The following is a 131,037-nucleotide window of genomic DNA, read 5'->3' as shown; positions in this document are numbered from 1 at the left end:
ACAAGAGTCATATCCTGAGACTAAGGCCAAAACTAGAGTGGCTCAAAGATTAAAAACCAAGTCTGAAAGGATCTAAAGGACCCACTGGTAATTTAAGTAAAATGTCCTTTAAAGGAAAACACAAAATCCATTGTCTACAATGCATTGTCTCAATGTAAAATATATAATCTAAGATAACTAGACAAGGAAAAAAAAGGAAATACCAACCATAATCCAGGAGAAGCAGTAATTTGCATAGCCCAGATGTTTGAAATACCAGATAAGAACTTTAAAAACACCTGTTATAAATATGATTCAGGGCTTAAAGGAAAAGGTGGATATGGTGAATGAACATGTGGGAACTCTCAGAACTAGAAATTCTATTTTTTTCTACTATATATTTTTCCTATTTTAGAACTTCATATGGGGTTATATAGTATGTACCCTTTTGTACCAGATTTTTCTCTTGGCAAATTTTCAAGCATTCATCTATTATTGTGTGGCAAGTAGTTTATTGCAAAGTAAACAGTGAAGTAGTTAGATGCTTACACCTAAATGTAGAATCAGTGATTACAATAGCTACGAGTGTAGACAGATACAAGAGTGCTTTCTTCATGACCCATTATCTCAAGAAATGTAGCAAATTGTGATGAAACTTTTAAAAATGGTGAATACTGCTTGATAAAAATCTAAAACAAATACACATTTTTTTATTTATAAAAGAGTTGTATTTAAATAAACTTTTTAGGGTATATAAAACCATGTTTAAAAACTATTTCTATAAAAAAAAACTATTTCTATGAAGAATGGATTAAAGTTCTAAAATTACATAATGATTCATAGATGTCAGCTATTTCAATGTTTGGTGGGATATTTGGTAATTGTATGGGATGTGGGACAACTCTGCCTCAGGCAGTATTCTCATATGTTTTGTAGGACATTTAGCATTCTTAGATACCACTCAATAAATGCCAGTGACATTATGACACCAAAAATCCCCCCACACAATTTCTAAAATGTCCCTTAGGAAAGGGTAATATTCCTAATGATAATAGCAACTCTGTCTTTTCATCATAGCCTTAAAACTGTTAGATTAATGCATTTTTAAAATGTTGAAAAGATCAAGAGACGAACCACAAACTAGGAGAAAATATTTGCAAAGACACATCTGATTAAAGGCTGTTATCCAAAATATACAAAGAACTTTTAAAAGTCAATAAGAAAATGAACAACCCATTTCAGAAAATGGGCCAAAGACCTGGACAGACACAAAGGAGATATCCAGATGGCAAATAAGCAAATGAAAAGATGCTATACATCATTGGTCATCAGGGAAAAGCAAATTAAAACAATGAGATACAAGTACATACCTGTTAGAATGGCCAAAACCCCAAACACTGACGACACCAAATGCTGACGCTGATGAGGATGTGGAGCAACTGGAACTCTCATTCATTGCTGGTGGGAATACAAAATGAAACATCCTTTTTGGAATAGAGTTTGGCAGTTTCTCACTAAACTAATTGTACTCTAAACGTACAGTTCAGCAGTCTTGCTCCTTGGTATTTACCCAAATGAGTTGGAAACTTATGTGCCCATAAAAAAACTGCTCATGGATGCTTATAGCAGCTTTATTCATTATTTACAAAATATAGAAGCAACCAAGATGTCTTCCAGTAGGTGAATGGAAAAATAAACCATGGTACATCCAGACAATGGAATATTATTCAGTGCAAAAAATAAATGAGCGTATAAAGCCATGAAAAGACGTGGAGGAACCCTAAATGCATATTACTAAGTGAAAGAAGTTAATCTGAAAAAGCTACATACTGTATGATTCCAACTATACGACATTCTTGAAAAGACAAAAGCACGGGGACAGTAAAAAGGCACTGCTTGCCAGAGGTTGGTGGCTGGGGGATGAATAGGTGGATTTTTAGGGCAGTGAAACTACTCTGTAGGATACTATAATGATGAATACATGTCAAGATATACTTGTCCAAACCCACAGAATGTACAACACCAAGAGTGAACCCTAATATAAACTGTGGACTTTGACTATGATGTATGAATGTAGGTTCATTGATTGTAACAAACCTGGTGGAGGATACAGATGGATAATGGAGGAGGCTCCAAACATGTGGCAATAAGGGGTATACAGGAAATCTCTCTACCTGTCTCTCAATTTTACTGTGAACATAAAACTGCTCTAAAATAGTTAAATCTTTTTTTAAGGGTGGTAAGCTTTCAGAGTTTAAAAAATGATAAGACAAAAATATGCCTTAAAAATCCTTAATAGATACTCAAATTTCTGGATAGTATATTAAATACTTATATTATCCAGAAGATTGACTACCTACCCCTCTCAATGCCTGACTTCAACTTTCACTGCTATTTTATCTTCATTTCCTCTTTATCCATATATTGGGTTGGCCATAAAGTGCCTTCGGTTTTTAAGTAAAAATAAAAGACATCTTGAACTTTGTTCAATAAAGTATTCACCATTTTGTCCCACTACCTTCTGCCATTTTTCAGGTAACTTCATCATAATTCCATCTTCCCCAAATTTTTTATCTTTTTGAGAAAGGAACTGTTCCAGGTACCTTTTACAGTCTTCCAGGGAATTAAATTTTTTCCATTAAGAGAATTTTGTAAAGACCGAAATAAATGGAAATCTAAAGGTGCAATGTCTGGTGAATACGGTGGATGAATCGGAACTTCCCAGCCAAGATGTAACAGCTTTTGCCTGGTCATCAAAGAAACATGCGGTCTTGCATTATCCTGATGGAAGATTATGCGTTTTATGTTGGCTAATTCCAGACGCTTTTCATCAAGTGCTGCTTTCAGTTGGTCTAACTGGGAGCAGTATTTGTTGGAATTAATCGTTTGGTTTTCTGGAAGGAGCTCATAGTAGAGGATTCCCTTCCAATCCCACCATATACACAAAAACACTTTCTTTGGATAAAGACTGGCCTTTGGTGTGGTTGGTGGTGGTTCATTTCGCTTGCCCCACGATTTCTTCCGTTCCAAATTATTGTACAGTATCCACTTTTCATCGCCCATCGCAATTTGTTTTAAAAACGAACATTTTCATTACGTTTCAGTAGAGAAACGCATGCGGAAATACGGTCAAGGTTTTTTTTCACTTAACTTATGTGGAACCCAAACATCAAAGTGATGAACATAACCAAGCTGGTGCAAATGATTTTCAACGCTTGATTTGGATATTTTGAGTATGTCGGCTATCTCCCGCGTGGTATAACGTTGATTGTTCTCAGTTAAGGTCTCGATTTGATCACTATCAACTTCGACTGCTCTACCCGACCGTGGAGTATCATCCAGCGAGAAACCTCCACCACGAAATTTGGCAAACCACTTTTGACACGTTCGATCAGTCAGCACCTTCTCTCCATACATTGCACAAATCTTTTTTTGCATTTCAGTTGCGTTTTTAACCTCTCTTGAAATAATAAAGCATAATGTGCCAAAAATGTTGCTTTTCTTCCATCTTCAATATTAAAACAACTACACAAAAATTCACCAATGTTGGTAAGCTTTTTTTAATGCACACGGATATGACAGCTGTCACAACACAATCTAACAAAACTGTTTCGAATGAAGTTAAAGACAACTAAGTGCTACTAGAGCCATCTATGGAAAAAAGACAAACGAACTTTTTGGCCAACCCCAATACTTCCCTTTATTTTTAAATATGTGCTAGTTATCCCTAGTAATATAAAACATACTTAATTCCATTGTTTCCTCTAGTTGTCTTCCTCTGCTTTCTATAGCCCGAGTCCATAAGAGACTGGCTTCTATTTGCTACCTTCAATTTCTCAGTTCCTAATCACTAAGGTACTTGGTGTCTGTTACAGCATGGCTCCTAAAACAGCTCATTACAGCCACTAATTACCTTCTAATTGCTTCTTTTCAATCCTCATTCTATTTCTATATAGCATTAGTCTATTATTTTTCTTTCAGCCATAATAGTAAATATTCACAGTAAATGCCTGGCTAAGGATAGGGCACAATGTTAAGTGCATCATATATACTATCCTCTAAAGTAGGTATTATTCTCCTTCTTTTACACATGGGGACATGGAAATATTGTGAGGTTAACTTGCTCACTGTCAAACAGCTGTTAAGTGGTGGAGGTTAGCTTTACATCAGGTTAGTATGACCCCTAAGCTGGATCCCTTAGCCACTCCTGATAATGAGTATGTAATTATTGCAGGAGATTTGGAAAATGTAGTACAGTACTGTTGTGGGTTGAATTGTGTCCCCCTAAAAAGATGTGTTGAAGACCTCACCCTTGGTACCTGTAAACATCACCTTATAGAGTCTTTTCAGATGTAATCATGTTAAGATTAGGTCATTTGGGTGGGCACTAATGCAATACAATTGGTGTTCTTTTAAGAGGGTAGCTTGAGCACATAGATTAACATGGTGGGAAGATGATGTTATATCAGACATACAAGTAGAATGCCGTTTGAAAATAGGATTAGAGGGATGCAGCTGCAAGCCAAAGAATGCCAGAGTGCCAGCAAACCACCAGAAGCTAGCCCTCTACAGACGTCAGAGGGCACACAGCCCTGCCAACACCTTGGTTTCAGGCTTCTAGCTTCCAGGAACTAGGAGACAATAAATAAGTCTCTGTTGTTTTAAGCCACCTAGCTTGTGGTACTTTGTTTAATGGCATCCCTATGAAACTAGTACAAGTATAACCAGAACTATGGAACAATGACATCACCACTGTTAACACTGATATATTTATGTCTAGTCTTTTTCTATGTGTGTGCATTCATTTAAAAAGGAGGTGTTACACTGAACATTCAGTTCACAATTTTGCTTAAGTTAAAATTATGAGGATTTTCCCAACTTATTAAAATGTGTACAAAGCAGTTCACAATGACAACATAAAATTTCTTTGTATAAACGTTTCATTTATTTAACCATTTATCATTGGGTGTTTTGATTATTCTCAGTGATAACACAGTGATAATCATCCCTAAATCTCTGCCCATATTTGTGAATATTTCTATAAACTACTTTGGAAGAAGTGAAATTGCTCAACAAATGATATAGTTTTTACATGTCTTTCCCTGATTCTCTCTGGTAAATTAGCTGACCTATGGTTTAGTTTGTATCTCTCAAGAAGATATCAAGGGCTTCCCTGGTGGTGCAGTGGTTGGGAGTCCGCCTGCCAATGCAGGGGACACGGGTGCGTGCCCCGGTCCGGGAAGATCCCACAGGCCACGGAGCGGCTGGGCCCGTGAGCCATGGCTGCTGAGCCTGCACGTCCGGAGCCTGTGCTCCGCAACGGGAGAGGCCACGACAATGAGAGGCCTGCGTACCGCAAAAAAAAAAAAAAAGATATCAGGCCCCCAAATTTTGTTTACACAAAAATGTACTGTTTCTAAAAATGCCCTTAGATTTGAAATTCCCCACACTCTGTTTCAAATATAGTTCCTTAGGGAGAACCTTCAGGACTCTCTGTTTAAAGGCCTGTCCACACCACTGATCAAAACACCTGACCACTGCTCTGAGGCTGGGGGAAGAGAGTGGTCTTCTTCTTTGGGGTGCCTGCCTCTTTTGGAGTAATACCCCGCTTTAGGAGCAAGGCAGTGGTGGGGACAGTAGCCTCTAATCTTCTCAGCTTCTTAGTCTTTCCTAGCATGGAGGCTCTGCTCTACCACAAGCTGGGTGGGGGCAATCACAGTCCCAGTATTCCCAGCATGCTGTACTGAGGTTAAGCACCCACCCTGTGAATGGAGACCAGGCGGAAGAAGAGAACTCCCAATCTCTATGGCCGCAATCACCTGGGATTTAGTCTCTGCAACATGTAGCTGGAAAGATGAGAAGTTCTCGGTCCCTGCTCCTCCCGGGAAGCACCACAGTGCTGGACTGGGAACTGGGGAAAGAGGGAGCCCTGGGTTCTTGGCGGTACTCACCTGAAGTGGAGTTTCTGTCACAATGAGCTGAGAGAAGGAGCGGGTTATAATTCAAATTCTACCCACTCGTGCTGTTCTTACTGAGTTATAGCAGACTTTCTTGCATAACTATTTCTTCATTTGCTGTATGCTCTTGTTACTGAACCAGGTTCATCTTGCCCAACGCACAGGAAGCGAAACGCTGAGACACTGAGCTGTGTAGCAGACGGTTTATTCTCATGGCCGTCAAGCAAGGACGCGGAAGAACGAATCGCAAACGCACCTCCCCAAAGGCAAGGGCACGGGTATTTATGGGATAACGAATAAAGAAGCAGGACGGTCTGAGGCGTGGGGAGTGTAGGGAAAGGTGATTGGAAAAAGGTGCCGTAACTGTCCTTCTGCGCAGGTGTAACTAACTACAGGCCTCCAGTTCAAACGTGGAGGCGCTTAGCACCATCGGAGGGTGGAGTTTTCAGCCCTCTGACGTCAAAAGGTCACAGAGAGGACATTCATGCCTGCCCAGTTGGAGGGCTGGCAATCCTATCCAGTCTTAATCAGCCCAGCTCAAACTAGATGCAGCTGACTCCAAGTTCTTGGAAAATAACTCAGGCAGACATCTTATTGTTTAGGCCATGTGCTGCTTGGAGTCTTAAAATGACCTTGATTAGTGAAGACAGATGAAATGAATTTGACCAACCATTATGCATGGTTTTACTCTTACAATTTCCAGACGCTTCAAATGGTTGCTTTTTAAATAATTTTCACCAGCTACACTTGTCTCACTGGGGAGCAGGTCACAGAGCTCCTCGTTGCCATTCCATAAGTAGAACCCCCAACATATACTTTCTGTATTATTTTGATTTACTGACCCAACAATACTAAAAATTTTCAAGTAATCCAAACTATTAAAAACTGGGGCTTCCCTGGTGGCGCAGTGGTTGAGAGTTCGCCTGCCGATGCAGGGAACACGGGTTCGTGCCCTGGTCCGGGACGACCCCACATGCCGCGGAGCAGCTGGGCCCGTGAGCCATGGCCGCTGAGCCTGCGCGTCCGGAGCCTGCGCTCTGCAACGGGAGAGGCCGCAACAGTGAGAGGCCCGCGAACCGCAAAAAAATAAATAAATAAATAAAAACTAATTTAAAAAACCGCCTGAGGTGCCTAATTTTCTCCAGCTGTGCTCAGCCACCCTGGAGCAGGAATGGAGAAGGCCAATGACTGGGGTCATCCAGGGCTGGGATTTATATGAGAAAATAATGAGACAGCATTATAGGGGTTGCCACAGCCCTCCATCGGTGCTGAGATGGAGTAATAATCTTTCCGTGTCCAAAGAAGGGCTCTAAAGCTGTCTGAGTTAGGCCTGGGTCCTCTCAGACTGAGTGGGGATAACTCATACAGCCCGCTGTGGATGTGACCAGAGACAGATCGATGGGTACCTCAGTACAGCCAGATGACCACTGAAGACTGACGCTCACCTGGGCCTTGGCGCTAAATAAGCCCATAGAGCCTGGGCTTATTTAAGCCCATCTTAAGTTTCTGCCATCTGGCAGAATAGGGGATTGGGGAAGAATTGAGTTGCATAAGTGACTTTCTTGCACCATGAACATTATGGACCAGGATCTAGATCTGATAAAGTGTAGGCAATTCTTTTGACAAGTTTAGTGGAAGGGCGGGAGCTCAGGGAGAGAAAAGGGATGAGTACATCGGAGAGGCTTTGTTTTCTCCTTTTAAGTAAGAATGCTTAAGAGCTCATGGGAAGGATTTGGTTCAGCAGGAAAGGCTAAGGATACCACAGAAAGGAGATAATTGATAGCATGAGGGTCCTGAGGCTGGTGAGGGGACCAGCTTCTTTACTATTAGAAAGAGCTGAGAACTGGTATAAATTCAGTTTAGTTTGTTACATTTGATGGCCAAAATATGAGGGTATATGTATCTGATGGCTTCTATTTTCTTTGTGAAGTAGGAGCAAAAGTGATCTTCCAAAAGGGAAGAATTGGTTGAAAGTTTGAGGGGTCACTAAAATGGGCAGAAAGAGTGAGCTGACAAGAGAAGAGGTTCAGACTGCCGGGCAGGGTGGAAGGGTAGGGCGAGGCTGCATTCTAGGTGTAGACGTACTAATTGATCTGACTCTAATTTTCTCCAGCTGTGCTCAGCCACCCTGGAGCAGGAATGGAGAAGGCCAATGATTGGAGTCATCCAGGGCTGGGATTTATATGAGAAAATAACTGCTCAAAATCTCTTCATATATTTTTAAAACACACATCTTATATAGCTGTTCTCCAAATTAAACAAATCCTTTCTTTTAAGTTTTATGATATCTATTTCCCATCCCTTTGATAGTTGTTTTTATCTTCCCAGGCTTTTTTCAGGTTTCCCATTAGCTTTCACAAATTAGAGAAGCAGTACCGTGCAGTGGTTAAGATGACACTTCTGGCACCAGTCTGCTAGGGACAAATCTTACATCTAGAACTTACTTCCTGTGTGATCTTAGACAAATCACGTAGTCCCTGTGCGCTACAGGGTTTTTTTTTTTTTGCGGTACACGGGCCTCTCACTGTTGTGGCCTCTCCCGTTGCGGAGCGCAGGCTCCAGACGCGCAGGCTCAACGGCCATGGCTCACGGGCCCAGCCGCTCCGCGGCATGTGGGATCTTCCCGGACAGGGGCACGAACCCGTGTCCCCTGCATCAGCAGGCGGACTCTCAACCACTGCGCCACCAGGGAAGCCCTGCTTCAGTTTTTTCATCTATAAAATGGGTGGTGTGATAGTAATAGCATCCCCCCACCCACCCACTACTTAGAGGGTTGCTTTGAGGATTAAATGAGCTAATGTATGTACTATGCTGAGTATGACTTGTTATTGTAATTTAAATGAAATACTCAAGCTGGGAGCAGAATGAGATATGAAGGATTACATTCTGGCCTTTATGTCTAAACAATATTTAATACATCCCAATATTGCACAGCTTCTCTTTCTCCTTTTCCCACAAAGCCATGAGGAAAGGTCTAAGTCTTATATTTATTTGAGTCATTCTTTCACATCTTTTATTCAAGGTGCTAATTTTTGTCTCTAAGTATTTACAACTGGACCAGATTTGTTCCCGGCCTTTATCTGCATGTCTTTTGCTTCCAAATCCATCTCTTCTTTGCTAACCACTTCTGAAAATGCTGCACCTTTTCTTCCTTACAGGTAAACTAAAGAGTCCTGATTATGGCCCATTTTTATAAAGCACAAAGTCTTCGATTAGTCTGTATGCCCTCTTAAGGCAGGTAATGTGATTTCTACCCGTTAGTAGCCTTAGTGCCCAGGAAGTTGTTCTACATAAAGTACGAAATAAAACCAGTAGATGGTGATGATGTTGATGGTGGTGGTGATGATGATGATGATGATAGTACCACAACTTCTCATCCTTAGTTTCTCTATCTATTGATCTTTATGGGGGCAACAGAGGGTAGAGAAGGGAATATGGGGTTCTGAGGTTCAAGTCCTAGTTCTATCACTGACCAGTTGTATAGCCTCAAATTTAAAGACAAACACAACACTGTAAATTGTTCAGTAACTTACTAGCTACTTTCTCTCTCTCCCCTCACATTCTTACCCACCATTACTCTTAGAACCACTAACAGAACAATCTCCTTCCCAAGGCACCCCCTTCCTAAAACTTCCTACGCCTGCCTACCAAGAGTCAGGGTGGGGATTCATTTTTCTGCCTACAGTCCTTCATGCCACCACCTTGTCACTCCCAATCTCATGGATTTCCCCCTCACTCATGAAGCAGGTTTATTTCACGTTACGTTTATTTTTAAATGTCTTCCTTCAATTCTTCTTCTCAGACAATACCCTATTTTGCAACATGCTTGCCTCCTTCCCCTAAGAGCTCTAACTCTTTTTCTGCCTCTATTCACAGTTGCTGAACTTCTGTGCTGTGATACCTTTCAGAATTGGAAGACTTTATCATTTTCCCCGAAATATCAGACATGACTTCCATTTTCTCAAAATGTGAAAGATACACAACCTTTTTGCCTTTAACAGGATATCTGTTCAACGTGAGTTCAGCTGCACTGTCTGTAAATGTTTTATAATAAGTGCTAAAGAGGAGACATGATCTCATCTACTCTGTACTACACTCAGTGTAGGAAGATGTATAAAGATAATTCATAAACTTCTGATTGTGTGATGCCTTGAGAAAGCGAAAAAATTAAAACATCTTTAGCTCTGACAAGAATCATATATATACAGATGGCCAAGAAGCACATGAAAAGCTGCTCAACTTCACTAATTATTAGAGAAATGCAAATCAAAACTACAATGAGGTATCACCTCACACCAGTTAGAATGGGCATCATCAGAAAATCTACAAACAACAAATGCTGGAGAGGGTGTGGAGAAAAGGGAACCCTCTTGCACTGTTGGTGGGAATGTAAATTGATACAGTCACCATGGAGACCAGTACGGAGGTTCCTTAAAAAACTAAAAATAGAATTACCATATGACCCAGCAATCCCACTACTGGGCATATACCCACAGAAAACCATAATTCAAAAAGACACATGCACCCCAATGTTCATTGCAGCACTATTTACAATAGCCAGGACATGGTAGCAACCTATATGCCCATCGACAGATGAATGGATAAAGAAGATGTGGTACATATATACAATGGAATATTACTCAGCCATAAAAAGGGATGAAATTTGGTCATTTGTAGAGATGTGGATGGATCTAGAGACTGTCATACAGAGTGAAATAAGTCAGAAAGAGAAAAACAAATATCGTATGTTAACACATATGTATGGAACCTAGAAAAATGGTAGAGATGAACCAGTTTACAGGGCAGAAATTGAGACACAGATGTAGAGAACAAACGTATGGACACCAAGGGGGGAAAGTGGCGGGGGGGTGGGGGTGAGGGTGGTAGTGGGATGAATTGGGAGATTGGGATTGACGTGTATACACTGCTGTGGATAAAATGGATGACTAATAAGAACCTGCTGTATAAAAAAAAAATCATATATTTCCATCTTTGATTACAAAATAATGACATACACCCTTCTGTCACACAAAAAAATTAAATACTAATGAAGATCTTTAAATACAAGAAAAAAAGGTGGCCATTTCACATTAAAATCTTTATATGAGAGCAGAGGTTTCATATCTAGTTTAAAGTACTTATTCAATTAAGGCTGTGAAATACTGAAGAAAAGAGGGGCAAGATGGAAGAAAGGAAAGAGGAAGAAAACACAAAAACATCTTGTAAAATTCTGAGTAAATGACTCTACGTACAGTGGCATTTAATGTGAGAAATTTTACCTACACAAATCCCGAATTGTGCTTTCAAATATTTTAAAACAGCATCTTTATTTTGCACCTTTCTGAAGGTATTTCTGGCTTGATTAAACTACCTCTCTGACTTTACCCCTAAGTTATGAGTACTCTATTATATATAATAATCCCACAGCCATTCTCCTTTCAAATAAAGATCACATTATTTTATATGTCATGTCTATTAAGCAACTATTTTTTTAAAACATATGTACCCAAACTTCCAAATGTAGAAGAACATGATTTTCCTGGAGAGCTTTATGCTTATTCCAAGAATGCATCCACTTCTCAAAATATTTTTTGAATTCCTCTTTGGAATCACCTTCAGTTAGATGAAAGCTACCTAGGATAGCCAAGCTTATTACTTTTATAGAGCTCTCATACATGTATATATGCATTACTCACAAAATTCAATCAACTTGACTTCAAATTACATTTTTGGCTGCATCCAAAAATCAAATTTACTTCAAATGCAAAGATTTTCTACTATGAAAATTATTTTTTAAGAATGTGAAAGCTTTCTGAGAGCGGCACCCCTAAATCATTAGAAACAAAAGTAGCAGGTTAGAGTAAGGTTTACGTCTCAAAGTTTCCAAGGCAGATAATTTTGGGGGTTAGATGGGGGACATTCATTTCTAAGTATAATCTTGAAATACTTTAAAAAATAGCCACATTTCTTTACGTTCATACTTCTCTTTGCCCCTCAAATGGTTGGATTTTGTAGTAATAAACCACTTTTAGTAATAAACCATTTTTTCAAAATCCTAAAATGGTTTTAAACGGGATGAATTTAAAATTTCTCACAAAGATTATGGGGGTGGGGGTGGGGAGGAAATGCACCAAAGTGTGTAAGGATAAAAATTTTTGACCCCTAACCTAAGCACCCAAGGCATGTGTCAGAGGTGCAAGTTCTAGAAATCTGAAGTTCTGCTGAATGCTGGTGATTTAGAGGGGCCTTCGAGCAATTCTCAAGGTCTTCATTCTTTCCTGAAAGTCTATGTATATGAACCAGTTGGATTCAATGAATTTTTTTGTTTGTTTCCCACTGTGATTCCTGTAATATGAGCTTTTCAGTAATTGGGAATTTTATTTTTGTCATTTTTGGCACTTACAGTTCACAATGCTTGGTTGTGTGGTTAAACATCGTTTTAAGTTTTGCACTTTACATTCCTTTCAGCGCTTCTGAAGGAAAGGACACTGTTTTGTATGTTGTTTGGGGGAAGTGGTAAGCCTCCTCTCTGTCCTTTTTGTAAATGTTTGGCTTTATTAAGCACACGATTCTCCCCGGAATCCTGTATTGTTCATCGAAGCGGGTGAAAATTTGTCTTCACAAGCTCTGCATCCCAACCCTTCTTGGAGGCTGGTATCCCCCGCTTCGGATTTAGGCTGTTTAGCTGCTGCTGTCGCAGGATCTGGTGGCCCCTCCGGGCAGAAAAGCACAACTGGATTTTTGCGAGCCCGCATGGCCACGTCTCCTCCCACCACGCTGGTCGGGCTGGAAGAGGACATCCTGCTGCAGGCCCCCAGGTGGTTGCTATAGCGGTTTCGAAGGGGATTGCGGCTTCTAGCCGGCAGAGCCGGGCCCTGGTTGGGCAGGAAAACGTCCATGTTCCTAGTCCGGTAGCTCTCTTCCCGGTTGCGCCCTGGGAGCATCGAAATGTTTGGGTTGTGAATGGCATAGATGACAGGGTTGATGGCCCCATTGGCCCAGGTCAGCCATACGGCCACCACGTTGAGGAGCGAGGGAGCCTTTGTGGCTTGGGCCTGCCGGGCCGCGGTCAGCAGCACCAGGAAGCAGTAGGGCCCCCAGCAGCAGATGACGAAGACAATCATGATGAGCACTGTGGTGGCCGCGCGCACGTCGCTGAAGAAGCGCAGCACGCGCGCGTAGGTGGTCAGGGGCCGCACGCGCAAGTCCGACAGGCGCACGGTCCTGCAGACATGGTAGTGGTAGAAGCACATGAGCAGGAAGGGCAGCAGGTGGCAAGCCACCACCAACCCAACACTGTAGGCCGCGCCCAGTTGCGCGGGGTCCGGGGACGTCCGGTACAGACAGCCGTGGAAGCTCTGCGCCGCCGGGGACTCCCAGGTAGCATGGAGCAGCTTCCAGGGCAAGGAGAAGCACAGCGCCGCCAGCCAGGCGCCGGCCAGCAGCTGCAGCGCGCGGCAGCGCCCGATCTTCTCCCGCGTCGGCCGCACGATGGCGCAGTAGCGGTCCAGCGAGATGAGGGCTACGCTGAGTGTGGACACGATGCCGAAGCACGAGCTAAGAAATGGCTGGCGGTGCCAGGGCCCCGCGGCGGCGGCGGGTGCCGGGCCCTCGGGCGGCGTGAAGAGGTCCAGGAAGGCGGCTGGCAGGCAGAGAAGCGCCGTGAGCAGATCCGACAGAGACAGGACAGGGTGAACGCGTTGGTGAGGGTGCGGAGCTACCGGTGCTTCACGATCACCCCTATCACCGCGCAGTTGCCCAGGCTAGACAGCAGGAAGATGAGCAGGAGGACGAGCGCCTGGGCCGTCCTCGCCGCCCCCTGAGATAGCAGCGGCGCCGCCGCGGGGCCCAGCGGTGGCCTCTCCGTCGCGCCGTGCCCGCCGAGGCCGCCGCCAGCCGAGGCGCCAGTGCTGTCGCTCCCGCTCCCGCCGCTCTGGTTCCCCAGCGCCGCGGCCGACGCGGTGCTGAAGGAGAGCACGGCCGTCGCCGTCGCCGCAGAGGAAGTCCGGCCAGGCGTGCCGGCCGCGGATGGGGCGCCGGGGTGTGGGCTGCCCGACAGGGTTGTGCTCACTGTTGGGCGCACCGGCGGCAGCGGCTGCTTCTCCATGGGGCCCCGCGGCGGCCGCAGGTCTGCTCATCCAGCACCGGGGGAGGCGCCCGCAAGCCCGAGGTGGCTCGGGGCCGGGGTCACGGGCCTCTGCCTGGAGTTGCGCTCGGCCGGAGGGTTGACCGTAGCCCGCGACCCGCGGAGCTTTTGACGTGCGTTCCAGGTGTTGCCAAGGAAACCGCGTGTTTACGCGAGAGCGCGGGGCGGGACGCCGGCCGAGTACCCTCAGAAAAGCCGGTCCAGGATGTCACCTCTCCCCGAGGTTATGCGGCCAGGGAGGTGGGCTTCAGAGAGTGCCAGGTCGACCCCCTCAGGGACCACTGCCCAGCCAGATCAGATAAAGCGGGACTGGTCCTCACACAGATGGCCAAATTCAACAAGGGTTCACTCTCAAGCTCTCTTGGATACACATGTCCTACAGAGAGGCGGGGGGCGGGGGGGGGGGTTGCTTTGCTTCCTGTGGGTGTTTCTGGCATCTACAGGTAGGAAAGGAATCTAGAACCTGAAGTGGAAAACAATCTAAATTCGGAGATCTTAAACCTGAGGGAGCAGAAAAACTTAAACCAGGTGTTCTCAAACTTGAGCATGCAACAGAAGCACCTAGGGCTTGTTAAAACACAGTTGACTGGGCCCAGCCCCAGATGTTCAGATTCAGTAGATCTGGGGTCTTGTCCGAGAATTTGCATTTCTAACAAGTTGCTGGGTGGTGATGATATTGCTGGTCCAAGGACCACACTTTGAGAACCACTGATGTAGTCAGCTTATTCAAATGCACATTGGCTGGCTGACTCCCAGGAGTACTGAGGATGGGCCCATGAATCTAAACGCCAAAGGTGATTCTGATACAGGTGCTTTGAGGAGCTAGGGTATGGATCCTGGAGGCAGGATGTCACATTGTTTTCAAGGACCTGGACCCCAGGACCATTACTCTCTCACACGTGTCAGGGAAGAGGGGAGAGTCACTGGTTCCTTGCCCTGCTGGCAGCCTTCATCAGTTCTCTGGAATGTGGTATGTTTTGAGTTTAAGGTGCTGCCAGCCAAGCAGTCGCCACAGACGCAGCTCCAGGTATCTGGCGGGAAGATACAGGAACAGGAAGGGCCTGCCTGCCCAGGGAAGCTGCATCTCAAGTTTCTGGGCATGGCCTCTAATGAGGGAAAGTGTGATAAACCCTTGGGTTCTCTAAAGCAGTGGTCTGCAAAGTGTGGACCCTGGACCAGCAGCATCAGCATGACCTGGGAACTTGTTAGAAATGCAGATTCTCAGGCCACACCCCAAATCTACTGAATCTGAAACTCTGGGGATGGAGCCCAGCCACGAGCCCTGCAAGTGATTCTGATGCTCGTTTGAGAAACGCTGATCTCAAGAATGACTAGTATACTTTCAGGTCTTAGAATCAACAATATTCGTGTTTTGGGCACTTATTTTAGTGAGGAAAAATATCCTACTGGAAATTACAGTATAAGTAAAATTCATTTAAGGTGGTAAATAAGACTGGGTTTCTCGGTCTCAGCATTATTGACATTTTGAGCCAGGTAATTCTCTGTTGTGGAGGCTATCCTAGGCACTGTAGGATGTTTAACAGTAACCCTAGCCTCTACCCACGAGATGGCAGTAGTGACAACTAAAAATGTCTTCAGACATTGCCAAATGTTCAGGGGGACGGGGCGGGGGGGGGGGGGCAACCTCAGCTGAAAACCACTGAACTAAGCCAAAAATATACAACAGATTAGTTTATTTAGGTTTTCAGAAACAACAAATAAGGATCCTAGCCCAAAGACCTTAGTTTTAGGCAAACAATGTCATAAATGTTTAAAAATATAAGGACTGTAGGAAGAGAATCTGGCAACTGGGAGACCAGTTAAGAAAAGGCATTGTGGGACTTCCCTGGTGGCGCAGTGGTTGGGAGTCCGCCTGCCATTGCAGCGGACACGGGTTCGAGCCCTGGTCCGGGAGGATCCCACATGCTGTGGAGCAACTAAGCCCGTGCACCACAACTCTGGAGCCCACGAGCCACAGCTGCTGAGCCCACGTGCCACAACTGCTGAGGCCTGCGTGCCTAGCGCCTGTGCTCTGCAACGAGAAGCCACCGCAATGAGAAGCCTGCGCACCACAACGAAGAGTGGCCCCCACTCCTCACAGCTAGAGAAAGCCCGCGTGCAGTGGTGAAGACCCAACACAGCCAAAAATAGATGAATAAAAATAAATGAATAAATAGATTTGGAAAAAAAAAAGAAAAGGCATTATAATAGCCCAGGGGAGAAATGAAAGAGTCTGAACTAAGGCATTTACAGTGAAGAAGGAGGCAGTATATGGATTAGAGTCTTTGGATATAAACAACACATTGAGGGCACTGTCTCGTTTAAGCAAAAGCAGAATTCACTGGAAGGATAGGGGGAGTTCAAAAGGACAGTCTAACAGCCAACCCCAAGAACAAGAGAAGTCAGGGCAGCTCTACAGGTAGAGATAGCAGAAAGGAACTGAGGGTGATCTCTTTAGGGCTCTATAGGAATAAGTCTGCTTCAACCATTTTTCAGAGCTTATGTCATTTCTCTCAAGATCCCAGGTCTTAGAGGAGACAGTCTGATTGGAGTACCCCTTGTCTGGCAGCCCCATCAAGGCTATGTGCAGGGGACGGATGGTTTCCCAAAGGAAAAGGAGAGTGTTGTTGATAAAAGAAGGGGAAAGGAATGATGCCGGCCAAATCCACAGACATCCACCTCAGAGCATCAACAGACAGGACAAAAGAGCATGAAAAAGGAGCCAAGGATAGATCCCAGGTTCCTGGCTCGATGGATGGTGGTACCATTGATCAAATTAGGGAATATGGGAGGAGGGGCACATTCTAGGGGCAGATGAGTCTGCTTTGTCCACCAAGTAGTGAATCTGCAGTATGGCTCTGGAGCTTAGGATTTAGAGACTTGGGAGATGTCAGCCTCTCTGCAAGAGAGAAAAACGTGGGCATGAATATGACTTAGGAACAGAGTATTGAGTGAAGAGAGACAGGAACCATAGGTGGAATGCTAGGGAGTAGCAAAAATTAAGAAGCAGGTAAAGGGAGAAAAGCTAAGCAGGTGAGTGATGTATTTGATGAGGCATATCTGGCCAACTGAGAAAGCAGCTGTCCTGTGTTTTGGGGTGCTTTGTTTTACTTTTGCTTTTCAGAAAAGAGGAGAATGTAAGTTTCCAGCCTCTTCTCAGAAAAGTTGCTGTGATGATGAGGTCAGCTCTATTCTTTACCTTCAGGTAGGGAGGTAGCAGGCTTCTTATGTATCTCAGAGCTAAGAGGAGAAGTTTCCAGGTAGGGGAGGCTCACCTGTAAAGCCTGGGCCCAAAAAGGGAATTAAAATCAATTGGTTAAAACTGCAGTCCTCCTACCAGCAGTACCAGCATCAGCTGGGAACTTGTTAGAAATGCCCCACCCCATGCCTAGGAAATGAGAATCTGCATTCTAAGATCCCTGGGTAATTCACACCTACACTGAAGTATGAGAGGCATTGTCCTAAGGAGGGATGGTATGGAAATTGTGGAATTTGAGGGACGAAGAGGAGGGCGCCCCAACTCTTACAGAGTCTAGAGGACCTGGAGCAAAGATTTGCAAGTGCATGGTGAAGAGGAGATGGACCTGGGCCCACACAACTGCAGCACCCGATGGGTACTAATGGGGCCCGAGTACTAACCTATGGTCTTGAGAACCTCAGTGGATGGCTCTGTGTCTGAGCTCTGCACCAAGGGAGTAGAGGTTGGTGCTCTAAAATGTACCACACTTGCCTGCAAGAAGCAAGGAGCAGCATCCACCATGGATTGCATAAACCCTTGGGTGACCATTAAATCTGGCCGTTAGATCAAGCATAGTTTCAATGAGTAATGAGGTCGAAACCAGATTGCAATAGTTGAGTAGCAAATGGAAGATGAGAAAATGTACCCAATGAGAAGAGAGTAAGGAATCTAGGAGCTTGACTGCAAAGGGAAGGAAATAAGGGTGACAGACAGCAGGCTGAAGAGGGAAGGTGGACAAGGGGTGTTTGTTTCATTTTGCTTATGATGATACTCGGTAAGACCTTAGAGGAAGGAACCAATGAGGGGAAGGAGGTTGCTTGAAAGAGGTTAGTGATGAGACAAAACCCTTAGCAAGGATGGGAAGGGATAGATGTGAGCAGTATTCAGAAGGTAGAATCAACAGGACTTAGTGACTGATTAGACACTTGGAGGTGAGAGGAACAGCAGTTGATTTCCCTAGTGGTTTTGACTCCACGGGAGACACGGTGAAATACAGAAGGAATGAATATTATTGCAAGGGTTTGGCTCTGGTTTGGATTAGAATTTAGGAAGATTTAGGCAGTATCTATTTTTCAATGTTCAACAAACATAACATTTTTGTTAAAGTATTATCATAGAACAAGTTCTGGCTGTCCTGTCTTAGAGGCAGAGGAAGTGTAGCAGGAAAATACTGGACTTGGGGTCAGAAGCCCTAGACTGACAGCCTTAAATGCGACCTGAGGGAGTTAGTTGACACTTCTGGCTTGCATTTCTCTCATATTCATGAATGAGACAAAGGCAGTGGCATACCATGGGTGGGCGGAGGGAGTGCCAGCCTGGGTGCAGTTGATCAGGGGGTGCACTGTCTGTAGAGAATTTTGAAACAATAATAAAACTGACTAAATGTCAGTCCGCATTTTTGTTATCACCATGTGCTAAGAATTCTAAAGAATGTCAGTGATGAAATACTCCCCACCCTCGGTGGCCATAGAATAATAATCAAATTTCACAGTGTACCTCGTTAGAGCAGGGGAGATGTGTGTGCACATTACAAAATGCTATAAACTTCTAAACAATCTATGTGTCTTTTTTTCTTCAAATTAATGTGACTTGTGAAATTTAGAGAGCAAATAGTGGTTCTATTTCTATTAAAATAAAGTACAGCATATCTCCCTAATCTGTAGGAAATTTCTTGGTCATATTTAGTGTTATTTTTTGGAGGTAAGGGAATTTTTTACCACAGATTTTGAGATAATGAATGGAAAACATTAGTTTTTGTGTATTTAATAGGGAAATCAAGAACATTAACTTTACAGCCTTCCTTTTGGTCAGGTAATTCAATCAGAGACCTAATAACTGGGTCTACACAGACTTGCTGGATGATACAGCCAGTTGAAATGAATTGATTATTTCACTGTATGCTCAAAAAAAGAAATACTATTACCTCAAAAAAGAGTATACTGATTCAAGGCTGACAGAGTTCAGAGCACAAATTAAGGTCAAAACAATGAATCTAAAATAAACTGAGAAAATATCCCCCATCCACCAGAAAAAAAGTCTACTGAATATTGAGAAAATCACATGGTGAATAATTTTTAATACTTCATTTTATAATGACTGATAATGATCAAATTTTATTTTTTAACAGGTTCACAATTAACTAGCAAGAACGCCAATAGTTAACATGTCCTTCATGTTTTAAATTACCTGGCATGTAGTTGGCAGAGTATGTTGACTTGCCCCACTGTAGAGATTTATTGATTGACTCCTACTGTGTACCTATACTTCAGTAATGCAATAAACAACCCCTTTTATAAGAGCCTTAAAGATGTATCAAAAGCCTGATTCTTGATCTTCTCTCACGAGTTTACGGGTATAGGAGCTGGGCTCTGCAGCACAGAGGACATCCCTGCAGCAGCTACAACAACTCTCACCCAGAGAAGCTGACCACCCCATTACTTCCCAGTTTATGACTGCTAAGTGTTGAGGACTTTATAATAAGCTGTCTCCCTTGCATGCTGCTTAGAGAGAGGGCATTATTTTACTCAAAAACTGGAAGACTAAAATAATGAACTTGTAAGACTCATTGCTGTGAGGGCTACAATTGAAGCTATTACTCAAAGAGCATTTAAAACAGAATATTATAGTAATTACCACAGAGGAATATTTAAAAGTAACAAGAACTAAGGTTTTAATTTTACCTGATATGTTAATAATTAGAAAAGTATTCTGCATTTTGTATTCTATAAGCAATATACCAATACACATGTATAAACAGGAATAATGACTTTATATTTAACCACAGTGTATTATTTTAAGAAGAATGTTAGTTGGCTTACATGTACAATTTGGATACAGTTTTCCACGTAATTCAGAGAAAATTTACTTATGATAACAATTTAAAGAAAGCCCTTAAAAGTCATATAAGTCATTTGAGAAGAAATCCATCCCTCAGTGGGTCATCATCTTCTACTATAAAGTTTGCTGTACCTGTGTAATGGGCTTGTCCAGATACTTCCACTATAACAGCTTTAAAATCACCACATTTTACTTCCTGAAAAAAGAAGGTAAAAGGAGAATATCAAGATACTGCCCTCATAGTTTATCTAGCCTAAAAGTTGTATTCTCAATTTTTATCATTTTAAAGAGAACCCAAGAGTTAATCATATAGGCAATGGGAGGTTTTTAAGGTAAGTGACTGGATTTGTGTTTTTTATTTAGTTTAGCTGTAAAGTAGGGAACAAATTGGAGAGGAGAGAGACTAGAAACCCAGCAATCCGTTAAGAGGAACCTTAATTGATCAATTAAATCTAGAGACAGGAGGGCAGTTTTTAGAGAATGGAGAACAAAATATAGAGATACTTTGGAGGCAGAATTGATAGACCTGGGGACTGATGTACGTAGGAGGTGAGAAATAGAGATGAGTTAAATATGACCATAGTTTCTAGCTTGGAAGTGAAGCTGGCGCCACCATTAGCTGAGATGGGGAATGAGACAGGAAGAACACATTTAGGAAGGAAGAACTTGTAAACAAGTTGAGTTTGAGATATCTCTGAGACAATCATCTTGAGATGAGTTTAGTGGACAGTGTCAGACTCAGGAGAGAGGCACAGGTAAGCATGGTAGGGATGAAGCTTTGGGAGTCATCATTAGTGGGTGGTTGAGAGTTGAGTTCACTCTCACGTGGGTGAAACTGCCCATCTGCATCAAACGTTTGCCTAAGAGCAAGAAAATATGGTGGTTAACAGTACAGGCTCTGCTCAGAGGGACCCACATGCATAGTCTGGCTCTGTTACCTGTCTGTTTGACCTCTGGCAAATTATCTAAACTCTAATTCTCCATTTTATCACTTGTGAAAAAAGGATGATAACATTACTGACCTCAGAGGATTCTTGGGAGAATTAAAAGAGACGGTATATGTGAAGTGCTTAGCTTGGAAATTGACACATAGTCAAGCACCCAATTGTCGATTATTATTTTGTCGAGTCTCAGACTTGAAGATAACGTATTCCAAGTTTTTGCATATAACATAAATGGTTTCATATCCCATAAGATCAGCGTATTATATATGAATCCCTAACTTAAAGCAAATTCCATATTCAGAAAAGAACAAACTTTAAAAACAGCTACATTAGGGGAAAAAACTCTTTATTAGGATAAGTTATCTGCTATATTAAAGGACTCTTTGTGAGTAGATTCATTTATTAGATGCAATTTAATCATACTACAGTAGATTTTACTTACTACTATGAGTAAATTCATTAATTAGCTGTTAGCTCATTTATAATTTGATTCCATTACAAAAATACTTTCCACAACTTTTCAGGACTTTCACATCTTATTATATAAAATGGAACATTCCTATAGAATAAAAACAAAAAAAAATCCAAACCCTAATTCAATGGTTCTCAAACATTTTGGTCTCAGGATCCCTTTATACCCTAAGATTTGAGGACCTCACCCACCATTACCCTGATACCAAAACCAGACAAAGACACTTAAAAAAGAAAATTACAGGCCAATATCTTTGATGAATATAGATGCAAAAATCCTCAACAAAATATTAGCAAACCAAATCCAGGAATGCATAAAAAGGATCATACACCATGATCAAGCTGGATTTATACCAGGGTCACAAGGATGGTTCAACATATACAAATCGATCACTGTGATATATACTACATTAACAAAAGGAAAGACAAAAACCACATAATCATCTCAACAGATGCAGAAAAAGCATTCAACAAAATTCAACATCCATTCATGATTAAAAACTCTCATCAAAGTGGGTATAGTGAGAACATATCTCAACATAATAAGGGCCATTTATGACAAACCCACAGCTAGTATAATACTCAATGGTGAAAAGCTGAAAGACTTCCCACTAAATTTAGGAACTAGACAAGGATGCCCACTTTTACCACTTCTATTTAACCTAGTATTGGAAATCCTAGCCATAGCAATCAGACAAGAAAAAGAAATAAAAGTTATCCATATTGGAAAGGAAGAGGTAAAACTGTCACTATTTGCAGATGACATGATACTCTATATAGTAAACCCCAATGTCTCCCTCTAAAACTATTAGAACTAATAAATAAATTCACCAAGGTTGCAGGATACAAGATTAATATACAAAAATCGGTCACGTTTCTACACACCAATAATGAAATATCAGAAAGTAAAAAACAATCCCATTTAAAATCAGGTCAAAAAAATAATACCTAGGAATAAACTTAACCAAGGAGGTGAAAGACCTATATGCTGAAAACTATAAAACACTGATGAAGGAAACTGAAGATGATTTAAACAAATGAAAAGATATCCCATGCTCTTGGATTGGAAGAAATAATATTATTAAAATGGCCATACTACCCAAAGCAATCTACAGATTTAATGCAACCTCTATCAAAATACCCAGGCCACTTTTCACGGAACCAGAACAAAGAATCCTAAAATATATATGGAACCATAAAAGCCCCCAGTCCTGAGAAAAAAGAATGAAGCTGGAGGTATAACCCTCCCAGACTTTGGACTATACTACAAAGGTATAGTAGTCAAAACAGCATGGTATTGGCACAAAAACAGACAAATAAATCAATGGAACAGAATAGAGAGCCCAGAAACAAAGCCACACACCTACAGTCAACACACGACAAAGGAGGCAAGAATATACAATGGAGAAAAGACAGTCTCTTCAATAAGTAGTGCTGGGAAATCTGGAAGAAGAGAACATAGGCACTCTTTGACATAAGTAGTAGCAATATTTTCTTGGATCTGTCTCCTAAGGCAAAAGAAATAAAAGCAAAAATAAACAAATGGGGCCTAATTAAACTTAAAGGCTTTTGCACAGCAAAGGAAACCATCAATAAAACAAATAGACAACCTATGGAATGGGAGAAAATACTTGCAAATGATGTGAACAACAAGGGCTTAATTTCCAAAATGTACAAATAGCTCATACAATTCAATATCAAAAAACCCAAACAATCCAATCAAAAAATGGGCAGAAGGGACTTCCCTGGTCATCCAGTGGTTAAGACTTTGCCTTCCAATGCAGGGGGTGTGGGCTTGATCCCTGGTAGGGGAGCTAAGATCCCACATGCCTCAGGGCAAATAAACCAAAACATAAAACAGAAGCAATATTGTAACAAACTCAATAAAGACTTAAAAAACGATCCACATCAAAAAATCTTTAAAAAAAAATGGGCAGAAGACTTGAATAGACATTTTTCCAAAGAAGACATACAAATGGCTAACAGGCACATGAAATTGTTAGAGAAATGCAAATCAAAACCACAATGAGGTACCACCTCACACCAATCAACATGGCTGTCATCAAAAAGTCTACAAATAACAAATGTTGGTGAGGATGTGGAGAAAAGGGAACCCTCCTATACTGTTGGTAGGGATGTAAGCTGGTGCAGCCACTATGGAAGACAATACAGAGGTTCCTCAAAAAATTCTACTCCTGGGTATATATCTGAAAAAATGAAAACACTAATGCAAAAACATGCATGCACCCCAATGTTCATAGCAGCACTATTTACAAGAGCCAAGATGGGAAAGCAACCCAAGTGTCCATCAACAGATGATTGGATTAAAAAGATGTGGTGTACACACACACACACACACACACACACACACACACACACACACACAATGGAATATTACTCAGCCACAAAAAACAGTGAAATAATGCCATTATTATGGATGCCATTATTATTATTAACGTGGATGGAGAGAATATTGTGCTTAGTGAAAGCCAGACAGAAAAACACAAATACTATATGATATCACTTATTTGTAGAATCTAAAAAATAATACAAATAAATGTATATGTGAAACAGAAACATACTCACAGATATAGAAAACAAACTTGTGCTTACCAAAGGGGAAAGGAAAGAGGGTAGGGACAAATTAGGGGTATGGGATTAACAGATACAAACGACTATCTATAAAATAGATAAGCAACAAGGATATACTGTATAGCACAGGGAATTATACCCAACATCTCATAATAACCTACAGTGAAATATAATCTGCAAAAATACTGAATCACTATGTTGTATACCTGAAACTAACAAAATACTGTAAATCAACTATACTTCAATTTAAAAAGATTTTAGGACCTCAAAGAGTTTTTGTTTATTTCAGTTATATCAATTAATATTTTCTATATTGGGAATTAAAGATATTTGTTAAGAACCTGCTGTATAAAAACAGTAAATAAAATTCTAAAATTCAAAAAAAAAGATATTTGTTCATTAATGCATTTAAAAATAATAAACCGATTACATTTTGTCATAAACAAATTTTTGTGAAAATAACTATATCTGCCAAAACAAAAAAAATTAATGAGAAATATGGCATTTTTTACATTTTTGCAAATCTCTTTAATGTCTGGCATAACAAAAGGCAGCTAGTTTCTTGTATTTGTTTCTGCATTCAGTCAGTTGGTATACCACCCATCATGTAGCTCCTGGAGAACTCCACTGTACATTTGTGAGAGAATGAAAGTGAAAAGGAAGCAACGTCTCAGTATTATTATGAATATATCTTTGATTTTGTGGACCCATGGATAGGACCTCAAGGTCCTTTCCACACTTTGAAAACCAATATCCTAGCTGAACGGAAGTTTTTTCAGGCCTGTCTTAAAATTCTCTTCTAAGAGCTAAGTGAAAAACTTATGTAACACCCACCTTAGTTCTCCACAGTCTCAAAAGTAACATACTTACAAATGAGAAGCTAAGGGTGCCACTCACCCTCACAGCCTTCCCTGTGAATACTGAGCCGGTTGCACTGCTTTTAAAGGCTCTGGTCTGGTTCAGTTCTAGAAGCCCTTTGTAATACTGTAGGGCAATTCGGGCTGTCACTCCTGAGCCGGTAGGACTTCTGTCAACCTGCGCAGAATAAATGAAGATGAGAGTGTTCACAGTGTTCTAGTTCCATATTACCTGGCTGTGTGCCTAAAAATTCCAGTTTTAATACCTGTTCATCTGCAAACACACAGATGTTCGTGGTTGGTTCCTCACTATAAGCGTCTTTTCCATCTGTTAATATAGTTCCATATAGAAAGGCAAGGTCTTCGCTGTCAGGATGATTAATTTTAAACTGTAAATAAAATAATTATCAACCACACATAAAATAAATATTTTCATTCAAACTTATCTTTTAAATAACATATATGGGGTACTCAGACATAATTTTTCCATCTTTATCATTTAAAAAATATTTTTTGGGTCACAGCACTAAATACTAGAAATTATGTCTTTCTCTAGATGAATAAAGATAGTTTTGTTGGAAGTTATGATTTTTATCGTAACTTTGAGCCCTTTCTAAGGAAGTCGGCCTGCACATAGCCTCTACTAAAGGAACAGTCCTATTTTATACACATACCTCCCAAAACACATACTCTTTTAACCGCTGACCCCAGCACTGACCCCAGGATGGTCAATTCACAGGCCACCCATGGCTGCTCAAGCAGGAGGAGCTAAGGCAATCCTACTCTCACCCTCAGGAACTTGAAGGGGATAATGTAGAAAAATCAAGCAATGAGTATCTAGAGCTGAAATTAATACCACTGATAGATACAAGAACTGTCAGAGGCCATGAGCAAGCAAAAAGTATAAGGATGCAGAAGCTATTAGGTAAGAGAAATAATTGGATGGGTCAAAAAAGACTTAGAAAGGATGAAGTCAGTATCATAAAAAGCAGCAGGTACACACAGAGAGAAGCAGGCACTGGCAGGGGAGCTAGGTCACGTCAGTGGTAAAGCTTGGTCAGGTCCAAATGTGCGATGCTTCCTGAACTTGGGAGGTCTGGTTGTTTAACTTCTGGATTCCTGTAATGCCTGGTAGCTTGGCTGAGATTACTATAACCTTACTTCCATTGTATCCTTACAGTTAGTATATTCCACTACCACTTACCTGTCATTTAAAGCAGTTGAAGAGATTTGGATTCTTAAAATCCAAAGAGTCCATCTATAACCCAGTTAAAGAGGCCCGTATATTGGATCTTTGTTCTCTGACCTCTTAAAGCCCCTAAGCCCCACCTCCACAATAGCACCAGTACATCACACTGCCCACAGGGATGCTTCCCCCACTAGACTGAGCTCCTTGAAGGTCGTGGGGTTTGGTCTTCCTCTGGGTCTCCAGCATCTAGCATGGTGTCCGACATACAATAAGTCCTTGGTAAATGTTTGCTAAAAGGACAAAGATGAATTTATTTTATATTTACTTTAGTTCCCTCCTCCCGGCAAATGGCCTTTGCCTAAATCTGCATTAGCAGTATGAATAATCAGCAATTCACAAAGTAGTCCTACTGCCTGCTTCACCACTGACAGAATTACTCATATTTTTTTCAGAATCCTTCCTCCCTCAAAGTCCACCCCTTGCCACCTTGGTGAGAAGTTCTAGCTTTGAGAACTTCAAAATGACTCCTTTTATTAAGAAAACAATGCCTTTTTCTCTTGATTTTATTAAAAATAAGGTCAAATTATTTTGTGTCAAACTGTTAAACTATTAGCTGTCTGCTTATTAGAACAGAAAATGGATGTAAATTCAGAGTTTCAGAAGTTACTATGATAAAATAATTCTACCTATTGGTATTGACAGTCCTGGAAAGATGATAATTTAGAACAGGGATATGGTATATATTCATTTTGTTATTTAAGTTATTATATTAAAATAAAGCCTCAGATATGTTAAATAGGCCCATAAATAATTAGTAGAAGTATATTAGATTCTATCTTTCCTAAGTTATTTTTTACTTAGAGTGATAAATTCTCATATGCTAAAATATGTATATGAGTTTTATATATAGATCCCAGTTAGGTAAAATTGAGTTTTATATATAGGTCCCAATTAGGTAAAAGGCACACTTGTGCTAGAAAGGAAAGAATATTCTAGAATTATTTATTATCTAAACTGATTTTATAACAATAGTTTTCCCAAGCCAAACTAGAGTTACTTGAGTGGTTATTTAAGTAACTTCTTAGCAATATAGGAAAAATTCACTAACTAGGAATTAATGTTCTCTGTGAAATAAGAGAAAGTCTGATCAGATTTAATGAAATCTATTTTGTAAGCTATATTTTACATTCATTATTTTCAAGGTTTGCAGAATGACCACATATATCAAAGCATTTCAAATTAGTGGAATATTATATAATACATTTTCTATGTTTAAGTAACCACAAATTATATTATTATTATGTATTATTAAAGTTAATAGTAGTTACCATTTATTGAACATTTACTATGGCTAGGCACTATTCTAAGTCCTTTACACATATTGACTTATTCTTACAACTCCCTATGAAGCAGGTATTTCATAATTTCCATTTACAGCTAGGAAAACTGAGGCACATGGAAGTTATGTAACTTGTTCAAGGTTATAAAAACTACAAGTAGCAAAACTACAACTACCAGGTAGTCTTGCTCTAGAGTCTAAGATTATAACCAGTACCCTATTCTTAGTACTACTGATAATTTGAACTCAGAGATATTTAATTTTCTGTATAGACATGTCATTTTTATCCCCTCCATGTCACAGAGGAGGGTATCTGCTATGATAGCAGCATCTGTACTGACCTGAGCTTTCACTGCTTCTGTCACTGCACTTGCTGCATCCATGAGGTCCCTTGTCTTTGTGGAACAAACATCAAGTCCTAACTTTTCAGCACTAACAAACGCATAAAACGCGCCACCATATGCAATGTCCACCACCACCTTTCCATGACCGGGAACATCCACTAGGAGATCTAAAAAAGATGTGTTTGAAAATAAGTTTGTTTTAGTATTTCAGCAATAAAATTCACAGCATTTTAAATATATGTGTATTTCTGGGGGTTGGGGTGGGGGTGTTTTTTCCTGTTGTAAAAAGGAATGGAGCAAAAATCCATTTTCAAAATGAGTATGCATCACGTAATTAATAGACCTTTAGCTCAGTACATCTTTCTATTTTTAAGTTAATGAGGTTTGTATAAGTTTTAGAACATGAATGCCATGTTCTTCCTAAATCATACATACATATTTTGTTAACTATTCTGAAGATCTTTTCTAGAAAACATCATAGAGGCAGAGAGAGAGGAAATTCTGGGACATGAATGTGTGAAAACTATGAAGGAAAATGTAGGTGCCTCTCATGCAATTATCAAAAAAGGGGCCAGCCTGTGGAAGGATGAAGCTAAGTCAACCAACAGGGCAGAGAGGGGTCTCAAATTCCGAAATTAAGTTGTGAAAAATAAAATAGTTCTTGTATTCCTGAGTTTGCACAGTGAGTCATACAAAGATACCAGGGGGCTACCAGTTAGAGTAGAACCACAGGACCCTTTTAACACATGATGTGTCAAAACAGAGCAAGTTTATAATCAAAGGAGTAAAACACACCTGTGGAACTTAAGAGCAAAAGTGAATCAAAAATGTCTTTATCTTGATGCTGATGCAACATGAAAAGCAGGTTTAATGAAAGGAGACTCAGGAAATAGATGGAAATGTGGGACTGCCAGAATGGGGAAAGCTAAGTGTGGCTTTGAAGTCCTCATGCGTAAAATGGAATTGCTGTTTCTGTCCTAAAGGGATTGTTTTGAGAATTCCATGTGATAATGTGTGGGGAACAGTGGGCACAGCTTAGGAATACAATAAATGTTAATATTAAAGCCAAAAGTTTAACTTCCAACTGGAACAGGGCTCTTAAGAGGACAGATATTTACATTTGCCAATCAGCATATTCTTCTCTGAATTTCATTTATTTACACAACAAATAGTCACTGACTGTGTACTGTTCTAGCACTTAAATACAGTGAATAAAACTAAAGAGTCTTCATGTTAGCTGGGTGGAGTGGAGATGAACTCAGCAATCCTGAGGTAGGGACTGCTGTCATCCTCATTTTATAGATGACATTGAGGCATGGAATCCCTTCCACAAGGTCACAGAGATGGGGAGGGGCAGAGCCGTGATCTTGGACACTACCCATCTGCCTTTTATGCAATTTTCAAAGTAGAGAATTTAAGGATTTCGTTTTCTTAATGGCTCAAAGTGACCATTAATGCCCACTGATTATAGTATGGTCACACAGTGATGCTTTCAGGAACTACTGTGCTTGTGGGGTTGACTGCCCCTGCCCTAACCAACCCCAAACTATGATGTACGTAGTTGGCGATCCTGCTGCCAGCTGTCATTTCCCACAAAATCTAGAGTGCTTCTAATCTGCTGCTGGGGTGGCCTAAGGGGAAATCAGGTAGCCAAGCTAGTTAACTGCTGAGGTTTTTAAAGATGTAATCCTAACATAAATTCCTGTCTCCCTCAAGTTCCCTCCCAATCCGGACGTGACACCATTCTTTCTGGGAAACTGGCATCAGTTTGCCCAGTGGCATTCTTTATCAACTTGTGTGTTTCAGCTGCCTGAGGTATTCTAAGACTCTCAAACACCTGGGCTATTACTGCATCATTCATAACATTTATAATCAGGCTAAACTTGAACCCAAATCCACGAGGAGGATCAAGATCAAATTAACGGAATGATTTGCACAGCTGGAAGACTTTGAAGAAAAGGAATGATAACCCTATTGCTGGATTGACTAAATTAGCTCCCAGCTCACTTCCAGTCAGACTACTAAAGCATCTTGATAGAATTCAGCCTTTGCTGATGGAATTTGTAGCAATCTCCCTCTTTGTAAGGATGAATAGTTACACTGTTTTACATGACATACAGGCTCTGTACTAGAGAACCCACCAAAGCCTTTTAAAGGCTCTGCACACCTAGAGAACTGTAACTAGCAACCCTATATATTCTGCAGTCTTTCTATGTCTAGGAAGATGTTTTTTAAAAATTCTAAGTACCTTGTATACTCATTAAATCCTCAAAAAAACCTCAATGAGATAACAAATGAAGATACAATGGACACGGAGGGCGTCAGTAATTTGACTAAGTTCGCATAGCTTTAAGGGTGTGTCAGGATTTGGACCCAGGCAATGTCTGTACCTGTTCTTAAAGAATTAGACCAGCAACATCTGTATCTTCTCGAAAATATTTAATTCTTCCCCCAATAAGTGGGAAAGGCAATTTTTACAGATGACTTTTAGTAACGTGTTTACTAACTTGTCAGGGTGTAATAATGTGTCTAGCAATCATATTCTAGCCAGCCTGGAGCTCCGGTTCTTTGCACTTTCCTTGACCCTAGTGGACCTTGCCTTACCCAACTGTGAAATCTCTAGGAATGCCTGACGAGTGGAGAATGAGTCGCTGAGTATGGGAAGCACGGAATTCTGTACCCCTCAAGACTCTCCCCAAACCACAGACGGATAGATCTGCGGGGCAATCAAATTGCATGCACCAAACAAATTCGCAAGGGCAAGGTGCTGACACACACTTACAGTTATTTAGAATTACCTTTTTACTGATTGTAAAGGCTTTGTGGGGTGGGTTAGTTGCGGTGCGTGGGTTCCAGCCAAGAGAGACAGTGTAATTAGTTGGGTCCTGGGCTGCAGGGCCGGAAGGGTCCCGCCGGTTACCTGTGGCCAGCGCGAAGGCCGGGACGCTGTGGAAGCGCACCGGGCCGCCACTGCGGCCGCCCTCGCACTCCACGAAGGCGGCTACCAGCCCGCACGGGCAGTGGATGTTGACCAGGGCCTCGCGGGCGCCGGCGGGGGGCGCTGGCACCAGCCCGAAGTCGAGCGCGAACCGGCCCAGAGCCAGCACCGCGTGGCCGCACATGGAACTGTAGCCCTCGTTGTGCAGGAACAGGACGCCCAGGTGCGCGTCAGGCAGCTCGCTCGGCACCAGCACAGCCCCGTACATGTCCCGGTGCCCCCGGGGCTCGAACATCAGCCGTCGCCGCACGTGGTCGAGGTGCTGGCGCATGTAGCGCTGCTTGGCCAGCAGCGTGGGGCCGACCACCTCCGGACACCCAGCCAGCACGATGCGCAGAGGCTCGCCGCCCGTGTGCATGTCCACCACCGACAGAGCCGGCGTCCTCGTGTCGTGCGGAGGCAGCCGGGGCACACCCGGCGGGCTCGCCATCGTCTGCGTTCAGATGGGGAATCGACAACCGCACAGCCGCTCGCGTTTCCAACCCGCCTCCTCCCCGCCAGAGGGCCAGGCCGCAGCGCCACCTGAAGGGCGGGGCCTTCGAGCCGAGACCCGGAAGCCCGAGGCGGGGCGGGGCTTCGGAGCGGTCGCCCGGGTTACCAGGAGGCGGAGCCGTCGAGGCGGCTTTGGCCCGGATGTCCGGGCGCTGCGGCGGGGTCGGCTGATCCACGAAACTCTCCAAGGAAACCTACAAGCTGCCGATGGGTGAGTGATTGCCGAGGTCCCGGGAAGCATTTATCCTAGTCTCTGCTTCTTCCCTACGCTCCCAGCTCTGGGCTCGGCCACAGCGGGTGGCCTCCGGATAGCGGCGAATCCTTGTCCCTTCCTCCCAGCAACTCTTGGCCGGGCCGAGGTGGGATAGGGGTAGTCTCTGCTCCAGACAGGCTGCAGCGAGGAGACCGACTGCAGAGGGGACGCCGGCTGCGTACTGGGGGAAGAAGCCAGGCCTTTGTTGTTTGTTCAAAATGTCACCTCAGTCCCTTTGTTTCGGTCCTTTTGTTTAACATTCCTGAGAGTTGACTTGACAATTTAAAGCGCGGGCGTAAGTGCAGGAAAACAGGAAAGGAAGCAGAAGCTAATTGCTGCTTAACGGTTGAGTCCTGCTTCAGCATCAAACGTTAAGTTTGGGGGGCCTTTCACAAAGGGGCATGACGGTTGCAAAACAAAAAATCTAGACCTCCTTTACTAAAGGAAATCAAAGGGGAAAGTGAGCGTGCAGTGGGAGCTAGGGTTTTTTTGGTCGACGGTAAGCTGTTGCGTTCAGTTTATCATACCGGTTTTCAGGCCTTGGATTTTGAGAAATTTTAGAATATTTACACTCAAATGTATTTATTATGCATCTGCTAGATGCCAAACCGGTATAGAAGGTTTCCAGTTCTTTACCTTCTGCCTGCTCAAAAAATCTGAAACAACTCGTTTCCGTCTATTAGTTTAGAACATTGTGATTACAACTGGTTTAAAAATAAGTGTCAAGTAAGGTAAAGAAGGCCATGGGTTTTTTAAAAAGTCAGAAATTTGATAAAAGTGAAAATATTAAACTTGAGACATTTTAGTCAGCGCCATTTCTATTTTTCTCTTAAGCACAAGGAGAAAGAAAAAAGTCTACTTGAATTTGAAAGAAGAAAGAGTATGGTGGATCAGGCAGTCTCTAGATTGTGAATTCATGAAGAATTTGGGAAATGATTGTTCAAGAATAGCCATAGAATGCATAATTTCCCAAGTTAATTCACATTTGGCCAGTTGTTTTGGATTTATTCCACACGAGGCTGTAGGTTCTTTGCGGGTAGGGACTCTGTCATGTTCCTCCGTGAATCTTTAGGGGCCCTTCACCAGTGGAATCAGACACTTAATGCATGTTTACTGAAGGAATGAGTCAATGATGGAAGGGAATCAGATGTCACTGATGAAACAAACTCGTTCGATAGTTTCTCCCTGTAGGTGAGGTCAAAGACAATCTGTAGGCCCTGAGTTTTTTGGTTAAAAAGAGCTGCTTTTTATGTTGTCCAAGCCTTGAGATCAGAGGGTTGATTCTAATGCAGTGGTTCCTAAGTATTGGTCAGAGGCCCAGTGACAGCCTTGATGAAATCTTCACTTGTCCTCTACAAAAATGACCAAAGTTAGGATAATTTACAAGCTTCTTGTAAGGTGAATGTATTTACTTTAAAGGCCTTCCCTTTATTCTGAACTTATGTCCTTTCTGCTTTTCTGGTATTAAAGGGTGTTTTGTCATGAAGGAAGGTGATAATAGATTTCGTGTGTATGCTTGCACTTAATGTCCTGACTGGGCAAAATAAAAAGTATCCATCCTCTCTTAGTCCTCTAGTTAAAAAAAAAAAAAAAAAAGGAAATTCAAAAGGCTAGGCCATCTAATCAAGGGGAATGGCTGGTTGGAGCCACTGGAGACGTACCAGGTTAGGCTTTGAGTTGTGGGCATGAAGTCCGCTCTGCTGGTTGAGGACCTTAATCTTAAGGAACAGTATTAGCAATAAGGTTCCATGTAACCTTCAATAGTGTCACAGTGTAAAAGGAAACCTTTAAATAAATGCATCAAGACTTTTGTCTAATACATATTTTTTAATTGAAAGTGTGTTGAGATATTTCTGCCAAATGTTTCAGCTCTTATTACCTTATTTTTTATAATCACAAAAGATGTTACTATACTGGCATTTGTTTTTAAAAAGCTGTCGATATTCAACCAGCATGCCTTGGACTGTATTGTGGGAAGACCCTGTTATTTAAAAATGGCTCGACTGAAATATATGGAGAATGTGGGGTAAGTCTTAACATTTGTATGTTATTTCATTTGTAAAATCTTTTTGCTTCTGAAATCTTGTCACATGTAGAATAACTTTTTTCTTCGATGTATTCAACTTGTAAAAGAATATGGAGGCATTAATAAAATCCTTATTTGTGTTGTCATATTGATTATATATCTATAATACATCTTGACGGTCACAGTTACTAAGTTTTCTAATTTGATAGTTTTATAATAATTTCTAATTACTTTTTATTAATATAGAAAAGTGATTTGGACAATAATTTAGCATTACAACTCCAGAGCATTTCTCTGCAGTTTTTATATGGTGTTAATAACTAGGTTTTTCATGTAATATTAGTCAACTATTTTAGTAACTTAATAAAGAGTCCTTTAATAACCTTATACAGGTATAGCAAATGCAATGTAGATTGCTTTTTATTTTACTTATGCTTTCTCTTTTATTTTTAAAAGATGCACATGTAAACAGATGTTTAAACTGAAATGTGATGTCTTAGTGAATGATTTTTTGGAGGTGTGAACGTTCTAGGATAATACCTCTACATAAAATACTGTTCTTATATATCATAGGTGTGTCCAAGAGGACAGAGAACAAATGCACAGAAGTATTGTCAGCCTTGCACAGAGTCTCCAGAACTTTATGATTGGCTCTATCTTGGATTTATGGCTATGCTTCCTCTGGTTTTACATTGGTTCTTCATTGAATGGTACTCAGGGAAAAAGAGGTTAGCACTTTCTATGAATGTAACTGGGTGGACTGATGTTGGAATAGCTATCATTTAGAAGACCTTATCAAGTAATTATACTTCTGTTTTTGTAAAAGTGGCAAACCTGTTTTTCCTTTATCTTCTGATTACTTTTGACTGTGGCAAGGAAACTTAATGCTAGGGCATGCCTCAGTAAATATTAAGGGAAATATCCTTTGTCTGTTTTACTCTGAGTGATGCTGAGGGAGTATTTTAGTTATATTTTTATTTCTTAATTTCATTGGTTTTCTACAAAGACTTGGCTATGATTACAAACTGTTTATTGTTCTAAAACAAATACTTTGCAACTTAATACTAGTAATCTAGTATAATGTAGTTAAAATGTTATAGCTGCAACCTAATTATGAAAACTCATACTAAAGCAAATCCAAAAAATTTACTGAGCATTGTGTTTTATGTTGAAAAGATCAGGGAAGGAGATACAAAAATAACTGATGTGGTTTATAGTCATACTCTTGTAGAGAAGACAAATGTATACATAACTAATTATAATACAAATCAGTCTTAAAAGTATATAACAAAAAGTATATAAAAGCTTTATAAACAAAATGCTCTGGAATCACTAAGAATGGAAGAGATAAATTGTGCCTGGTGGCACCCGAAACACTTCAAAAAAGGAACATTTTAGGCAGAAGCAACAGCGTGAACACTGGCAGGGAGGTATGAAACGTGATCTCTTGTGAGTGGGAATGGAAGTAGTTGGGTGTTCAAAGTGTGGATTGCATATGAGAGAAAGGTAATAAAAAGGAAGGTGGGAAAGGGGGTTGAGGCCAGAATGTGAAAGTTCTTGGTGTGTTGTGAACCTCATCCCCCTGGGAATGAGGAACCATATTCTACTGTAGTACATTTCAGCCATCCTGGCTGTTGGTTCCTCTGACATTTCAGCATCTTTCCTGCTTTAAGTCCTGTCCCTTTCCCCAAACTCCTCTCTACCTGAAATACTCTCTTCTCCCTGCAACTTTTTACCTACCTGCCTTTTCTTCCTTCAGATCTCAGGTTAAATTACACCTACTCGGAGAGGCCTCCCCTGACCCAATCTAATGTAGGCTTGTCCCCGTTATTTTTCTTTTTTAATAGCACTCTCATTTCTTTGTTGTTTTTGCTTTGTATTTAGCAGTCAACACAATTTGTAGTTATGTTTGTCTCCTCATTTAATGTTATTTCCCACCCCTGACCATAGGCTCCATGAGGGCAGTGGCCATCGCTGTTGTTGTCTATGAAATCTCCAGAGACCAGCACAGCCGCTGGCACACGGTAGATACTCACTTAGTATTTGCCAAGTGAATGATGTATTGGTGAAGGTTTTGGTTTAGAGAAACAGCATCTTGGATGTATGTTTTAGGAAGATAACTTCTGTGGAGGGCAGATTAGTGGTGAGACATATTAGAAAGCTGTTGTCCAAGAAATAGTGATGGCCAGTGGTAGGAACGGAAGTGAAGAGAAGGTCAGGTGGAAGTAGAATCAGTACTTTTCTGGATCTACCTAATAAGTCCACAGTGATTATTTACGTTGGAAGAGCATTCATTACTTTTTCAGAAGACTCTATTAAAAAATTTTTTTAAAGCAGCTTTCATCCTGCTTTTAATTTCTGTTAATAGAATGATGAGAGATGAGGGCTAGAAAAGAGATGTGATTAACAGAGCTAAAATAGAATAATTGCTCATTTGGAACTTCTCAGCCCAGAGTGGAGAAGAGGTGGGTTTAATGGATGTACCTCACCAAATGCATTTGAACTAAAACATCAGATATGTTTTGAGAGAGAATTTTAGAGCAGAGGGTAGAGCCTTGGTTTGGGGGTAAAGCAGAGGTGTGATAAGTGCTTAGGCAGGAAAGGAGGTAGGTTTAAAAAGGAGGTTGCATATCCATGCTTTGCCTAGGAAATTGGTAGCAAGGAAGACAAGGACTATCTCTTGCATTTTCCTGAGACATTGCACTTAAAATCAAGGAAGCAGTGGCCTAGCTGACTGAGGCTAGACTCATGTTTCTCGACATTTTTTTCATTCTTTCCTCCTTAAAGAAGCTTTTTAGATACCTTTCTTCCCTCAATTCCACCTACCCCATAAAATTTTAATATCGCAGATATATTGTTTATTGGTTTATATAGTGTATGTATACATGTGCTTTATATATAAAAAGTGTAATGTTATTTTATACCCAAGGATCCATTCTTGTCCCCTTGGGAGTGCTAGTGCCCATTGAGAATGCATGGGCTAGACACTAATCAAAACTTCCCTTTCTGGCCTGCTTGCTTTCCCCAAAGTTTAGTATTAAATTTGTTTTTCTTTTGAGGCCAGGGCAGAGATAGGCAGAAATTGCATGTTTTTTTATATAATGAAGCCAGAAGCTGTGCTTCTTCTGTAATTTGTTTTTATGTAATTTATAGCTTTCCAGATGTATTCATGCAACAGTCTTTAGGGATGTTTGCAATGTGCCAGGTGCTGTGCTAGGTTGTGGGATTCAGAGATGATGAAGATGTGGGTGCTCACAGTCCAGCGGATGAGGTAGACAGACCATCACAGTGTATGTGAGGGTCTATAGGAGAGGTGTGTACAGAGGTTTAAGGCTAGCTTAAAGAAGGAAGCAGTCAATTCTGTCCTCTCAAAATAGGGTGGTGTCACAGGAGAAGAAACTGACTTTAAGTTGAACTTTGAAAAATGAATAGTTTTTGAGAGAGGAATTGAAGAAAGAGTCAGACAGTAGGAAAAAGATGTGCAAAAGTCTAGAGCCAAGAAAGAGCACAGCATAACCAAGAAATGAGAGCTGAGGGTGCTATGAGAAATAGGGACTAAATGAGACCAAGATATAAAGAGGTTTGGGGCTGGGGGAGTCTTAGGAAATACTCCTAAGACCTGGGGACAACCCCAGAGCTGATCTTGAAGGATACACCATTTGCCAGATAGGTGACATGTTTTCAGGTGGAGCATGAAGCATGCTGGGATGAATGGAGCAGTGAGGAAACAAAGTAATTTCGTAAGGGCAGGAGGTGTGGGAGGTAAGGCTGGTAGGAAGTATTTTTCCTGAAAGGCAGATGGGATCCACTGAGGTAGTTTAATAAGGGGAATTTTCAAAGCAGATTCCATTTTGTAAAGATTACGTAGTTGACTGCAGATGGATTGAAAGGGAGCATGATGAGAAGAGGAAGCCAGTAAGAAGGTTGCCAAAGTCATGGCAAGAAATAATGAGGTTGGGATTTGGCCTCTAAAAATATGAATTCTGTAGGGAAGCAAAAGATTGGATTATGTAATATGAAAGTGTACACGTTTACTTACATATTTTGTGTCTTCATCTGTGTAAAATGGCACAGGAGTTCTGCTTCCAACACCATGGGCTAATTAGGAGCTCCAGGTCACCCTCCTGCATGAAATAACTAAAGTCTGGAAGAGACATACTGTTTAAGACATTGCTGGTCTCACAGGAATAAGGGGGGATCTCCGAGAACTCTTCTTTTTCAGAAAACAAGCAAACCCACCCTGAGCTGGGGCCAGAGTGACAAACCAGGCAGTAGCGTTGGGAGGGTGGCCAGAGGTTAACTGCCGATAGCAACTGGGTAGTCCTTTCTGTTCCACGTGATGTTGAGTTGGGATGCACCCATCTAGAGGCTGGACTGGGCTGTGGTGTTCAAAATGAGTAACTCATATGCTGGAGTAGGTGCTGGCTGTCAGCTGTGAGCACATGGGGGCTGCTGACCAGCTGCTCTTTTATCTTTGGTATTCTGCAGCTTAATTATAATGTGAATTTCTTTTTATTTATTCTGCTTGGGATGTGTTTTGCTTCCTAGGAAGCAATTCTGTAAATTTGTTTTTCATTCTTTCAGATGAGCCCAGTCAAACTACAGAACAGTGAGAAATAATCACTGGTGATTGTTTCAAGCCACTGAGTTTTAGGGTAGTTTGCTGTGCAGTGATAGGTAACTGAAACATTGTGCAAATAGAAAACTCAAAAGCATCTATAGAGAAGCAATCATAAATAATGAGAGTTTAGTGAAGAGGCTGGCTGTAAGCTAAGTATATAAAATCAATTACCTCCCTATATTTCATTTACAGAATCACAGTACTGTGAGGTAGCCAAGACCAAGGTAGCTAAGCTACATTGGATTTATACTGTGGAACTTGACAAGCTAATTCTCTAATTTATATGGAAGTTCAAAGGCCCAAGAATGACCAAGACCACTGAAAAAGTAAAAGAATGTATGTAATATCAAGAATTATTGTCATATTCTGTTGTCTCAGGGATAGATAAATGGACCCCAGGAACAAAATAGAGAACCTAGAAACAGGCCAGTTATATAGGAGACTTGATATGGCAGAAGTGGCATGGCAGCTTAGTGGGAAGAACAGTAACTATTCAAGAAAGTGCTGCTGCTGGGACAATTGGATATCCAAATGGGAAAAGCTAAAGTTATATACTAACTTAGACACAGAAATCTCTTCTGAGTTAAAGATTGAAACATGAAAAGCAAAACCTTAAAACTTTTAGAAGAAAATGTAGGATAATATTTTTCTTAGAGTGAAAATCTGCTAACCAGAAATTTAAAAATTGATAAAGGCAACTATATTAAAATTTAGAACATCTATTCATAAAAAGACATCACAAAGAAAATGAAAATTCAACCCGCAAACTGAGAGGAAGACATTTGCAACACGTTTTACTAACAAAGCAGAATGGATAAATAATGGAAAGATCACACAATGGATTATTATACAGCAATGAAAACGACTGAACTTCAGATATAAGCAAAACCATGAATGAATCTTGGAAATGTAATTTTGAGTGGAAAGAAAAATCTCAGAAAGCTTACCTCACTTTATCATGTTGAAAAATAAGCAAAACTAAATAGTGGTTTTGAAGTATAAATACAGTTGGAATAAAACCTGTTTAGAAAAACTGATAAAGAACATTTAGTATAATGGTTATTTCTAGGGGAGAGACAGGAATATGGAATGGGGGGGAACAGGTAGATATAAATTGTTAATGTTTTAGTTGTTGGGTTAGGTGGTGAGCTTACGATGTTTATTATATTTTATAACTAATATGTATTACATATAATCTTTTATGTACTTTTAATGTTTAAGATAATTTAAAATGATGCATAGATAACTTTAAGACATTTTTAATAATTTGGCGAGTTACTGAAGATAAAGGTAGATCTAATTTCTGCTCTTCTACACATTTAGACAATATTGGCACAGTGTTACCTGGGATGAGTATTTATCCCTTTTTAGTAAACCTTTCGTAAACCTTTCGTAAACCTTTAGTAAAGGTTAAATCCTTCTCAAGTAGTTTTCATATGTGCTTGGCTTTACTTACCTATTTAGAAGATTTTTTTGTTTCAGGATTTATCAGTTAAAACTTCTTTTTAGAATACATATTTTGAAGCATACACAGGTTTTATTAAAAGCCACGTAACATGCTGAGAATTTTCTGGTGATTGTGCTTCCTTTGTTTTACTAGTTCCAGTGCCCTTTTCCAACACATCACTGCATTATTTGAATGCACTATGGCAGCTATCATCACCTTACTTGTGAGCGATCCAGTCGGTGTGCTTTATATCCATTCATGTCGAGTATTGATGCTTTCTGATTGGTACACCATGCTTTACAATCCAAGTCCAGATTATGTTACCACAGTGCACTGTACTCATGAAGCTGTCTACCCACTGTAAGTATTTATTTAGATGTAAGATCATTTTTTTTTTAAATGATGATTATAGATTTCATTCATTTAAGCAGATTGAGCCTTGCGAAATGGCTCCTAGGCACTGGGGGAGATATACAGAAATGATTTTCTTCTTATACGTGATACATAGTCTGAGAAGAGGAAATAGAAATACATCTTAGTATAATAGAAGTGAAAGTATTTTTGTGTTGATGTTGAAGTATGAGCACTTCTAAAATAAGCTATATCTGTTTCTTAAAAAGGGAATTATAAGGAAAACCTTTTTCTTATACAACAGAGAAGCAATATCTGACATACAGGAAGTAGTATAGGCTTTGGAGCTAAAAACAGGCTTGAGTTTGAATCCCAGGCCTGTCAGCTGTTAACTTGAACATGTTAAGAGCCTCTTAACCTCGGCTTTCCTGTTGGTAAAAATGGGAATAATGATACCTTATAAGGTGACTTAAATAAATGCCTTACATACAGGAAGCACTTATAAGTAGCTGGCATTATTATTAGAGTGCTTGGCTTCATGTTCTTTCTTCTTTTTTTTTTTTTAAATATCAAATTCATAACATTCTGTATAATATTACCCTGGCCTACATTTTTAGAATTTCTGTGAATTAGTGTTCATTCTGATGTGTTTTTCTCAGTAAATGTATAATAGAAGAGTCTGGTATTTGTATTCTCATAGTTGTAGCAAGTTACCATTATGTAATATGCTCAAAAAAATAGTACTTTTTGTGCAATTCTTAATAGTACTAAGTGTCAAAAACAAACATGCACGTATGTAAAAAGATACTTTGCAAAAAACGAGATCCAAAAAAAAAGTAGAAAAAAACAACAACAAAACAAAAAACGAGATCCAGATATAGAGCTATAAAAATCTTTTCCACCTGCCTACCTTTTAAGTCCTGCAAATTATTTATATATATACAGAGACAACCAGACATATTTATATATATAAATTGTATCTAAAAGACTGATACTATCTTATTTGTTGATTTCATAGAGCTATAACCCTCAGCTCTGGGGAGTTGTCCTGGGGACTTGGAGAACTTAACCTGGTCCTATACAGAGAAGTTAATTACTTGCAGAACTTAACCTGGTCCTATACAGAGAAGTTAATTACTGAATCAGATATTATATTTAAATAAGATGTATTTAAAACATCTTATTTAAAACAAAATCAGACTGATTTGCTGCTATTCACATCTATAGTGTTTTTTATAATATCTGTAAATCCTGTAGGAGAGTCAAAAAATATGAGAACAGAGATGGCAAATAGGTACTCGCAGCCCTCATTCTGCAGTCATAACAGCCACTTCTAATTTATTACAGCACTTGTCCTGCTGAGTTGGGTGTAGCCTCAGAGCCTTGTCACAGCACTCAGTCAGACTCATCACACAACTTCATTGATTAGGACATTTTCCATCTGTTCACCATCTTTGAATTAAGTAGGTATTTTTTTTTTCTTAGCAGCTTTACCAATAGTCACTGTGGAATGGACTGTCTGCCTTGTTTTACTAATTATACAAAACAATGTTTTATTAAAAGTATGAGAAGATTTTATAATACTAGCATTTGAATTCATACATGTTACTTTACATAACCATTTAAACTTACATATATGGCTAGACTGGGGCTAAACATTTCTGAAAGCTGTAGGACTACCAAAGTCATAATGAATTTTTTTTTTTATAAGTCAACAAAAAGTAGTGGCGCAATATTAACAGAAACCTTTGGAACACTATTACATTGACTAGTGGAGGATATCTTCTCCATTGGTATATATAAATTCCTTACAAATTGAAAAATATCAGAATGGTTTTACTGATAATTATAGTTTTGAGGCAAAATTAATTAGATAAGATATGGAAAAATATGCAAGCTTCTATCATTAGAAACTTACTGCAAAAGGTAATGTTTACTAAAACTTTGAGTTATTGACAATGAGCAGTAATTACTGTTGTAACAAAACTTAGCTTTAGCTTGTCAGATTTATCCTATGTGCATATGAGGGGCATGGATGTGGGGGGGAGGTAGAGGATGAGGTCTTCTGGTGGAGAGCAGGGGCAGGAAACAGGTATCTGCTTCCAAAAGCTAGTTTCCTAGTTCTTTAGGACAGGTAGCACATGATGGTTTCCTTCTGATTAAAATAATAGTCTTTTTGGAGCTCTTAAGGAACTACAAGCTGAAGGAATAGACAGATTTTATTTTGTTTTGATATTGGTAAGAGGTAGCCTAAGAAGACAAAACTCATCATCCAAGAAGTGAGGCTTGAAATAATGCAGTATGGTACAGGGCTGGACCTAAAAGCATCATGAGAGCACAGCGACCCGGTATCATTAAGCTGTGTGGAGAAGAGGCATGTGGTCAGTTATTTGAAACAACTCCCGTGCTTCCCTTGACTCCCCCCCTGCAAGGGAGAGGGTTTGCGTATAAGATAGTAAAAAAAATAATTTGAAAATCCTCATGGAAAGGAAGTTAAAACTATGTGCATAGAAATATAAATATTCAAAATAAGGAGCTAGAAACTATAGTCTGCTGATACAGAGATCTTTTTGCAACTTTTTTTCTGGTTGTAAAAATTACATTATAGGATATTTGGAAAACAGAAAAGGCATACCCCAAATAAAATAATCCATAATTCCATTTCTTAAGATGATCACTGCTAAAAATGTCTTTCCAGCTGCACTTTTTATTTTTATTTTATTTTTATTTTTTTATTCTTTTTTAAAGAACATTAAGGTTATTCTATGCACATGCCGTTTTGTAGCCTGTTCTTGTCACTTAATGTATGAGGCACAGTTGCTTTTGTTGTTAACATTTCTTTCATAACTGGATTTTTAATGTCTGCATAGTATTCCAGCATAAATGTACTCTAAAATTTAACCAACTTCCTATTGTTGAATATTTATTTTCTTCCTGAGTTTTCTTTATTGTGTGATTCAATAAAAATGCTTGTTCATCAGGTTTTTGTGTATACCTGATTGTTTCCCTTTGATAAATTTCTACAAGTAAAAATTTTGAATTAAAGGATATAAACATTTTAGGATTTTTGATACACATTTCCAAACTGTCTACCGGAAATGACTCAGCATACACTTTGCAGTGGTATTATGAGAGTCTTTTTGGTGAACCCTCCACCAGTCTGAATATTCGATGGATAGACTTTTTAAACCTTTTTCAGGATCTTTGATTTTAAAATGATCAATGATAAAAATACATTTTAAAACATATTTTTGATGTTATAATTTTTTATTTTATTTTCCAGATACACCATTGTATTTATCTATTATGCATTCTGCTTGGTATTAATGATGCTGCTCCGACCTCTTCTGGTAAAGAAGATTGCCTGTGGGTTAGGGAAATCTGATCGATTTAAAAGTATTTATGCTGCACTTTACTTCTTCCCAATTTTAACCGTGCTTCAGGCAGTTGGTGGAGGCCTTTTATGTAAGTTTGTTGGGTAAAGTCAATGAAATATATTTACTATATGTGATAAACAATATTTTCTCTGAGTATAATTTTGGACCTTTTTCTGTAGTTTGGTTTCTGTTTTTTATTCTTGAAAATAAACCATAGTATATATTTTTGCTAAAACATATCATCATTCTTTATCAAAACTGATTTCTGTTTAGAGAATACTTTGTATTTGAAGCTCACGTCAATAGGAAGATTTTTAAAACCTGAGTATAAATTAAAAAACATATATAGATGGAAATTATTCTTGATATAATAGATGGTTTTTACATATAATAGATGGAAATTACTCGTGATAATATATACTGTTTACCATTAAGTCTTAGTTTTCTAAATTCCTTTATGAAAGACTTAGATATAGTAAAAAATCCTCAATATATTTTTTTAATATATCCATTCATTTATTCAGCAACCATTTAGACTGATCTGTGACTCGAAAGAAGAATGAGAGAAAGTTGGTGTTAAAGAGCTCATATATTACTAGGAAAGCTATAAGTAGCTGAGAGAACATAGTGAGGGACTTTTTGAACGTGTGACATTGAACATTGCAAGGATGTTGGATACCATCTTTATATGGAACCTGCGTGGGTGCAGAGGGCAAGCTTCTGGCCTGAAGGAACTGGGCAAGATGGCATCACTGTGCAAGTAATGTAGCTTAGTAATGAATTTGATTCAAAGTTAGGAGGGTGGAGCTGAGGATAAGGCCACGGGAAGAAGAAATTGGAGACTAGTCAGGGGTCTGTTATCCCTCATATTCTGGTTTTACAGACGTATTGTTTCTTTTGGCCTGCATAGTATTTGAAAATCTATAGTTTTTCCTAGCTCCTACCATTTCCTATTTTCTTAGATTTGGCCCACTTCAGTCATTCTCCTGGATGACCTCTGTAGGCATTTGAGGTTGCTATTCTTGCTCTAGGGACTAGAGACCTGCTCTTAAAAGGATTTCAGGAGGAAGAGTGACATGACTAGATTTGCATTTTAGAAAGATAACTTGGTAGCAGTGTGGAAGATGGATTGGCAGGGAAGAGAACCTGGGGGATCAGTTAAGAGATGACAGCCATAGGCCAGGCCTGACTGTCTGACCTAAAGCAGAGAAACACTGGGAAAGAAGAACTATTTCAAAGACAGAATTAACTAAGCTAGGTAACTAATTAAATATAGGGGTTGAGGAAATGGGAGGAGAATACGATAAAGGAGCTTTCTGACTTAGTAACTAGTGAATGTATGAATAATGAATGTTAGAATAAGCAAATAGGGTGGTGAGAAGTGAATTCAGTTTTAGGTATTCATGGAATATTCAAAAGAGCACAGGTAGTCATTTATCTTAGACAAGCTTGGGAGAGCTGACTAGGCTTAAAGATTTAAGAATTGCCAGCCCTCAAATCCCTGTGTCCTAGACTGCCACTGGTGCTATTGTATAGAACCTCTTGGTTATGAAATGGGGAAAATGGAAAAGCTGTGGAAAGCAGGGAAAGGTTTGGAAAGTTAACCTAAGGAGACTGTCAGACAGTGTTACTTCCTATGTTGTAGCTGCCCATATGGAAAATGCCTTTTCCCACACTGAAAGTCTTTGGATCATTTTGTTAACAAGCCTCCACTCAAAACACATTCATAGGAGGATCAAGGAGTTATTGTTTATTTGCACTAAGTATAAACTTGTGCAATCTGCTGAGATTAGTCACAGAGGGTATCATACCAACTCATAATTTTATGGTGTTGAGAAAAGGCACCAGCAGATTTGGAGTCTGGTGAGGACTCATTTCTTGGTTCATTGATGGCTGTCTTCTTTCAGTGTCCTCACATAGCAGAAGAGGGAAGAGGTCTTTGAGGTCTCTTTTATAAGGGCACAAATCCCATTCATGAGGGCTCCACCCTCATGACCTAATCCACCCCAAAGGCCCCTACACCTACTAACAGCATCACATTGAGGGTTAGGATTTCAACATAAGAATTTGGGGAGTGGGGTCACAAACATTTAGTCCATGACAAGGGAATATAGCAAGTCTGAGCAAAGTAGAGCACCAAGAGGCTTCTGGTAGCTCAAGATACCAGGGTCTAGGGAGAGAGACACTGGGGTAATTAGGAAGATGTCAGTGACAAACTTTTACCTGCTTGGAAGTATTATTGAAGCCAGTTTTTAAGTGTGATCTTCCTCTGAACCACCAGCAGAACTAAAATGAAGATTTCCAGGCACTACCCCCAGCCAGACCTAGTTGCTCAAAATATTACATTGTTTTAGACCCTAGAGTAAGAACCACTCTAAATCCTGCTTTGAGCCCAGAACCTCCCTCTACTCCCCACAAGTTTGGGGCTAGTTGGAAATTTCCTCTTTCTCCTTTTTACTACCATTTCTTTCTCTACCAGTTCTTACTATCATTAGCAACATTGTTTAGCTATTTATAAGTTAATTGGGATTCTTTTGAATGGCTGGTTAGGACCTAATCATTGTCAGTTATTTAGTAATTGGAATCAGACCTGCATAGATAATTCAGAGATTCGGGCTGCCATATCCTTAATTAACATTTGAAAATGTTCCAGATGGGTTCCACTGCATTGTATTGTAGAATGATTAATAGTTTTAGTAACTGAAGTTAATCGTTTTAAAATAATTGTATAAAAATAATTCAAGGTATCTTTCTCAATTTGTCCATTTGTTTTAGTGAGCTATAAATTTAGAACATTTTAAGAGGTGGTATTTTTAAGAAAAAATTTCACTTAAAGTATTATTTTACTGTACTGTATTTGAAGTAGAACTGTCTAGAAATTTGACATTAAGAGCACTGAATGATCCATTTTGCCTTTGAGGTTTATTGGTATATGACCTTTTAATTAAAGCTGAATTACTCTTATATATAGCCTTTCTCAACTGAAGTTCCCCATCTGGACCACAAAACACAGAAAATTGAGTAATTATTTTGCCAATTCTCCCAAGTTTGATACATAACTAGTATCATGCGAGATGCATAGGAGAGAAGTTAATTCTTTACAGCAGTGGAAGCCTTCAGGCAGGGGTCTTCAAAGCTGGGCCAATGATAGTTTTACATTTTTTAACTGTTGGGAAAAAAAATCAAAAGAAGAGTAGTATTTCTTGACATGTGACAGTTATATGAAATTTGAATTTTATTGTCTGAATAACTTATAAATAAGTTATAACTTACAAACTTATAAAGTAAGTTTTACTGGAACACAGACACATCCATTTTCTGTATGATCTGGCTGCTTTCCCACTACAACTGCGGACTTAGGTGACTGAGACATAAACTGCGTGGCCCACGAAGCCAAAAGTACTCACTGTCTGGTCCTTTACAGAAAAAGTTTGCTGACCCCTGCCTTAGAGCATTAGGGCTTCACTCTCTCCCAAGACTGGTTGAGTAGGTTTTTGTCTGTGGAAAGAATTATACTGTTTGAATTTTTTGATGGTTTATTCAGAAAATTTAATTTTCAGCATAATACCAATGTTTGTCTTTCAGACTATGCCTTCCCATACATTATATTAGTATTATCTTTGGTTACTCTGGCTGTGTACATGTCGGCTTCCGAAATAGAGGTAGGACATCTTTTTTCCTTTGTTAAAGACTTTTTTTTTTAATAGATTTGATAACTGAATAGGAGAATAGTGCATATGATATGATATGTTACAACTGATTGTTTTAGTAATCCTTGGCTAAACGATGCCACTCAGTGGCTTTTGGCTCATTAGTTCATGAAAAGTTGTATACTGGACAATATTTGCTTGGGAAATTAGTGAAGTAGTCAGGCTTAACTCCAGCATGTTAGAGAAAAAACTCATTTCACATCATTTATCCACATAGAAAATGTATAATTATTGAAATGTTGAACCCTATTAACACTATTTTGAAGGAAACATAAAAATGCTTTATTTTATATAGAACTGATTCTAGGCTTTTTTTTTTTTTGCAGTGAACACTAACAGTCATCAATAATTACAGTGTACATTCCATACCCTTCTATGTTTTGTCCCTAATTTTATTTTCTTGATTACGGATGTGTACTTTTGCCCTCTAATATCTGTAATACTTTGGTGATTTGGAAATATTATTAACACTCACATTAGTTCCGATGCTGTTCCTATCTTGAGATATCCTTTTTGTGCCTCTAACTTTTTAATATTTCAGTGGAAGGCCACTGTTAGAACTCTTAGAGAGTAAACTCTAAAGGAATAAAAGTGTAACATGTCTTAGTACTCTTCCATTCTATGCTTGCTAATCTAGTGCCTATGCACTGTTTTCAGCCGCCCACTACAGTTGATATGTGCTCTCTTATAATTCTTAACATAAAAAAGTTCACCCCAGAGAAAGTTGTTAACTATTTTGGAGTGGTTGCTCTTGAAACTCCTGTTTCTATTACATTAGTGAAAGAATGAGAGGGGGGAACAAACCACCTAGAAATCATAGTGACTTTTAGGTAGACTAGCAGTAGAGGAACTAGACAGTATTTTTATGGTGATTTTTCAGATGCTTCCGTTTGTATTCTACTCCCATTTCTCCTTGGTAATCTTTAATCAACTTTGCAGTATAATTAAAGATAAGCAAATTAGTTTTGGCACTTTTATCAACTCTAGGGAAATGGGGGGGAAAATGATTGGATATTTGAATAAAATGAAGTTTTTGAATTTTTGTTTATTATCCATAGTTACTATGGAAAGTTCGATTAGCTTGAATCATATTTGTTTCTCTGCTGCTGGGAATCCCCCATATATAAAACATTCATGTGCTTCAATTAGCACTCTATACATGAATCAGAAATAGGGATTCAAGTCAGGAAAAGACAGTCAAGCTCTAGGTGAGCTGATGAGCCATTTAATGAGGGATAGTTGCTAAGTAACCAGTTGCAAATTACATTTTAGTGTGTTCATTAGCACATTTAGATATTACTTTTATAATAATTTGTTCCTTCCAATTTCTGTATATTGTAGAGCAGTATTAAAGATACAAGGGAAATCAGAGTAGTCACATGTCATTTCTGCTCCCTTCTAAGTATCCAGGCAGCAGACTCTAGGAATGCTGGAGTTAAGGAAGTTGGGTGTATGTACCTCCTCCTTCGCACTGGTAGACTCAGCTGCTGTGGATCAGGGCAGGAAGAAGGCACATAATGTGGCGTTCCCCTTCCAGTTCAGCTCTTTCAGAAGAAGCGGTAGTGTTTCAGGGTCGAATGGTGGTGCAGACCAGAACTTAGAGACGTGGGCTCCCATCTTGGTGCTGCCGCTGAGTGCTGAATGTAGGAAGCCTCAGTTTCCTCATCTGTGAAGTGTAGTAGCAAGACTGGGTGATTTCTTAGGTCCCTGTGATTCTGAGGTTATGATTTTGTGTGACAATAATATGTTTTAAAGTAAAATGTAATAAATTATCTAGCCAATTCAGCCCAATAATCTGTATTTCTCTTCTTTTCTTTCTTTTATAAAATTATGTAGAACTGCTATGATCTTCTGGTCAGAAAGAAAAGACTCATTGTTCTCTTCAGCCACTGGTTACTGCATGCCTATGGAATAATCTCCATTTCCAGAGTGGATAAACTCGAGCAAGATTTACCCCTTTTGGCACTGGTACCCACACCAGCCCTTTTTTACTTGTTCACCGCAAAATTTACCGAACCTTCACGGATACTCTCAGAAGGAGCCAATGGACACTGAATGTAAAATGCCAAAAAACCCTAAGAAGTGTTCTTAATAAAAGGAAGTAAAGAAAAAAATGTATTAGTACTCTTCTGTCATACATGGGAATATGATTGTCAGTACCCCTATTGTTATGGGGGGGGGTTGTTGTTTGTTTTCTTTTTTTGACTTAACAGATTTTGTGGTTTGATGGAAAATACAAAATCCCATCATTCTCCATTATGTAGTATAACACACCATACACTTAGAGCACACGGTTATATTACCCTAGAAACCTATTAGGAAGCACTTGCCTCTCGCAATAATTTAGCTATTCTTTTGTGCAAAATCATGTTTCTGTGTACCTAGCAATGTGTTGTTCCCGCTTTTATTAAGAAAAACTGTAACAAGTATAATCTGGAATCCTTAGCATTGGCATAATTGTGCATGCCTGTTGTGTTTCAATGTTTCAAGTATACTGAATTATAAAGTCAGATGTACTTGTGGGGTCTGATAGCAAACATGGAAATCAAGTATGTTGTTTTTTGTTATCTATTTATTTTCACCAATACAGTATTTTGATCTATTACAAAAATAGAGCATAATTTATATAACAGGTCTTTTGTTTTAGATAGTTTGGTTGAAGACATCTTCAGGTTATTCCTGTTCCTGTAAAGAAAAATGATAATAAAACGCTTAACTACAAAAAAATCTCAAATATCTGGCATTTAATTGTATTTGCCACACTAATTGTGGAAATAATTCAAAATGTTAAGTAGTAAGATTAGTGTCTCTTTCCCAAATGAATAAATATACTTCCTTCCCCCATATCTCATTTTTGAAGGATATATGCACGTGCCATATTTTATGAATCCTGAGACACAATTTTTGTCACATTGTGATATCTCAGTTGGTGGCTTCCTAGATTTAACAAAATACAGAATATCTACAGTACATAAAGTTTTCCTGTGGTTGGTTGGTAATACGTGTGCTGTGATTTTTATGCTCTGAAGTCTTCAGGAGACTCATTATTGGGAGCAAAATAAGATTTTTGCACTTAATAATCTGACCATGTTTATCCATTTGTATTTTTAGAAGGTTATTTCCTTTTTCTGCTCCTTGGCGAGGGTTGCGTGAGTTTGTTAAATCTCAAACTTTTAAGACTTCCGTTGACAGTTGCAAAATATAAAAGAAAATGCACTCACTTTTTCTGTAGTTTTGTACCTTTTAAATTCACAACAGGTGTATCCTTTAAGTTATTTTGTTAGTTTTTCTTTGTTGATTTTTTTTCATAGTACATTCAACCACTGGGAGACGGATTCTTTTGATAGGACTCTGTTTCTTCTTATTTTCTGTAGGAATAAATAAAATGTAAAAAGTCTATATGTATCTTATATAGGTTTATGTAGTTACAATTTTAAATTGCCCCAAGAATCCTCAACTGGACGATTGTATAATGGGCGGGGGTGGGGTGGGGGATGGTGCTGAGGGATCATGCATCTGATTACCAGGACTATCTTTTTGTCGCAGTACATTTGGAGTCATTTTAATAATTATTTTCCCCTCCAGTGTCCTCTTCTAGCAGAAAAGTGCGTATGCAAAAGGAGAAATTGTGCAAGTAATATGATTACAAGTCCTCAAATGCAAAGAATTTCGGAAATAATACATATTTGCATTTTTAATTTGCTTCCTTAAGAACAAGACTAGAACAATTCATAGCAACTGTGGTTGCTAATGTTACTAAATAATTTGTTAAAATGGTCATTAAAAATACACAAAAAACAACCCTTTTTCTAGCTCGGCTTTGTTTTGTCTTAGATCCTTGTACTGTATTACTACTCTGGCTGCTACAGTGTATAGTAATTACTTTGCTAACTAGTACTGGATAGGTAATATAAAAGTTAAAATATTTTCTTAATTTGGGTCAACTGATAAAAATAACAATTACATTGTTATATATTTGTCTCAAACCGATAGTTTTCAAGACTTGGCTGCCCAATGGAGCCAGCTGGAGAGAGTTCTAAAAACACGCCGGGGTCTCACCCCCGGAGATTCAGGGTGAATTGGTCTGGCTGAGCAGAGGGATTTTTAAAACTTCCTCCAGGTGACTCTAATGTTTGAAAACCATGGTCTAAACTCTCTTCCTAGTTCAGATCTTAATTTTTCGAAGAGATCTTTTGAAAATTTCTGAGCAAATGATTTTTTTAAGTATTTCTTACTGAAATTTTGATTCTGCTTCAATAATTAGGCTCTTTTCCAGAATTAAATGATCAAAATAAATTATATCAAGTCCTTTTCATCACAATAACAAAAAGATAACTTTAACAGAGAGTTACACGAATTTTTTGATCTTTCTCTAAAAATATCTCTTGGCCTAAAAAAGTCTTCTGTAGAGCACATATCAAGTTAAAATATTTGATTAGCACACAAAGTGTTTATCTGTAACCTAAGTTATAGTACATGGTATAATACTCAGGGATTTTTGGAATTTTTAAACAAAATTATTTTTAATACTTCTTTACAAATAATCTGTACACAGTTACTATTTGGTTTAGGTATACACCAAGAATTAACTTATTTACCTTTAATTTACAAGAAAGAACGTTAAAGCAAAAAGTAACGATTTTAGTTTTCAGGGTGAAGTCTGGCATTTCACATTCGGCCAAGCCTATCCCCCACTCTTGCCAACTGGTACCCCCAGCAGATCTCCACTCAGCCACGCTATTACTGTTCCTGGCCAGCTTACGTCAGCTGCTCCTTCAGGAAGACATCCCTGTATATTCCCAACGCCCCAAAAGATTGAGAGGTGCCTCTTTACCCTCCATAGCCACTCACTAGAAGGAATCCACCATATTCTAATCATCTCTTCACTTGTCTGCTTCTCACAGTGTATGACCAGTTTCAGGGACTGGTCTTGTTCGACTCAGTAACTGGGCATGTGCTCTAGTACAGGGCTCAAAGGTATTCAATATGCTAATACAGATAGTGCAGTGACCCTGAAGGAGAGCACCAGGACCGGCAGGGCCACAGTGACACATTGTGGCCAGAAGAGGGCAGGAGAGGGCTGTTAAGCTGGAAGAGATCAAGGGCTTCTCTAGAAGTCCATCAGTGACAGAATACTTTCAACGCGAAATATCCAAGAGCTGAGAGGTGCCTCAGAGATGTTCAAGTAATTCAAGGAGCCAGGGTGACTATTATCTCCTCAGGAGGGCCGAAGATTTCAGGGATCTCAGTGCCTAATTTGTGTCTGAGGCATTATTTATTATTCCTGTTAGTTAGCATTCATATTTAACCAGGGCAACTGGAGAGTGGAAGTTAAATAACACGTAAGAAGCAGAGCTGAGATTCCATCCCAGGTCCACCTTCCTCCAAAGCCCATGTGGTGGTAGTGCTCCAGGAGCAGAAACAAGTGGAGTAAGGGAATCCAGAAATCCTCCTTTACATCTCAGCTCCATTTCCAGTTCTCCAGAGACCTCTCCCGATTCCTTAACTAGGTCAAGTCTCTCTCCCTCTAAGGTTCTCTCATAGGTCTCATACCCCACCTGTAAAATTCCTATGACAATAGGTTTTACATACATTTGCATAATACTTGGTTCTCCCACTGTGTCAGGGGTGGGCAAACTACAGGGGCAATTCTGCTACAATGGCAGACCTGAGTAGTTGCTACAGAGACCTTATGGGTGACAAAGCCAAAAAATATTATGGCCCTTTAACATTTGCCGGCTTCTGTACTAGACTGTGAATTCCATTTGGGCAGGGATTATACCTGTTTTCATTCACCACTGTAACCCCAGAGCCTAACATGGTACTTGGCACAGAATAGGCATTCAGTAAATACTTGTGGAATTCAGTTTAGTGTTAATAGTGAAACATGGATGAAACCTTAAAAACAGGAGGAATTTCAAGTATCAGTATGCCCAGTTAGGAACATTTCAGTGGCTGCAAACAGTACTGACTTTTTGAATTGAAATTCCTCCAATCAGTAATCTATTGACTGAAAATATTTTCAGTAGAAATATGTGTTTTTTCTTATAAAATTAAGTGATATTCTTTTCATTTCCAACAACAGAAAGAATATTTTAATTTTTTCCGGAATTGGTCACTGTGTAACAGAGCATGTTTATCATTGCATGGCCTAGGATCCTTAGGGTTTGCCATGTTGCCAAAAAAAAATCTCACCCACTCCATGAGTGATCAAAGGAGAAGATGCAATACTCTAGCTCAGGGTTTGGCAAACCTTTTCCGTAATAGATAATTTAGGTGTGGCGAGCCACATGGTCCCTGTCAGTGTCTGCCACTGTAGCACAAAAGCAGCCATATGTAATGTGTGACTGTACGAGCATGGCTGGGGTTCAATAAAACTTTATCTACAAATATAGGAATTTGAATTTCATATAATTTTCTGGCACCAGGAAATATTATCCTTTTGATTTTTTCCCAACTATTTGAAAATATAACAACCATTCTTAGCTCTGAGCCCTATAAAAACAGGAGGGGGCAGCTTTACAGAAAACCCCGAACAAAATTTTTGGCCAAGCCAATACTTTCCATACTTGCAATACTTCATAATAAATATTAACTGGAACTTGTTCCAGTTGTCTAGAATAAGAACGGTTTAATTAAGAGTCGTATATACGGACTGCCTATCAAATGAACTTAAATTTTAATTAAATGATTGTACCATTTGGATGAAATAAAAATGAATGGCACATGCTGAACTGGCCTATTATTTATATTTTATTTGGGTTGGTTTTCACTCAAAGCAACTATTACTCTATTCTGAACATGATACTTTAAGTTGAAAATGGAAGTAAAAATTAAGATCCATGCTGAGACTGAATATACAAACCAACAATGGCCACACCATACATGACAATAGACCCATGCAATGACCATATATGTAATGAGCCCAGAACAGTCATAACTTGATCAATGACCACCAACTTCCCTCTTTTATGACCCTTCTTCTAACTTGGCACCAACCAGAGAAAAGCCAAGTATGCTTACTAATCAATCACATAGGCTGTCCTCCTTCTAGTCAGCCTGTTACCAGCCTCCCCATGCAAACAACCTCCAATCGGAACACACCTGAAACCTTCCTTTTTTTCCCCACACTAAACCTCTCTCACTCCCGCACCTGCCTCTGAATCTCTGGCAAAAACAAGCGATGGTGACTCTGACTCCCTTGTTCTACCAAGCTTTATGCCTCAGCTTGTTCTCGTTTGGGTGGCCTGCAATTTTTTCCATGCTGCAATCCTCCACTTTCCATAGGTTATCAATAAGACAGTACTCAAAATAAATGAAAAAGGGAATATGGTATTAGTTATTCCATGGGTTTAGCTTAGCTTCAATATAGTCTATTTTTTTGCTCCAATGCAAAGATTCCATCAGGTTTCAGACAAAAATGGAAGATTTGCTCGTGTGAAAACAGTGCAATTGACACCTAGAGATGATTTGGCTCTTAAAATTCTGCTTGCTCTACAGTTGCTAGGGATGGCCTGACCTAGCAAAGAAAATGCAGAGTTAAGCAAGATTCACCAGGGACCCTTGTGCACTAAGACATAATAGGTATCACCAACCTGGAGCAGGACCACCAAGACAGCTTTGAGGTTGATAAGAAGGTTCACCCACAAAGTTCCTTATTGGCTGCTAAAACATTATTTCTTTTGTCAAGCAATACCCTCAGAATATTGGTTTTTACCAAATATTGAGATGTTTTTAGTTGTACCACTTTCTCTCATTTTACTTTTATTTCATCTTATTTGTAAATTTTCTACAACCCACCTTTAATATTGCTTATCTAATGATGATGCTTTTAAACCTTAATAACCTCTAACAGATCTGTACACTTGCCAGATGACATTATTTTCATTTCACCACTTCATCTCTCCCCTACGCTCTATTCTCCTTCCTTCTCACCAGCCCCTTCTACCTCCACCATCCCACCTTCCCAAGGGATTCCAGCCCTGGGACCTCTGGGCTGTACTGTGCGAGGATTCACCTTCACTTCTAGCTGCAGCCCTGATCTGGAAGGAGTTCTGTAGCCCTTGTGTCTAACATGACACTAGAGTAGGGATTGAGGATGATATTCCTCTGGAGAGCCCGGGTTGCTTGCTCATGAGTCACTCGTGTTGCATAGGATGTGTTATCATCTCAGAAGCCCCAGAAGGCATCACTAGAAAACAGCAACTATTGCTGTCTTTAATGTTGCTGCTGTTTTTAATGCTAAACTCAGCTCAGGAAGAAAAGGGAAAATGATGTTCAATATCTTCTGTTTAAGAAGACAAGGACGTATGTAAAAGAGTTTAAAAAGATTTTGGGAGGAAAATGTTTTAAAAAATCAGAAAGAAGTTGAGATTCAGTTATTTAGGAGATTCACTCAGATGGAAGGGAGACTTGCCCAACACCGCTGCATTACCATATTCAACCCCACAAATGAGAATCAACATTCATTGAACATATGTGACATTATTGAGAATGGATTACTGGGGATAACTAAATTTTTGATAGGCATTCTCTTTTTTTTTTTTTTTGCTATTTTAGATGTCACCAGCTACAGTAGAATAGCAGAAAGGTCTTTGTTACCCAAAGCTCTTGAGGTGTTACTTACTGAGAAGGTCTGTCTGAGATTCCTGTTCCATAAGAAAACGCATCTCTTCAATTTCCTCTTGAAGCCAAATACTGATTTGCTCAATTTTTTCATCTCTTTCATGCAGCTTCCCTATCAGATTTTTTATTTCTTGCAAGGTCTCATTACCACTCTCTACCAATTCCTTTAAAAAGTAGCATTTGGGGGTATGTGAATATAAATTGCAACAAAATAAATAAAAACATATTTTGTATAAGTGAGTCATGCACAAGACAAAAATACATAGGCAAAATTGGTACTAGTCATGTAAAATAAGTGTCTGTAGACAGCAAATTCACAAGGTTCTGTAAAGGATCTCAGAAAAGTGGATTAGCAAATGAGAAGATTTAACAGAGTACTCACTGAACTCCAAATTTTAACTGGGTAGGGTAGTGGTGGTGGTATAAAAAAGCCAGCCCATCTTAAGAGCAGCACAGAATTGCAGAGGAGATTCAGCATGGCTTAAAGCTTAAGAACTTTGGAATCAGGCTGGATCTGAGCTTTAAATCCCCATAAGTTCATCAACTGTTTGGTCTTCGGCAAGTCACTTAAACTCTCTGAGCCTCTGTAGTTTCATCTAAAAAAGGCACTACTAACACTTCCCTTAGCCACTGTTTTAAGGGTTAAACAAGGATCACATGTAAACTTTAAATACTTAGAAAGTAGCAGAACCAGGATTTGAACTACAGCCTACCTCCCTCTAAAGGGGGGAGGGTTGGAGATGGTGAATGGCTGGTAAAACATGGAGGAGAGATGGAGTTCAGAATTGACAACTTTGTCCTAAAATGATCTGTGTTCAGTCTGTGCTTGAAAAAAAAAATTGTAATTCCCCCATTCCCACTTTAACTGAAGTGGTAGAGTGGGAAGACAGCTTCCCAAACGATTAAGATTTCATAGTGATATTTGGTACTCTTAAAAATAAGACAACAGGCCCAAAATGGAGTCACTTACTCTAAACCCCATGTCACCAAACTGCGAGACTTAATTACAGTTTCAGTTCTCTCAGAAATGGAATCTTAAACCAGTCAATCAGGAATCTACCTGATCAGTACTAGTCAGGTAATTTGCCTAGTAGACCCCTGCCATCCCTGAGATGAAAGTGACCTTGCAACAGCCAACCTGCCTTTTTTGCCTGGAATAACTTCCTTGTTCCTGATCCCTTCTGACTATAAAATCTTTCATTTGTACAGCTCCTCAGGGCTCCTTCCTGTCTGCTAGCTTGAATGATGCCTGATTCATGAAGTGTTGAATAAAGCCAATAAGATCTTTAAAATTTACTCAGTTGAAATTTGTTTTCTAACAGCACAAAGGATACATTGTAGGATATGATGATCACACCAGCTCTGTCACTCCCCGCAAATCCTGACCTCTTTCCTTACACACACACTTATTAGGCAGGTGAATATCTTAGAAGTATGATACTTATGGAGGCAACACAAAAAAGCTCACCTTAAGTGTAGTCCAAAATTCAGTCCATAAATCCGAATATTGTGCTAAATTAAAGATTTTTAAAATGCAAAAGTTAGTGAAATAATTTGAACATTTTTATTCAAGTAACACTATTCGTTTTTCAAAAATTATTTTTATCTAAAAATTCCTACTTCCAGGACTTCCCTGGTGGCGCAGTGGTTGAGAGTCCGCCTGCCGATGCAGAGGACACGGGTTCGTGCCCTGGTCCGGGAAGAACCCACATGCCGCGGAGCGGCTGGGCCCGTGAGCCATGGCCGCTGAGCCTGCGCGTCCGGAGCCTGTTGCTCCGCAACGGGAGAGGCCACAACAATGAGAGGCCCGCGTATCACAAAAACAAAAAAAAAAAATAAAAAAAATTAAAATTCCTACTTCCAAAATGTCAGAACAACACTTGCCCTCCCACTTTAAACAAGGAGAAAATGGGACTAAATGTATAAAACAAGTATATTTGTTTCAATATCCAGTTTTCAGATACTGGAGAGTGCGCAGTACAGAACTGTGACACCTGAAAGAAGGGGGAGAAATGTGAGCGCTATGACCACTGGGCTCTCTGCTGGGGGTGTGAGCAGAGCAAGGCAGTCTCACACAGATAGAGAAATCTGCTCAAAGACTAGCAAATCAAATCCAGCAATATATGAAAACAATACTAGGTTTTGAACAAGTGGGTTTTATCCCTGGAGTGGAAGATTGGTTTGACATTCCAAAATCAATCAATGCAATTTCCCATACTAACGTCGTAAAGGAGAAATACCACCTGAGCATCTCGGTAGCTGCTTGAGTCACTGAGGTCATTCACACAGGCACTGCATGTTTATGTGACTGACCCCCTCCAATAAATACCCTGGACATCCAAGCCCCTGTGAGCTCCCCTGCCTAGCACCACTTTGCATGTGTCACACGTCATTGCTGGGGGAATTAAGTGCATCTTTGCAACTCCACTGGGAGAGGATGCCTGCAAGCTTGCACCTGGTTTCCTCCAAGCCCTTTTGCCCTTTGCTGATTTTACTCAGTACCCTTCACTGTAATAGACAATAACTATAAAGTATAACAACTTCTGAGTCCTGTGAATCCTTCCAGCTAATCACCAAGAATGGGGACTGTCTTGAGGACCTCTAAAACAATACGAAGAGCTGTAAAATCTTGCTGAGAAAAATTAAAGAAGTTCTAAATAAATGGAGATATATACTGTGTTCTTGGATTGGAAATCTTCATTTTGTTAAGATGTCAATTCTCCCCAAATAGATTTACAGATTCAACACAAACCCAATTAAGATCCCAGCAGGGGTATGTGTGTGTGGTGCGTATAGATTAATAAACTGATTCTAAAACTTATATGGAAATCAAAAGATCTAAAATAGCCAAAATAATTCTAACAGAGAAGCACAAATGTGGAGAACTTGCATTACATGATTTCCAGACTGAATATGAAGCTACAGTAACCAGGACAGTGTGACACTGGTGTAAAGTTACATATTTAGAATAAAGGAACAGACTCATAAAACTGATTTTTTAAAAACATCGTTTGAGTAATACAGTGCTAAAAGGAGAGTCTTTTCAAAAATTGTGCTGGCACAATTGAATATGCATAAGAGAAAACCATGACATTTCAACCCTTACCTCGTATCATACGAAAAAGTTAACTTGAAATGAATCAGGGATCTAGACATAAAAGCTAAACTAAAAACTCAGAGATAACGTAGGAAAAAATCTTTGAGAACTTGGCTTAGGCAAAAATGTATTAGACATGAGCACATGTGATTCATTATTCTATGCGCTACTTTTCAGTAAGTTTTAAATTTTTCTTAATAAAAAGTTGAAAAAAAATGTATTAGACAGGACACAGAAAATACTAACCCTAAAAGACAAACTAGATAAAGCAGTCTTTGTTCAAAAGAAAATTTTTAACTTCTTTTCTAAGACACCATTAAGAAAATGAAAAGTCAAGCCTCAGACTGAAAAAGGACTCATTTCCAGACTATATAACGATTTTAACTCAATAAGAAACACAAAGAACACAAAGCAATGCGCAAAAGATTTGGACAGACATGTGGCAGATTGTATTTTCCAGAGATGGCTCCACGATATATTTCATCTCAAATGCTCTTCCCCCAACATGATGCTGACACTCTTCCCATTAGTAGTGATGTCTCTGTCCCCTCCCCTTTTGCCTGGTGACTGCCTCAACCATTAGGACATTGTGGAAGTGGTACTCTGACTACCAAGGTCAAGTCACAACAATGCCATGAACTTCCACTTTGTTTTCTTGGGATGCTAACTTTTGGAACACAGCAGGCCAAGCAGCTACATGCATGGAGTGGCCACATGGAGGTGTTCTGGTTAACAGTTTCCCCTGAATTCATCTGAGAGCCAGCATCGACACCAGAATTGTGAGTGAGTGGGTCTTCAGATGATTCCAGTCCCCAGCTGCTGAATTACCCCCCAGCCATCAAGTGGCCCCAACCGATGTCATGTAGAACAGACAGGAGTTGCCTCCACTAAGTTCTAACCAAATTGACAATTTGTGAGCAAAGTAATTTGTAACGTCATGCTGTAATAGATAATTTGTTCACGACACTTCACAAAAAATGATATATAAGTGGCCAAAAAGCATATGAAAAGATACTTAACAACCTTAGTCAACAGGAAAACTTAGTCAAGAGGAAATATCATGGGGCTTCCCTGGTGGCGCAGTGGTTGAGGGTCTGCCTGCCGATGCAGGGGATATGGGTTCGTGCCCCGGTCCAGGAGGATCCCACATGCCGCGGAGCGGCTGGGCCCGTGAGCCATGGCCGCTGAGCCTGCGCGTCCGGAGCCTGTGCTCCGCAACGGGAGAGGCCACAGCAGTGAGAGGCCCGCGTATCACAAAAAAAAAAAAAAAAAAAAAAAGAGGAAATATCATTACATGCCTAGTAAATGGCTAAAATGTTAACAATTTTAAGTGTTTTGACAATTTTAATTGTTGGTGAGGATGTGGAGTATCCCATTGATAGTGGGATGATAAATTTGTACAAGTACTTTGGCAAACTGGCCATTTCTTATAAAGTTAAACCTGTTACACTAACGGTGTAACCCAGCGATTCCCCTACTTTGTATATACCCAAGAGAAATGAAAACAAATATTCTCAAAAACACTTATAAACAAATAGCAACCCCAAACTGGAAACAATCCAAATGTCCTTCATCTAGAGAATGGATAAACAAAATATGGTATATCCATTTAATGGAACACTACTATACAGCTGTAAAAAAGAGCCAATGATGATATATGCAACAACATGGATGGATCTTAAAAAACACTTTGCTGAGTGAAAGGAGCCAGGTACAAAAGAGTGCATGCTCTATCATTCCATTTATATCTAATCCTTAGGGACAGAAGGCACCTCAATGGTTTCTAGGGACTGGAGGTAGGGTGGGAAATCAACCACAAAGGGACACAAGGGACGTTTTTCAATGATGAAAATGTTCTATATCTTTCTTGTGGTACTAGTCGTTCTAGTGGTACGTACATTTGTCAAAACACATTGAACTTAAGATGGGTGCATTTTATTATATGCAAACCAGTAAAACTGATTTAAACAAAACTTTATTTTTTATATGTAAAGGTCATTCATGACACATTACTTACTCTGAAGAGCTGTCAGCTGAGACGACAGGTCACCTGAGGTGCACATGAGGTCTTCTGCTCCCTTTCTGTGTTGCTCTGTGCTGTTCTTTATGTATGCAATATACTGGAAATTAAAGGCATGTGTTTGCTTTAAGTCGTTTAGTTAATTATCCATGCAGTCACTTAGCAAACATTTATTGATTCCTCCTCTGTGCGACCTACCATTCTAGGTACAAGGGTAACAGTGGTGAACATAGCCCTTGTTAAGCTTACATTCTGGTGAGGGAGGTAAAGGACATTACTTCCTGGTAAGCATTTCAACAGCCAAGTAAACATGGTATTCTGAATTTGCCACAAAAACGAATTAAAAGGTATTCTGCCTAAACACACTGTCTTCACAGGAAAAAAAAATGATTTTTTTTTTTGCAAAATGTGTGTTCAGTACATGTTACAAGGCAGCACTGATGCCTCACTGGAGGCGTTCATAAGACCTCACAGAGATCAAGTCAGGAGAGCCTATGGAATTGCTCACTCTAGTTGGATGTTTCATTGCATTGGGTGGCAGTGGTAGCAGTGGTTTGAGTGTTAAAGTCATGGCTTTCTGTTCTGACCACCCAATGCTCAGGACCTCTAAAGTCTCTGGGAACTCTGAAAGTATGGGCTTTGGGATATAATGTTGGCACTGGCCCAGTTTCAAGCGAGAATTAGTCAAATACTAGAAACTACTGATAAAAATCTTAGAAATAGTGTCTGGTACCGTTGGAGAAGTAGACATGGAACTGTTCCAGAGGACTGTGTTTATAAGCATGTTTCAGAGGGTCTCTCATGCAGCCTTGATCTTGTGGCAGTCTTTGCATGGCTTGCTGGAAGGTTTTGTAGTAAACCAAAGTGCAAGTCACCTTACGCCAAGTCCAAGTCATCATTCTCGCTCTCTTTGAACATGGATCACTATTCGTAGACTTGCCTAGCTCAGCAGGCCTCTCGTAACTCTCCAACTTTCCTCTCTTAGTCCCCCTTTTTGGTCTCCTCTTCTGTTGACTCTTTAAGAGCTGTCTTTCTCCAGAACTCTGTTCACACCTCACTGTTCTCATTCACTATCCCTGAGGAATTTCACCATCTCCCAGGTGTAAAGCCTACCTCTATGCTAATGACACCCTGTCAGACTTTTCCCTGGAGCTCCTCCCGTGGTGTGATTAGGTGCTCTTGCTCTGGGTGACTCTGTATATGCACCCTGTGTAGACTGTCACACTTAACAACCAAATTGTAATTCCATTTGTATACCCATCTCCCCAGTTAGACTGCGAGCTTTCTAAGGGCTTGGGACCGTGTCTTACTCATATTTGTATTCACTGTGCCTTCCCTAGAGTTTGGGACTCACTGATGCTTAAAATGTTTGTCGAATGAAGGGATGCGATCATTAAAACAGAGTGGTAAGTGAATAAGATAAACGAATAGGGTCATCCAGGGACTCGTAGGTGGACCTTGAATCCAAAAACAGAACTTTTAGAATCAGTCTTTAACATAGTCAGTCATCCATTTGCTCACCCATTGCCAAAACAGCAATGAAAATTCCAGTTAGATTAATAAATAATCTACATCATCTTGATAGAAGACAGCCTGGTGGAATATTTCACAGGTGGATGAAATTTCTTACAAGGTTGTTTCAAGGGCTAGAATGAAGATGTGTCAGATGTGTGCAGGTTCTTGCTGATGGTACCTGGGCTCTGCAGAGCACATCTACCTTTTCAAAGTACATTAGTACCTCTTATGCCATTTTAATTCTACCAAAAAACACATGATATTAGTGGGAAAATTGTTGCCATTTAACCAATGGAAAAAAATATTGCTCAAAGAGGTAAAGAGATTATCCCCTTACTTAGAGTCTTACCACTGTAGGACTGTTTTCATTTTTCCAGTTATTAAAAATTCAAAAAAAACCCCAAAGAGACTCAGTTTCCTAATCTATAAAAGGGACATAATGTAATATCCACATACATTATCCAGGTTATTGTGAGCATCAAATGGGACTGAATTCCTTTTACATGTGCGGCATTGTGCAAAACTCTTGAAATACATTGATACAGATCCTGATCTTTGAGGTCAATAAGGTTTACCAGAAAAAAATATTTTTTAAATTGCATTCCTTTTGCACTTTCAGTTTACAAAGAAGTCACCTGCACACTATGAATTTAGGAGTTATTCCCATTTTAAGGGGAGAAAAATGAAGCTCACAAGTTAAGTGATCTGCCCAAAGTCACACAGGGTTACCAGTGAGTGACAGATTCAAATAAGTAACTCAAGTATAAATAAGTAAAATTTAATCATTTGAGATTGAGACCTTAACTTTAGGGGTTGGATGAACAAATTCCTTTGCTTTAAAAAAAGCTGCAATCAATATGAAACAGACAACCTAACTTTTTAAATAGGCACAAGATCTGGACAGGTACTTCACAAAGAGGGCATCCAAGTGGCCAACAACCTATGAATAGATGCTTCATTAATCATCAGGAAAATGCAAATTAAAACCACCAAGGGACACCTCTATACACCCTCCAGAATGATTAAATTGACAAAGGCCGAGTTTCATAGAGAATGAGGAACAACTGTGCTCTCATACACTACTGCTGGCAGTGGCAGTGAGCGCAACGTCTTTGGGAGACTGGCACTGAGCACTAAAGTGGACCATATGCCTCCCTATGGCTCGAGAATTACACTTGAGATGTTTACCCAAAAGAAATATGTAATTTTATTCACTAAAAAACAGGTAGTAGAATGTTCATAGCAACACTCTTTGTAATAGTCCAAATTAGAAACTCTCTAAACCCCCATCAACAGTAGGCTGTATAAATAAACTGTAGTATTAGTTATACAATGGAATACAATACATACATACAATACAATACAATACAGAACTAAGGAATGAATGAATCATACCTTCACTCAGTAATAAGAATGAACCTCAAAAACATAATGTTGGGCAACAGAGTGCATATTGTATCATTTCATACATATAATGTTCAAAAACAGGCAAAACTCGCCTATGGTATTAGAAGTCAGTATAGCATTACCCTTGTTAGGAGGTTAGTGACAGGAAGGCACAATGGAAGATATCTGGATTCTGTTGATGCTTTGTTTCTTCATCTAAGTGTTGGTTACCCAGTGTATTCATTAAGCTGTGCACTTATGATTTGGGCACTTTTCTGTGTGTACTTTAAGTTTCACTTAAAAAGTTTTAAGAGTTATTCTCTCTTCTCTTGTAACTCGTGCAGGTGTAGACAATCAACCAAGACCATTGTGCAAAGTGAAGTGCACTTGAACTTACCTCTTTTAATCTTTTATTTGCCAGAAGCAAATCATCTGTTTTTAGGTCATGTACATAGATTTCATTTTCTAAGTGCTTTAGAACTTCAAAATGAGCTTTGATTTTATGGCTTTCGTGATCTCTTAATTGTTTTAATTCTTGCTTCACTTTATTCTGCTCAAACATAAAACCCACAGTTATTGCATAGAGTTCAACTAGCAGGGCCCCAGTGTATTAGTTCGCCTGGACCACATTCAGAGAGGGGTTCTAATTACAACTGACCCTTGAACAATGCAGGGGTGAGGGGCACAAACCCCCTCCACTCAAAAATCTACGTGTAACTTTACAGTTGGTCCTCTGTATCCCCAGTTTCACATCCGCTGATTGAACCAACCACAGACCGCGTAGTACTGTAGTACTCATTCACTGAAAAAAATCTGCATATAAATGGACCCACAGAATTCAAACCTATGTTGTTAAAGGGTCAACTGTAACTCCTTGACCATCAGCAGAGGTTATGGACACCTTCCCTTGAAAAACTTTATATAAACTCCAAAGCGAATGGACTCTGGGAAACGAGTCTATGGATCCCAAGTTAAGAGCCAAAGTTAAGTTGTTGAGATAATTTCACAAAATAGAATATACTTTGACATATGAACAATTACCTGGCAAAAGTGGGGAAGCAGGGAGTGGAATTTATTGAGGCTCTTTCAGTGAGGACTTAATATTTCTCAAAAGAAGAAGAATATTACTTTATGGATTTTTCAGAGTTCTCTACAGTTTTCTCTACTGAATTCTCTAAGCAGTTTTCTATTATTATACTGCTATAAATCACATAATCTTTGTACATTGTATAATCATCCCTAGCAGCATCTTATAAAGAATATAGAATTATATATATAGTATACTTACTTGTAATTTTCCCCTTCATATGTTTCTATTTCCATAATGCACTGAAAGTTACTTTTGAGATCAGTGACTCTCAAAGAATACATTTTATTTTTAATTAACCAACTCCACATACATATGTTTATCATTAAGTATTGATTATAAAATTTGAAAAGGTAGTAAGCATCTATTCACCTGCTCCCATCTCATTCACCCCCTCCACACCCACAACTTTGGCCCACTTATCCTTGTCTTCATAGGAATTTACCAGAATAACAGATCTGAAAAGAACCTTAGGAAGCATACTCTGATCTCTACCTTTTAAATAAGGAAACTGAATCCTCCCCAGTGATTTTCCAGTTTTTTGTTTTGTTTTGTTTTTTGAAATTTCGGCCATGTGGCACGGCACTTGGGATCTTATTCCCTGACCAGGGATCGAACCTGTGCCCCTGGCATTGGAAGGTGGATTCTTAACCACTGGACCACTGGGGAAGTCCCAGGTTACATGTTCATTGCTTCTGAAGTTGCTCTCTCTCTACATACAAACACACACACACGTATATATATGTGTGTATATGTATATATCTATATACATATGTGTATGTTGTGACTAAAAATTTCAAAACATTGATATTAACAGAGTAAGTTTAAAAAATGTGAATTTCTTGAAAACTCTAATGTGCTAGGTAAGTATCACTGTCTGTATATACCAATATTCTAATAAAAGAAAAAAGAATGAATACATTGACTCTTTACCGTCTTGTTAAGGTATCTTAAAAAGTCTCTTGACAATTGAGAAATGTCATAATTCAGTAAATTCTGCTCCTGCTTTTGTGCTATAAAAAAGAGAGAGAGGAAAAAATAACCACCTACAATGTTCTTTGATTAAAAGACAATAATCAAAACAAGACATATGCCTGGTTTTAGAAGCCATACACTATGATAAGGCTTATAACAAACACTGGAAGTCAGGCACTCCCCAATGCTGCATCCACCCCTGTGTTTGACTCCTCAGAATCAACCATTTTAAACTCATTTTAACTTTTTCCTCTTACATTTTCTTAAAAATCTTTTTCTTAAAATTTTTTCTTTAAGAAACTTTTTTCTTTCTTAACTTCTTCTGCTCGCTTCCTAACATAGTAGAGGACACAGCCCACTTACCCCCATCCCTACACCTCCCGCCCACACCCGCAGCTCCATGTTCCCTCCCTCAACCTCCTCGTGAAGTTGTGGATTTTGTTTAAATGAATTTTAACTGTTTGGATCATTATGACAATGTAAATATTATTCACTGATGAGACAGTGTAGTATGATTACACTTCCTTTCTTATATAGTTTCTTGTTTTTCCTGGAGGTAAAAATTACCTCACTTTTTAAAAGAATTGCTTAGTTTTCCATGTACATGTCATTAATTCATATCAAAATCTATAACAGAATTGTAAAATCTTTCTGAACATTACTTCCCACGTGGTCAAACACGTTACGTAATCCATCAGTTCCCCTTCTCTACCCTCTCCCACTACCTTCTGTACATTTTTCTTTAGTCCTGCCGCAAAGGTGACCTCCTGGGACTTCCCTCTGCATCTCTCTCATGTTGGACCTCCTGCTTTCTGAATCTCATACCTTTTTTTTTCTCTTGATTTATTTCCTCTGTTTATTGAAGCAAATTTTATGTAGCTTCCTGAGACAGAGTAAATGAGATCTTGTATATCTAAATATATCTCTATTCTAAATCTATACTTGACTGGTAGTTTGGATGGGTATCTAATGTTGGAAATTATTTTCTCTCAAAATTTTGAGGCGATGTCTTCTAAATTCTATTATGATATTGATGTAAAGAAGTCTGAGACCATTCTCAGACTTGTGTGAGATCTGCTTTTTCTCTCTAGAAGCTTTTAGGATCTTCTCTTTTTTTTTTTTCTCCTGAAATCCAACAGTGATGTAGCTTAATGTCTTTTCTTTCATATATTGTACTGGGGATTGACAGGCCCTTTAAAATAGGAAGTTCATATTCTCCAGTTCTGAGAAATATGTTTGTAATATTTCATTGATAACTTTATACTTCCCACTTTTTTTCTGGCCTCTTTTTCTGGCCTTCCTGTTAGTCAGATATTTGACACCTCAGAACAGTTTTATAATTTCCTTACCATTTTATCCTGTTATCTCCTTATTTTTTGTTCTATTTTTGGAGAGATTTCCTTAACTTTTCTTATAATCCTATTGAATTCTAAAATTTTAGTTGCTATATTTTTTATTTTTAAGAGCTCTTTTTTTGTTCTTTGTTCTTTCTTTTAAGCATCTTGTTCTTTTTCATAAATGCAATATCTTATTTCTCTAAGAATATACTTTAAGATATATTCTCTATACTAGAGAGAACATATATTCTGAGCAATATACAGAGAATATATATGTATTATATATAATAATATACAGAGAATATATACTGAGAATTTATCTTTAAAAGTATTCTTATGTTATTTGTGTTTATGTTTCCACCAAGTTCTGTTTTTCTATCTGCTTTAGTTTATGTCATTCATGCTGGAGTTTTTCCTGAGATGTCTGGTGATCTTTGACTATCTAATCCTACTTAAGGGTGAGGGACTAAAAGGTTTGGTTCCTGGGTGGACTTCACTGTACAGTGATCAGGAAGTGATCACCCATTTTGTTGGGGGGCTCTCTAATGTTAGATTCTGTGGAGCTCTTTGAAACTGTTCAGTGTCCTTGGGGAAGAATCCAACCATCTTCAGGGTGGGGAAGGGATCACAGAAGAGTTATAACACAACTGGCTGGCAGCCTTCATCAAGCTGAGCAGTGGAAGGGGGTCTCAGAACAGCACCTGTTTTCTGCGCTCAGCCATATCTGATATCCTGAAGTTTAGAACCCTCTTGCCCAATTTCTCTGCTGGCATTGTGGAGGAATAGTCAGTCAGTGGCACAGAAGAGGACATTTGACCTGGGGGTCTAACTGCTTGCTATAAAGACTTCCAGCAAATCTTCAGCCCCATGACTCATCTCAGGCTTCACAGTATCCCTGCCCTCCAATGTCCAAGACTTCCCTGGTCCTGAGGAGAGAACTTCTTGTCCTCATGCTATGCTTCTCCGTGAGCACTTGCTAGTTAAACTTCTTTTTCTGCTAATACCTCTATCCAATTACACCTTCCAACAATTTGCTGTTAGTTATTATCTGTTGATGTCTTCTCTGCCAGTCGCTTTGTACTTGTGGGTTTATATCTTTAAATAAATCTTTTGCACATATTTTATGAAGTTTTATTAGGGAGCAAAGATAGATGCATGTGTTTTATCCATCATATTTAATCACAAGTCACAACATTATTCTTTATGTGTACTGAGCCTTTATATTCTACCCTCTATAAGTCTCACTCCTGGCAGGTGAAGTATACTTTCCTACTCTCTGAAGCACATTGCTCTTATGTCCCCTTTCCTTCTTTTCTCCTGCCTTCCTCTCTTTTCTCTACTTTCTTCAGTATTTTATCCCTTTTCTTTGACTTAAGAGAATCAGTTCTTGCAATATACTGCAATATATTGCCTATTTTTATACTCATTGTGTTTCTTATATCCTCCAGCCAGTGCAAGAAGGGATGAAGGAAGGGTGGGGGAGTAGAAAATTGGGAACGGAGTACATATATGATGCAAGTCTTGGTAAAAGTGGTAAAAAAACAAGAAAACCTAACTGAGTTGACTAAATGAAAATGTGGCAAAAGTGGAAAATCAACTGAGGAATGGGAACCAGACCCAGGTACTTTTTCTTATAATATTCTTATATTCTTAAAAATCCACCTTCCTTGAAAATTACCACTATTCACTTTGAATATCTGTTTATTTCACACTTGACCATATTGGGTTTCCACATGACTACCCTGTTTTGACACACTGCTTTAATTCCTATCCCCATATTCATCTTTGCCAGCTGGTCAGTCCCACCACAATGCACATTTTTTACTCCCATTCCAGTAAAAAATGTGCAAATTTTCTGTAATTTTGGTCCTGACCTGATTCCAATGGCACTCCTTCCATCATCTAGAAGATAGAAGTTCTAGAAGTTGTCCTTCTTAATAACCTAAATCCTTGGATAATGATCCTTTACTCCCCAAATTCAAAACAAGACTCTAGGGATGGTTCTGGATCTGTGAAATTTGGGGTTCAGGGTTAGCTGACCACATCCAATTTTTGTGGAGAAAATAATTATCTTCTATATTAAACACACACATGGTGTGCCATGTAATAAAATGCAAAATATGCATACTTTCAGACACATTTCATCTTCTCTATGAAGCCCCCAGATCTGAGACAAGCTCTTATCTATCTCTGCCTTAGGGGCAGATTAGTGAAAAAAGTGTAAGGAGTACATACCTTATAAATGATTAAAGTCATAGCTAGAAAATGATTAAAGTCAAGCTGTAAATTCATGTTAAGAAACAAAAAATTTTCCACATGGCAGGAGATAAAGGAGTTGGTTCTACCTTTAGCAAGTACAGAGAGAAACCATATAATACAGTTGCTACTAATTCTTAATTTTAAACAGTTTTAAAAGAGAAAAGGAGGAATTTGACAAGAGTTAACAGTAAGATTGTGGTGCAGAGAAGAGGAAATTAATAGAAGAGGCAAAAACTAGAGAACAGAGAGTTAAAGGTGATGGGAGAAGTTGGGAGAATTTCACCACTGGCTTGTGATGAATGATCCACTTTGTGTTAGCAGACAACAGTGAAATCCTTACCTGGGCTTGAGTTCAATTACTAAGTGCTTCATATGTACCTGTAAGAGTATCAGTGAGATTTTCAAACTGTCTGTTTTTGTCCATGTATTCTTCTTCTGCCACCTGAAGCTGTGGAAGACACTCGACTAGTTCACTTTCCTTTTCTTTGTTAATTTGTGTTTCCTCAGCGAATCTTTGCTTTAAAGACAGTAAAGCTGATTGTGAGTATGATTTTGGAGAATTCACACACTATTCTAGAGCAGAAGGTAAGTTCTTTGGCGGGGAAAGTTCTGTCCTGGACTCCTCTTATCCTAAGGTACATAGAAAGGTATCTGGCACATACTAGATATTTAATAAATATTTGTTGGCTGACTCACTGACTCTCTGGCAATCTATACTGTTAGGAGATTAAATTCACTGGGCTCTCCAAAGATCCTTTCAGTTCTATAGCTGTACTGCTATGGTTCTATTACTGCTACCTAATGTGTACCTCAAAAACGTATTTGAGAAACTTCCTCTTGATTGATCATATTTTATGAAAAAGAACAAAACAAAACCAGGCAGAAAAACAAAGTATATACCAGCTCTAAGAAATGTGGATGTTAGTAAGAAAGGGAAGGGGGTAGAAATAAATGGATCTGATACTACAATAAATGGGTTAAAAGTGCCGAAAGTAAAACATGAAAATGCCTGCGTATTTATTCAAACTCAGGTTTTATGTAGTTTCAAGTGGAATATGGTTGAATCTCTCTTAGAAAGTCAGGGTGGATTTAAAATAGCGACTAAGGCAAAGACAGCCAACTGACATTTACTATCCACTCTCCTGCCCTTCGATATCAGGACTCTTTGAGTTTTAGCTGAGCATATGGCTGCCAACTAGAGTGAGTTCTCAGCTTCCCTTGCAGGTGGGTGTGACCAATGAGTTTGTGAGCGGAAGTGGAGTGTGCCATTTCTGGGTCCTGCCCCTCAACAGGAAGGGGTATATGCCCCCTGGGTCCTTCCTCCTTCCCCTGGCTGGAAGAGGATGAGAATGGAAGCTGCCACTTGGACCCACAGATGTTAGTCTCATGCCGAGGGTGGCAGAGCTACCCTTCCAGCCCGCCACCCCTTCCCTTCAGCCTATACCGGGAAAGAGAAATAAATATCTCTCTTCTGTAATGACCATGTCAGAAGTATCTGAGTATCTGTCTTAAATAGATACTCAGACTCAAAGATTTAAACTGGCCATAATTGACCCAGTTTACTCTTAAAAACTTTTTTTATTTTTATCTAAGTTGCATACACACATAATTTAAAGGAAACCCTGAGGACCAGCAGAGCAATGCCAGACATGCTTCCCCAGTGGGAGATGCCCTCACAACATAGCCTACCAGAGGCTAGTTTCCATTGACCTCACCAAAGTGGTAAGTTAGTGCAAGAGAAGGAGATCCACAGGGGTAGATGTGAAGGACTCCCTGGCCTAGAAGCCCCATGTTTAAATTGGAACCAACATCTCTTGGGCATACCTTCTAGGTCTATACAAGGGACATGCCCATTTAAAAGAGGCACCAAATCCAGGAAAGCCCAATGCTCTGGTTTCCCGCTAGTTATTCTCCTGGTCAAGATGCAGCATACTAATAAAGGGTTGTTCTATATAAGCAATGTTGCCTGATAATACAACTGATAATCCACCTTTATCAGGCTACGAGGGGAAGAGCCAGAAAGTTAAGCCAAGGTCGATTTCCTAGTAAAGGTAGAGGATTGTTAACCCTTTAGTACACATCTTGCTTATGTTCACCGCATTCTGGCATCTCTTTGATAGAGCACCTTGCTCGCACCCTATTTAATACAGTGATATGCTGTCCCATTCCAAATTACCATTAGAATCCTTATGAATAATACAGAAAGACAAAAACATACATAAAACACCGTAATATAAAAATATTACTATGCAGAATCAGGAGTAAATTCTCCAGACTGCAGTATTAAGAAACGCATATCTATACTATATTCTGTAAAAAAGAATGGCCTGGGGGGATAAGGAGGCATGTGAATGCATTAATTCATTCCCATTGCCTGCACAAGGCTGAAGCTGCCAGCAGCACCCTGACAAGAAACCACGCTCTTCTTTATGCTAGGAGTGAGGGTTTGGGTATCAGCTGCTGCTGCAGCTCAGGCAAGGTGGTGTTTGCTGGCTCAGCTTCTTGGAGTTGGGTGACCTGTCAGGCCCACAGCTTCTTCAGATCATTCAAATCTCCCCTCAGCTTCCCTGAGTCCTGAGCCACGTGCATACGTAGCCCAGTGATGAAAGGCTCCGGCTTCTGCTGCAATTTTTGGGCGTTGAAGCCTTGGAAAGGAGAGTGGCCAATGCAGGTACCAGTCCAAGCTCATGAGTTCCACTCATCCTGCGACTTCCAGTTTGACCTTGCTTTCTCCACTTCCTGTCCATCTTTCCTTCCGAACTGCCTACCCTGCTGCCTTTGGGCCCCGGCTCCAGATGTAAAGCTAAAAGACTCACTAGACTACATAACGAGCTCCCACAATGGCAGAAGGTCAAATCCTCTAATAAACCCCTTTCCTGGTAGCTCTGTTTCTCTGACTGAACCTTGCCAGACACAGGGCTGAAGGACCCAGCAGATCCAACCGTGATCAATGTGTCAGTGCTAGATCAGAGTGATGCAGAAGGCTTTGCAAGCTCTGACAGGAACATTGTAGTGGAGGCCCCTGGGTATCGGAGCCAAGTCTACAGAAGAATTAGTCACAGCACCACCTAGAAGAAAACACCTCTCAAGATTTGGAAGTTTACATTCTGAACCAGTGACTAATATTCAGGGCTCTTTTCCTTGGGAATGCAGTGGGCCTTCTCACTATTAAACCTAATGATTTTGCTCCCCCTCCCTGTGAATTTGGCTCTGTCAGTCCAGAGATCTTACTACTGGTGAGAAGAATGATTCTATCAAGGGTACAATAATGGTTCCATAAACCAAAATCTGAGGGTGGTTCCTCTCCAATTTGGGCTCCTCATGCCACTGAACTAAAGGCAGAAATGGGATTCCAATGTGCCCAGGGTTGCTGATGATGATTTTCAAGGGGAAAAGGGATTTATAATAATGGCGCACAAGCTGCCATCTGTCTATGACTTCGTGTAAATGAGGCAGAGGTGGACAGAGTCCTGCAGGGAGCACACAGCCTGGCAAGCAGACTGTCTGCAGAAATTTTCTCATCTGCAGCCTTATTCTTCTAATTTACTTACTTTGCCTAATTTCATTGTATAAGCTTGAATGCAATGTTAAATGGTGTCCTTGTCTTATTCCTGACTCTAAGAGGATTGCCTTCATTCGTTTACCATTAAGTACGACTGGTAACCTCCGTCAGCTCTATTTCAAAAAACGTCTGAGATGCTGACTACTTCCAACCACCTCCTCAGTTATCATTCTGGTTCAAGCTACTTGAACCACCTGGTGTATTGCTCTAGCTTGCTAATTGGTCTTCCTGCATCCACCAGTGCTTTCCTAAATTCTGCTCAACATAGCAGCTAGAGTGATCCTATTTAAATGAAAATCAGATTATTTCAGAATAAATAATCTTCACTCAGAACCTACTACTGGCTTCCCAGCCCATGCAGAGTGAAAGACAAAGTTCTCACAAGGTGTGGCAAGCCTGGGGATGCCCCTTTTAGATCTACCCTCAAGGAAGAATTCACTGTCCTGTGGCAAGGAGTGTGGTTAGCTGACAGCCTCCAGTGTGGTTGGCTCCTTCAGAGTGGCCTTGGCTATCTAGCCAAGACCATGTTCTTTGAGGGGTGGCTTCCAACTAACTGTGTGAGCGAAGAGATGGTACAAGGGTATAGCCATTTCTGCCCAAGGCAGGCCTCTTCTAATGGACGATCCTTGCTCTGGAGTTCCCCAGAGAGTTTGCAGTTTACATAATGGTCCCTGCCCAGTCCTTTCATAGGCATTACACCCTAATAAACCTTTGCACTCCTAATTCCATGTCAGCATCTGCTTCTGGAAGATGAGTCCCTAGAACCTCCAGCACTCTCCCCCATCTCTGCTGCAGCCACACTGCCTCCTTGTCAGTCCACAAATAGGACAGTCCTGTGTCAGAACCTGCATGCTCAGCATGTCCTCTGCTTGCAGCCACCTTCGCCAGATATCTGCACATCACACTTCCTCATAGCCTTTGGGGCTATACCCTTCCCTGATTCCCTGTTTAAAATGGCACACAGACCGCATCACACACACTCACCCTATCCCACTTCCCTGTTTTATTTTCTCTAGAGCATTCATCACCACTGAATATATTACATGTTCTACTGTTTATCTTGTTATTTTCAATCTCCCCCACCCCACTAGAATGTAAGCTTCATAAGGCTTCTGTTTCTTTCCCCCTTTTTAAAAATTTCTGTTTTTCAGAATCTAGAAAAATACTGGGTACCCACACATGCTACAACCAATGGAGAAATGCTTTCCGCCTTGCTTCTTCCTTCTGTTCCTTCTAATTTTGTATAGGTTTGTGCAATGCTTTCTTTCCCTGGTTTGTTCCCTGAGTTGTGCCAGTTCCCATTTCCCCTCTTCCTATTTCTGGCCATCCCTTTCTGACGTCTCTTCCCTGAGTTCCTGTATTTCCATATTGCTAATCTTCCTTGGCACTTCTATGAAATTATTTTTTTCTGAACTCATGGAGGGATGTCGAGTCACAGTTTTCAACACCATTTCCAGCACCATTTTTCTGAGTGCTCTTCATTTGATGGAAAGTTTCATTGCCCCTTCACTTGTTTTTCTCATAGTATTTTTGTGTGGAAGACATATCTGCTTCTTTTTTGCTATTTACATCAGAAAGAATTGGCTTTTTCTGGGACCAGTTATCTGCAGAGGGTTTCTGCAGGATGTGGCAGGGTGTGTGTGGTGGGAGGAAGAGTGGGCTTGGACCAGGGTAAGATCTAAACTTTGAAGTGTAAGGACTCCCTACTCCCTTGCCTTCAAATAAAGCTTCTCTTTGGGGTAGTCAGGCCTTCTTTTCCCTCTTCAAACTGAATCAAGTTGAGGAAGTCTTCTGCTACCATCTCTTTTCTCCTCAGCTACTCTTCCAATGGTGGTCTCCAAGAAACATGGCCTTGTCTATCAAGGTAACACCATCACCTTGAAAAGATTTGTTTTCTGCTGTGTTTCCAGAGACCTAGCCACTCTGGGCCCCTTGGGTCCTTGCAGTGACTTTTCTCTCCACTTCCCCCATCATCCATGCTCTATTCTACCTCAGGTCAGCCCTTGGCAGTTCCCAGGTCAGTGCCATGCCCTGTCTTTAAGGAGGACTTCTGAGATTGGCCTCCTTGCTCTCCCTCACCCTTCATTACTCTCTCCAGCCTCTCCTGTTCCAGCTCTTCATGGTTTTATCCAACACTCTACCTGTCTCCATGGATTTTGCCAGCACTTCCACAAAACTTGGAGTGTGTGATTTTTTTTTTTAACTGAAAACATATTTCTTGTTGTTCTATTTCTTTTTTAGAAAAAGAAGAAAGATTCATAATTTAATTGTAGCCTTGTTTATACTAGAAGATTTACTTTACTTCTAGCTGATTAAAATAGCATGAAATACACCCTCCCCTGCATATCACCATCTAAAATTATTCTTAGAAGTAAAATAAAATTTACCTCATACTCGCTCAACTCTTGAATTAACTCTTTTTCTTTGGCAACAAATTCCTCTTCCTCTTGTTTTAATTCTAATGTAAGTTGTTCGATCTGTGCCAAAAACTCATTGACCTCATTTTCTCTAAAACTGGTCTAATTAGGGGAAATAAATGAGGATTTATCATTTGTTTTGTAGCAGTCAGCATTAAATTTTCAAACAGCCAGGTAAATTAATATTTCTGTGCATGAGACTTGGCTCTGATTTCAGGTTATATTATTTCTCAGTAGCCACTGAGGAGGATCTTTTTTTCCCCTCCAGAGATTAATTTCTTCACCAAACAATAGCTATAAATGACTTGAGGAAATGGGGAATGGGAATAGTAGGGGATGGAGGGTAGGCACAGGATGAATATAGGAGCTAAATAAATGATGTTTAGTCTCCTTATTTTTAGATAGTTTCCCTAAACACTATCTTCAAGTTTCAGTTACATGCTTCAAAAGCATATTCTGGACAGAACTGCTACTTTGCTAAATTCCTATAGTTAATACAGAGCAATTGTCTACATTTCTCAAGGAAGTTACATAATTCACTCTAAACATGAAATCAGCAGAAAGCAAAATACCTTTTAATAAGGTAAGGTTTAATGAAATATTGAAGAATTACTGACATGCAATATAGGGAGTAAATACTAAGTTCCTTTACCTCTTGTAATAATTTACTGCGTCTAAGTTCAGCATCCTGCATTTTCTCTAAAATTTCTTGTATTTCAGCCCTTATCTTGTTGGTCCAACGTGCATGTTTTTTTAGCAAACAAGCTATTTTCCACTGAGTTATAATACTAGAGATTAGAACAAAAAGAATTATCATCAGACTGACATCACAGTTTACTGAAAAGATGAAGGAATTCAAAACAAAACAAATCCTACTATGATTATATAAAATTGTTCGTGCTATTGATGTTGTAGACTAGACATATTAGCTGAAAAAATAAGACAAAACATTAACTGCCTCAGTGCCATCTCTGCAAGTTGCTTCACATTAAGTTGTGTCAGTACATCTAACAGGACAGTGGACAAACCACACTTTACCTAGAGCTTGCCTCCTCTAGGTAAAGGATAGAAATGGGGAAGGCTCAGGGGTGTTGGAAAAAGAAGAGTCCCAGACAGAAATAGTAAAAGAATTACCTAAACTACTCAAAGTGCTAGTAAGAAATTTCAAGCTTCTAGGTTCTCAAATTTTTCTCTCCACTCTAACATAAAAAAGCTATATAACCAGAGAAGAGTAAAAATGTGCAACTGGAGTCTTAAAAATAATATTATAATAATGACAACAATAATAAAATATAGCTATGTTTCTGCAAGTGCTTTCTAGGTGTCAGGCACTGAGCTACATACTGTACATCGATCATCTCATTTACCATTCACAACAACCTTACAAGGCGGGTGCTACTATCATTCCTCACTTTATAGGGATGGGAGCAGAGAGATTATTAAATAACTTAGCCCCGGTCACAGAGCCAATAAGAGGCAGAGCAAACAAAGTAGTCCATCTGTAGAGCCTGTGTACTTAACCACTCTCCTCTGTCCCTGCACATCACCTTCCTTACTGGTGCAAAGAGGCATTGCACATCTTGGCAATTTTACTCTTTGGTGACTTGCCATGATTAGAATGAAAAACTCTGTTTCTGTTTAATGCCAAAAAAATAAAACTAACAAACACATCTAGATCCAAGAAAACTCACAATTTAATTTGGGAAAATAATTTCCTTGGACTCTAGCAAGCACTCTGACATCCTTCCAACTTTGGGGCACTGTTAATTAAGATAACATATACTGAGATTGGTTCAAGATGGCAGAGTAGAAGGACATGCACTCACTCCCTCTTGTGAGAGCACCGGAATCACAATTAACTGCTGAACAATCATCAGCAGGAAGACACTGGAACTCACCAAAAAAGATACCCCACATCAAAGACAAAGGAGAAGCCACAATGAGACAGTAGGAGGGGCGCAATCAAATAAAATCAAATCCCATAACCATTGGGTGGGTGACTCACAAACTGGAGAACAATTACACTACAGAAGTCCACCCACTGGAGTGAAGGTTCTGAGCCCCACGTCAGGCTTCCCAACCTGGGGATATGGCAATGGGAGGAGGAATTCCTAGAGAATCCAACTTTGAAGGCGAGTGGGATTTGATTACAGGACTTCAACAGGACTGGAGGAAACAGAGACTGCACTGTTGAAGGGCACACACAAACAAGTGTGCACATCAGGACTCAGGGGAAAGAAGCAGTGACCCCATAGGAGACTGAATCAGACCCACCTGCTAGTGTTGGAGGGTCTCCTCCAGAGATGGGGGAGGGATGTGGCTCACTGCAGGGACAAGGACAATGGCAGCAGAAGTTCTAGGAAGTACTCCTTGGTGTGAGCCCTCCCAGAGTCCACCATTAGCCCAACCAAAGAGCCTGCAGGCTCAGGTGCTGGGTCACCTCAGGCCAAACAACCAACAGGGAGGGAACTCAGCCCCACCATCAGCAGACAAGGGGATTAAAGTTTTACTGAGCTCTGCCCACCAGAGCAACAGCCAGCTCTACCCACCACCAGTCCCTCCCATCAGGAAGTTTGCACAAGCCTCTTAGATAGCCTCTCCACCAGAGGACAGACAGCAGAAACAAGAAGAACTACAATCCTGAAGCCTGTGGAAAGAAAACCACATTCACAGAAAGACAGACAAAATGAAAAGGCAGGGCTTCCCTGGTGGCGCAGTGGTTGAGAGTCCACCTGCCGATGCAGGGTACATGGGTTCATGCCCCGGTCTGGGAGCATCCCATATGCTGCGGAACGGCTGGGCCCGAGAGCCATGGCCACTGAGCCTGCGTGTCCAGAGCCTGTGCTCTGCAATGGGAGAGGCCACAACAGTGAGAGGCCCACGTACCGCAAAAAAAAAAAAAAAAAGAAAAGGCAGAGGACTATGCACCAGATGAAGGAACAAGATAAAACCCCAGAAAAACAACTAAACAAAGTGGAGATAGGCAACCTTCCAAAAAAGAATTCAGAATAATGATAGTGAAGATGATCCAGAACCTTGGAAAAAGAATGGAGGCAAAGATCGAGAAGATGTAAGAAATGTTTAACAAAGACTTAGAAGAATTAAACAAAAAACACCTAGAAGAATTAAAGAACAAACAAACAGAGATGAACAATACAATAACTGAAATGAAAAATACACTAAAAGGAATCAATAGCAGAATAACTGAGACAGAAGAACAGACAAGTGACCTGGACAACAGAATGGTGGAATTCACTGCCACGGAACAGAATAGAGAAAGAAGAATGAAAAGAAATAAAGACAGCCTAAGAGACCTCTGGGACAACATTAAATGCAACATTCACATTACAGGGGTCCCAGAACGAGAAGAGAGAGAGAAAGGACCTGAGAAAATATTTGAAGAGATTATAGTTGAAAACTTCCCTAACATGGGAAAGGAAATAGCCACCCAAGTACAGGAAGCACAGAGTCCCAGGCAGGATAAACCCAAGTGAAACACACTGAGACACATAGTAATCAAATTGACAGAAATTAAAGACAAAGAAAAACTATTAAAAGCAACAAGGGAAAAAGGACAAATAACATATAAGGGAAGTCCCATAAGGTTAACAGCTGATTTCTCAGAAGAAACTCTACAAGCCAGAAGGGAGTGGCATGATATACTTAAAGTGATGAAAGGGAAGAACGTACAACCAAGATTAATCTACCTGGCAAGGATCACATTCAGATTCAATAGAGATATCAAAAGCTTTACAGACAAGCAAAAGCTAAGAGAATTCAGCACCACCAAACCAGCTCTACAACAAATGCTAAAGGAACTTCTCTAAGTGGGAGAAGAAAAAGACCTACAAAAATAAACCCAAAACAATTAAGAAAATGGTAATAGGAAAATACATATCAATAATTACCTTAAATGTGAATGGATTAAATGCTCCAACCAAAAGACACAGGCTCACTGAATGGACACAAAAACAAGACCCATATATATGCTGTCTACAAGAGGCCCACTTCAGACCTAGGGACACATACAGACTGAAAGTGAGGGGATAGAAAAAGATATTCCATGCAAATGGAAATCAAAAGAAAGCTGGAGAAACAATACTCATATCAGATAAAACAGACTTTAAAATAAAGAATGTTACAAGAGACAAGGAAGGACACTACATAATGATCAAGTGATCCATCCAAGAAAACATAATCATTATAAATATATATGCACCAACATAGAAGCACCTCAATACATAAGGCCATGCTAAGAGCTATAAAAGAGGAAATTGACAATAACACAGTAATAGTGGGTGAATTTAACACCTCACTTACACCAATGGACACAACACGGACACATCATCCAGACAGAAAATTAATAAGGAAACAGAAGCTTTAAATGACACAACAGACCAGAGAGATTTCATTGATATTTATAGGACATTCCATCCAGAAACAGCAGATTACACTTTCTTTTCAAGTGCACAAAGAACATTCTCCAGGATAGATCACATCTTGGATCACAAATCAAGCCTCAGTAAACATAAGAAAATTGAAATCATATCAAGCATCTTTTCTGACCACAATGTTATGAGATTAAAATCAATTACAGGGAAAAAAACATAAAGAACACAAACACATGGAGGCTAAATAATACGTTACTAAATAACCAAGGGATCACTGAAGAAATCAAAGAGGAAATCAAAAAATACCTAGAGATAAATGACAACAAAAACACAATGATCCAAAACCTATGGGATGCAGAAAAATCAGTTCTAAGAGGGAAGTTTATAGCAACACAATCCTACCTCAAGAAACAAGAAACATCTCAAATAAACAAACTAACCTTACACCTAAAGGAACTAGAGAACGCAGAACAAACAAAACCCAAAGTTAGTAGAAGGAAAGAAATCATAAAGATGAGAGCAGAAATAAATGAAATAGAGACAAAGAAAACAATAGCAAAGATCAATAAAACTAAAAGCTGGTTCTTTGAGAAGATACACAAAATTGATAAACCTTTAGCCAGACTCATCAAGAAAAAGAAGGAGAGGACTCAAATCAATAAAATTAGAAATGAAAAAGGAGAAGTTACAATGGATATCGCAGAAATACAAAGCATCCTAAGAGACTACTACAAGCAACTCTATGCCAATAAAATGGATGACCTGGAAGAAATTCTTAGAAAGGTATAACCTTCCAAGACTGAACCAGGAAGAGACAGAAAATATGAACAGACCAAGTAATGAAATTGAAACTGTGATTTAAAATCTTACAACAAACAAAAGCCCAGGACCAGATGGCTTCACAGGTGAATTCTATAAAGCATTTAGACAAGAGCTAACACCCATCTGTCTCAAACTCTTCCAAAAAACTGCAGAGGAAGGAACACTCTCAAATTCATTCTACAAGGCCACTATCACCCTGATACCAAAACCAGACAAAGATACTACAAAAAGAGAAAATTACAGACCAATATCACTGATGAATATAGATGCAAAAATCCTCAAGAAAATACTAGCAAACAGAATCCAACAACACATTAAAAGGATCATACACCATGGTCAAGTGGGAATTATCCCAGGGATGCAAGGATTCTTCAATATAGGCAAATCAATCAATGTGATACACCATATTAGCAAATTGAAGAAAAACCATATGACCATCTCAAAAGATGCAGAAAAAGCTTTTGACAAAATGCATCACCCATTTATGATAAGAACTCCCCAGAAAGTGGGCATAGAGGGAAGCTACCTCAACATAATAAAGGCCATATACAACAAACCCACAGCAAACATCATTCTCATTGGTGAAAAACTGAAAGCATTTCCTCTAAGATCAGGGACAAGACAAGGATGTCCACTGTCATCACTATTATTCAACATAGTTTTGGAAGTCCTAGCCACAGCAATCAGAGAAGAAAAAGAAATAAAAGGAATACAAATTGGAAAAGAAGAAGTAAAATTGTCACTGTTTGCAGATGCCATGGTACTATACATAGAGAATCCTAAAGATGTCACGAGAAAACTACTAGAGCTAATCAATGGATTTGGTAAAGTTGCAGGACGCAGAATTAATGCACAGAAATCTCTTGCATTCCTATATGCTAACAACAAGGTATCAGAAAGAGAAAGTAAGGAAACAATACCATTCACCATTGCAACAAAAAGAATAAAATACTTAGGAATGAACCTATCTAAGGAAGTAAAATACCTGTACTCAGAAAACTATAAGACACTGATGAAAGAAATCAAAGATGACACAAACAGATGGAGAGATATACCATGTTCTTGGATTGGAAGAATCAATATTGTGAAAATGACTATACTACCCAAAGCAATCTACAGATTCAATGCAATCCCTAGCAAACTAGCAATGGCATTTTTTTACAGAACTAGAATAAAAAATCTTAAAATTTGTATGGCGACACAAAAGACCCTGAATAGCCAAAGCGATCCTGAGGGAAAAAAACGGAGCTGGAGGAACCAGACTCCCTGTCTTCAGACTATACTACAAAGCTACAGTAATCAAGACAATATTGTACTGGCACAAAAACAGAAATACAGATCAATGGAACCGGATAGAAAACCCAGAGATAAATCCAAATACCTGGTCAGCTAATCTATGACAAAGGAGGCAAGGATATACAATGGAGAAAAGACAGTCTCTTAAATAAGTGGTGCTGGGAAAACTGGACAGCTACATGTGAAAGAATGAAATTATAACACTCCCTAACACCATACACAATAATAAACTCAAAATGGCTTAAAGACCTAAATGGAAGACCGGACACTATAAAACTCTTAGTGGAAAACAGGAAGAACACTCTTTTTTTTTTTTGCGGTACGCGGGCCTCTCACTGTTGCGGCCTCTCCCGTTGTAGAGCACAGGCTCCAGGCGCGCAGGTTCAGCGGCCATGGCTCACGGGCCTAGCCGCTCCATGGCATGTGGGATCTTCCCGGACCGGGGCACGAACCCGTGTCCCCTGCATCGGCAGGCAGACTCTCAACCACTGCACCACGAGGGAAGCCCCAGGAAGAACACTCTTTGACATAAATCACAGCAAGATCTTTTTTGATCCACCTCCTAGAGTAATGGAAATAAAAACAAGAATAAACAAATGGGACCTAATGAAACTTCAAAGCTTTTGCACAGCAAAGGAAACTATAAACAAGAAAAGAAGGCAACTCTCAGAATGGGAAAAAATATTTGCAAATGAATCAATGGACAAAAGATTAATCTCCAAACTATATAAACAGCTCATGCAGCTCAATATTAAAGAAACACACAACCCAATCCAAAAATGGGCAGAAGACCTAAATAGACATTTCTCCCAAGAAGACATACAGATGGCCAAGAAGCACATGAAAAGCTGCTCAACATCACTAATTATTAGAGAAATGCAAATCAAAACTACAATGAGGTATCACCTCACACCAGTTAGAATGGGCATCATCAGAAAATCTACAAACAACAAATGCTGGAGAGGGTGTGGAGAAAAGGGAACCCTCTTGGTCTGTTGGTGGGAATGTAAATTGATACAGCCACTATGGAGAACAGTATGGAGGTTCCTTAAAAAACTGAAAATAGAATTACCATATGACCCAGTAATCCCACTACTGGGCATATACCGACAGAAAACCATAATTCAAAAAGACACATGCACCCCAATGTTCATTGAAGCACTATTTACAATAGCCAGGTCATGGAAGCAACCTAAATGCCCATCAACAGACGAATGGATAAAGAAGATGTGGTACATATGTACAATGGACAGACAAATGGATAAAGAAGATATGGAACATATACACAGTGGAATATTACTTAGTCATAAAAAGGAATGAAACTGGGTCATTTGTAGAGATGTGGATGGACCTAGAGACTGTCATACAGAGTGAAGTAAGTCAGAAAGAGAAAAACAAATATTGAATATTAACATATATATGTGAAATCTAGAAAAACGGTACAGATGAACTGGTTTGCAAGGCAGAAATAGAGACACAAATGTAAAGAATAAACGTATGGACACCAAGGGGGGAAAGCTGAGGGGGTGTGCGGGGGGTGGGATGAATTTGGAGATTGGGATTGAAATAAATACAGTAATATGTATAAAATACATAACTAATAAGGACCTGCTGTATAAAAATATAAATAAATAAAAGTAAATTTTAAAAAGATAACATATACTACTTATAATATAAATGAGTTTTCTTTTTTTACCATCTCTGAAGTTTTCTTTCCAGGTTATCGTTCAGGACTTTTATTTGTTTCCGATATGCTTCCTTTGTTGCTCTAAAAACAAGAAAAATATATTGGATTTTGCATTTGTGGGAGCTGTTAAAATGTATAGTAGACTGTATGTATAATTCACATGCACAATAAGGCTACCATCTAATTGGGAGACAAAACAAACCTTGTGAAACAACAGATTTTATTGGCAGACTAATGGAAAGACAATTACAATTTTTGCAAGTGTAAACTGATTTTGCAAGTATTCCAGCCAAGGATAGAGAAGAACAGATTTTGGCGAGGCAGTTGAGGAAAGGTTATTAGAGGATAATGTTTAATAGAGGGAGGAACATGGATTGCCAGAATGGAGGTGCAATCTCACCAAGGAAAGGACATCATCCTATGCAAAGAAACAGAGGAAAGGAGCAGCAAGTCAGGACTCTTGTGACTAAGGCAAACTTGCTGCATACAGAGGACATGAAGGGAAATAACACTGACATAGGAAGGGTTAAGGTCAACAAATTGGTGAGGAACTCTGGGTTCTAGACTGAGTTCTGATTTACTGCCATGTATAATTTAGAAAGCCAATAAATATTCTTGAATTAGGGATAAGTGGTAACTAAGGGTAGAAGATGTGCTTGTGAATCTGGGATGAAGGGGAATGTGAAGGCTGTAACAGAGGTATTAGATACAGCTTATGTACAACTCAGTGCCTGTCTATCCTTTCAGTGAAAGATTCGATGATAATGACTTTTCTGGACTGTAAAAGAGAGTCAATTATGAACCTCCTTTTCTATAGTATATTAGAAATTGGCATAGATTTGTTGCTACCATTTATTAAAAAGATAAATGTAGAGGAATGAAGATTAAAATTTTCAAAGGCAACAAACATACCGATGAAGCTCATTGAGTCTGATAAGTCCTTCTTCCATATTTCTGATGTCTACTTTTCTTTTTGATAGGAAGTTTTCTTTCTGAGATATAAATGCCAGTTGTTTCTGATTTCTACCACGAAAAAACAGAGTAATCATATATTTAAGGTTGAAATAATCATTTTTAACTCCTCAGCATAAGAAAATATGCAACCACAAATAAGAATTTAAAAAGTAGTTTGGAAAGTTTAGTTCATGAACTGTTTATCAAATAAATTAGTAAAAATAGAAACAAAGTCTTTTTGCTAGTGGTGGCTAAATTTATGAAAATCTCTAAGCCATGAAAGGAACATTAACTGCAATAGTAACCATAAAAGCACAAGAACAATTCTATAGTATTTTATCATGCTGAGTGGGTGTGTCTCTTTTAATGAATTTATCAGTTCTGTTATGTTATTTTGTAAAAGGTGAAGGAATCAATCAGACCGACTTTGGATAGTGGTCTACCTCTTCCTAGTAGTGTGACCTTGAAAAGAGACTTCACCTGTGGATGAGTCTCAGTTTCCCCATCCATAAAGTGGGGATCACAATACCTATCTCACTGGTTTTAAGGATTAACCGAGATGTGAAGTGACAACGCCAGTGGGTGGCACTCATGAGGCATTTTGTAAAGAGTGGTTATTTTTCATCTCTAACTTACAGAGAAAATAATGGGAAGTTTATGATTTTGTTCAAATTTCTAGACATTGATAGGAATGTGCTTGTAACAGGAAGTACTTTATCTAAGTGTCTCATCTTCTTCAAAACTGCTATGGACTGAATTGTGTCCCCCCACAAATTCATATGCTGAAGCCCTAGGCCCCAGTGAGATAGTATTTGAAGATGGGGCCTTTGGGAGGTGATTAGATTTATATGAGGTCATGAGGATGGAGTCCTCATGGTGAGATTAGTGCCCTCATAAGCAGAGACACCAGACAGCTCTCTCTCTTTTGCGCTCTCTCTCTCTCTCTCTCTTTCCCCTCTATGAGGACATAGCAAGAAGGTGGTTGGCCATCTGCAAGTCAGGAAGAGAGCTCTCACCAGAACCCGACCATGCTGGCACCCTGATTTCAGATGTCCAGCCTCCAGAACTATGAGAAATCAATTTCTGTTGTTTAAGCCTCCTGGTCTATGGTAATTTGTTATGGTAGCCCAAGCTGAAGAAGACACAAACCAACAACAGTAGTAAATGTTTTATTGTTACAATTATTTGTCATCAGCACATTTTATGATTCAAACTGATAACTTAGTATGATCTGAGGAAAGTTTTTGCCTGAAGAATACTATTAGTAGGCTATTCAATTGGATGATACAAAATGATTGCAATAACTCTCTGCATCCTAAATGCTGCAACAGTGACCATAAATTCAGCTTCACATAAGTGGGCCTGGACACCATAATTACACTTCCATGTGATTTAACTTTGAGTGTAGTAATGTATTACTACTTACATAACTCATACTTGCAAGATGTTATTCTGTAATACTCATCAGGAAAACACTGGTGAAAGCCCACTACCTGCTAAGCAATGGACAAGATCCTGAAGATACAGTGCTGAGTAAGACAGAGCAACTGCTCTGATCTGTTCATAGTTCAGTGGGACAAAGGGATTTGTACCCAGCTGACAACAATGCAGTGACTGATAAAAAGGAATGACCTCAGAGGGACGTTCCAGAGGATCATTGTGGTGAGAGGGAGGTGGATAAGTTAGGAGTGGTAAAACAGAAAGTGGGAAGAACTTATGAGAGGCAAACCAAACCAAAGAAGCTAAAAGGGGTGAAAAGAGTGGAGTTGGAGAGGAGGATAGGATATTTTTGAGAAATATTTGGGAGGTGAAATTGACAAGCCTTGGTGCTTGAATGGAGTCCTAGTAAAAGATAGGGGTTTCCTTGAATAATTTCCCAGTCTCTGGGTTAGGGGATTGTGTCAATGACAAAACCTTTTTCTGAGAAAGGAAATGTAGGTGCAAAGCCAGTTTCTGATGAAGGTAGATCTCATAGTTTCTCTAGGCAGTCTCATGGGGTAAAAGCATGATTATTCTTTCAAGAGTCTGATTTAGAAGTAAAAATAATAGATTTGGCGTTTATGGATTTGATCTGACCCATATGAGGAAAGCATTATTCAGTATATATAGAGGCGCATTAGGAGTGTATTTACAATTGGGTAAAGAACATTTCATTGTTATCAATAGATTTTAAACTAGGATAAGCTTAAGTGGAGAAGTAACCCATAACTAAAGCATGTTGAGTCATGTATGGATTATGGATAGAAACATACTCAGAATAAATTTTCTGTTTCTGCATAAAAACTTTATCCTCCTCATTTAGGACAATCTTATATTGTCTCGAAACAGTATGCAGTTTCTCTCGTAGATCTTTGTTCTTGAAATGACATTTGTGTAGCTTTTCAGCCATCTAGAAAAAAAAGGAATTGAAGTAGAGGATTTGTTTCACGGCTCTTTCGGTGGGCAACTCTCTAGAGCACTGGGTATATTATTTAACATACAATGACTATGCCTTAAATGTTGAGTGATCTAATTCTATATCAAATATGTAACTGTACGTTTTGGGGCCTCTTCCATAAATTATGACAAATGTGTAGAAAGGTAGTAAACACTGATGCCATAAAGTAAAGTAATAAACCATAGTAAAGTAGTAAACCATAAAGTAATAATTGATATTAAAATAAGAATTGGGATTAATAAACTGGGATCATTCAACAAGATCTGTATGTCCTTTTCCCAGAAAATAAACTACACCAGGGAAAAGAAAATGTAACATCCATAGGAACTCTTGTTCAAAACCTCTTTGACTGGATATCATGCTTAACTTTTGTTAAATATTTCTATTCAAGGACAAAAGATAGTACCCATTAGTGTTCTGAATGAGGTGAGAACTTTGTGCTTGGATGTCTCTACTGAATTGCTTCAAATGAGGTAAGAAAATTAGGTTAGGTAGGAATGGTGGGCTAAGGATCACTAAAATAGATGGATGAAAAGAGTTCTTAAAAGTGTTGCAGAGGGGCTTCCCTGGTGGCGCAGTGGTTAAGAATCTGCCTGCCAATGCAGGGAACATGGGTTTGAGCCCTGGTCCGGGAAGATCCCACACGCCGCAGAGCAACCAAGCCCTTGCGCCACAACTACTGAGCCTGCACTCTAGAGCCCACAAGCCACAACTACTTCCACAACTACTTCCACAACTTCTACAACTACTGAAGCCCGTGCGCCTAAAGCCCGTGCTCCGCAACAAGAGAAGCCACTGCAATGAGAAGCCTGCGCACCACAATGATGAGTAGCCCTCACTCGCCACAACTAGAGAAAGCCCGCGCATAGCAACAAAGACCCAACGTAGCCAAAAATAAATAAAATAAATAAATTTATTAAAAAAAATTGTTGCAGAACTAACAAGATAATGAGGAATTAGTAAGCCTAATTCTACAAGAAAGTAAGAATCCAGACTGGTAAACCTAGCACTGAAAACTCCTTTTACTCTGAGGACATTTACTGATATAGAAGAAGCCACTTGGAATCTGAGATTTGGTTCTTTTACATGACAAGGGGGACAAAAGTCAACACTTAGAGCTTATCCAGGTGTTACGCCTGATAAACCTCCTGCCACATTAGTCTGGGATTCCAGAGAGCTTCACCCTCTGAAGAAGAGTGAATTAGAAGCTAACAAGCTATGGTCCAGCCTGACTTAGATCACCAGGGAACCTAAAGGTGGATTAAGGAGGTTTGGGACTGTTAACATCCCAGGTATCTGACAGAAGTGAATGAAATCTGTTCCTGAGAAATACACTGTCATCCTAGACCTCAAATTGTTTCTACAAACACCTTTTTTGAAATACAATGTCCAGTGTACAGTTTTCCAACAGAAGGAAACAAGACAGCATGAACAAAAATTGGCAGAAACAATAGATGACAGAACCAGTCCTACAAAAATACCAGGTATTGGAAATAGACACTGAAATATAAAAATACTGTATTTATTATGATCAAAGAATACTAGACATGCTTGAAAAATATGGCAAGGAATTGGAAAAAATAAAGAGCAACAAAGCAGATTTGAAAATTACCAGTTGAAAAATACAACAACCAAAATTAAGAATTGAAATAAGACCATTCTGCCCAGAATGCAGCAGGGGTAGACAAAAAGTAGAAAATAGAGAAGAGCGAGTAAGATACAGACAGGATATTTTATTAGTACAAATAAGTGTGTTCATATAACTGGAGTCTCAGAAAAACAAGAAAAAGCATGGGACAAAAGAAATATGTGAACAGATAATGGCTAAGAATTTTGCAGAACTTACAAAATACAGCAACTCACGGATTTAAGATGCCCAATAAATCCCAAGCAGGATAAATAAAAAGAAAAACTTGGACATATCATAGTGAAATTGAATAACTAGGTCAAAGGGAACAAAAAAGACCTAAGATAAATGAAAGACATGCTGTGTTCATGGATTGGAAACTTCAATATTGTTAAAACATAAAATCCTCCCCAAATTGATCTATAGATTTAATTCAACCCCAATCAAAATCCAAACAGGCTTTTGGGCAGGACTTGACAGACTGAAATTCAAAGGGCCAAGAATAATGGAAGCAATCTTGTAGAAGAACAAAGTTAAAGGATTTTTACTACTAACTATAAAGGCTTATTTTAAAGCTACTAATTAAGAGTGCATGGTTTTAATGTGAGAAGAGATTAAGTCCAAATGAATAAAATAGATGCTACAGATTCACACATATACTTATAATATATTTATGATCCACAGTTGATTTATGACAAAAGTGCCACTGAAATATAGTGGAGGAAAGTACTATCTTTCCATTTAACAGTGCTAGTTAATTGGACAATCTTATGTGAAAGTATGAATCTGGACTACCATTTCACAGAACACACACACACACACACACACACACACACACACACATTCCAGACAGCTTGCAGTACTTAACGTGAAAAAGCAAACACTAAAGCTTCTACAAGATCACGTAGGAGAATATCCTCAAGACATAGGACATGAAAAGCATAAGCCAAAAAGGAAAAGATTGATAAACTATACTTCATTAAAATTAATAAACTACATTTATCAAAAGATAGATATGTACACGAAGACTGTACACTTACAGTAAATATTCTGTTCTGTATATGTGTAATATTTCATAATAAAAGTTAAAGTTAGAATAGAATTTTGTGTCATTATTGAACTTGCCTCCTATAACTCACGAGAATTAAGATTGGATGTCAGGAAGAGTTCAGTTTTTATCCAACACTTATTTGTGGTCTTTTTGACGATAGCCATTCTGACAGGTGTGAGGTGATATCTCATTGTGGATTTGATTTGCATTTCCTTGATGATTGGTGATGTTGAGAATCTTTTCATGTGCTTGTTTGCCATCTGTATGTCTTTGGAAATATGTGTATTCAGATCCTCTGCCCATTGTTTAATCAGGTTGTTTTTTAGATGTTGAGTTGTATGAGTTCTTTGCATATTTTGAATATTAACCCCATGTCAGATATATTGTTTGCCAATATTTTCTCCCATTCAGTAGGCTGTCTTTTCGTTTTGTTAATAGTTTTCTTTGCTGTGCAAAAGCCTTTTAGTTTGATGTAGTCCCATTTGTTTATTTTTGCTTTTATTGCTATTGCCTGAGGAGACATACTCAATAAAAATAACTAAGACTGTTGTCAAAGAGTGTACTGCCTATGTTTTCTTCTATGAGTTTTATGATTTCACGTTTTACATCTAAGTCTTTAACCCATTTTGAGTTGATTTTTGTATATGATGTGAGGAAGTAGTCCAATTTGATTCTTTTGCATGTTGCTATCCAGTTTTCCCAACATTATTTATTAGAAAGGCTATCTTTTCCCCATTGTATATTCTTGCCTTCTTTGTCATAGATTAATAAACTATATATGCAGGTTTAGTTCTGTGCTCTCTATTCTGTTTCATGATCTATGTGTCTGTTTCTGTGCCAGTACCATACCATTTTCATTACTGTAGCTTTGTAGTATAGTTTGAAATCAGAACGTGTAATACCTCCAGCTTTGTTCTTCTTCCTCAAGATTGTTTTGGCTATTCAGGGTATTTTGTGTTTTGGTAAAAATTTTAGAATTATTTGTTCCAATTTTGTGAAAAATATCACTGGAATTTTAATAGGGATTGGATTGAATCTGTAGATTGTCTTGGGGAATATGGTTATTTTAACAATTTTAATTCTCCCAATGGTAAAATATATATCTTTCCATTTGTGTCATATTCAATTTTTTCATTACTGTCTTATAGTTTTCCAAGTACAGGTCTTTTACCTCCTTAGTTAGATTTACTCTTAGATATTTTATTCTTTTGAATCAATTATAAATGGAATTGTTTCCTTAATTCCTCTTTCTGATAGTTTGTCATTAGTGTATAGAAATGCAACAGATTTCTGTATATTAATTTTGTATGCTGCAACTTTACTGAATTCACTGATGAGCTCTAGTGGTTTTTTGTTTTGGTGGTGGCTCTGGTATTTTCTATGTATAGTATCATGTCATCTGTAAACATTGACAGTTTTACTTCTTCCTTTTCCACTTGGATTCTTTTTCTTGTCTGAAAAAGACTGTGGCTAGGATTTCTAATACTATGTTGAATAAAAGGGGTGTCAGTGGGCAGCCTTATCCTGTTCTTGATTGTAGAAGAAATACTTTCAACTTTTGACCTTTGAGTATGATTTTAGCTATAAGCTTGTTGTATATGGCCTCTATTATGTTGAGGTATGTTCCCTCTACACCCACTTTATTGAGTTTTTTTTCATAAATGGGTGCTGAATTTTGTCAAAAGCTCTTTCTGATCTATCAAAATAATCATATGATTTTTTAAAATTTTTATTTATTTATTTATTGTTTATTTATTTTTGGCTGCACTGGGTTGCTGTGTGTGGAGCACAGCAACTTTCTCTGGTTGTGGCAAGCAGGGGCTACTCTTCATTGCAGTGACAGGCTTCTCACTGCACTGGCTTCTCTTGTTGTGGAGCACAGGCTCTAGGCACTCAGGCTTCAGTAGTTGTGGCACATGGCCTCAGTAGTTGTGGCTCGTGGGCTCTAGAGCGCAGGCTCAGTAATTGTGGCACATTGGCTTAGTTGCTCTGTGGCATGTGGGATTTTCCCAGACCAGGCCTTGCACCCATGTCCCCTGCACTGGCAGGCGGATTCTTAACCACTGCACCACCCGGGAAGTCCCAATCATATGATTTTTATTTTCAATTTATTAAAGTGGTATATCACACTGATTGATTTGCAGATACTGAACTATCCTTGCATCCCTGGGATAAATCTTGCTTGAGCATAGTGTATGATCCTGTTAGTGTATTATTGAATTCAGTGTGCTAATATATATATATTTTTTTTGCGGTACGTGGGCCTCTCACTGTGACGGCCTCTCCCGTTACGAAGCACAGGCTCCGGATGCGCAGGCTCAGTGGCCATGGCACATGGGCCCAGCCGCTCCGCGGCATGTTGGATCCTCCCGGACCAGGGCACGAACCCCTGCCCCCTGCATCGGCAGGCAGACTCTCAACCACTGTGCCACCAGGGAAGCCCCAGTATGTTAATATTTGTTGAGGATTTTTGCAACTATGCTCATCAGTAATTTTGGCCTGTAATATTCTCTTTTTTGTGGTGTCTTTGTCCGGTTTTGGTATCAGGGTGATGCTGGACTCATAAAACGGGTTCTTAAATTTTGGGGGAAGAGTTTAAGAAGGATAGGCATTAACTCTTCTTTAAATGTTTGGTAGAATTTACCTGTGAACCTGTCCAATCCTGGACTTTCTTCATTGACAGTTTTTTTTTTTTTCTGATTCATTTTCATTACTGGTAATTGGTCTGTTCATATTTTATATTTCTTCCTGATTCAGTCTTGGGAAATTGTACATTTCTAGGAATTTATTCACTTCTTCTAGGTTTTCCATTTTATTGACATATTATTGTTTGTAGTAATCTCTTATGATCCTTTGTATTCCTGTGGTGTAGGTTGGAATTTCACTTCTGATTTTATTGATTTGGGCCCTCTCTCTTTTCTTCTTGATTAGTCTAAATAAAATTTATCAATTTTGCTTATCTTTTCAAAGAACAATCTCTTAGTTTCATTGATCTTTCTATTGTTTTATTTTTAAGTCTCTATTTCATTTATTTCTGCTCTGGTCCTTATTATTTTTTTCCTCTTACTTTGTTTTGTTTGTTCTTATTTTTCTAGTTCCTTTAGATGTAAGGTTAGGTTGTTTGTTTGAGATCTTCCTTCTTTCTGAAGTAGGCCTGTATCACTATAAACTTCCCTCTTAGAACTGTTTTTGCTGTGTCCCATATATTTTGAATCATTGTGTTTCCATTTTCATTTGTCTCCAGGTATTTTTAAATTTCCTCTCTGATTTCTTCAGTGACCCATTGGTTGTTTAGTAGCATATTGTTTAGCTTCCATGTGTTTGTGTTTTTTGTAGGGTTTTGTTTTGGTTTGGTTTTGGTAGTTGATTTCTAGTCTTATACACTGTGGTCAGAAAAGATGCTTGATATGATTTCAATTTCTTAAACTTGTAGACTCTTGTTTGTGTCCTAGCATATGATCTACCTTACAGAATGTTCCATGTGCACTTGAAAATAATGTGTATTCTGCTGCTTTCGGAAGGAAAGCTCTCTCTATATATATCTGTTGATTCCATTGGTCTAATGTGTCACTTAAAGCCATTGTTTCCTTATTGGTATTCTGTCTGGATGATCTGTCCATTGATGTAAGTGAGGTGTTAAAATCCTCTACTATTATTATGTTATCATCAATTTCACCCTTTATATTTGTTAATATTTGCTTTATGTATTTAGGTGTTTCTATGTTGGGTGCATATATGTTTACAATTGTTATTTCTTGTTGGATTGATCCATTTCTCAGTCTATAATATCCTTCTTTGTCTCTCGTTACAGTCTTTGCTCTAAAGTCTATTTGTCTGATATAAGCATTGCTATCCCAGCTTTCTTTTTGTTTCCATTTGCACTGAACACCTGTTTCATGCCTTTTCAGTCTGTGTGTGTCTTAGATCTGAAGCTAGTCCCTTATAGACAGCAAATATAGAGAGTTTTTCTTTTTTTAAATCTGTCAGCCACTCTGTCTTTTGATTGCAGTATTTAGTCCATTTACATTTAAAGCAATTATTAATAGATATGTACTTATTAACATTTTGTTGGCTGTTTTCTGGTTGTTTTGGTAGTTCTTTTTTGTTCACTTCTTCTTCTTTTGTTCTCTTCCTTTGTGATTTGATTACTGTCTTTACTGTTATGTTTGGATTCATTTCTCTCTTATTTGTGTGCATCTATTATAAATTTTTGGTCTGTAGTTACCATGAAGTATATATATAACAACTTTTTTATATATGTGATTAAGTTGATGATCTTAAGTTTGAACACATTTTAACAACCCTGCATTTTTATGCGCCCCCACCACATTTAATGTTTTTGATATCACATTGTCCATCTTTTTGTTTTTTGTATCCCTTAACTACTTATTGTGGATATAGATGATTTTACTACTTTTGTCTTTTGACATTCCCACTAGCTTTTATAAGTAGTTGACCTTTACTCTATGTTTGCCTTTACCAATGAGATTTTTCCTTTCATAATTTTCATATTTCTAGCTGTGGTCTTTTCTTTTCCATTTAGAGAAGTCCCTTTTATGTTTCTTGTAAAGTAGGTTTAGTACTACTGAACTCTTTTAGCTTTTGTTTGTCTGTAAAACTCTTTATCTCTCATTGAAATCTGAATGATAGCCTTGCCAGGTAGAGTATTGGTTGTAGGTTTTTTTCTTTTCATCACTTTAAATATGTCATGCCACTTTTTTCTGACCTAAAAAGTTTCTGCTAAAAAGTCAGCTGATAGTTTTATTGGAGTTCCCTTGTACACAGCCAGTCACCTTTCCTTTGCTGCTTTTAAGATTCTTTATCTTTAATTTTTTCCATTTTAATTACAATGTGCCTTGGTGTGGTCCTCTTTGGGTTCATCTTGTTTGGGAATCTCTATGCTTCTTGGACTTAGATCTGTTTTCTTTCTCAGGTTAGGGAAGTTTTCAGCTACTATTTCTTCAATTATGTTCTCTGCCCCTTTCTCTCTCTCTTCTTTCTGGGACCCCTATAATGTGAATATTAATACACTGATGTTGTCCCAGAGGTCTCTTAAACTATCCTCATTTTTTAAAAATTCTTTTTTCTGCTCAGCTTAGGTGATTTTCACTATTCTCTTCCAGTTTTCTGATCAAATCTTTAAATCAATTACTGTGAATGATCATGATTATTATTAGTTAATGAAAATGCTACTTTTGGAAAATTTCACATTTTTCACATATACTTAAAATGTTAACTAAAAATTAATTATAATCTTAAAGCCATCATTTCTGTCTTCCTACCTGTTTTATCTTCAGCAATAATTCTTTTTTTTCAAAATTAGATTCATCATCCAGTTTTTCCTTGTTATTCCTAAAGAAAAGCCTATGAACAAAGGAAGCCAAATAAATTCCTATTAGGACATGTTTTCCAGCAAAGCCACATTTACTTATGACATCAGAAACTTCCAGTCTCCATCTCCCTATACAATATATTTATTTACAATTCATTAAAATAAACAAAATTTTTACTCTTTTGAATTGATGTATTAATATTTCATTTATTTATATATTAATTTAAGAAGCAATTTTTGAACACCTACACTCTGGGAGATACAGCACAAAGTCTCTACCCTCATGGAAATTACACTCTAGTGGAGTAGACAGACTATAAGAAAGTTATCAAAAAATATATATATATTTCAGATAGTGTTAAATGCTCCAAAGATCACAAAGTAGGGTAAAGGATAGAGAAATCCTGAGAGTGAGGATGGTACTGTAGACAGGTGATTAGGGAACATCTCTTGGGATAACTTGTGAAAGACCTGAAGGATGAGAAGGAGCCAGATATTTGAAGATCTTAAGGAACAGCTTTTCATATAGAAGGAACAGCAGGTGATAATATCCTGAGATAGGAACAAGCTTGGTGTATTGAATATTTGATGAAGACAGGAGTGTGAGAAGGCTGGAGAGTTAGACACAGCCCAGATCATATAGGGTCTTGAGGACAAGGTAGAAGTTCAGATTTTATTTTGAAGGGAACCAGGGGAGGATTTTTTAAGGAAAGGAGTGACATGAACTGATTCACATCTTGTAAAAATGACTCTGGCTACTTAGTAGAGAAAGACAATAGTATAGGAAGATAGACTACGTAGAAGTCTATGGCAGTGGTCCAGAAGAGATAATGGTGGCTCAGATTAAGGTTGTAGTGGTGAAGCTGGTGAGAAACAGCTGGACTCAGGATATATTTTAAAGATGAAGGCAACAGGACATGCTTTGGATTTGGCTGGAGTTAGAGTTGGGTTAGGGTTAGGTTAGTTGATTAGCTGGGTTAGGGTTAGGTAGCAAGGAAAACAGGAATGGTGGATGACTCCTAGTTTTTTGGCTGGAGTAACTAGGTAAATAGTGATATGGAAGATTAAAGAAAGAGCTATTTCAAGGAGATGGGAAATTAAGAATTCTGTTTAGGACATGTATATTTGAGATATCCTCCAAGTGGAAAGGTCAAATAAGCTGTAGACTATATGCAGTTAGAGGTCAGGGTTGGATATATAGATATGGAAGTCACTGGGGTACAGAAAGTATGAGACTGAATGAAGTCACATATGGAGAGTATGAGTAGAGAATAGAGAACAGTGAAGGGCTGATAACTCCTAAATTTAGAGACAAAAAGAAGAACTGGAACAAGTAAAGGGTCCTGAGAAGAAGCAGTGTAGTAAATGAAATAAGAGAATGTGAAGTTTGGGAAGCCAAGTGAAGAAAGTATATCAAGAAGATGGAAGTGAACATCTGTGTCAAATTCTATAAAGAATTTAAAAACTTTGAGGAATAGATCAGATTACTAAAATTTGGCAGGATGAAAATCTTTGGTAACCTTGACAATTTTGAAACCATGTCAGTCCTTTTTAAAAAGCATCTATAATTTTTATAGCCTCTTGCACTATAATGGTAAGTATATACTTTGGGTCACAAATTGGATGTCATTTATACACAATATTTAGCTTCCAATTCCCCACTTCCCACATGTTGATAACCAGCTGAATGACGAAAAATGTCATAGCAATTTAGAAAGACAGGCACTGATTTGCCTTTATTATGCAAATACATCATGCTGGATATCAATAATAGCAAAGAAGAAGGATTAAACTAGCAATGCCTCCTGTGGATCTGTGAAGAATTTGAGGTACCCTTAACTGTCCACATATAGAATTTAAACTTGGAGTTGAGTAATTTTTGCTTTCCCTCAATATTTTGACCTCAAAATAGATAATGAGCTTGCAAGTTAACGATTTCATGGTGGGTGGGATGGGGGAAATTAAGACTAATAGATTAATAGGAAGTTGAGTTATATAAATTATTTGTTTCTTGTATAATTTATTCTTAAAGAATCTTATAGAATATTATAAAACAACACTGTTTGATTCTTCAAATCCACCAAACAAGAACTGAGCTGCCTCTCCCTACCTCCAAAGATAGAGAAAAGGAACTAAGTGACAAAATAAAAATACAGAGAATTTTCTTTTAATTTGCCAAGTTATAAAGAAGAAAAAGTAAAGTTTTATTAATAAAAGGGGGGGAAACTTATATCCTCAATCACCAAATTAATCAAAAGCACTTTTCCTCAGTGAGATTCCACATGAAAACCCTTGAAAGGCTGGGACTGAAAACAAAAAGATGAGCCATTCAAAATGAAAGATCAATGAATCCCCATTTTTATCTTGGACATACATTTAAAACCAGTTAGCTAACATGAAGTCTGCTTATAAATAAAACTTTATCAGTGTTTCAAGGCTTTTAATCATAATTCCTAGAAATAAGAGCTAATCTATATTTTCCACTATGATTCTTTGCCTAGTTTTTAAGAAATAGATATCAACTAAAATTATCGAATCACTTTCAAAGAAAAAGATTTTTTATTCTGATTTTTAATTGTTGTATTACTTGAGCTTTCCAATTTTAAATCTGGTACTGAGTATAAGGATTATTGCATATTTTATGGACTGTTGATGATAGAGTAGAATAGTACTGTGCAGTTGTTATTTTAGAAGACATAATTTTAATCCCAATACATTCAAATCTATGTAGAAATGAGCCACATTGTAACAGGATCCCACATGTGGAATTACTTATCTTTTGCGGAATCTGCTCAGACCATAATTTGTCTTTTAAACTGTCAGTAAACCCTGGGGGTAAGCCCAGAAGCCATGTTTATATTAAAAGACCCCACCTTCCTATCCAGAGCTGAGCCAAACAGCTTTTGATGGGAAATCTGGGAATTCTCCTGGGAGAGAATCTGTTGGTCAGTCTCTAAAGATAGATGGATCTGTGACAGGTAAACTCAGAGGGTTTGGAATGGCCATGCTTAGCCACGGACTCACCAGGAAGAGAACACAGCATGTAGATAAAGAGAGAATCGCAGAAGGAAGCAAACACTAGGCCTTGAGACAGATGGAATATTTCCTTATGTTTCTGGTTTCAGTTCCATGGTAAAAGTTTTTGCCTTGAGGCTTCCCTGTATTTTCTCAATAAGTGCTGCAAGTCCCCCTTGACTAAGAACAACAACTGTAGCAGCATGGTTAGGTGAGTTGCAGCCCTATGGCAGTGCCTTCCTCCAGGCGCGTATTTGTAGGGAGTAAGGAACTGAAATAAGGATAGTACACACCCCAAATTCCCTCCCTTTTCCTAAACTAACCACATCATCCTCAATTTTTTTCTCTTGATCATCTGAAAGACTGTTTAATTTCAAAATGAAGAGGTGATTCTATAAAGCTGACAATCACACAACTTTTAGTAAAATAAGAGAATAATTTTCATCTACTATTAAATACATTTTTTTTAATGAAAGGAACATAACATCTAGAAGTGCTTCTGTAAAGATAAAGTATTATACTTACATTTTATCCTCCAGGATCTTACAGGATTTCTTCATGTCTTCAACCTGTTGTTCCCAATGTCTTATTGATTCTTGTAGTTGTGATATCTCTAAATTGTGATCACTAAGAACCTGTTGAAAATTCAGTAAAATTGGGGCATTCAATCATCATCAAATGATTCATGACAGAAGTCCAATTCACTAAATATTCATGTATCATCCATTCAACTTTTACACTGGGGGTGTCCTTTAGTTAAAATAAAAAGCAATCAGGGGCTTCACTGGTGGCGCAGTGGTTGAGAATCTGCCTGCCGATGCAAGGGACATGGGTTTGAGCCCTGGTCTGGGAAGATCCCACGTGCCGCGGAGCGGCTGGGCCCGTGAGCCACAACTACTGAGCCTGCGCGTCTGGAGCCTGTGTTCCGCAACAAGAGGCCGCGATAGTCAGAGGCCCGCGCACCACGATGAAGAGTGGCCCCTGCTCACCGCACTGGAGAAAGCCCTCGCACAGAAACGAGGACCCAACGCAGCCAAAAGTAAATAAATAAATTAATTAATTAAAAAAAATATATATATATAAAGCAATCATTATACTGCTTGTTTCTTTATAAAACAAACTGAGACAGAAATAATCCTGAATTCATCAGAAAAGAAAACAAAATTTGGGAGGGAGAGAAACCAATTATAGCAATGTGAAAACTATAAATACAGTTTTCAAGACATGAATTCATCTTGACTACCATTTAAAAAAATTAAATATACATTTTCATAATTATTTTCAACATGTTATTCCAGGATACTAGAATGAGTATTATAAAAAGAAAAGTCAAAACAAATTGGGTCTTTCACCTTAGTTGATAGCTATGTCCATGTTGCAAAGATTTTTTTCTTAATATTTAATCAGTAATTTAGAAATGGAAAAATTGGGTACTATGAAAAAATATTAGCATGATTAAAAAGGAAATACGGATGGAGAAAATTCATAGTGAACATATTTTTACAACACAGTTTTGGAATAAAGAAAAGGGAAAGCAAACTTATCAGAGCTTGGGTCTGCATTTCAGCTTGTGAGGGAAAGTGGAGCTGAGAGAAAAGCTGATCAAACAAATTCCTTTGCTCTCTGGCATAGAGCTACCATGGACAGATTATTTAGAGCCACCTAACCCTGCACATCAGTGTGGGGTCAGAAAAACACCTGTTGGGGGTATAGAGGTTCTTTCAGTCATGCCAGGTGAGACAGGTGGGTGAAAGCTCCCCAAACTATTTTTTTTTCCTCTAAAGCACTCATATGACTGAACTTGTGGGCTATAAGTAGTTCCAGAGTTAACAGGAGTCTGAAATCCTAGATATGCCATCAAAAATTAGCAGAATGTCCAAAGAACTCTGACCAATAATCAGGATTAGTGACTATACACTGAAGGCCCGTCCTGCCTGACATCCATAACCTCTAGCCCTCGATCCTCCCCGCCCTGGACATGTAGGGCACCTTGAGAATCACACATCATTATTCTTTTCTGCCAGCATCACACCAGTTTGACCTGGCTGCAGAGTTTTCTAAACTAAAAGCACCACATGAAGATGAACCTGAAATTCCCTGTAGTCTCAAGTCCATAGCCAAAATGTTGTTTTCTAATCTCAGGCAATAACAACAACAAACTTTACCAAATACAAAACACTCAGCTAAAAGCCTTATAGGCATGACCTCATTCTATCTCCACAAAAGCCCTTTGAAATAGGTAATATTATTACCACCATATTATAGGTGAGGAAACTTCGGGTTGGTAAAGCCAAGACTTGAACCCAGGTCTCTGTGATACTGAAGTTCGTGCTTTAAACACAATTCTCCACTGGTAAGGTGGGGTGGGGCGCTGGATTGGGGGGAGGAAGAGAATGACACTGGAGATGAGTTTACCCCTGCCACCTCAAGCCTTGACTTATTTGTCTTTAGAGATCTTTGAAGAACAGGTTAAGGAACATATACTTCATTTTTCCAAACCAGGTGGTGTGCTTGGCATAATTTATGAGGCCCCAACTAGGGATATGAGCTTAGGCGTGCCGATAAGATCTGTTTTATACAATCCCCGTGTTCTCCTTTGAGCCTAGCCTGACTCATGCTTCCTTACTATGTTGATATATGAAGAAACAGATAATCACCTTTTTAAACGCACATATCTGGGGGAACTTTTTGATTTTACTAATGTTTTGTAATTGGATGTCATAATAGATATATTGTAACTATAATGGTCAAAATCACACTATAAATAGTATTGATATAATGGAATTAACTGAAGACTCTGATAAGCAATGCGATGTTTTAGTATTACTGTTGCCCCACATAGTTTTACATGTAATTCTGAACACAAATAGAAGAAATACGCTAGACTCATTAATTCAACTGTGATAGATTAACAGGTGTTTCTGTTTTAATTAACGTAGAAGTAGTATTAATATTAACCTCTTCAATTATAGTCACTGCATAAGCTTCAGTTTTCTTATCTTTAAAATGAGGGTAATCCTCACAAAATATTTATCACAATACTGGCTTTCACTCGATGTTGTTAATTTTTTTTTTTTTTTTTTTTTTGTGGTACACGGGCCTCTCACTGTTGTGGCCTCTCCCGTTGCGGAGCACAGGCTCCGGACGCACAGGCTCAGCGGCCATGGCTCACGGGCCCAGCCGCTCCGCGGCATGTGGGATCTTCCCGGACCGGGGCACGAACCCGTGTCCCCTGCATTGGCAGGCGGACTCTCAACCACTGCGCCACCAGGGAAGCCCAATGTTGTTAATTTTTAAAAATAGAAGTACACACATCTACACGTGGAACAACACCTACAGAACACCTACTGAACGCTGGCAGAAGACCTCAGACCTCCCAAAAGGCAAGAAACCCCCCACGTACCTGGGTAGGGCAAAAGAAAAAAATAGAGACAAAAGGATAGGGACGGGTCCTGCACCAGTGGGAGGGAGCTGTGAAGGAAGAAAAGTGTCCACACACTAGGAAGCCCCTTCGCGGGCGGAGACTGCAGGTGGCGGAGGGGGGGAGCTTCGGGGCCGCGGAGGAGAGCACAGCAACAGGGGTGCGGAGGGCAAAGCGGTGAGATTCCAGCACAGAGGATCAGGGCCAACTGCCACTCACCAGCCGAGAGGCTTGTCTGCTCACCCGCCGGGGCGGGCGGGGCTGGCAGCTGAGGCTCGGGCTTCAGTCGGAGCGCAGGGAGAGGACTGGGGTTGGCAGCGTGAACATAGCCTGCAGGGCGTTAGTGCACCGCGCGGCTAGCCGGGAGGGAGTCCGGGGAAAAGTCTGGACCTGCCGAAGAGGCAAGAGACTTTTTCTTCCCTCTTTATTTCCTGGTGCACGAGGAGAGGGGATTAAGAACGCTGCTTAAAGGAGCTCCAGAGACGGGCGGGAGCCGCGGCTAAAAGTGCGGACCCCAGAGACAGACATGAGACGCTAAGGCCGCTGCTGCCGCCAGCAAGAAGCCTGTGTGCGAAGACAGGTCACTATCCACACCCACCTTCCGGGGAGCCTGTGCAGCCCGCCACTGCCAGGGTCCCGGGATCCAGGGACAACTCCCCCGGGGAGAACGCACGGCGAGCCTCAGGCTGGTGCAACTTCCTGCACTCCGTGACCCTCCCTACCCCCCCGGCCTGAGTGAGCCAGAGCCTCCGAATCAGCGGCTCCTTTAACCCCGTCCTGTCTGAGCAAAGAACAGACGCCCTCCGGCGACCTACACGCACAGGCGGGGCCAAATCCAAAGCTAAGCCCCTGGAAGCTGTGAGAACAAAGAAGAGAAAGGGAAATCTCTCCCGGCAGCCTCAGAAGCAGCGGATTAAAGCTCCACAATCAACTTGATGTACCCTGCATCTGTGGAATACATGAATAGACAACGAATCATCCCAAATTAAGGAGCCGTGTGGATGAAAGGCTCTTGGTGCTGCAGCCAGGACTTAGTGCTGTGCCTCTGAGGTGGGAGAGCCAACTTCAGGACACTGGTCCACAAGACGCCTCCCAGCTGCACATAATAGCAAACGGCTAAAATCTCCCAGAGATCTCCATCTCAATGCCAGCACCCACCTTCACTCAACGACCAGCAAGCTACAATGCTGGACATCCTATGCCAAACAACTAGCAAGACAGGAACACGACCCCACCCATTAGCAGGGAGGCTGCCCAAAATAATAATAAGTCTACAGACACCCCAAAACACACCACCAGACGTGGACCTGCCCACCAGAAAGACAAGATCCAGCCTCATCCACCAAAGCACAGGCACTAGTACCCTCCACCAGGAAGCCTACACAACCCACTGAACCAACCTTAGCCACTGGGGACAGACACTAAAAACAACAGGAACTACGAACCTTCAGCCTGCAAAAAGGAGACCCCAAACACAGTAAGATAAGCAAAATGAAAAGACAGAAAAACACACAGCAGATGAAGGAGCAAGATAAAAACCCACCAGACCTAACAAATGAAGAGGAAATAGGCAGTCTACCTGAAAAAGAATTCAGAATAATGATAGTAAAGATGATCCAAAATCTTGGAAACAGAATAGACAAAATGCAAGAAACATTTAACAAGGACCTAGAAGAACTAAAGATGAAACAAACAATGATGAACAACACAATAAATGAAATGAAAAATACTCTAGATGGGATCAATAGCAGAATAACTGAGGCAGAAGAACAGATAAGTGACCTGGAAGATAAAATAGGGGAAATAACTAATGCAGAGCAGAATAAAGAAAAAAGAATGAGAAGAACTGAGGACAGTCTCAGAGACCTCTGGAACAACATTAAACGCACCAACATTCGAATTATAGGGGTTCCAGAAGAAGAAGAGAAAAAGAAAGGGACTGAGAAAATATTTGAAGAGATTATAGTTGAAAACTTCCCTAATATGGGAAAGGAAATACTTAATCAAGTCCAGGAAGCACAGAGAGTCCCATACAGGATAAATCCAAGGAGAAATACGCCAAGACACATATTAATCAAACTGTCAAAAACTAATACAAAGAAAGCATATTAAAAGCAGCAAGGGAAAAACAACAAATAACACACAAGGGAATCCCCATAAGGTTAACAGCTGATCTTTCAGCAGAAACTCTGCAAGCCAGAAGGGAGTGGCAGGACATATTGAAAGTGTTGAAGGAGAAAAACCTGCAACCAAGATTACTCTACCCAGCAAGGATCTCATTCAGATTTGATGGAGAAATGAAAACCTTTACAGAAAAGCAAAAGCTGAGAGAGTTCAGCACCACCAAACCAGCTCTACAACAACTGCTAAAGGAACTTCTCTAGGCAAGAAACACAAGAGAAGGAAAAGACCTACAATAACGAACCCAAAACAATTAAGAAAATGGGAATGGAAACATATATATCGATAATTACCTTAAATGTAATAGGACTAAATGCTCCCACCAAAAGACACAGATTGGCTGAATGGATACAAAAACAAGACACATATAGTTGCTGTCTACAAGAGACCCACTTCAGACCTAGAGACACATACAGACTGAAAGTAAAGGGATAGAAAAAGGTATTTCATGCAGATGGAAACCAAAAGAAAGCTGGAGTAGCAATTCTCATATCAGACAAAATAGACTTTAAAATAAAGCCTATTAGAAGAGACAAAGAAGGACACTACATAATGATCAAGGGATCAATCCAAGAAGAAGATATAACAATTGTAAATATTTATGCACCCAACATAGGAGCACCTCAATACATAAGGCAAATACTAACAGCCATAAAAGGGGAAATCGACAGTAACACATTCATAGTAGGGGACTTTAACACCCCACTTTCACCAACGGACAGATCATCCAAAATGAAAATAAATAAGGAAACACAAGCTTTAAATGATACATTAAACAAGATGGACTTAATTGATATTTATAGGACATTCCACCCAAAAACAACAGAATACACATTTTTCTCAAGTGCTCATGGAACATTCTCCACGATAGATCATACCTTGGGTCACAAATCAAGCCTTGGTATATTTAAGAAAATTGAAATTGTATCAAGTATCTTTTCCGACCACAACGCTATGAGACTAGATGTGAATTACATGAAAAGATCTGTAAAAAATACAAACACATGGAGGCTAAACAATACACTACTTAATAATGAAGTGATCACTGAAGAAATCAAAGAGAAAATCAAAAAATAACTAGAGACAAATGACAATGGAGACATGACAACTCAAAATAAATGGGATGCAGCAAAAGCAGTTCTAAGAGGGAAGTTTATAGCAATACAATCCTACCTTAAGAAACAGGAAACATCTCGAATAAACAACCTAACCTTGCACCTAAAGCAATTAGAGAAAGAAGAACCAAAAAACCCCAAAGTTAGCAAAAGGAAAGAAATCATAAAAATCAGATCAGAAATAAATGAAAAAGAAATGAAAGGCAAGAAATCATAAAAATCAGATCAGAAATAAATGAAAAAGAAATGAAGGAAACGATAGCAAAGATCAATAAAACTAAAAGCTGGTTCTTTGATAGGATAAACAAAATTGATAAACCATTAGCCAGACTCATCAAGAAAAAAAGGGAGAAGACTCAAATCAATAGAATTAGAAATGAAAAAGGAGAAGTAACAACTGACACTGCAGAAATACAAAAGATCATGAGAGATTACTACAATCAACTCTATGCCAATAAAATGGACAACCTGGAAGAAATGGACAAATTCTTAGAAAGGCACAACCTGCCAAGACTGAATCAGGAAGAAATAGAAAATATGAACAGACCAATCACAAGCACTGAAATTGAAACTGTGATTAAAAATCTTCCAACAAGCAAAAGCCCAGGACCAGATGGCTTCACAGGCGAATTCTATCAAACATTTACAGAAGAGCTATCACCTATCCTTCCCAAACTCTTCCAAAATATAGCAGAGGGAGGAACACTCCCCAACTCATTCTGCGAGGCCACCATCACCCTGATACCAAAACCAGACAAGGATGTCACAAAGAAAGAAAACTACAGGCCAATATCACTGATGAACACAGATGCAAAAATCCTCAACAAAATACTAGCAAACAGAATCCAACAGCACATTAAAAGGATCATACACCATGATCAAGTGGGGTTTATTCCAGGAATGCAAGGATTCTTCAATATACGTAAATCAATCAATGTGATACACCATATTAACAAACTGAAGGAGAAAAACCATATGATCATCTCAATAGATGCAGAGAAAGCTTCTGACAAAATTCAACACCCATTTATGATAAAAACCCTGCAGAAAGTAGGCATAGAGGGAACTTTCCTCAATATAACAAAGGCCATATATGACAAACCCACAGCCAACATCATCCTCAATGGTGAAAAACTGAAAGCATTTCCACTAAGATCAGGAACAAGACAAGGTTGCCCACTCTCACCACTCTTATTCAACATAGTTCTGGAAGTTTTAGCCACAGCAATCAGAGAAGAAAAGGAAATAAAAGGAATCCAAATCGGAAAAGAAGAAGTAAAGCTGTCACTATTTGCGGATGACATGATACTATACATAGAGAATCCTAAAGATGCTACCAGAAAACTACTAGAGCTAATCAATGAATTTGGTAAAGTAGCAGGATACGAAACTAATGCACAGAAATCTCTGGCATACCTATACACTAAGGATGAAAAATCTGAAAGTGAAATCAAGAAAACACTCCCATTAACCATTGCAACAAAAAGAATAAAATATCTAGGAATAAACCTACCTAAGGAGACAAAAGACCTGTATGCAGAAAATTATAAAACAGTGATGAAAGAAATTAAAGATGATACATAGATGGAGAGATATACCATGTTCTTGGATTGGGAGAATCAGCATTGTGAAAATGATTCTACTACCCAAAGCAATCTATAGATTCAATGCAATCCCTATCAAACTACCACTGGCATTTTTCACAGAACTAGAACGAAAAATTTCACAATTTGTATGGAAACACAAAAGAGCCCGAATAGCCAAAGCAGTCTTGAGAACGAAAAATGGAGCTGGAGGAATCAGGCTTCCTGACTTCAGACTATACTACAAAGCTACAGTAATAAAGACAGTATGGTACTGGCACTAAAACAGAAATATAGATCAATGGAACAGGATAGAAAGCCCAGAGATAAACCCACGCACATATGGTCACCTTATCTTTGATAAAGGAGGCAGGAATGTACAGTGGAGAAAGGACAGCCTCTTCAATAAGTGGTGCTGGGAAAACTGGACAGCTACATGTAAAAGTATGAGATTAGATCACTCCCTAACACCATACACAAAAATAAGCTCAAAATGGATTAAAGACCTAAATGTAAGGCCAGAAACTATCAAACTCTTAGAGGAAAACATAGGCAGGCAGGACACTCTATGACATAAATCACAGCAAGATCCTTTTTGACCCACCTCCTAGAGAAATGGAAATAAAAACAAACATAAACAAATGGGACCTCATGAAACTTAAAAGCTTTTGCGCAGCAAAGGAAACCATAAACAAGATCAAAAGACAACCCTCAGAATGGGAGAAAATATTTGCAAATGAAGCAACTGACAAAGGATTAATCTCCAAAATTTATAAGCAGCTCATGCAGCTTAATAACAAAAGAACAAACAACCCAATCCAAAAATGGGCAGAAGACCTAAGTAGACATTTCTCCAAAGAAGATATACAGACTGCCAACAAACACATGAAAGAATGCTCAACATCACTAATCATTAGAGAAATGCAAATCAAAACTACAATGAGATATCATCTCACACCAGTCAGAATGGCCATCATCAAAAAATCTAGAAACAATAAATGCTGGAGAGGGTGTGGAGAAAAGGGAACCCTCTTACACTGTTGGTGGGAATGTAAATTGATACAGCCACTGTGGAGAACAGTATGGAGGTTCCTTAAAAAACTACAAATAGAACTACCATATGACCCAGCAATCCCACTACTGGGCATATACCCTGAGAAAACCATAATTCAAAAAGAGTCATGTACCAAAATGTTCATTGCAGCACTATTTACAATAGCCCGGAGATGGAAACAACCTAAGTGTCCATCATCGTAGGAATGGATAAAGAAGATGTGGCACATATATACAATGGAATATTACTCAGCCATAAAACAAAACGAAATTGAGCTATTTGTAATGAGGTGGATAGACCTAGAGTCTGTCATACAGAGTGAAGTAAGTCAGAAAGAGAGAGACAAATACCGTATGCTAACACATATATATGGAATTTAAGAAAAAAAAATGTCATGAAAAACCTAGGGGTGAAACAGGAATAAAGACACAGACTTACTAGAGAATGGACTTGAGGATATGGGGAGGGGGAAGGGTAAACTGTGACAAAGCGAGACAGAGGCATGGACATATACACACTACCAAACGTAAGGTAGATAGCTAGTGGGAAGCAGCCGCATAGCACAGGGAGATCAGCTCGGTGCTTTGTGACCGCCTGGAGGGGTGCGATAGGGAGGGTGGGAGGGAGGGAGAAAAAGAAAAATAAAATAAAATAAAAATTAGCAACAACAACAACAAAAGAAAAATAGAAGTATAGAGCTCTGAAGTATTTTCTAACTCAAAGAGACAAACAGTCTCCTTTCCATATTAGTGTACTCAATATAAATGGAGAGCCTAAATTCTGTTTTATTATCACACATTCAGAATTAAGGAATCTGCCCATGTTTATTCACTTTGTTATGTAAAATAAAGCAATCTCACACAAACATTACATATGATTCTATATCCATTTGGTCAGTTCTGTATGTATTTTTTAAAAAACATTTTTACAGTATTTTGGCCCATCAAATGCAATGTGTACCTAAGCATTCCAAACTTCCTTCTTTCCATCATATTCCTAAAGAAGAAAACACAATTGCCCTATAACACTTTAAATGTCAGAAAAGATTAACATGCCGAAAACATTCTCCCCCGATGGCATGAAGATTAATTAATATCAGCTCCTTTTTTAAACCACCTGCTATTAGTTGTATTCAAGGCAGTGTATATTGAGGTGCTTGGGGTCGGGCTTGAAGAAACATAGTTTATTCTTTCTTACCACTCTGCTGGCAGCAAGGGTTTCTCTCATTTTTGTCATTTTAAGCCTTAATGTATCCAATTCTTTCTTCTTTTTGTAAGTCTCCTTTCTCTTTAGTTCACAGAGTTTTTTATATTCATCAATCTGTAGTGACAAACATAATAAACAAATCAAAAAGCTTAAGAGGACAACACAGTTTAGGAAATCTTTTTTTAAATTTTGTCAACCTAATTCATATTTAAGTATACCATATTCAATCTAAGTATATTATCAAATTAAAAAAAACAGGTTTGCTTAGTTTGAAGCACCAGAGGAAAAATAATAAATCACAAGGATCAAACTGTAATTATAAAATGTTGAACTAGTAAATTTAGAGGAACAATGAAACAATGATCATTAACAGCAAATTATAAAGGCAACTGCCACTGTAAAATTTACTAGTAAAACATCATAGCAATTGTTACCAGATTTACTGTGCGCTAAGCACATCAGAAGAGTCAAAGGAAGGAATTAAGAATTGTTTGGAAATCTAAATTCACGTTATTTCATGAGAAGTAAAACAGACCAAAAACAAAATCACTGAAGATAGGGCAGCTCACAATCCTAAACAACTTACCATTTTGTCATCCATACCAGCCCCTGAGAGCTAAAGGATCCTTATCTCCATTTACCTGGGCTTGTTTCAAAAGCGCCCAGTATTTGGTAGAAATGTTTTGCAGCTGTGTCTTAAGAGATATTCAGTGGTCAAATGCCCTGAACTGACTGTGACTTGACCACAGGAGTGCTCTGCCTGCGCAGATGAGGCCTAGAGGTGTCAGAAAGTTACCTTTGCTTCATTACCATGTTAAGATCTCTGCCCAAAGGGGGCATTTATACTCTGCTAGGCACAATTCATGCCCTGTGCGAGGAAGCATGGAAGACTGTGCATGCCCTAGCTGCTCTGGCTGCCTCTGTAAATCTCTGCCCCCTTCCTAGAGCCCTGATGACCACCGCCTCCTAATCCTTAAAATTCCCTTATTCCCCTCCCTTCAGGCAGATGGTACTTTTAGAGCACAAGCTCTCCCTTCTCCACTCCTTGATCAATGATTCGAGTTTCTGATCTTGAACCCGGTCTCGTTTGATTGGCATTTGCAACACTGGGCAAAGGACCCATTGAGGGGGTCACTGATCTGTTGGGGATTGATAAAAGAAATTTTCACATATTGAGATATAGGAACGCGGAGCGACTAGGCCCGTGAGCCATGGCCACTGAGCCTTTGTGTCCAGAGCCTGTGCTCTGCAACGGGAGAGGCCACAACAGTGAGAGGCCCGTGTACCGCAAAAAAAAAAAAAAAACTATACTGAAAACCATGCTTCTCTGGAGCAGCTTCTCAGAGTAATCTGGGAAGATGGCTTCTGAGCTAGTCCTTAGTTTGGCTCAAATAAAAAACTCTTCTATTCTTGTTACAGATTGATTATTGATTATTTTCAGTAACAGATTAAATAACAGTTTTCCTATGATTAAACATATTGTGATTACCTGTCAGATCCTATTGAAATGAGTCACCTTATCAAAATCAGACACATCATGGATTTGTCTGGCAAAATGAATTATGAAGAAAAAGGTGACTGAATAGTAAGGCCAGAGAAAGTATATTTAACTCTGTATTAAAGAGTTATGAAAACATGTTTGTGTGGCTTTCCATCAAAGCCACCAGCCAATTCACCCAAAGTGGTTACTCTGAATGAATGTGATCATTATCAGTTATCTCTGCACTAGGGCACAGGTGCATTAAAATGAAACTTGGTGATAATAAATTTTGTTGAAAATTGAAATTCTGTGCTCATACTTTGGCCTAAGCCTTCTCCCAAGGTCTTGGGTCTTGCAATTATAGAAGTAATATTAGCAAAAACTCTTTTGTGTTAGAAGAGAACTTACGGTTTGAAGACTCTGACAGCTGTAAACAGCTTTTCCTTTCTCATTGGAAACAAAGGGAATTAACAGGCTGTTACTATGGCATATGATGTGCATTTAATGAGCATTAGTGGTTGAGTCCTTAATATCCACTCCCAGTTGGTCTAGCCCACTAGTACACGTTTTCCCTTAGGATCCACTATTGTTCTGGGGTGGGCACTGTCTTAACCTGGCCGGATCAGACATAGCAAGAAACTTATGTCCTTGGTTGGGAAAGGTTTTCTTCTTTCTACTTGAGAAAGGAAACATAGTCCAGTTGTCACTGGCAGCCGTCTTGTGATGAAGAGGGAAACCAGCCTTAAGATGAAAGATGGAGGAGGGATGAGCTACTGAATTAGCTAGTCCTGCAGTCTGCCCAACCTTGGGAATTCCTACTGTGTAAGATAATAAACGTCCTTACTATTTAAGTCAGTTTGAGTCAGGGCTTCTGCTATTTGCATCTGAAAGTATCCTAACCCTTTTCCAGGGAGATAGACCAGGGGTAGGCAAACTACTACCTGTAGGCCAAATCCAGCCTCCACCTGTTTTTGTGAAGCCACATTCATTTATTTAGGTAGTGCTCTTGGCTTCTCTGTGCTAAAACGGCAGAGTTGAGTAGTTGTGACAGAGACAGTATATGGTCCACAAAGCCCTATTACTCTCTGGCCCCTTTCAGAAAAAGTTTGTGGATCCCTGAGAAACACTATTCACAAAAGGAAGGAGAAACTATCATGTTCTCAAATTCTCAATTTGAAGCCCCTCTGGGCTTCCTTCCTTTTAACATTTATATTAAAGAATAGGAAGGGGTTGGGGAGGGTAGAAACTTCCCTTTAGAGCTTAAAATGAAGTTAGAAACTCAATCATTCAATACAGTGATATTATAGAGTGCCTACAACATGCGAGAGGCACTGATCCTGATGCTAGAATTTAGCAATGAAAAAAGCCAGACAAAATCCCTGCCTGGTGGAGCCTTCCTTTTGGTGGGCAAAGCTCAGATCCCATGCCACTACTGACCATTGTTTCAGCCCCTGGGGAAGTAAAGAAAAGGGACAAGGCTCTCCCCACTCCTAACCTATACTGCCCTGCACATCGTCCCTCCCCTGTGTCCATGCAGACACATCCCACTTTCTGCCCCTATAACTTCAGTGAATCCCTCCAGTGTGGGGCTTCCAGACTGCTCATAGAGAAAGTCCAGCAGAGGGCTGGAAACAGTGGGTGAAATGAAGTCCTCTCATCATTGTTGTGGGTAGAGAATGAAAACAGGAAAACCCCTTTAGGTCCTTGCTGTCCTGACTATTTCATTGCAATAACAAAAAATCCAAGCAAGGTCTAGTCCAATGATAAGAGTCAGGAATTTCAGTTGACTCCACTACTGCAATGCAGGCTAACAGCTGCCTTCATCCCGGGAAAAGGTCCAGGGAACTCAACTTTTACAAATTCTGTTTAGTGGCTGCAGACTGCCCAAGGGACTCTTTGCCAGCGGCTTCACAAAGTGCCTGTTCTGAGGATGACTAGGGCTGAACTGTCTATACTTAAGAAAAATAATCCATGGTTTTAGTGTAAAACTGTTTCTGAAGCCAGGGGCACTTTAAAGGATAGAGACTCTCAGACCTGACTGGAACTTATGAATAGTCTTATCATGAAACCAATCATCCCAAGAACCAAATTGAGACGAAGGGAGAGGGCAGGGCAAAACCATTAAAAGAATGAGGAAGGGGACAAAGCCGTTGGAGAAAAACAGGATACTCTAAAAACTGGTTAGGGGCTTCCCCTGCCAATGCAGGGGACACCGGTTTGAGCCCTGGTCCGGGAAGATCCCACATGCCGCGGAGCAACTAAATCCGTGCACCAGAACTACTGAGCCCACATGCCACAACTACTGAAACCCGAGCGCTTAGAGCCCGTGCTCCACAACAAGAGAAACCACGGCAATGAGAAGCACACACACTGCAATGAAGAGTAGCCCCTGCTCACCACAACTAGAGAAAGCCCCGAGCGTAGCAACGAAGACCCAGTGCAGCCAAAAAAAAAAAAAAAAAAAAACTTGTTAGAATCAATAGGCCCAGGATGGTGGAAGACTTCCAGTAGACCTTAAGCCTCATTATACACTCATTGTAATACATTAGCATATGCTAAATGACATACCCACAGGCACCGTGACAGTTCCCAGGCTGACCATAAAAGGCCAGAAAGAGGGAAGTGGCCCAATTCCTGGAAATCCTCACCCCCTTCCCCAAAATATTGCAATAGAATATTCCTCCCACTTGTGATCGTATAAAATCACTCAGCCCATAAAAACTAACCACCCGCACACCCTGAGGCCACTCTCGCTTTCTGAGACAGGTCGGCATTCTGCCTAAGGAATGTGTATCTCGCTAAATAAACTTGCTTTCCCTTTACTTTGTCTCACTCTTGAATTCTTTTCTTTGCGAAGCCAAGCACCCTCACTTGGCAGTCTGTCCCAGGGGCCTGCACTTCCCAGGGAGTGATATTTCTCTCTCTTGCATCAAAATGTTGATCACTGCCAGATTGTATTCTACTAAATTTTAATTAAGACTCAAGAAGTGCAATTTAATAAATGTTCTTTTCTTTCTTTCTTTATACATATATATATATCTTTATGCATATTTAATATGGCAGGGTTGCAAGCCCAGGTCCAGTTTCCTGCATTATAGTTATGCCAGTTCCCATGATGCAGAGGGCAGCACCAGGAGCTCAACAGCAATTTCCATCCTGGGCTAGGCCCTCACTGCATGGAGGAAAAGAAGGCTGCTGCTAGGAACACCTAGCACGGAGATAGCCCTGCTTCCCCTGGGGCAACTGGAAGCAGAACAAAGAGGAATCAATCAGAAGCCATTCTGAGGGTGAATTATTTAGAATTCAGGATGCAGTAGCTATCTCCACTGACCCTCACAAAATTGCTGGTCTCAAAATACCCTTCTCTGTTGGGGCTGTGGACAAAAAAATGTGGCCTGCCATTTCAGTAAACAACGAATGTTACTCACCATCAAGCCATCAGCCACTGCGCAGCCTCAGCCTGATGGTGTGCCCTGAGGGGCTTCAGGATGGAGAAAAATAGGATACTGACCCTAGGTAGTTAAGACGGTATCAAAGGAATGATTTCAATGAGCCCAGACTCTTGCATCTTCCCATACAGAGAAAAGCACTAAAATCATTACCTTGAGATGCCTGTCTTTTTGTGATTAGCAATAATCTTTTGATGTTGGACTATCTGTTTTTTCCCCCGGCAAAAACTTCTACATATCCTGGCTCCTCCATTACCTCTTTGGAACAATTCCTCAGAACTATCTGAGAGGCTGCCTTCCCAGGCTACAGTCCTCAGTAAGGTCCTAAAATACAACATAATTCACAACTTCTAGGTTGCACTTTTTTTTTTTTTTTTCAGTCGACAGGGCCCTTGGCTCTGCCTAGACCCTCTGCAGGCCTCTCCTCTTGGATTCATTCAGTAAGAGGCACAAGTTCTGAAACCAAGCAGTACACTCTGGGGCTCCCGGGCACAAAAGTCTTTCCCTGTCCCCTGTTTCTTGTTTGTAGGAAATACACTTTAGTCAGCCTCCATGACCTTCCCTGAGTTCCAAAGAGCAGGTTTAAACAGTTGCTAATCAGGGAAGGGAGGGGATCCAGAGACAAGGGAGGAGCAGTGAGGAAACAATAGTGTAGCCTAGGGGCAGGGTCCTGGCTCCTCCTCAAGGGACACACATAACAATATCTCTGAGCTCTTCTACAGCATTAAAACCCACACCAAATGGAAGATGCTAACTACCTGTCGAAGCGCTCTTCATTCCAGAGAGAAGGTCACAGTTCGATAACCTTGAGAACCGCAGAAGCCATCACCAGACCACCAGACTCCAGATGATCTCTGGGTTGAAGGGATGCAGGCCCCACATGCGCCCTGATCCTTATCAGCAACCCTTCCCCTCACAACCCACCCACCCACCCAGGCTGGGAACACACAGTTTTGAGAGCATTAACCCGCTGTGGCCCCCCTTTCTCGGCAAAGCAATAAAGCTATTCTTTTCTACTTCACCCAAAACTCTGAGACTCAATGTGGTGACGGTGCACAGAGTTCGGGTTTTGGCATCAGTTCCGGCAGAGCTGAACTGGCTCATCCTGTCTGCAGAGACAACCAAGTGACACAGAAGCAAATTCCTAGTACCTACAGTGCTGCATATAAGCAAGGGGCCACCCCAGTGTTACCACTCCTGTCATTCATATTCTTTCCCATGAACTCAGATGCCGCTACACAATCAAACATCTTCCCCACGGGCTCCAGTGTCCTTGAGCCTCTGCTCTATTCCTGCAGAAGATACCACGGGAATGCTTGCTAGCTTCAAGGACAAATAAGTTATTTCTCATTTCCTGCCCTCAATTCTGTATTTTTTTAAAAAATAAATCATGCCACTTACCTCTTGACTCAATTTTTGCTTTTTTTCCAAATATTCTGCTTTTTCTCTTTCCATTTGCTCCTCTACTTCTTGAATATATCGTTTTTGCAATTCTAGTTCTTTCTTCTCTGAGTTAACTTTGGTATAAATCTCATTGATGTAAACAGTGATAGTGGCTTTTTCTTTCATCGCATGGTTGAGTGACAGGACAAAATTTTCATAACGCCTCGCTAGTTCCTCTTGCTGTTCACTAGGAGAAAAAGAATCGTTCTTGGCATGAAAAGGATGGCTTTCCAGGAAGAAATTTAAAGTCGGCTTGATGAGATGAACCACCATAAAGAGGGAAATTTAACGAATACTTATTTCAGAGTTGAATTTGTGATTGTCTGAAGTTGGTTGCGATGAAGGACAGAAGGAAACACAAGTGTCAACCTTGTAACTCTTTATCACTGCAAAAGTGTCTCGTGGTCCTGCCTCACCCCACCCATTCTCACACACCAGGTAGTAACTATGGGATATTTTAGTTTAAAACATACAATGATTCAAAACCAGTTTTGAACAGGTGAATGGAATCTGGCCGGACAAATGGTTTGATACGTAGCATTGCCATAGCTACCTTATCATCCTGAGATATGCAGTTTAAGCCAAGGAAAGCTAAACATCCCACCACTCTTCTAGCCACCTTCTGATGCCATTGCCCTGCAGAGAAGGCCCAGGAGAAGAAAGCTAACCCTCCTCTGATGGAAAGGAGTTGGCGAGGAGGGATCTGAGTCTGTCTTCACTGCTCAGAGGGTGTTTGAAATCTAATTTGAACCCACTTATCTTCTCACAGCTGTAGCCAAATCTGAGTTCAAGAGGAGACATTAACCTCACATATCCATTGCTGGCCACACCCACCTTAAGACTGTGAGAAACATCTATCCCAGGGCTAACAATAAAAGATTTGGAGGAAGGACAATTGGTGACATTTCTCTATTTTCCTTTTTTCAAAGCTCCTGCAATGTAATGACTTTTTTCTTTTTCTAATCTCCAAGGCTAAACACTCTAGTTCAGGCGGACTGTGTGAAAGGCTCAGGAAAGTGGAAACAGGTTGTTGGTAAGTTTATTTTCCAGAAGTCAACTCTACCACAGAAAGGCAATTAAGAGAAGCTCAGGCTACATGGGGCCAGATAATGGGTGCCTTGTAGGTTTAGTAGAGGAAGGCTTCTAAGAATGAAGCAAACTAAGGATTGAGTGGCCTTAATGAAGCAAAGCAAAACAAAACAAGTCAAATCAATACACCTGACTAGGTGTATTGTGCTGGGTTGGGAAAGCTCTCAGAAACGGAATGTAGGACCCAAGGAAATCCCCATCCCCAGTTTCTAAGGACTGTGTCCAGTTTTTGAAGAGTGTCCAGGAGAGGATCACTTGTCAGAGAGTGTGGGCACCTTGATATACATCTTTCTTTGAAAAATGGATGCAATAAGTGATTGTAGCTTGATGATGCTAGCTCATCAGGCAACCCACATTATGTTCATTTGTAATTTGACTTTCCATAAAGATTTCTCTAGAGCAGTGATTCTCAAAGTGTGGTCAGGACCAGCAGCAACAGCAGCATCTAGGAACTTGTTAGAAATTCAAATTCTTACCCCCATTCCCCAGACCTACTAAATCAGAAATCTGGGGTGGAGGTCCCAGTAATTTAACAAGAGTTCCAGGTGATTCTGATGTACACTCAAGTTTAAGAATCACTGGTCTACAGGGGTGTGATGGTGCTGGTCAGTTGATATGAGTATTCCAGCCTGGATGTTATCTTCCTTGTTATTAGTTTAGAAATTGATAGTCTAGTTGTGATCGTGGCTAGCATGCACCATGCACAAATCTGCACGTGAATCCCTAAGAGGAGTTAGAGTACGCAGTCTTTCTCAAACTTACGTGGTCATGAACTTTCTTTTTCATGGAGCATCTCCCAGAATAGGTGTTCTGAGGACCTACTTTGGGAACCTGTCCCTGGGCCTTGAGGTCCCCACCTAACTCCTGATGCTTTGATACCTTGTGCACCAAGCAACCTTCTGATTCTTTTAGCTTCCCAAGAAGATTTTTTCACTATGATGAGGGCTCTTTGAGTATTTCTTACTCCAACAAACTGAAAGTCTGACATTTATACATTACTTTTGAGAATTTACTTGTAGTACTGAGTTATTCTTCAGGGTTTTATTGTTTTTTTTCTTTCAGAGTATCTCTTCTTCCGTGGGCTAAGACAAGATTTGTAATCTCCATTTTATAGATGGAGAAAAGCACTTCTTCCACAGAGGGGGAAGTGCTAACAACACAGCTGAGGAATAAAGAAAAGAAACTAACAGGTGTCAGCTCTCATTTAATTGAAGATAAAATCTAGGGCCAATCCCATTTTCAACCCTCCAGTAGATTATAACTGAATGTCTTTAAGGAACTAAGCTAGCTACAATATATCAGGTTTGATATTATATTTGCAACACAATACCCAGAAAAATTTCTTGCTTTGGTGGTTGAGGTTTGTAAACTTAATTTTACTAAAAATGAAATGAAAACCACTGTGTGTTTCTACCTTTGGAGGTGGGGTGCAAGGCACTGTGTGATTGACACAGAGTAGTTGCTGCTGGGAAGCTGAGTTCCCTCTTAAATTTTACAGGTCTCCTGGCTGTGGTGGTAGAAGAGTTTCTGCTCTCTTCCCAGCTCTCTGCAGCCATCGCACACCCCTCATCAGCCCAGTCATCTTCTATAAGTGATCTCCACCTCTTAACTTGCCCTGCACCAGTTCGGACCAGAGGACAATCCCTTAGGAAAGATTTCCCACTTTAGCCCCAGCCCCTGACTCCCTCAAATACTAAAAAAAAAAAAAAAAAAAACCCAACAAAAAAACCCCTGAAAAAACCTACCCCAGAGCTTTATTAATTTTTTTCAGATCAAGTATTTTCTTCTTCAGAAACTCTATTTCATCATTTATCTTCGTAATTTTCATGTGTAATTGATTTATCTCAACAAGATTTAATCTTCGGGCATCCCTGACACATTCTTAAAAGTAAGTGGAAGAAATGTTATTCAGTTACTTGAGAAACTGCACAATTGTAGATACTGACTTTTCAAATAATAAACAAATTATGTCTTTCTTTGAAATATTCTTCTAATTATGTTCCTGGATCAGACACCTCTTAATCATCCCTTTGGACCCTCTCAATCTTACCTATCAATTATTTCCCTTATTTCAGCTGCTGCTATGGTCGGTGACCAGCTTTCTATGAGCTCTGCACAATTTCAGGCGGTACAGTCTGATAGCACCTGATTCCTGACTGTCCTATCCACTTCTTACCTGTCTAGGACGTCCTTGTCACCTCTACCATGGGACTTCTTTAGACACTCACACCCCTCATGCATGTGTAACTGAAAGTTTGGGAGGTGTGGCAAGCATTGGACCAATCGTAGACAGGAGTCACTGCTTAGGTGTTCCTGAGAAGAGGTAACACTGTGTCTTGAGGGTGTATTCTCATACTCAACTACCTGCCGTCAGCGGCAGTCAACATCATATTGCACGCCATATTAGCTTTCCATTCTCCCTGCTTTGGTTCCTTATCCCACCCTCCTCCTCTTTGGATTGTATGTCCTAATAAAATAATAGTGCAAAAGCCATTGCTTCTGGCTGTGCTTTCAAGGGAACCCAGTGTGTTAAAGAACTAATTACTCATTAATAAATAACAAATCAGTGTAATCACATAAGACTTCAAAGGATTACCTCAGCGCTTGATAGATACATGGTTAAAATGCATGAATTTTTGAACACTGCTGTTTAGAAATGGATACTGGGCCGTCCATTTCTATGCAACGAATTCCCTAGAAACTGGCTGGTAGCTCCCCTGAGAGAGTTGGATCCTTTTTTTGGAGGCTACAGTTAAATTGCTCACTGTAGCAGGGCTTTTCAAACTTTATGTCTTGAATATGCATGTGTATCACCTGGGGATATTGTTGAAATACAGATTTTGATGTAGTAGGTCAGAGGTGGACCTAGAGATTCTGCATTTTGTAACAAGCTCCCAGGTGATGCTGATGCTACTGACCCAAGGACCATACTTCAAGCTGAGAAGCTTTAAAACACAAGGTCAATTAAATTTACTTGGCTAAGTATTCAGTGTGTATCAAGGACCTTACAAGCTAGCATGGTATTTCTTTTTCCTTCTAAAATATTTTTCCTGCTTATAAAAGTAACCCAATCTGGACAGTAAAAAAAAAAAAAAAAGGCAACCAAAGAAAATAAAATGAAAACATTCTTAATTCTGCCTTGAGCACAGATTAAGTCTTATTGTTTATCTGCATGTAGGAGTTTGTTGTATTTTCCCTGCCAAACTAGACTAACATTGTGCAAATTCTTTTATAACTAACTATGTCACTCAGGGTCTAATCGGGAGATAGAAATCTTATATTGAATAGGGAAATTTTAATATAAAGAATTATTAACTGTAGCAGAGAAGTAGAGTAATGAGGGAACGAATACTAAGAAAATAAAGAGAACTCTGAAGACTTTAGGAATACTAGGTACAAGGAGCAGCCCTACAGGGGCTGTAGGAAGCAGCACCTCCAGACCTGAGATCTAGACCTCATTGAAGAGGTCAGTGGCTCATTGGATGGCAAAGAAGTTCGTGAAATGTTCCGCTGGCAGAACTTACTAGAAATATGGCTTCTGGGGGCACTGGGGGGACTGGTCCACAGGGAATTGCTGTACTTCAGAACTCACTGCAAAACCACCTAAACGGTGCCAGGGTACCTGCCTCACAGGGAGCAATCTACCATGAAGCCACTCAGGGGATACTGGAGGGAGCTTCTGGGCACCAAGGACTGTTGCATGCCACTGGCAGAAGCTATCTGCACTGCAAGAGTCGGCCAAGCTGAGCACACTAGAACAGGAAGACAACCCCTTTTTCCTCCAGTAACCCTTCAGTGCTCTGTACTGACAAAGCTTAACATTGCACCAGCTGGCAAAAGGGGAAATTTACAGCACCCCAGCTCCCTTATGACAGAGCAGACAATGAACGTAGACTTGGGGCTGCAAGGGAACATCTACTTTAAAAATCTTTTTTTTTTTTTTTTAAATTTAGACAACTGTTTTAGGTTGGGCTCCCTGGAAAACAAATCTTAAAATTTGTGTGTAAAGCTCTGAGGAACATCTCCTCTGAGGACATAAGGGTTGGGCAAGGGTGGAGCGTTTAAATGATGATGAGCTGGAGCTGTGATGACACTTCAGAGTTATTCCACATGGAACGAGGGAGGCAGACCTTTGTACTCTCTTGGTGACCAATCACTGAATGTGAGCAGCAGTTGGGGAGGGAGTCTAACTTGAAGTGAAGCTTTTCTCTTTTGTCTAGGGCAATTCCTGTAGAGGAACTGAGCTGTGAGCCTCAGCCAACACTCCTGGCAGCTGGAAAAATAAACTTGGAGCCTGACCTTACACCAAATACAAAATTTAACTCAAAATGGATCAAAGACCTAAATGTCAGAGCTAAAACTATAAAACTCTTAGAAGAAAACATACGGGAAACCTTCATAATGTTGGATTTAGCCATAATTTCTTGGATATGACACAAAAAGCACAGACAACAAATGAAAATATAGATAAACTGGACTATGTCAAAATTAAAAACTTCTGTGCAACAAAAGTCATTATTAACAAGAATGATAAGGTAACCCATGGAATGGGAAAAAATACTTGCAAATCATATATCTGATAAGGGGTTAACATCCAGAATATATAAAGAATTCCCACAATGAAACAAACAACCTGATTAAAAGATGGGCAAATGGTCTGAACAGACATTCATCCAAAGAAGATATACCAATGGCCAATAAGCACATGAAAAACGCTCAACATCACTAATTATTAGGGAAGTGCAAACCACAATGAGATACCAATTCTTATCCATTAGGATGGCTGTTATTTAAAACAAAACAAAAACAGAAAATATCAAGTGCTGGCAAGAATGTAGAGAAATTGGAATGCTTGTGCATTGTGCAAGGGACGGTAAAATGGTGAAGCCACTGTGGAAAACAGTATGGGAGCTTCTCAAAAAATTAAACATAAAATTACTATATTACCATACAATCCAGCAATTCCCTTCTGCATTTATACCCAAAAGAATTGGAAGCAGAGCCTTGAATAGATATTTCCACACCCATGTTGTAATAGCATTATTATTTACTATTTCATTGTTATTATTATTATTTTGTAACAGCATTATTTACAACAGCCAAAAGGTGGAAACAATGCAAGGGTCCATTGATGGATGAATGGATAAACAAAACATGGTATATACATACAATGGAATATTGTTCAGCCTTAAAAGGAAAGGAAATTCTGGCACATGCTACAACATGGATTAACCCCAAAGACATGCCAGGTGAAATAAGCCAGTCACAAAAGGACCAATATTGTCTTTAGTCTATTTACAATAATTATATAAATTCAAGTCATATATATTATTTCCACTTAAAAAGTAAGGGAAACTTATTATGGATCTCACTATATTTGTGTTGTATACTCTTTCTGGCTATTTTTTGATATGAAACAACTATTAAACTCATCTTGTTACAAGTACTAGGCTCTATTTTCTTATAAGATAAACTAAATTTCTACAGTTGATAACCTCACAGTACCTTCGAATTCTCTGCTAACACTAGCGGGAAGAGTTTCCAGTAGAAAATATAGTCTGCTGAGTTCCATGCTTTCAATTTCCAGAAGATCAATTGTGGATTTTCTCACTTCTTCCTGAAAATGTAAATTACATAGTTAAAAAGTTAAGACATTAAAATAATAAGATTGATTTCCTAAACAAGGCCCTGTAAATGTTTTCAGAGATCAAAATTTGCTTTTCAGTAAGTACCTTTTGCCATTATTTTTATTTGGAATAGCAAGTGGGAAAAATAACTGTTCTTCAATGAGTTTTTAATGTGTCATTGTTAATTTATCTTTTAATTTCTGCTGATTTTCTTCTACTCAGAAATTATCTTTCGCTATGTGTGTGTGTCCCTTGTATGCAGTTTCAATAAATTTAAAAGGAAAGACTCCAACAAAAGGGTGACATTGAGAAAGGAAGCTTCTTGGGACTTCCCTGGTGATCCAGTGGTTAAGATACTGTGCTTCCAGTGCGGGTTTGATCCCCGGTCAGGGAACTAAGATCCCACATGCCAAGAGGCAAAAAAAAAAAAAAAAAAAAGAGAGAAGGAAAGGAAGCTACTTAATTTAAAAATGGAAAATGCCTAAAAAACTATGCTTAGGTATAAAAAGAACAGTGGTTTTCTTATACCTACCTAAAAATATCTCCCTGCCTATTTGTTTGGAGATATATATATATATATATATATATATATATATATATATGGGGCTAGTTTCAAAAAGGGAAAAACATTCAAAAATCTGCTAGTGGAAAGAACAGATAAATCACCTCTTAAATAAACGGTCATAATGGCTATAGTTACTTTATGACCTGAGAAACTGCCATTGTATTTTATGAATAATAAAAAAGCAGGTTGCATAATTGTATATTTAGTAAGACCACTTTTCTGTAAAAAATAAAATTCAATACAGGAATCATCTATATCCTGAAAGTAGTCAAGACATTCAACAAAGAGTCAATCGTGATTGTTTTAGGGTGGGATCATGTTGGTTTTTACATTCTTCCTTTTGCTTGTCTATTTTTTTCTAAATTTTCCAGAATAAAAACGCAATGCTTCTATAATAGTGAAAATGTGTTACTTTAAAAAATGGGAGGATTTATCTCTATTTAAGAGATTTCACAGCTCAGATATTAAATGGAGACATACTAGATACTTTAATAAGCCACAATAATTATTTTGAACACTTCAAATCCTGGAGAAAGACATAACTAAAAGAACGAAACAGAGGAAAGGGTTTCCACAGGACCACAGTGCAGTACAACACACACAAACTCTCAGTGTTTACATATATGTACTTAACTGGGATTATAAACTATAATTCTGTAGTATACCTACAGAACTATATATAATTACATAAAAATATAATTATAAATAAGATTAACTTTTCTCAGCAGTCTGTAGACTCAAGCTCATTAACTTTATAGCCATATTTCTACATTTTTAGATATTTGATAGGTAGTAGATTCTTATTCAATATTTTTAAATCAAATGAGGAGACATTGCCATTCTGAAACATCACTCAGGACCAGGGCCAAACAGAGACACTTTTGTGACACTTCAAGAGGAAATTCTTTAAATATTTCTTTGATGGGGCCAAGTTAGTATAACTGAAAGAGAACCTATTTCTTTTCACTGAAAATCACTGTGTGTCAGTGGAGTAGGTGCCAAATAATCTTTCACCAGTTTTGTGAGGAATTGCTTACAGAGACCTGAGAAAATTGGCACTATGCGTGCAGTTTATCCCAGAGGTTGTTTGCTGGTTTTAAGCAATGCTCACATATTGATGTCACAAGCATTTGCCCATGTGGCCCACCCCTTAACTGAGCTCTGTTATCAGCAGGGTCTCTTCTCTTGAGCCGTCTTGCCCTCATCCATAGCACAGGTCCTTAATTCAGTGCTCTGCATGGGAAATCGGGCACCAATCCACTACTGATCCATACTGGTGCAAATGCTTAGCAAACTGAGAGAAATTTTCATTCAGGGCAAATATTTTCCCTATTCATCTATTGAAGTATGTTGAACAGAGCTGGTGCTAAATTAAAGTTTGATGAAGAAATAAGTGAAAGATTGAAAAAGTAGCTCTTATAGATAATACAATACCAATTTCTTAACAGCAATAGCAACGTCCTTAAGAAAGGTCTTAGCTTCTTCATTGCATTTAAAGTAGTCACTTTGCAGTGATTGTTCTAAAAAAAAATTAGAAAATTAAGATCTCTTATTTATCTACCAAATCCTGTTTAACCTTTAAGATCCAACTCAAATGCTTAGCTGAAAATTACAACTTCTATCTTTGAATTTCTATAGTACATCATATGAATCTCTTTTGTACTTGTTATTTCTTATTTTACAGTGTACTAATTTAGGTATATACTTTATGTTTCTTGAGGACAAACTCCTCTTAAGATTCTATTTTTGTATCACTCATGGTAGAAAGAAGGAATCTGTATAGGACAAGACAAAAAAATCCACATATATTTATAAAAGGGATAAATATAACACGCCCATAGTGTAGGTTTAAGAATGTCTTCATATAAATTTGTATACGTATATCCTAAACGTAATATTTTACAAAACAACACTTACTTAATTCTTCAAAAATTCATTATGTCATTTTCACTTCCATGCCAATATTTTAATCATGGGATGAGAGTAAGTATTTGTAAAACTGGTAGGTGTGAGGTAGATAGAGTTTCTAACCCTTTTCATTCATTGACATATGAAAGATAGCGCCTTTTCTCTCACACACTGTAAGTTGAAATCACATGGGAAAAGAGGCTTGGAAAATGTTGGCAGGCAAAGGAAGACAAGATACATGCAGAATGGGAAGAAGGAAGGAAAAATAAAATATAAAAGGAAGAGGAGAGAGAACAGAGGAAGCTCTACTCACCTTGGCTCTGTCACCATTCCATTATACAGATTCTGTCTAAATGGATTCCAGGCCCGTATCCACATGTGTGGGATGAGTTTGATGTGTTTAATGTTTCACATGTATGTATAATCTAAGTTGATTCTTATAACTTCATGATGATTCCCATCTCAGAGGTGAGAAATCTAAGACTTTTGAGGTCATGTCATGTGCGCAAGGTCACAGAGCCCATCACTTATAAGAGGTCTGGATTCAGACACAAATGGTGTGACTCCAGAGTCCATGCCCTGAGTGGCCATCCTCGACTCTCAGAAGAGTAAACAGCAATTTCTGCCCTCAGTTCCTGAAAACTTGGATTCTCTTAATGAACTAAGCTCTCAAACCAAGTGAAAAATCAGTTACTGAGTTTCCAAGCAAGTGTGTGTTAGGGAGGAACAGGTATTGCCTGCTGTCTCTTTTCCTTTTTTCTATGGAATGAATAAGCACAAGCGTACTCCCACTTGCAAATGGGCTGGAGAGCCACACACTTTATAACTCACACTCAGGGCAAGAAAGCATAATGAATTTTTTTCCTATGACAAACTTTCTGAGCGTCAAGAAATTATTAGCAGAAAAAGTATTTGTGCCTAATGCACAATTCCTTGCCTAATGCAACAGGTGTTTCTTCCTTTCTTATTTACCTGTTAAATCCTCCAGTTTGCCATGCCAAAGTGTTGGAGGAAATTAACTTGCAAAGAAAAGGCAAGAAGGGACAAGATGAAATTAAATACATAATCTAAATGCAGGTGGGCACTCCAATCACAGGCAAATAGCAGTGGCCTGGGAGTCCAGGGATTTGTCCGCAATTTGTCACCAGCTACTAGTGTGAGTTGGGCCAAGCCACAGAGCTGAGCCCTGGGTCCCACTCTTTCGCCCCCCTCTCCCCCAAGGAGCTGGAGAAGGTTCTGCCCTACCAGGGATGCCCTGAGTTCTGGGAGGAGGGTCCCCACGAAGGTTCCCGCTTAATGCCGCCTAGGCGCCACCTCCGAGATGACGTCCCTCCGGGAGCCCACGGGCCTCTCACCGACAACAAAGAGCTGCTCCAGGGCGGCAGCCGCGACCGAGGAGCACAGGGTGGAGGGGAAGGTGCGTAATTCCAGAGAGGGGCCAGTGGAGACAGCGGCCGCCTGCAGCGCCTTCTCGCTGCCGAACCCCAGCTTTGAGGACCAGGAGCTCACAGCCATCTTGCTGCCCCTGCGCAGCGCCTACCGGGCCAGAGGTATGGACTGCCGGTTGCCACGGGCAACGAGGACGCCGAGGCAGAGCGCCAGCGCGCCACCTGGGGTGGGTGCCTCGCCAGTTTCTCTAACTTTATACACAATAATCAAGCGATCCTATAAGGATGAGTCCCTCTTTATCCGCCCTTTCCTCCTTCCATTTCCATTTCTTTAGTTCAGGACTTGTGCCTGAACCCTTGTACACTTCTCGTGGACCGTGGGAATCATAATAATGATCACTTTTGAACGCATTTCTGTGCTAGGTACTACAGCTGTATGTACAGCTCCCTTAATGTTCACAATGGCTTAGTGAGGGAAGTTCTTTCATTATCTCCACTTTTACAGACAAGGAAACTGAGGCAGGGATGACTAACTGAATTGCCCAGCGTCACAAGAGAATAATTTTGGGTTTAAAGTGGAGTCTGTATAAATCTTTCCATTATGCTACAATACCCATCTCTGTACTCTTCTAGACCTTTCCCTGTATACATTCTACCACTGTGCACATTTTAACTTGAATCAGTGATTTTCTTCTGCCTTCTCATCAAACAGTGAGCTCTTTGAAGGCAGAGATATTATTTTTCTCTGCGTCTCCAAACTCCAGCCCTGCATCAGGATCAGATTGAGTGTAACTATTAGTTCCCCTTTCCTCTGGTTGGTTAGAGAGCAGCGAAGATGATTTAACCCCCTCCTTCTTAAGTTTTCTTTACAGATGGCAAAATTGAAATCAGAGTGAAAGTAACATGACAATAGTTATCCTTTACTGAATGGAACTATACTCCAGGCACTGTCCTAAATACTTTACCTACAGTAACCTATTTAACCCTCATAACAATCCTTTGAGGTAGGTGTTATTTCCCACTTTGCATATGAGGACACAAAGTTTATGCCCTGAATCACTATGCTATACTGCCTTGGAGAGGACACAATACAACAACAGCCTCCTTCCTCCAGGGAGAACCATATCCCGGCTTTTAACACTCTCCTGGGTCCCCTCTTTTGCAAGATTTGGCATTCAGATCCATCCGTGTCCTTCCGTGCTTTTCTCTGTGAGGCAGGGGGAGGATGCCTAGAAACCACATTCCTCAAACACACTCGTCAGCTGGTTGGAGACACTGGTGGGAGATTAGCTGGCAAAGAAGCCACTCTGTTTGTCTCCTGGAACGGCAGTTTCAGGCCACCACAGTTGACTGCATCCCAGCAGTTTGGGTGGCTCCAGAGGTGGCAGGAGTGGGAATTGGTGTCTCCAGCTGCTTATCAGTGAGTGCAGGCATGTGGGCACCGTACAGGTTTGTGGCAGCTTCCTGGTGTCTGGGATCTTCTTTACGTTACTTCCCTTTGGTTTCTATAGCCCTTGCAGCATACTTCCTCTGATAAATTCCTCTCTTCTTGAACTACCTGGACTGGACTGCCCTAAGCCAACCTTTATGCTGCCACCAGAATATTATTCCTACTCATCACCTCATCTGGATCACGTTGCTCTCCATTGTCTATGAGTGAGGCCAATCCCTGAGGGGACATTGCATGTATAACTTTGTAATTAGAAAAGAAAGTAAAGCTTTTTTTTTTAATTTTAAAAAAGATACAGAAGATAAACAAAATAGTTGAGAGTATAAAAAAAGCTTTCTGATCCTTCAGTAGCCATAGATGGTGTTCAGTGAGCCAAAAGTCATGTCCTACTTCTCTCATGTTTCCTTTTTACTCTGGTAACATAACAGATACTTTCTCTTCCAGTCAATATTTTTCAGGCAGACTTTTGCTCAGCAGCAGAACAGCATATTAGAATACGCCAGTCCCACGCTGACACTGATTTTTAAGTTATGGTAAGCAAGTTTGCTTCTGTTTCCCCTGCTGCTGACAGGGCCAGGAGAATCCAACTGCTGCATGAGTTTGACCCCCTACTTGCAAAGGAACGTATACAACATTGTATTCAGGCATATTTGCAGTTTCTACAGTATTCGAGGTGTATATGGTATTTGACGATGACATTGCTCTTGTTCCTGCCTCTGCATAAATCTAGTACCTCTAGAGAAAGCATCAACTTCTTGGTTGTGTTTCTAGACCCTGGGTTAGACCAAGCCAAGGTCCCAGTCTCTGTGATGTGTTAAACATCTCACATATAGGAAGTAGTTGCACGCTTCAGTGCTTTGTGCTCAGCATTTCAGCATCTCTGACGGTTCAGTATTGGACCATGCTCAAATCCTCCTGAGAAGTAAGAATTCAAGAAAATAGAGTCTCTGTCTTCCTCACTCTGATCCTACCAGTACCAAGCATAGGGCCTAATATGGGCACATGGCCCTGCCTCCCCATCATGGTTGTCAGTAGGATTTTCTTATCTTAATGCCTTGCCATCTTTTGCATGTTGTGTTTCATCTTCAGGCTTGTTGCTTCATGGTCACAAATGGCTACTGTAGTCCCAGACCTCATGCCCTTGTACAAAGTGGAAAGGAGTAGAAAGGGTCCACCTGTGGAAGCCCTTCTTCCCTTTCATCAGGGAAGGAAATCTGTCTACTTCCTTTTATGTCTCAATGGCTAGTACTAGATCACAAGGTCACCCATGAAAGGGAGGTTAGGCCAAGGGGTATCCGCATTTCCAGCTTCTGTGGAGGTTACAGGAGAGAAGAGGCTTCAGAACAGTTGGACAGTTACCCATGGAATGTCAGACACACATTCATTCTCTGAACTAATATTTGTCAGCCCCAACATTAGGTCTAAACCAGCTGGCTGGGTGGGCCTTTCCTAGGTAAAGGAATCAGTGACACTTTTAGCATTGAATAGAAAGGCATTCTTGATCCTTGCCCATTGGGTACCTTTTAAGCCTTCATATTGGCTTTATGCCTATGTCTGCAAGATGGTTATACATTAGACAAAGATTCCATACCCCTTGGGCTTCTCACAGCTTCTAAAGTACCTGTCCTGTGATCAGTCTGCGATTCTTAGTTCCTGCGACTCCATCACACAGTCATTTGTGGTAAAATGGCAGGAAAAGCATGTCCCCTAGGTAATGCCAGATGGTTAGAGAAGCAAACAGATGGATTAGTGTCCCTGATGGAGCTACGCCAAACAAGGATAGGGCGGTGTCTCCAAGAAAGGGCAGGCCATATCCTTGTTTGTAACAACACCTGATAAGGAGCCTCCTTTTCAACTTTGTCTCTGGACTAGTTTTTATCTGTAATCAGCAATTGCTTGGGGCTAAACAGATTTGAGTCAAATGCCCATTGCATCATTTGCTGGTGGTTTTTGATTGGCTCAGGTAGTTAACCTCAATCTCCATTCTTCATCTGTAAAATTGGATTTTACATCCTGGGATTATGAAGCTTATGTAGAATAATGATGTATTTACCACAGAGTACATGCTATTTCCCATCTTTTATTTCTACTAAATGGAAAACAAGAAACATTTCTTCGGAAATACAGATGTTAATGTCCTTTCTGCATCCCTTGCCTTCCTTAAACCTCTTGGTCATTCAACCCTTAGTGACAATTACTGCAATTAAATCAACAGTTGCTGTCCCAGAGATGGGAAATTGGTTTTATTTCCATGTTATTTCTGCTGGATAGCAGTGACTGCCTGGAGTGCTCAGTTAGGGAGGTTCTGAGGGCCGAGTCTCTGCAGAGAAAGATGCCTGCCAGGTTACCAGAGAAAGGCACGGCCTCACGTGTGTCGGCATTGGACTCATTGGTTTACGTGTTTGGGTTGTGCCTTCTGTGTGCTGGGCACTGTGCTGGGCACTGAGCTTATAAAAATGAGACCCATAGGTGGCACCAGTGAAGGCCTCTCTGAGAAAGGGGGACATAGTGGTGAGGAGTCAGCCTTCTTTTATTATTCTCTTAGTGGAGGAGAGAAAGAGGTCAGAGAGACAAGGCAAAAAGATGAAAGAGAAATAAGAGGAGAAAGGGGAGACAGAAGGGGTAAGAATCTGGAGAAGTCAGCTGTCTACTCTCATGAGAGCCTCCTTTCCTCTTGTTTCCCCTAGAAGTTCACTTTCTCTAATGAATCCACTCAGCATGTATTGAGCTTTATTACATACCAGACACTCTTATCAGTGCTTTGACTAAACACATGGACAAGATTTGGCCCCGTTTTCAAGAAAATGGCCTTGAAGGTGAAAAAGAAGGGTCGGTTTTGAAGCACACCTGCAAAGCAGTTTGTGGTTTTAGAAAATGTACATTTTGTAACTGTTTCCATGCCTTACTTAATCTTTATCATAACTCTCTGGGGTGAATTATGATGATTACCCTATTTTTCAGAAAATCACCCCAAGATGAGAGCTTCAATGACCTTGGGGATAACCTCGGGTCAGGCCCTTAAAGTTGGACAATGGCAGAGCAGTCCTTCTGACTCCAGGACTGGGGCACTGTCTGCTATGCTAGAGCTGCATTGTGGCTTTGTGACCACGGCAGGGGATTGGGGCTCAGGTAAGGAGTGCTCTGGACTACACAGGACGTCAGCAGAGCCATGGAGGTGTGCCAATGGGCATGGGGTGAATGGAGAGGAAAAGCAGGAGCCCAATCAGAAATTTAGGTTGTGATTTCACTACAAAGATCCTTGAATTCCAAGCTCAGGAGTTTGGGTTTTATGCTGCGGGCAATGCTGCTGAGAGCAGAGATTAAGCTGTCCCTGCTGGCAGCTGCATGGTAATTCAGTTTATTTTTGCCTAAGGTAACATTTTATCACAGGACAGAATATCGTTAACGGCATTCTGATTTTTTCAAGTGAGAATCTGCAGAGTAATCAGAAATTAAATTGGGCCTGAAACAACCCATACCATATTTAGCAAGAATGTCTTTTACTATTATTAACTTAAGTCACTGAAATTTCAAAGGGTATCCTCTTTTAGAAAGGTAGCTGGGGATAATTGTTAAGGCTGACTTAGCATTTTTAGACTTTTCTAACATTCACGATCTTTCAGGAGCAGTATTCTTATTTTCCTTATTTTTTCTCATTTTAGTTAACTCTTATTTTTGAAGAATAGATAAGGTAATTCATATGAAGACGATTTGGTAAAGATAATTGGAGTAAGTACTCTCCATTTGATTTAAAAATCTTTCTCTTTTTTTCTTCCTTTAACAAATTTAGAAAATGTCAGATTAACGCTGGCTGACCATTCCCTGCATATATGATTGCAGTTGAGAATTTCCAGAGCTTATTTGGGAAAGTAAAAATACAAGCCATGGCAATTCTGAATCCCATTCCTTCCCACCTCCTCAAGGACCTTCCTCAATTAGCTCCTCCCTCACCTGTGTCTTCCTCTGACCTCATGCCCAGTCATCACTTCCTAAATTCATCCCTTTCCTCAACCCTTC

General features: G+C 39.6%; 4 protein-coding genes across 6 annotated transcripts; 1 reads left to right on the top strand and 3 right to left on the bottom strand.

Annotated features, from left to right (window-relative positions):
• Positions 1–12,493: 12,493 nt before the first annotated feature.
• GPR135 (G protein-coupled receptor 135) lies at positions 12,494–14,064 on the bottom strand (the record flags this gene model as incomplete). The annotated part of the gene is given in 3 exon segments (XM_079913568.1): positions 12,494–13,623; positions 13,626–13,653; positions 13,657–14,064. Coding segments are annotated over 3 exon segments (1,545 nt in total). The 5' UTR covers positions 14,044–14,064.
• Positions 14,065–19,193: 5,129 nt separating this feature from the next.
• On the bottom strand, positions 19,194–31,482 carry L3HYPDH (trans-L-3-hydroxyproline dehydratase). Of its 2 annotated transcripts, none has more exons than XM_079912892.1 (5): positions 30,815–31,482; positions 27,892–28,061; positions 25,289–25,411; positions 25,036–25,200; positions 19,194–20,354 (listed from the first exon to the last, which is right to left on the bottom strand). In XM_079912892.1, the coding sequence occupies exons 1-5, from the start codon at positions 31,320–31,322 to the stop codon at positions 20,229–20,231; spliced, it is 1,092 nt and encodes a 363-aa protein (XP_079769018.1). In that variant the 5' UTR covers positions 31,323–31,482; the 3' UTR covers positions 19,194–20,228. The 2 variants fall into 2 exon arrangements, with proteins under 2 accessions (XP_079769018.1, XP_079769019.1); XM_079912893.1 differs by having other exon boundaries at positions 25,063–25,200; positions 30,815–31,441.
• Positions 31,483–31,490: 8 nt separating this feature from the next.
• JKAMP (JNK1/MAPK8 associated membrane protein) lies at positions 31,491–50,311 on the top strand. 2 transcript variants are annotated; one of them, XM_079912894.1, is made up of 7 exons: positions 31,491–31,595; positions 33,572–33,663; positions 34,237–34,391; positions 39,885–40,091; positions 43,366–43,547; positions 47,045–47,121; positions 49,006–50,311. In XM_079912894.1, the coding sequence occupies exons 1-7, from the start codon at positions 31,592–31,594 to the stop codon at positions 49,222–49,224; spliced, it is 936 nt and encodes a 311-aa protein (XP_079769020.1). In that variant the 5' UTR covers positions 31,491–31,591; the 3' UTR covers positions 49,225–50,311. The 2 variants fall into 2 exon arrangements, with proteins under 2 accessions (XP_079769020.1, XP_079769021.1); XM_079912895.1 differs by having other exon boundaries at positions 31,520–31,595; positions 33,590–33,663.
• A 111-nt stretch (positions 50,312–50,422) lies between these two features.
• On the bottom strand, positions 50,423–124,773 carry CCDC175 (coiled-coil domain containing 175; the record flags this gene model as incomplete). The annotated part of the gene is made up of 20 exons (XM_079913567.1): positions 50,423–50,537; positions 55,796–55,958; positions 57,263–57,306; positions 60,909–61,011; positions 64,210–64,362; positions 65,833–65,912; positions 69,849–69,987; positions 75,420–75,551; positions 76,102–76,237; positions 83,655–83,726; positions 84,558–84,668; positions 86,852–86,988; positions 94,997–95,078; positions 98,587–98,696; positions 108,613–108,735; positions 114,952–115,180; positions 117,828–117,963; positions 121,588–121,699; positions 123,709–123,794; positions 124,710–124,773. The coding sequence occupies 20 exons, from the start codon at positions 124,771–124,773 to the stop codon at positions 50,437–50,439; spliced, it is 2,313 nt and encodes a 770-aa protein (XP_079769693.1). The 3' UTR covers positions 50,423–50,436.
• Positions 124,774–131,037: the final 6,264 nt, after the last annotated feature.

Source organism: Stenella coeruleoalba, assembly GCF_951394435.1.
Source record: "Stenella coeruleoalba genome assembly, chromosome: 2".
Taxonomy (NCBI): domain Eukaryota; kingdom Metazoa; phylum Chordata; class Mammalia; order Artiodactyla; family Delphinidae; genus Stenella; species Stenella coeruleoalba.
The sequence above is the reverse complement of the archived record's forward strand: the minus strand, read 5'-3'. Positions and strand labels throughout refer to the sequence as shown.

Bases quoted from the DNA above. Each gene is read 5' to 3' on its own strand.
- L3HYPDH (XM_079912892.1), bottom strand. From the start codon at position 31,322: ATGGCGAGCCCGCCGGGTGTGCCCCGGCTGCCTCCGCACGACACGAGG. The intron at 25,201-25,288 runs GTATTAAAACTG...TATTCTGCGCAG, and splicing joins GTGTGTTTGCAGATGAACAG to GTTGACAGAAGTCCTACCGG. The intron at 20,355-25,035 runs GTAAGTATGTTA...TTCTTTTTTCAG, and splicing joins GCACCCTTAGCTTCTCATTT to GAAGTAAAATGTGGTGATTT.
- JKAMP (XM_079912894.1), top strand. The intron at 34,392-39,884 runs GTTAGCACTTTC...TTGTTTTACTAG, and splicing joins TGGTACTCAGGGAAAAAGAG to TTCCAGTGCCCTTTTCCAAC. The intron at 47,122-49,005 runs GTAGGACATCTT...AAAATTATGTAG, and splicing joins TGTCGGCTTCCGAAATAGAG to AACTGCTATGATCTTCTGGT.